Raw genomic sequence first — 121,896 nt, forward strand, 5'->3', positions numbered from 1 at the left:
ATATTAATTGCAATGCCTAAAACTGTTGAATGTTAGGCTCTAAAATAAATAATCCCAATTAACTGAACTCTAGTCCATCTATTTCAGTTTTCTCTGGATAAGTTCTAGAGCTGCAACTATATTCTGTTAGTGGGCCTCACTTGGTTTGTGAGTAACAGTGCCTTCTCTTTGATGGGGGCTATTTCGTGCTTTGGCCTTATTGCAGAAAGAAAACTTCTGGTCTCAGACTTCTCTGAACCTGGCCTTACTTCTCACAAGTTGTTTTGCTCCCACTCCTTTACTTGGCCTTCTGTCAATTGCAGATCCCCATGCTCAACAATAACTAGATTTAAAAAACTGTTTGGTCTCCTTGGGATTTTACTAATTTTGACTTCACAGTGCTGACTTGCATGTTTTAAATTTGTGTGTCTCTAAGCATACTCCCAAGAGCTGATAACCCTCCTTTGCCATGCTGACAGGTCATCAAAGAGGGAAGAGTGAGGAGAGGAAAGAGTTACTGTCCCACATGCTGTGGGTTTGCCTGCCTAGATCAGTGTTTTGGATGAGGCTCATTATTTGTGGAAATGGTGTGTTCCACAGGCAAAAATAACTTTTTTAAAAAAAGAACATCTCTGTACCCTCTTGAAATCATCTCAGAGTGAATTCAAGATTTCTCATGAAACAGAGAAACCTTTAGTATGGCCCAAAGGGGTCCTTATGTACTTGGCCATGGCACATTAAGTCTAATCTAGACAACTTGAGGGTCCAGAAAAAAACTGATAGATGCTTAATGGAGAGGTAATGAGAATGCAGGTTGAGGAGGGAAACAGGTTTTCTGTTTGGGGTCATACAGCCATGGGAAATTCTCCCTTAAGGACCATAAACAACCAAAAAGAAATAATTGAAAGAGAAGATTATGAGACCTTTCCCTTACCTGATTTTGAACTAAGTAAAAAGGACAGCACATTTTACATGATAAATCAAAACACATGTAACATCCCATGAGATTCAGCTAAGGGAAAGAGAAAGAGAAGAAGAAAAAGAAAGAAAAGGGAGGGATGAAGGGAAAACAGCAGAGAAAAAGGGAGAGAGAACAGACATCTGGGAAAAATAAGCAGCCCTTACTTTGTGCTGGACACTATTCTAAATGATTTAAATATGTCGATTGCTTTAATCGTTATAACAATGCACAAGGCCCATGTTGTTACCCTCTCTGAAGAAGGGGAGCACAAAGAGATTAAGTAACTTGCCCAAAGTCAAGACAGCCTATGGGTAGAGAAAATGGAATTGGAACCCAAGCAGCCAGACTCCAGGACGATGGGATAATGTGACTGTCGGCAGGTGTGAATGAGGGATTGGGAAAGCTGAGCTATCCTGACCGATGCTGTAGACTGACTATTTACATTTCCTCAGAATTCATATGTTAAAACATAACCCCCAGTGTAATGGTATTAGAAATTGGGGCCTTGGGGAGGTGATGAGATCATGAAGGTGGTCCCTTATATAAGGGGTCCCTTATATAAGAGACCCCATAGAGCTCTCTTAGCACATCCCACATGTGATGTAACAGCCAGAAGACAGGACCTATGAACCAGGAAGTGGGCCTTCACCAAATGTCAAATCTGTCGGTGCCTTGCTCTTGGACTTCCCAGCCTCCAGAACTGTGAGAAATAGATTTTGTTGTTTGTGAGCTACACAGTCTGTGGTATTCTATGACAGCAGCCCCAAGTGAGCTAAGACACCAAGGATGACCTATCACAAATCCCATTCAGAGTTCAGCCACTTGCAGCCCTGCTCTATACTTTCCACTTCTCTGCTCATGCTCATGGGCTCTTCATAAAACATTTCTGAATGCCCAGCTCAGCCAATGATCCTTCACCCAGGTACAACCCCTTCCTAAGCCTTCTAATCCATGTGACCCTATATCATGTCCCCATGGGACCTGACACCCTTGAGGAGGCAAGCTCCACAGCCCAGCTAAGGGGTTCTCCATTCCCCTGATCATACCTACTGTTGAGAGTTTGTTTCTGTTTCTGATCAGTTCATCTCCACGGTTTGGTTCTGATGGAGTCCCAGGCAGGACATAGCGAGGGGAACATGTCTGAACTTTGATTGCAGTGCCAGGGGTTCAACAGAACCTACTCTGAGAGAGCATGGAGAAAATTGAGCAAAACTGACTTCGTTATCAGCAGGGATGTGCATGGTGCAGTTGGAGGTGAATGCTGAATGGATTCAGACACTTCTGATTCTGTCACTGTTGAAAACTAGAAGTTTCAGCTAAGCCGGTAAACTCTGTGGAGCAGATAGTCTACCTTATGGCAATGACCTTTGCCCATGGAAACAGCAACACAAAATATTTTCTTAAATAGATGTATTAATATTTCCAACCCTGGACATCTAATTTGACAAAATCATAGTGTAATGATACATTTTATTTTGTAGACAATATAGCTTTAAATAAAATTCCTTCCCTAAGAGTTCTAGTTCAGAGGACACAGTAGGAACAGCCCTGGACTTGAGGCAAGTTGCACTGAGGAGTGTAGAGAACACAGCAATGTGGCCCTCAGAACCCCAGCTTCAGGGATTGCTGGGTTTGGTGGCTGTCAGCTGAATCACATTAGAAGATTTCTTCCCATCTAAAGAGATTTACCCAAGGAACATAATCTTCCCAGGGGCTGATGTACACAATGAATGGTCCACAGCACGGTGGATAAACAGGATCAGCCTCCTTGCCCCAAGGCAGGACAACTCTGAAGGACCATTCCAACTTCTGAGCTGCCTAGGATTCAGGGCCAGAACCTGGTTGAACAGGAACGGCTCTTGCCCTGCCCAGGTACAACATTTAAGGGGTCACCAAAAACCTCAGTAATTACGACAGAGAAAATTTTAATGCAATGTATTTTTTAAAATAATGCAAAAATATCAAAGTCTTAAACAAAGACAGACCTCAAGGGTTGAGTAAGGTGAGGAGAGCAAAGTGAGTAGGCAAGTGTAGGGCTGGATTTTATCTTTATTTAAATTGTTGATATGTGGTTCATCATGCATCTTTTTGGATTAGTTCAAATTTTTTTGTAATGTCGCCTTAAATTAGTACATGTTTTCACTACTTTGTTTTCTGGCACCCCTAAAATTGTGCCTCAAGGCAAGACTTGCTTCACCTTGGTCCTGGCATGACAGGAGTGTGCTGAGGCTTCTCTCCCAGACACAGCATAGTTGAACTTCACCCCTTCTTCAGTGCTGCCTAGTTTTTCACTCCCTTTCGGGAATTATCCCCAAGCCATTCCCAGTAAACCTTCTATACAAAAACCTAAGAATGTCAATCTGCTTCCTAGCTGACCTAGGGCAGGCAAACAACCTGGTAATATGTAGGAGGTTTGCATGGTGGGTCCGCCAGAGATGGCCCATAGCTTACTGTAGATGTGAGCCTGGACCAGAGGCTGCAGCCTCCACAGCTCAATCTTCCTCCAGTGTAAAATGGGAACAGCAAAGCCTCTCACTCATTTAACTCTGGTTTCTGTGAGGAATCAATGAACTAATCTAGGTAAAAACTTAGTTTAATGTCTAACAAATAATAGGTTTGAGGGAGGTGTCCCCTGTCCTTGAGCCCTTAAACAGACTGAAATAAGCACCCTGTTCTATCACAGTAAGACCAGAGGCCACAAGAAAAGACATGAGACCCTGTTACATCAGTTTTGCCAAACCAGCCAGGGTTCATCCTCTTACAGTGGACTCTTTATCAGTGGGCTGCTGATAATCTGACCTACTGCTTCCTGGTAAATTGTGTAATGTATAAGGTCTTCCTCCTTGGTTGTTTCTAAACGTCTGTGATTAGGGACAATTAGGGACTGCTGTGTCTGCCATTCTTCTCTTTTCAGCTGAGGAGGAAGTCTTGACACACCATTATCACCAGGAGACATCACCTGTCAGCCTCAGTCTCGGGAGTCCACAGGCACACTCAGACCCACACCAATCTCACTTGTTTTATCTGTATTCCCCAAATGCCTCAGGCTGTTTGCTGCTCACTGATAGAGGAATCTGGCATCTTATTTCCTCAATGGCCAGAACAAGGTTCTTAAATAGCAAGAACTAAGATATGTGTCGTGGATTTCAAGGAAACCAAGAAAACCAAAGAGAATATACAGTCCTCTCCTCTAAGAAGCTTCCAGCATTCCAGTAGAAAGAGAGAACAAACACATGCTCATAAGCACGGACTTCTGGGGGATGCACCCATCTCCTACTGCCCCCTGTCAAAACCTGTCAGGGCCCCTGTGACAGCTCCTTCATTAGGCATTCCTCTCTCCTACACCCCCACACCCCGCCAGGAGGGACCTCTTTACTCTCTTTCCATAGTTTGATATGCTATTCTTATTTCTAGATGTTTGGCTTTAAATTTGCATGGCTGCAACCACTCTTGTACATTTTTAAGATTTCTGTCTTTTCTATAATATTTTGTGCAAAACAAACAAGGTGCTTAATAAACACTTGGAAAGGAGTGGCTGTGCTACAAAAGGTCAGGAACCACAAGGAAGGAAAGAACAGGTTTCCAGGTGAAGTGTTCTTCGTGAAGCAGCTTTTGAAGGAATGAAAAACAAGGTTGTCTGGGGTAGGAGTTGCGAGCTGGAGCTCCAAGGGCCGCCCTCCACCAAATCACATGTTTGCTGGGCTGCCACGGGGGTCAGGGGTTAAGAACAGTATAGGAAATGGAGAAGCAAAAAAACTTACAAGTATGATCCATGGACATGAACTAAGGGTGGGGGAGACACCGGAGGGAGGGGCCATGCTGGGCAGAGGGAAAGGGGAGAAAAAAAATGGGAAAACTGCAATAGAATAATCATAAAATATACTTAAAAAATCAGAATGCCTGTGGCTAGCATATACATTCCCTACTGCACTGCATCTTCCATCACTTCTGGTCTACTTACAACACTACAGTGCACACCTGGTCCCCGAGGCCACTTCAGTGTGTCTTCTGTTCTGCAGGTACTTGTTTGTAGCCACTTTCATCTCTAGAGTTAGATGGTCCTGGACAAAATGCATGCAGATTAAGGTAATGTGTGTGCTTTACTCCATTTCACAGCCATCTCCCTTAAATGTAGATTAAGACCTTTTCTTTCAGGGCCAAAAACAGATCTGGAAAGATAAGGGACAGAGCAGCTATTAAGTGCCTACCATATAGCAAGGCTTTATTCCATTTAGTCCCTACAAGTACCTTAAAATTAGGTGTTACTTATCCCCATTTTACACATGAGCAAACAGGCTCAGCGAGATTAAATAACTTGCCCAAAGCTATAGAGCTGCAAAGTAGCGGGGTCAGAATTCAGACCTAGGTCTTTGTGTGCCCCACACACTCCATCTGCCAGGTAGGAGCAGGTGCTCAGAACCTGCATTTCCATGGGCAGAACTGTGGGAGAAAGGGTGAGGCATGTTCCGGGCAGCACAGGGGTTTGCTTGCAAGTAATTCCTATTTATCTGCAGTAAGGCCGGCGAGTCATGTGCAGATAATCCAAAAATAGTTTCTAATTTTTCTTGGGATAAATATAAATTTTTGGCAATAGACACCCTTTCAAAGTGTGTTTTGATTAGAGTTACATAAAAGGCATTTGTATTCTCTGAGGATTTGCCAACTAAAGAGCAAAAGGTAACAAAGGAGCGTGCCATCCTGACCACCCTCCTGCCACCACAGGACTATATTCTGTCCACAGAGCTGTCGGCAAAACAACCTTGGTGGTGGTGGGACACCCGGGCTCTGCCGAGTGCCCACCACTCTTAAGCGTGAAACCCAACTCAACTGTCCTCATTTCACAAACACATTTTAGGAAACTATGATCTGCTTGTGTCTTAGCCAACCAAGGTCACGAGCCAAGTTAATAGAGAATTGGGATTCAGAATCTACAGCCCTTGACATCATCTCTTTTCAGTAGTGACTGCTTGCCCTGATCCTAATACTGGACTGTTGCCGAGTCAGGAATAAGCAGGAATTGAGATCAAAAGATGTTTGCATATGATTCAAAGTATAAACCCAAAAGATGAGGGGAGAAAACGGTAGGTGAGCAATGCTCTGCTCTGGGCCCAGAAACTAGGGCTCCATGAATAATCTACTTCTGAAAATTGATGAGGAGCTCAGGGATGATAGTGAGGCAATTTGAATAGAGTAGTCAGAGCTGAAGTGTGAAGTCAGGCAGATTCATGTGATTTGGGGTATTTAACCTCTCTTGGCGTTTCCTTAACTTAAAAATTACTGTGGGGACTCACAGAAGCACCTGGCATTTAGAAAAGATTCAATTAATGCAAATGAGTAGTCTTATTGAGGTTGAAGGGCTAGTCCTTCCAGGTGAATCTGACTTCTGTTGATTGATTCATTGTTTAGTTTACTGGCTTAGTGATTTGCTGGTGGGTCTCTTTTCTTTCTTCCAAATGTCTGTAATAGATGAAAGAGAAATTAATAAATTTCCATGCAAATAAAAACAAGATCTATATTTCCTGCTCCTCAGACTCAAACCTATGTCCTTCTGTCCCACAATTAGTTGAAGATGGCAGAATCTGTTGCCCAATGGGTCAGGGCCATGGGAGTAGGAGAAGCAAGAGGTGAAGCAACCCTAGACCATCCTCTTCTGGGCACATAGGCTCCAATAGACCAAGGCTGACCCAAACTGTCTAGTGTAAACCTGAGGGCCATTCTGGCTTGAAGAGCCAGACCAGTGAGTACCTAAGCTTCTGTCTCTAAGATGAGACCTGAGAAGGCCTGAGAGGTAGTTTACCATTAACATTGTCCATAATGTTCCCTTAACTCAGCCTATAACAAGAGGGTTGTGTTGATACTCGGGAATAACTCAGGAATAGAAACTCAGGAATGGTCAGACAGGATTTAGTAATCCCATTTTATAGATAAGAGAATTGAGACTTGGAAAAGTTAAACGTCTCCTTCAAGTGTACACAATACATAGCGATGGGCTGCTATATTAGAAGTGTAAGGGGGGATTGTTTCTATGCCTTGAAACTGCTTGAGGACAGAAGCTATATATCATTTACCTTTCTGCCTTCAGTGCCTAGCAGACAATAAAGCTTCTTCAGTAAGTATGTGTTGAAGGAATGAATTTCCTCTATGTTATGCTACTATGCATGTATTTGAAGAAGTCTAGTGTTATGAATCATCATGCCATCTCATCCCAAAGAGCACATGACTTCTAAAAGTCTCTGTGATCAGAAACTAAAGCATGCATAAGGTAGCGAGACAAATATTTATTTAGCCATGTTAAAGAATCTTTTAGTACAAAGTCTTTTTGCAAAATCATAATTCATCAATCATTTAAAAATCTACTACTTTCCAACTTTCTAAATATAATCAATAGGACTGAATTACCATTCTTTATAAGACATTGGAGTAGCATCACCCAGTGATCATTTTGGCTAAGTGATGCAATTTGATATAATTATATGGAAATAGGATAAGGAGCTGAGACAACTGATCGTGCCATTGGAATTAAAGATGCCAATTTTAGCATGTCCTCTGTGAGAAGCTCTGAGCCCACCATTTCGTAGTCCCCTTGACAGTCTATTTTGAAAGAAGTTTCTTTCAGACAAAAAAGAAAAAATCCTTCGTTTCTCATATTAAAATAATTGTATCTGTCCATTATCTTTGACCCCACACCCCTGGATGCTTCACTTGCATTTTCATTCCTGTGTGATGTTTCACACTGTTCCATCCATTTCCTTGCCTGGCTCTCCGTAGACAAAAACTATAGGGCCAAGTGTAGGATGTTAAGGGGAAAAAAGAGGCCAGCTGTTTTGCACTATAAAGGAGGACTGATCTGACCTTCCTTAGAACTGGAATCTTTACCACCATCAACTAAACATGTGAACTGACAAATAGGAGCGGCTTCATTCCAGAATCCTCTGCTATTCCCTAAGGAATTACAAGAGACCCTGACCAACATTCTAGCAGGACAGGCAAACGTGGAATATGAGATGGTATGGGATGACCCGAGGGAGAGGATTGGTTTGCCAGGGCTGCCATTACAAAGTGCCACAGACTGGTGGCTTACACAGCAGGTATTTATTTCTCACAGGTTTGAAGGCTAGAAGTCCAAGACCAAAATGTCGACAGAGTGTTTTTTTCTGACAACTTCTCCATGGTGTGTGGGTAGCTGCCTTCTCCCTGCATCTTCACTTGGTCTTTCCTCTGTACATCCTTGATATCTCTGGTGTTTCCTATCTCTTCTCCTTATCAGGACTTCAGTGAGATTGAATTAGGGCCCACAGTCACAGTCTTGCTTTAATTTAATCACCTTTTTAAAGGCTTATCTCTAAAGACAATCTTATTCTAAAGTGCTTAGTATAATGGCTTCAACATATAAATTTGGGGAGGATATAATTAAGCCTATAAGAAGAGGAATGTGTAAAAGAACCAAAATAATTTTTTGTTTTCATCACAAATTTTCTCAAGGCAAATTTAGACATTTGGGGTAGGAAAATGAAAAATGAATATGTTTACTAAGAACATTTGTATTCTGATAAATATTTAACAACCATCTGTCAGAGAGGGAGGAAGCCATGATTTACAGTGTTTGCCAATTTCTGTGGTGTATATATTCCCACCATCTATTTCAGGTTAGCCCTGCAGTGTCACTGAGCATGGAGTTGGGAAGAGAATCAGTCAAACCTCACAAGCCAGTGTGAGCTGGCGCCTGTACACATGCAAACAATGGGAAGGTATAGGGATGCTGTGCTAGCAAGACTCCTCCTTGCCATACTTGTGTCTAGTTTGAATTCCTCCTTACTCCCGAAAAGCTACTACATTTCTAATCTGGCAAACTAAGGATCTGAAAAATCTAAACATTCCCTTTTCCTTTCACCTAGACCTGAAATATTTTAGTACGAATACACATAGAACCATCTCAAATCTATGTATTAGGCAAATCATTCATAAGAGTGATCTGGGGGAAAAGCAGTAGAAATGTGAAAATATTCAACAATCTTCAAAAAAGGAATTGATCTGGTAAATCAAGGTAGATATCCCTATTTCAAATAATCCTAGGCAACCTGATTTCTAATATGTATTTTTCAATGTTCTTCAGGAGGATTTTACACTTCAGAAGCTGCTCCTAAGAAGAAAGCTGTCTGACATATGAAAATACTTATTGGTGATTTTAAAAATGACAGAGATACTTTTAAAAGTACAATAAGTGCAGTACATAGCAAAAGGATTCTGTATGAAAACTGGATAATTTAATTACAGTACAAGTTTAAGAAGTTTCCCCATAACTCAGAGCATAAGACATTAAAACAATGAAACATTTAAAAGATGAAAACATGAGAGGAATGATCCAGAAGTTCTAGTATTTTTATAGAGCAATAATTCCAGAAAGAGAAATCAGAGTAGTCAAAGATAATAAAAGTATTTTCAATAATAAAAGTATTAATGTGAAATTATTTCTGAACTAAAAAATGTCATGAGTACTTTCACTATGTATCACATCCATTAAATGACTGAGATACATATCAAGGCATATCTTGTTTGCATTTTTTTAAATTCAAGTATTGGGGAGTTAGGAAATCTCATTAGCATCCAAAGGTTTTTTTTTAAATTACCCACAAAATAAAAAAGTCAATTCTACATCAAACTTTTCCTTTGCAGCACTAAAAATCAGAAGACAAATCTACATATTTTAAATGAGAAAATATTGCAACATACAGAAATGTTCTTCAACATGCAGACTTTAAAACTATACCAGTATACTTATTCCTGCAATAAAGACCAGAGAAAGTGACTTCACAAAAACAAGTAAATAAAATTGAAATAGACAATGCAAGTAAATAAAATTGAAAGAGATAATGCAAGATTAAAGAGGGCAGGCTACAAATAAATGGTGATGAGGAATTAAAACAGTAATATTTTGACTAGAGTTAAGTTTAATACTTTGGTTTAAAAGGGTTTTAAATTGCATGTAAACGTAAGAATAATTCTTTTCAAAAATACTGTATAGTGAAAAAATAAATTATTTAAGTCTGATTATTAAGTCTTCTGCATTTATTATTCTTGGCCATATCAACAAAAACTAGAAAGGGGAGAGTACAGAGATTAAATTAGACTCTAGTTTGAAAGAATCAGAGAAGGTATCCCAAAAGATGTACCAATTAACTAAGTCCTGGAGAATGTCAAGGTGAGGAGAAGGAGAATATTGTCCCTAACAGAGAGAACATGTAAATGAAAGATCATGGCATGAATAGAAAAACATATGTTCAACTTGTTTTAATAGATACAATGTAATGTTAAAAGATTAAAAAACTAAGATATAGAATTTGAAAATCACTATTGAAAAGAAAAATAGAAACAGAAAATTAAGAACTATGGGACATAGAAAATCAGAAAACAAACAAGATGAGAGAAATAATACTAACCAAAAATTTACTACAATGAATATTAATGGGTTAAACCTCTCCCATTCAATGACCCTGGAATTGAATCAGATTGAAAATCCAAATTGTGTTTTTTATTAGATAAACATTGAAACAAAATGACATAAAAATTAAAATAAATTGATATACAAACAAAAAATGTAGGGATAGTAATACTAGCATTAATCAAAGAAGAATTCAAGGCAAGATGTGTTTAATGACACAAATTTATGTACCTGTTACTGTTCCTTCAGCTGTAAAATGATGAAAATTATAAGATATAATGAGAAAACAATGGAAAAAATAATAAAAATAAGTCCTGTATGACTATAAAGTGAGATGATGCTTAAAAGTATTTTGACAATGCTGCCTAGCACATAGAAAAGGTTAAATAAATGGCAGTTATGTAAAACTTATGAGGTATTATTGACCAATACATCAAATTTTTCCTCAAAGCCCTCCTTTGATTCCATTCTCATTTCTACAGTCCTAGTACAGTCTCTCATTATATTTCCACTGGATTACAAAGATATGCCCCTAACAGCTCTCCCTATCTTTGGTTATATACACTTCCAATCACCCTGCCCAGATTAAATGTCTCAGAACACTGTTCTTAGTATGTTACTCTTGGGCTTAAAATGTATATACAGGATGAAATCCAAACTTCCCAGCTTGTTATTCAAAGCCTCTAAAATCTGCCATGACCCTACCTTTATTTACAGCCTTCTGCTGGACTCCTCCCAATGTGAACTTTTTGTTGCAGGAATATCTACCTTTTCAATAGCCCTGAAATGTGTTTCCATCACTCTGTCCCTGTGTCTTTGTTCACACTTGAAACTTCCTTCCACCTGTTTATTTCAATGTTGACTGTTGACCTTCTGCTTCCACCATCAGGCCCCAAAATATCTTCCTTCACCTCCTTAAGTGTAGCCTAGCTTGGTCCAAAAACAAAAATAACAACAACAACAAACTTTCTTCTTCCAGCATCCAAGGATTTAGGTGTCATAATATTTAAATAAATCCTCTTTTGTGTCATTATTGATCATATACCACCAAATTTCAGTGTTGATTGTAAGATAAAGCATTATTTATGAACTATTAAGAAAAAATGCCAATCACAGTGGAAATTTCACTGATTTTTAAGGAGCATTACTTTTTGGGTGATAGTGAAAGATGGAAAAATGTCCATAAGATCAATAAAATACAGTAGGCATTCAAATATTCATTCATTTATTGATCCAATAAATGTTTCCCTATTGCCCACCATCTGCTCAGCACTGCACAGATAGTATCACCAAACAATATCAACACTGACAAGGCAGTTACATTCTATTTCCCAAGGGGGGACCCCCAAAATTATCTTCTGAATTATCTGAATTATCTTCTGAAGGATGGGCCCTTTTAGTACAGTCTTCCCCCACTAGTTGAGTTTCTGGAACACATCTGTATCAATGCACCAGCTGGCGTTGTGAGAGGCTGCATTCATTTCAGTGAATTTTTCTTGCAAATTCTTTCAAGGTATTTACCTATTTCATGATGGGTGATTTACGAGCACACCTGCCCACACCGCTCTGAGTGTTCAGCAGTTTTTGACCAAAAACGGCATGACCCCTGTGCTCCACTCTCTTTATTCACCCAATCTCAACCTGAGGGACTTTATTTTGTTTCCCTGGATGAAAAAAGTCCTTAAAAAAACATTTTGCTGATGTGGAAGAGTTAAAACAAACAAACAAATAAAAACAGCAGAAGCAGTAAGCAGCATCATAATCAATGAGTTCCAAAACTGTTTTGAGCAGTGGAAAAAATGTCTCCATAGGTGTATTGCATCAAGTGGGAAGTACTTTGAAGATGACTCAAGTTTAAGCTACTAAGAATAAATACACATTTTTTATGAGTAAATTCTGGTTTGGGGGGGTCCCCCATCTATAACTCTGCTGCACACATGACTTTTACCTTCCCCGCCCTCACCATACCTCTGTCTGAACAAAAGGATGGGAAGGTCTTTAAAGGTATAAATTAATGTCTCATATTTCACCTTGCATAGGAGGTAGCATTTTTCATATTTTGCACATAGTAGACACTCTAAATATTCAGTGAGAGTGGCGATAAGTGAAAGGAGGGAGCACATAGTGTAATAAAATCAGTTCTAAGTTCAGACACAAGAGAATATATGGTCTGTTGTAACTAGCTAGATGTCAGCCTCTCGATGTGAACACCTTTTCACTACCTCACAAAACACAGGGAAAACATTCACAAAGTGTGGAATGAAGCAATCCCTCTATGTAGATGTGACTGAGAGCTGTCCCAAGCACACTCCCAGTGAAACAAATGAGCACAGAGGACTATAATGAATGCATTATTCACACTGCTTTATAAAATTATTTTCTTGCCAATTATTTAAAACAACAAATCTCCAGATCTTTGTCATTTACTCATTAAGATTTCTGGTTTTCAGAAATGAGGTACCCTAGAATCCATGATGTCTAGAAATTTGCCATTTTCCTATGAGTTCCATCCCTTGGGGTGTTACCAGGCAAAAGAGAGTCACCAAGCAAGGAGTGAGCACTGTCTGCCAGCCAGCATTTCTGCATCACAGCACAGCTGTGCCCTTTTCCGCTTCACCATCATTCCAGAAGTCGAGGATTCTTGAGACTGCAGGATACAGCCCTGGAGAACACCAAAGGTCCATTGTGGCTTTGATGAGCAGGGGTTCCTCACTCTTGGAAGTCCATCCTCTTTGCCTCCTTGGAGAACTGAATGGGGAGAGAAACAGGTGCCCAAGTTGCTCATTCATTCAATCAATCAACAAGCTTGTAAAGAGATTTACAATGGATCAGGCTTGGTGTTAGACGTTGGAGCACATACATCATGGCATACACTCTGAAGTGAATGCAATGCTCCCTTCAATTGGAACCATGTTTCATATGACTTTTATATTTTTAATTGTTCTATCTTGTTTTCATTTTGATCCTCACAACCACCCAATATAATAGCCAGGAAACTTGTTGGTCCCATTTTACCAATGATGAAAGTGAGGCCCAGGAAGATTAAGAGAATTGCCTACATTCAAATGGCTAGGAAGGTCTCCGAATTTTAGACCTCTGGGCTATAAATCTAATGCTCTCTGCAGATTACATGTAGAGAGTCAGGAATATTAATAGGGTGGATGGAATTCCAGAGTAATCCACATAAGTCCTGGATGATATTCCAGAAACAGCAGTCCGCTCTTCCCCGCTCCAAATACAAAAATCAAAGGATCATGCCAAAGACAACTGACTGAGTTGAACATTTAAAGATCAAAATATAAAAGATATGGAAAAGCTTCTGTGCAAACTGAATTAGCAATGGAAAGTGATGGGGAAATTTTAACAGTCCCTGCATGTTCCACCTAACCCTCGGCTCTTGTCCGTGGCTCAGCGCTGACCATGAAGCACCAGCTGGAACGAAGAGGGTCTGGGGCCAGCTCAGGGCTGTGTTTTGACTGCAAGTTGGCAACCCGCAAGGCTGGGCCCTCAATCTGTCCTCCCGTATGACGCTGGCCCACTTCAGCTGGCTGAATTATTTAAATATTGTACAATACTAGTTAATAGACACAACATATTGAAAGTTTTACAATCAAATATTTATGCTGCTAGAAAACATTTTACATGATCTTTAAACAGCCATGTCATCTATTTATTTTCATTCTCTGATCTTTCTGTTTTGTATCAGAATAGGAGAATTTTGCCTATTTACCCAGAAGTAAATATTATGATGGAAACATTGGGCAGCTCAAAAGTAGACTTAGTAAAGAGCAGAAGTGTTTTTTTGTTAGTGTCAATTGCACAACAGCCCCTACAGGGTAATAAATTAAGAAACTTTTTCAGGATGCTTGAAGCATGAAGATTAATATTTCGTGGCTAGACACTGCCTCTACCTGCCTTTGGTTCCCTTGATAGGCCAGACTAATCATTCTTTCTGGCCATTGATTCCTTCTCTGAAGTAGAGAGACTTCTGGGGCAATGTGAGCATGGGCAGGTGGCTTCCATCAAGGGAGTACATTTAGTACTGAACCCTGGGCTGCAAGTAAAAATTGACACTTGATGATTTAAAGTCTCACATTTGGCAGTCAAAGAGCACCCAGCCCTCCAATTGGCCTCCTCTGTTTTTGCCAGACACTCTGAACTTCTCTGAGCACTTTTCCCTACCTCTGTTCTGTGTTGGTGCTTTATTAGGCCTCAGAAGCTACTGAAAAGCACAACTTATCTCTAGTCTATAAAGGGTCCCACCAACATCTTCTCCTATCACTCATTCAGAGAGAAAGCCCCTCCTTGAATATCAGCGGGGTTTTCCATGTAATTTCCAAAGAATACTCTTAAAGGCATAGGGAAGATGCCAGAATATCCAAGGCCCAGAAAGCACCATCTTTATGATAAGCCTTGACCCCATTTTCTGACTTCAGAGCTCAAGGTCTAATGCCTGCCCTTCGATTTCAGTTGGCTCTTCTGTGCTCTTTATCCCTTGAATTTCATTTCTTCACTCAGATACAGTTTTCCAAACTCTGGCTGAACTCTTGATCAGGATCATACTTCTGTCTCATTCCTCACTTTGGAAGCTGAATAACCTGCAGCTCCCTGCCCTCACTAAGTACAGAGTGAGTATTCATCAATTAAGTATGGTAACTGAATTACTATTTTACTTAATTATTATTTTTACTACTTGTAGTACAATGCCCTGACTTTCTCAAATACCTCTCAGTTCTTGATTTTCCCAGTTGCTCTCCAAGACCAGCTTGGTTGTTTCCAAGTCATTATCCTAGCATTCCCCCTTAATCAGTGATTCACAGCAAGTAAGATATGTGAATGGATGAGAAAGAGAGAATAAAGAGAGGTTGAGGGAAATGCAGGTTAGAAAATCCATGTCCATGCTTTTGAAGAAATTACTTATTGTACTAAAAATGCATATCCAGTAAATAGACTGCAAAGAAAAAGGTTTTTCTCTAACCACCCCCCAAAAAACATGATAAAAATGAGATGGAAATTTGAAAACTGGAAAAAGCAGCTCTGCCTGGGTCACAGAAGCCTTGGTTCAAGTCCCAGTGTGAGGACCTAGACACAGTCCATTTCCACAGGTCTCAGCCTCCTTGTCTGCAAAATGAGATGGTCCAACAGACTCATTGAACAAATACTCAGCAACCACTTCTTGAGCACCTACTTTGTTCAAGGAATAGTCCCAGGCACTGGAATTAAGGAGGAACCTGGGAGAGGCAAGATCCCAGCTCACACTGCAATCATGGAGACCAAAAAAATAAAATAAAATAAAAGACAAGTAGATGACTTAGATGAAATCAATTCTTTTCATGATAGGGAACTTTAAGAAAACAAAAGGTAGAAACTGATTTTTTTTAAAAAAAGTGTTTTGGAGGAGTGGGCTACCTAAGATAAAAATGTCAGAGAAGGCTTTTCTGTGCAGGTGTCCATGTATGGGAATGGAGCCCAGGTGTGCAGAGGCCTGGACTGAGGCAAAGAGCACAGCAAGGGAGCTGAGCATAGGGTATGTGTGGAAGGGAGAGGTCAGTGTGACTGGAGGTCACTAAACAAGGAGAGCCTGGGACAGGCAGGTGCCAGTCTTGGGGAGCTTTAAGCCCAGAGAGGAGCAGATGGCACATGAAAATTGGGCAAGTTGAAATTTCATTAAAAGCAATATTTACCAAGATGTAGGTGGGGCAGGAAAACTGCAAAGCACAACACTATACCCCCAGGGCTAGGAAGAGCAGGACACTTTGATCACTCCTCCTGCCTCAGGGAGAGGATGGAGTGGTACCCAGGAGCCACAGGGAGGGAGCTGAATGGGGAAGACTGGTGAGATCATGGGACCCTGGGAAACAAATGCCCTGGCCTCACTCTCCCACCTCACTCTAACCCATGCCAGAGCTCCCCACAGGCTGACCATTGTGGCCAACCTCCCCATCACCTCCCATATCACCACCCTCAAGTGAAGGGTAGGACAGAGGAAGAAAAAGAAAAAAAGAAAAGAAGTTATCAGAAGAGACCCAGAGTGGCCATTATAAGATGTTTGGTTTAATTCTGAAGGCATTGGCTAGCCACTTGAGTTTTGAGCAAGAGAGTACTTTAAACCAATTTATGTTAAAAGAGTCAATCTAGCCCTGGCTGGTGTGACTGAGTTGGTTGGAGTGGTGTCCGGTAACAGAAAGGTTGTGGTTTGATGCCCAGTTGGAGTTAGATCCCCAGTTGCGGTGTGTACAATTCCTGGTCTGGGCGCTTATGGGAGGCAACCAATCAATGTTTCTCTCTCACATCAGTGTTTCTCTCTCTCTTCCTCTCTCTCTAAAATGCAATGAAAAAATGTCCTCTGGTGAGAATTTTTTTTAAAGAGTCAACCTGTCTTCTGTATAGAGAATGGATTTTAGAGAGATAAGGGCAAAAGATGGGAGAATATTTAGGAGGTTATCACACCAACTAAGTAAGAAATGCATGCTGCTGTGGGCCAGCATGCTGGCTAAAGATACAGAAAAATGCATGAATTTAAGATAGACATTGGAAAAATGATATTTTAAGTTCTGTCATTGCCATGGGCTTAACAAATCCTTTCTACAAACCTGGTGGAAAATAAGAACATTGATGCCGCACCCTCTGGAACATTGCTGCACCAGTGCCAACTAGTGCTGCTTTTACAGGACCAAGTACACGGAGATAAACTCACCATCTCTGTGCTGTTTTCATTTACAAGAAGGGAAGAGAAAATCAAGTGCTCTCATGTAGGAAAATGATTTGTCCAGTCAACCTGATAAATAACAAAGAGTAAAGTCTTCTAGTTTTATTGTTGGCATTATCATAAAGAACATGCTGTGCTTGTTATCTGGTTAAGGGTTTTTTATTCTTTGTGGTGTTGAAGTGAGTTATAATCTTTAGTAAACAAATAACGTCAGTAATTTTTAAATTCCACAGCCATGAATGTGGATTGTTGTTGTTTTTCACTCTCTCTCTCTTTGGTGATACTTTTGTCAGACATCAAAAACGCTTTTGTTGTGTTCCCACATGTGGTATCATTTCTAGCTAAAGAGTTGAGGCTGTTTCTAAAAATCCACCAATGTCTCTTCAAGAGTCAGCCTACACCATTGATGAGGGGCTTGAAGGATGGTGTCATAATACCAATCCCAAATTGCTACTTCAATCCTGGGAAGCACCAGTGTCCCATAAATAAACCTGGGTAGATTATTAAATTCATATTCTTATCTATGGTGGGCCTAGCATGGAAGGTGGTCACAGACAAATTTGTGGAAGAGTTGTTTGTCATTATGCACAAAAATGACTTAATAAATATTATTGAGGGGATTGATAATTTTGTAAAATGTATATGTAAGGATAACAACTCCTCACATTTTTTAAAATAAAGAACAAGTATGTGAGTACTTTACACACACCTGAGGCCAGGTAACAGCCCTGCCACTTAAGCTGGAAGATATTGATTGAATAGCTCCACCTCTCTAAACAGGGCTGCTGAGAGCAGGGGATTTGGGAAATATTTTCTTCAGGACACTTGTCTATATAAAAAATTTGAGTAATTGAAAATCAGCATGTGAACACCATCTGGCAGCCCAATAACACACCTGTCAGAGGAAGTTACCCACTCCTGAGGCAGCCCTCCTGCAACCAGCACTGGTCATGAGGCCTCAGGGCAGCCCCTCAGGCTCCAATTCTGGAGCTTCTTTGGGCATCTGGTCAACCCCATCACAGGCATTGGAGAACAACCCAAAGGGGAGAAACAAAGTCCAGGAAGTATGTCCCACACTATCGGACTTGGGTTCAGAGCACCTAGCCCAGATGGCACAGTTGACCTCCACAGTTCCTAGGTACCACAAGAAAACTTAGATAATTTCAAAGGAGGCACTCCAGAGCACAGGAGGTCCCTGAGAGGTGGCATCTGGGGTCATGCCCCTTATCCAAGGATGGCACTTTCTCTTATAGTTCCCTATTTATAAGATGGAAATAAAACTGTGCCTACTTCCTGAAGCTATTGTGAATATCACATGAAATAATGAAACCATTCAGATCCCTAGTCTAGCGTAAGTATTCACTTAATATCAGCTAATGTGGTGCATACATCCATATATATACAAACACATACATAGTAACATGTCTACTGCAGGCCAGATCCAAGAAATTTTTGACAATTGATGTGTGTATTAGCATTTAACACTTGGCTCTACTCTCTGTCTTCAAGATCACGAATCATCAAACTCTACAGAGCAAAAACAAACAAACAAACAATCAAACAAAAAACAAAAGAGGACGCAAAACCTTTAGAATCATTAGATCTAACTTCACAAAGCTCTACCTAAGATATTAGTTTACAGAGTTTTATCTTTTCAAATAGGGAAAAAACAAAACTTCCAAAATCTAAATGCCTCAAAACCAAATATTACTGTTCTCATTATTATGATCAACTTAAGCATGGGTCATCACGCACTTACATTTCCAGTGGGATCTTAAGAAAATCTCAGTTGCCCGCCCGTCCAAACCTGCACTCAAGGGTCTGACTGCAGCGTCTCTGGTGTTTTGCCCCTCCTGTGGCTCCATGTCCATTCTCCAGGCACAGATTTCACACAGTGACAACCAGGTCTGATATACCTAGAGACTGTTTAAAGCATGCTGACTTTTTTCCCCACACCTGCTTTGGAATCACCCTGGCTATTCCCACCACAGCAAATAGTCATTTCCCAGAGGACTCTAATATGTAGCACATATAGAGCACTTTAAAATATACAAGGTACTTCTCTGCACTTTGGCTCTGTCCGTAAATGGATTTGTCAAGGGACATTCATGATCATCATTGCTGCTATCACCACCACCTTGCATTCATCACCACGGATGTCCTTCAGTGGGAACTTCCCAGGCACCAGGCTCTGTTCTGAGGGCTTCCTATGGATTTATTGACTCCCTGAATCTTCACTAGAACTTTATGAACTAGATACCCTCACCTTACAGTTGAGGAAACAGAGGCACAAAGAACAGAGCAGTTAAGTAACTTCCCCAGGGCCACAGGTAACAGCAGGTGGGGCATCTGGCTACAGAACCCACATCCTTTGCATAGCCAGCCCCAGTGCTGCCCCTGTCCCTGCAGGCCAGAAGAAGGATTAACCACCAACAGCGCCATGTTCAACAAGCTTCTTTCTAAACCAAACCCATCTGCCGACATGTACATTTTATTGGATCTTCTAGGATTCTCCTCTGGTCATGTTTAATAAGTGTTCTGTAAAACATGCTGGAAGGTACCCCAGTTTCATGTGTTGAAAAGTTTAGACACACAGTTACCATTCTTTAGCTTTAAATGACAATGTAACAAAATCCTGGTTCTTGTGGTTTCATTTTTTTTATGGCATGGGTCAGTACCAAGGTCAGTTTGTAATAAAGAATTTTCCAGAAGAAAAACAAAAATTGGCCATGTACTGTAAGAAAATACTGCATGTGCCAGGAAGCAACGTAGAGATGTTTAAATTTTCCCTGACATGAATACTGACTGGAGAGGAATAAAAAAAAAAAAAACACCAGTCGAAGGAAGTGTATACCCAGAGACAGAAACCTGAGCAGGCTCGGAGTCACCTGTCAAATGAGAGGCTGCATGAGCTTGTGCAAACGATAATCACCCAGAAGCCTTGAGATGCGAGCCTGGTCTCACCTCTACCTAGAGGGACAACTCCCCACAAATCAGTGATCCTCTCTCCCACATCAGATACTTCGGCTGTCAAAAGTGTCTCAAATGCTGCATGGGACTGCTCTGAGGGTCACAGAGGAACATATGCACAATGAGGCTTAAAGAGCTAAAAGGGCATATGCCATTGGAGAAAAGAAGCATGACAATAGTGCAAGTGTAGAACAAGAAAATCTCCTGGGGCTGGGGGATGAGTAAGTGGAGCGCGGAGCATTTTAGGGTAGTGACAGGACTGTTTGGGATACTGTAGTGATGGACCCACATCATTACATATTGACCCAAAGCCACAGAATGTTCATCACCAAGAGTGAGCCCTACTGGAAACTGTGGACTGCATGTGATTATGGTGTGTTAGTGTAGGCTCATCAATTGTAATAAGCGTACCTCTCTGGTGAGCTGTTGATAATGGGGAGGCTGTGCCTGTGAGGGGCACAAGTTATATGGGAACTCTCTGTGCCTTCCTCTCAATTTTCCTGTGAACCTAAAAGTGGCCTAAAATTTTTTTAATAAAAACAAATCTTTTAAGAAGAGGCATACCAAAGTTTGCAGCCCCTGACTGGATAGCATGTGGGTTTAAGTCTGAGAGGTGCTGGGTCAATTTCTATAAAACTGGCATATCCATTCAAACCATATTCATAAAAAGAAATTTTGCTGCAGAAACATTCAGTGGATCTGAATGGCTCTTGGCCATTTGGTAAACTGAATGATTTTTTTTTTAAGTTACCTTTTACTGAGCACTGGGTTCCAGAGACCGCTGAGAGTATTGGTGCTTAACAAGCCCCCACCAGGAATCTTCTTTATTGTTATCATACCTGGATTTAATAGCACTTGGAATTCTCCCTTTTCAGACATTCTCACTTGGAATGTACTAACTTTAACAGTCAGATATCAGTTTTAGCTAAGCTGTTCTAATTCCCTGAGAGAGCCATGTTGTTTTCAGAGTGAGAGAAATACTCTTCCCAGACAGAATCCTCCAGAGCTGAAAACTCTCCTCTCTGACTCACAGCCCTGGAAATGTGGGCTGAGGTGAAGAGGCAGTTTGGAAAGCTGTTGAGCAATTGTGGTCCACTAAGTAGTGGCGGTGGCCCTCCCCCACTCCCAGCCCCTACTGCACTCTGGGGTAGCGCTCCACCATTCCTTAGCCATAATAGGCATGCCGGGTTAATGAGACAAGACATGCATGATTTGTAAGGTCACCTGAAGCAGGTCAGGGATTTATGGGCCTCCATTCTGTTTTCTGGGGAGCGGGGGAGATGGCAGGCATGCTCAGCAAAGGGAGGAGTTAGGAAACAGAATGTGACCAGTTGCACACACACACAGGTTTGGAAGAGAAAGCAGACTCCCAGATCTGCTCACACTTTATGAACCACAAATGGTTTCATCATCATTTCTGGAAAGTGTATAATATTGTAGCAGGCCCTGAATGGAGCGAATCTAAACAAACCAATCCCTGCACCCCAGGCACCATCCAACAGCCCCCGTTGCATCTAGTCTTCGGAAGCCACGTGTATGAGGCCTTGGTAAATGTAAAGAATGTAAGACACAGCCAAAGCCCTCAAAAGGGTTATAATCTATTTGCAGATGGAAAGATCAAAACCAAAAAACACTATTTGATATATAATAATTTGAACACAAGTTACGTCAAAGGGCAGCTTATTATATGAGTAATATAAAAAATTAGCAAAGTAGACTTAAAAGAAAAAAATAGATAATGAGCTACAGACATAGATGAAAACAATATGTTTGTCTCCCAGTAGCCCATAAACTAGTGGAATGATTTTCATATTAAGAAGCCATCAAGCTCTGGCCAATGTGGCTCAATTTTGGAGCATCATCCCATAAACCAAAGCGTTGCAGGTTCGATTCCTGGTCAGGACACAGGCCTAGGTTGAAGGTTCAATCCCCAGACAGGGCGTGTATGGGACGCAACCAAACGATGTTTTTTCTTACATTGATGTTTCCCTTTCTTCCTTCTCTATCTAAAACAAGCATGACCTCTGGTGAGGATAAAAAACAAAGTCATTGATAATACCCCTCAACAAATGCATTAACAGAGTACCTACCAGATACTTTCAGTGGGAAGGCAAGGGCAGTGCGTTGAACTCTGCCTGGGCTGTCAGGGAAGGTTTTCTGAATAAAGTGAAGTCTGAGCCAGGTTTTGAAGTATGGGCAGGACAGAGAAAGGAAGGAATGGAGCTGGGACAACTGGTATAATTGATTCAAACCCTGTCAGAATGCACATTCCTTGTTTCTGATCTTTGCTCTTCCCCACTGAGACAGTCTCAGAAAGACACAGAGAGAGACTGAAGAGGCAATATATGGATGCACGACTTTTTAACACAGTGACCCTGCCCTCCGGCACATGTGGTCCAACCCAACAGCTTTAACACGGAAGTATCAAGTGGTATTCTCTTTTATTGAGCAGGAGTAAGAACAAGGACACTCAAAGAGAGGAGGAAAAGGTGAGAGGAGCTGCTGGCAGGCAAGGGAAGAAGGAGCTGGTCAGATACTTTCAACTGAAACTACTTTCTTTACATTTGTTTGATGTAAGTCTTTGTTTAGATTAGGCAAAAGTCCTTTTATACTCATTTTCATTAAAAAAAAAAAACCCAGGTTGTATGAGGGTGACTCCCATGAGTTCTGTGTGAGGTTTCATTGCATCACTAGTGTAATGATGACACTGGGTGTCTGGTTTGCTAGGAGTGTGGGGGTGCCTGTCACTGTATTCATAGCCCCTCAAGGTCCATCCAGGATTGTATCTCCTATATCTTTGTAAACCCTACAATGCTAGGATACCTTCTGTGACTGATAAACTTTTCCAGAATTGAAACAAGCTGATAGACTGAGGTTGCATTCCTTAACTAGGTAATTCCCTAACAAGTGACCTGGAAGTACTTATTTCACCCTTGCTCCTGGTGTCTCGATGATGCTTCTTGGAGACCAGAGCACAGATGTCATAGCAGGGGCGGCAAAACAGAGCTGCATGAGTCTCTCTCGGTTTGCATACATTTTCTTAACACCAGAGATGGATTTAGACTTACCATGATGTTAATGAAAATTTAGCTTCAGGGTTCCCTCCAACCCCTCCCACTGGTACTGGCACTGTGGGTGCTGGGAATAGCTTGGAGTTCTAGTGAGTTCCAGGTGGGAAGAGGAGGCCAGAATGCAATTAGGAGACATGTCTGCATTCTCATTTCTGGGCAGTTGACTGAAGGATCTTATGAGAAAGGAAATGAATCATCCACGCTCCAGTTCATTGTACTTCGATTTATCATTCTAAGTCAGTGGTCACACTTATACTACCCATCACATTTCTAATTTTGCACTTGTTTTATGAAAGGCCCCCAACTGTATAAGGCTCAGGTCCCAAAACCTGGATCTTCCCCTGGTTTACTGATACTGTGTCTTAAAAGTTACTTTTAAATTATGGATAGTTGCTCATATCTTTTAAAATTAATACATTGAACATTATAACCTGGATTTCCAGTGTGTTTGGACAATTGGAAGGAACAGTGAATGTCTGTTGTCACTCCCAAAAAGCTACAGTCAGCTGGAGCCAGGTTGTGGCTGGCCCACGTGGATGGGCCATGTGCTGAGAGTTTGCTGTGTACACCCTCTCCCCACCAAGTTTTCTCTAACTCTGCTCTTCTCATCTGCATTTGCAAACTTATCTCTTTACTGTATGTCTACCAGGGCACTTGCCGAAGTGGTTTACAAAGATCCCTCAGTACGTTACCAATGAACGGGTGAAAGAGAAACAAATGTTCCCCTGAACACATGAAGACATGAAGCAAAAAGAGAAGAAATGTTCAACATGACATGTGAAAGAAAAAAGAGAAACAGATGAGACATAATACCAGGAACAGGCACTTAGGACTGGAAGATGGAGAGACCCAAGAAGATGGTGATGACCTTGGGCAGGGTGAGTGTCTTGTGCTCAGAAAGGGATAGCTGGAGGCTCTGAGGGCAACAGAGGTGAGCTGTCTGTCCCTCAGCTCACTGTGCCCTGCTCTGTCACCTCATAGCTGACCTCATGCTGACCCCTAAGGAAGTCCACAAGGGGTCAGAGTTCAAGCTGAGAACCCTGAGCTGTGCTACAGACACACCTCCATACAGCATCACTCCCAGTTGGTGGAGGGCCAAGGATCACAGCTGTGGAAGGCAGAATTCTCAAGTCACCCTCAAAGAGTTACACCCTTATATAATCCTTCAGCATGGGATGGGCTGCTGAAGGAGGCACACAGACACTGTCCTGACTAGGTGGTATTACCTGGCTGAAGTAAAGTGGTTGCAGGTATCACTAGGGTTCCTAATTAGCATGATTTTGAGTTAATCAAAAGGGAGCTAATCCTGGGCACGTCTCACTAATCAGACAAGCCCTTTAAAAGAGACTTTCCCGAGGCAGATTCTCTAGCTGGCCCTGAGGAAGCATCCATGGTGGACTCTAGAGCTGCAAGGAGCCGAATTCTTCCAACAGCTAGTGAGCTGGGAAGAGGACCCTAAGCCTTTAATGGGACCACAGTCCCAGCCAACACTTTGATTGCAACTTTGTGAGATCCTGAGCAGAGGACCAGCTAAGTCAAGCCCGGAACCCGGGCCCATGGGAAGATAAGCGTGTGTGCTGTCTTATGCTGGTAATTTGTTAGACAGCCACAGATAACTGATGGCAAAGGAAAGGAAAGCCATAACAAAAGAGAAGGTGCCAGGATTGCTTGAAATCAGTAAGAACAGTTGGAGGCGAGAAGAGGGTAAAGAAAGGAGCTTTAGTTTTGCCAAGAATTGTTCTAGGTGCTCCAAATGTGTTATTTCATTTAAACTTTCCAAGTTTTCTGGAGAGCATTTCTAACTCCAACTTACATGAAGATCTCAGTGTCTCACAGGACTTTAATAACTCACTCCAGGTCACGGTGGTAGCGGAGACTCAAATGAAACTCTCCCTGCTGCTAGAAGCTCCTGTGTCTCCCTACATCACATCCAGGCTCACTCCCCAGAAGGTCACAGGGTAGTGAGGCAGATAAGTGCTGCTGAGGTGATCGATCTGATGTAGGACAGAGCCTAGCAGCCTGCTCTCACGCTGGCCTGCTGCTCCCATTGCACCACAGGCCATGCTGCTCCCCTTGGAAACATCCTCATGAAATCCCACTAATTTTTTTTCTCAAAAAATGCCTGCATAGAGAGGGAGAAGGATGAACTTCTATATGAGCATATTTATATCCATGGATATTCCATGCCATAGGGGGTATAAATCCCAGAGGGCAGCTCCACAGTATGATGGGAAAATTGAGGAAGGCTATGATTACCAGCATTTCCCAAATGCACTGAAAAAAGAAACTTGCTTCCCTTTACACATGCACACTTGCACACATGCAGGCCATCAGAGGAAAAACAATTAACTCCTGTCCAACTCATCTAGGTCATGCAGACCCTCATAGTCAATGCTGTCTTCAGCTGTTTTTATCACAACTTTCACTAAGAAAACAATTCTCTGCCAAGCTGCCTTCTTCTCATCTCCACAGTCCTCAGGATAACAATCTGTTTGGATTTCTTTTGTTTTTAAAGTTGCTCAGAATAGTTTTTTTCTCTACTCAGATAATTCAGCAATGTTCCTTATCCCACCAATCTCTTCCCCACCCGAGACCTCCCCACCACAGGCATCTCCAAGCTTGCCAGGGTTCCTTCAGGCTCCTGTGCATCCCCATGGCCAAACCTCCTTCCATTTGACCTGTTTTCATTGAAGACCAGGAGTCTGGGGATTGACTGAGGACAAGGACATTCTGGTTTGAAAAAGGGGTCATGCTGTCTCACAGGCAGAATAAAGCCCCCTCTTCCCATGTTAACATCTTAATCCCAGGAGTCTGTGACCATGCTAAAGTACATGGCAAAAGGAAATAAGGTAACAGATCGGAGTGATTAAGGTTGTTCATCAGCTGACCTTGCACCAGAGTTTATCCAGGTGAGCCCAAGGTACTCACAAGGGTCCTTAAGTGTGTAGGAGGAAGTAGAAGGGTAGAAGTGAAAGCCATGCTACACGGTAAGAACTTGACCCGCTGCTGCTGACTTTGAAGATGGAGGAAGGCTGTGAGCCAGGACACATAGACAGACTCTAGAAGCTGGAAAAGGGCAAGAAAACAACTTTCTTCTAGATCCTCCAGACAGGACCCAGCCCTGCAAACACCTTGATTCCAGTCCATTGAGACCCATCTCAGACTTCTGACTTTCCAGACTGCAGAATAACTAATTTGTACTGTTTTAAGCCCCTTGGCCTGTTGCATACAGCAGGACTAAGAAAGTAATACAGCCTGAATGGGAATGCTGCACAACCATTGGAACGCTTGTGCACACTACATCAGCCTCCACACAGGCTCCACAGCCAAGCCACTCTTCCCAAAGGGAACATGGGTGGGCTTGCGCTGCCTCCTTTCTGACACATCCGGAATAGTGGTCTCTCCCAAAAGACCTTAGTTAAATAAATGTCTGCTCAGATCCAAAGAGTGGACTCAAGAATCAGAGAATTCGGGCAGAGGCCCAGACTTGGGACATTAAAAGTTGTACCATGAGTTACTGTTATATCAGGTCTTCACCTGTCACCCACTGATCTTTTAAGGGTTTAGGGGCCTCCTAAGACACAAGCAGTCACGTATGTAACAGATGATACCTGGAGGCCCATGCCCATGTAAGAGTGCAAAGAAAATACAACCCTACTTTACATACATACATAGCCTGTTTTTTGTTTTAATTTTCTGTGCTGCCAACTTAATGCCAACTTAAGCAGCTTCTGAGAGCAGGGTCTTTATTTTATTTTTTGATGAGCTGATAAACCCTGGCACATTCTGGGTGTGCAATGTTCTGTCTTCAATTTGGAATGGATTTTGCCCTTAGGGGGGCCTCACTCCCTCTTAGGAAAAGCCCTCGAGCCTCTCCACCCTAAGCCCAGACAACCCCTGCTCGGACTTGCTCCTGTTCCAGACACCCCCGTCCTCGAATCTCACCCTACTGAGAGTACAAAAGGGCGTTCAATTCGTGCGTCTTCCTCAGATGGAGAGCACTGTGTCCTGCTGGATGTGCAGACACTCTGAGTCAGGTTGTCCAGAAAGGGCACATCCCAGAAAAATGAAAGGCTTTTCCTTTTCTCCGTGGACATGTATCCAAGTCTGATAGTTGAGTTGCGAGATGTATATAGTCTGTGCCTGTGACCCTCAAACGGGGAAAGGAAGTGGGCACTTCGCTCTATTAGAAGCTTTGTTAATCGGCAGGTGGTCCAGTTTATCTGCAAAGCGAGGTGAACTGTGAGTCCCGCAGGCGCGCGCGCCCCATCTCTGGTAGGAGATTCCCGTCTCGCCTGCCTCCCAGGCAGCGGCTCAGCGGCGGGGAAGCCCCGCGGCTCCAATCCACCCAGGCCCAAGCCCTCTACGTGCACCATCTGAGAGCCCAGGTGCTTTGCAACCCTCCTGTCTGTCCTTCCGGCTTCTTAACTTTGCCCCTTGCCAGTGCCGGACCTTCACCCAGCCTCCAGTCCCTGCGCTTCGGTGTTCTCTCAGCCAGCTGTAAAGAGTTAAGACCCGGCTCAGAAGACGCTTCTGGCGGCTCCAAGTCCCTGGCCCCCACTCGCCGCTCCTGATTGGCTGAGCTCCTGTCAGTAGTAAAAAAGTATCAGATAGCAAACTTCGGACCTTGATAAAGGCGTGGTGGTAATACTCCGCAAACGCTAGCAGCCTATGACATCAGCCAAGAACGCCTGGGATGCCGACGCTCCTGGCCAGACGCAGGAGGAGGAGGGTCCTGCCGGCTAAGAGTTAACCAGCCCCGCACAGCGAGGGGGGAGACAACCAGTTTTCTGGGGACACTGGTTTCGGTCACAGACTGCCACTGTACTCCTACCCAGGGGAGCTCCCAGAGAGTTGGATGAATTCTGGGTTGTTAGCTGCTGTCAGCTGGGCTCCCGGGAGCCTGTTCCTGGTGGAAAGCAGGGGGCGTCTGGCCAAGGGACCAGCGGCTCGCTGAGACTCAACATGACCCTCCTGGGGGCTGAGCACTCTTTGCTGATTAGGAGCAAGTTCAGATCAGGTAGGGCTGAGGCATTTAGCATTCCTTCCTAAACTTTCTTCTTCTGCACTTCTCAACTCTACATTGCTTTCCAGTAAATGTCTCAGAGCCCGCCGTGGCTGCTTCAACCTTGTTCCCCAAGAGCACATTTTGGAGGTGAAAATTTTATTTGACTTTGGGGGCCTTTCCTGTCTTCCGTTTTTAAGTCCTTTGAGTGGTTGAATGTGCTTTTGTTTATGAAAAGGCCAATCCTTTCATTTTATTTTTTTCTCTGTATTTGTGAATAAAAAATTTGGAGATTCGCCCAAAAGGAACAAGTTTTAAAATGAACAAATAAGGGATTTCAAGATTATGAGCTGCATAATATTAGTTATAATTGCTGAGAAGATGAACCTGATGCTGCGGATCAGATTACAGGGGTCACTTAAAATGTAGCTAATCCAAACAATGTATTTCCCAAAAAAAGTCACTTGGGGAAAGTAAAAATAGCAAATTTGGAGCACAACAAGTATTTAAAATGACATCACTGTAGAGGGAAAAAAAGTCCAGTGCCACAAATATTTTTTCCCAAACCATCTGATATTTATAAATGGAGAATTTTCCCCCAAATTTCTGTATCAGTAGCGCATAGAGAAACTTCTCAAAGGACGCTGAGTAAAGGTGAGTGAGAGAGATGGGAACGCTGAGCGCTGCTCATGAAGGGTTGATGCAGGCACCCATGGCGGCTTTGAATGTGTGGGGTTCCACATTCAGACCCTTGCCTTCTCAAGTTCTTTCTCCATAACTGTGTGTAATATTGGTTTTATAAATCAGTAACAAGACTCTCAATAAATGGCGGAACTTTTAGTTAGAAGATGAATTCATTTGTGAGAACTCTGATGTGAACATTCCTTAGAGCAGGTGCTGTAAGGATGCTGGCCTAATTTGCTAAGTGTTCTTTCCCCTTCTAATAGGACCACTCAGTGTTTCACTCTGGATGGATGTTTCAGGAATGAGAAAAGTGGATGCAGGAAAGTAAGGGTTATCTGTGATTGCCTTAGATGTTCCTGGCTTTGAGATGTCTGTGGTTCCATTGGAGATTTCCTTAGTCTCTGTAATGTTGGAACAAGATGAAAACTTGAGCTTAGCCGGTCATAATACTCAGGGCCCTGGCACTCTGGGGCCCGTCTGCCAGCCATTGGGTTCAATGTTGGTTAGTTACATCCTTCCTCTCCTTCCCTTGGTGAGGTGAGGTAGTTGGTCTGTTAATCCACTGGAGACTTGGCCACTGCTTTGTAATTTGGTCAAAACCGCAAGGCAACACTGCCACCTTTCTGAAGAAAAGAGGATGCAGGTTTGTTTTGCAAAAAGCTACATTCATGTCAAAGGCACCCTTGCCAGTTCATGTTGGGGGCAGGGGAGGGGCTGGTTTGTCTCTCAAAGGATTTGGTGGGGTACTGGATGGGATTACAAGGACAGGTTTATCAAAGAAAGCCTTCCCTCTGGGATGCAGCCCAGAGGGAAGACGATGGCTCCCAATTCCTGCCTCCATGGACTGGTGTGGTTCTGGGGTCTCCCAGGCAGACCCTGGAACTTCTGAGAATTCCGATTGCTGCCTCCCCCCACCCTTTAAAGTGTGGACAGTCTCTGGTGCCACAGGAAGGATAGCGTCAGGGAACAAGGTGTCAAAGCAGATGCAGGCATGCTCAGCCCTCCACCTCTGATAAGCAGGGAAGCTGGGTCTGGAAATGGACTGAGCAGATTGATCATCTGTGATGCAAGGGGTTGATCATCTGAAAGGCAGAGAAGAACAGCAAGCATAATGTAAAACTAAGGAGACATAATATTGAGGACGGTGATTATTCATTCTGGGTATAATTACAACTACAGATGCTCCGACGTGGAAGCCTGGCTGGCAGTGCATTTACACAGGGGCCTAACTCTTCCTGAGAAGACTTGGTTTATTTGGTGACTAACAGTGGATTAGGAAGCCTTCTTCCTTGTTTTGATTTCTCTCTCTCTCTCTCTTTTCTTTGTTCCTTCTTTTCTCTCATGAGGTACTCAGGATGTAAACTCATAAAATTCCATCTGACTGCTAATGTTTGCTTTGACAGTAGACCATGGTGTTTCATATTTCATTAAAAATATTTCAAAAAAATTAATGACACTAAATTGCTGTCTGATCATAGTAGACTCCTTGTAATATGGGGCTTGTTTATTAGTGAGCAGATAACTGCTTCAACTCTGAAGGTGACAAGAATGGCAACAGCATCCAGCCAGCTCCCTGTGAGCTATATTCAAGTGACATTATGATTAAGGAAGATGCATGCCACAGGAGCAGTGACCTGTGACAGTGTCCATGTATGAACATGTTTGATGATATAATCTCATCTTATCCGAGAGGTAGGCTGCAGTTTGCAGTTTCATGGTTGAATGTGTGGGTCTAGACCAACACTAGCTGGGATTTTAGCTGGCTTCTCCACTTGTTAGCCATAGAGACTGGAACCTTAGATAAGCTATAGAATTCTCTCTGTCTCCAGGTGCCTCATTTGACTAATGAGAATGATCAGAGGATTGTTGTGAGGATTAAATGTGATCATGCAAGTAGACCACTAAGAAAAATGCCTGGCACTTAGTAAGCCCTCAAAAAAATATTGTTCTACTATTAATATTACTAAGAAGCCAGATTCTGTAGTGGTCACTTTCTCTCTGAGTCTTGTTTATTTCATGTGTAAATGCCAAAGTCAGACTAGATGATTTCTCAGACCCTTTGGTAACATTTTGTGTTTCTCTGAAAATACATAAAGATTGGGCACAGGCAAAACTGAGACTGAGCTGTGAGGCAGTTGGGCAGATATGGTAGGCAGCTCACATAAATGCAATAAATAGTGTTACTTTTAAACTAACTACATTTTTACTGTTTTTAATCTCACTGTTGTTCGGTCAACATCAATAATCAGTATCACTGTCAACAATCTTCCTCAATACCACGATCCCATGTCAACAAAACACAAGGATTTATAGTGTGCACACACACACCATGCACGAAGGATCAAAATGAGAGGGGTGGGGAGCATTGATGGATTTTTCTTCTAAAGAATTATTGTGTTTTGTTTGTTTCTTTCTCTTTTTCTCCTTTCCTCATTCAAACAGCTCAGCACTCTGGCACCTACCAGGACATGACATCTATTCCCCACAAATTGGGGTCTGTTAAATTTAGGAAATGAAAATATGGGAGGCCCAGTTAAATTTGAATTTCAGATAAACAATGATTATTTTACCATACTGTAATACTGAGGGTGTGTTTTTATCTGACACCCAAATTGAACTAGGCATTTTGTGTTTCACCTGTCAACCCTGCCTACAACCTGAGTGGTCTTTGCTCAACACTCTCTGCTGCCCCATCTAGGACCCATCACACTCTCAAAATGTGGGTGCCCAAAGACTCCCCAAAATGCAAATCTTGGTTTCAGGCATGAAAGCAGAGATTTAAAATGAGGGGGGCATGCCATGAGCATGAACTCTGGGTCTCTGCGGGTAGAGCCAGCATATGGATTAGGGAAGACTATGACAATTTCTCTTTTAGCTTTCTGGGAAAGGGGAAGAGGAAAATAAGTTCAGCAGTCTGGCCGCTCAGGTACAGGGGCTTCCAGACTGGGGGCCGCAGCTGAAAGAAGCCGAGGGCCATGCAGAACAGTCATGAAGAGGCAGTGGCTGAGCTCAGCTCAGTGTTGGGTGGTAGAACACACCAGCACTGCATTCATCAATATCCAGGGACGGGCCTCCAGTGTCTGTGATTGCTGTGTGTCCTCCCAGGGAAAGCAAGGGATGTCTCAGGATGCTGTACACCATCCTCTTTCTGTGTGTTCTCTATCCTCCAGCCTTCAGATCAACCAGCAGGACAACTGAGTTCAGCTTTAAGCTAGATCCTTAACATCTCTGAGATTGAATGCTCCTTCAATGAGTCAAGGAGACTGGACTAAGAGGTTGGTCCAGAGGCTTTTATCATATGGACACTATTGAAGAAAATTCCACCAGGATCTCAAGAGAAGTTCAGGCTCTGTCCTTACCTTCATCATTACTTCATTTTATAACCTAGGGTGAATATGTTAACCCAGTGCTTTGCCATGTCTATTATGGAAAAGGCACTCGTCTAGGTTAAATTATTTGTCCTGTAAAACTAACTATATAAAGATATAGGTATAGATATATAGATACACATTTTTTAGTCTAATTTAATTGACCTCTGTATGCCTCATTTTTTTCATCTACAACATAGAGGATTTTGACTGGTTTATCACTGAAGTTGCTTCCCACCCTAACATTTGGTATTTTTCCAAATGAATGGCCCTAAGTATTTTTGTAAAGTTTTAAAGACTATAAGCTTTATAAAAGCATTCCTGCAATGTTTCTGAACTATTGTATTCTCAGGGAACTTAACATATGCTAGATGCACAATAAATATTTCTTAAAAGAATGAATGAATCATTCATACCTACCATTTTCATAATTAACACAGTAGCATTCAAGAAAATTATTTCAATTGTTTCATATGTTCAGAAATTCTTCTTTTCAAAATTTCTTTTGCAGCTTTTGGGTGTGAAGCCTACTGAAGCACAAATAACTTGTCTCCAATTCCATCTTGCTATTGAAATAACCAGTAGAATATTTTTAAAGTTTGGGAAAACGTGTTCCATTAAAATCTTTCAGGAATTTCTACTAGACATCACCAGAACAGGGAGAATTTAAAGGCAAATTGTCCCTCTGCACTTCTGTACAAACTGTCCACGGCTCATCGTCTCCTTCCTTTCTCTGCTGACAACCACTAATTTCCTTCATGGCGATGGCATTAGTTTCCTACTTTTGCTATAGCAAGTTGCTACAAAGTAGTGGCTTAGAACAGCATGAGTGTATCATTATCTTATAGTTACCGAGGTCAGGAGTTTAAAAAAGGTCTCACTGGTCAAGATGTTGGTAGGGCTGTGTTCCTCCTGGGGACTCTAAAAGGAACCGGTTTCTTATCCTTTACAGACTGTAGAGGCCACCATATCCTTTGGCTTGTGGCCCCTTCCTCCATCTAAGGCACCAGTGTAGCATCTTCAAACGTCTCTCTGACTTGACTCTCTGCTTCTGTCTTCCACATTTAAGGATCCTTGTGATATCATCGATCTTACCCCAAATCATCTTCTTAGTTTAAGGTCAGCTGATTGGCAACCTTCATTCCACCTGCAGCACTGGTTCCCCTGTGCCATGTGTCCTAGCCAGCACTGGCTGCTCTAACAAAAGACTGGTGGAAACCAACAGCAATTGATTTTCTCACAGTTCTGAGGCTGGAAGTCCAAGAGCAGGGTGCCAGCAGGGTCACTGTCTGGTGAAAGCCCTCTTCCTGGCTTGCAGGCTACCTTCTTGCTATATCCTCATTTTGCAGAGTCTGAGAGGGAGATAATAGCTGGTATCTCTTCTCAAAAGGAGACTAATCCTGTCACCAGGGCCCCATTCCCATCACCTTATATAAACTAATCACCCCCCTCAAGGCCCATCTCCAAGTACCATCACATTGGGGATTAGAGCTTTGACATGAGTCACAGGTTGGGGGATACAATTCAATCCATAAGGTCATGTTCACAGGTTGCAGGGATTAAGACATGGGTACCATTGGAGTCTCGAGGGACATTATTCTGCCTATGACAGCAACTTCTAATGTGGCGTTCCCAGCTTTCACCTCAATAAGGCCTCTGTCCTGTCGACTTTGCCCTGTAGATCTTTTCTTATGACATGGGTTACCAACCCATAATTCCTGTGTTTTCTCCAGGGTGATCCACAAAAGACTAAAGCCACAGTTGTTTAGCAGGATATTTTTTTTAAGTGGGAGGCAGAGTATACTGAAAAATTACATTTTATTTTTTAACTTCAGGATTTCTCCAAAGCTGTAATATTTCTAATGTACAATATGAGCTTCTAAAGGACAGTGGTTCCCAGACGCGTTGCACTGTATTTGCATGGCATCTCCCAGCACATGTCTAGCTGGGCAGACACACTGTGGAAGGGTCTGCTCCAAGCAGAGAAGCCATCAGTTTTCAACAGTCATTCATTTAATGGGGTTAATCTTTATGTGGATATTGCTGGCAAGCTCGCCCCACCCCCAAGTAAGAACTCTTTCCTTCCTGGCTGCTTATTTATCTTTGGCTCACCCTTCACTCCTCAGATCTATTATTTTGGGTGCCAGGACTGATTCCCCACCCCAAAGATATCCCTCAGAGGATTCTACTCCCTGCCCTCAAGGAGCTCCCAGGCAATCTGAAAAATTCAGTATGAGAGTTATATATTAATTCATTCATTCATTCAACAAATATTTCTCTCATGGCTCCCTGTAACAGAGACTGTGCTGGGAGCCAGGGAGAAGGTGGGGAGCAGAAAAGACATATTCTGTGTCCTGATGTGGAATAAGAGAGCTGCTCCCTAACACCCTGTGCATGGTTCCTGCAAGCCGTACCTTCAGACGTCCACACCAGAACACAATTAGCTGGACCTGAAAAGATGAGTGTATTTTTTCATCTTAAATGGGAATTTAAAATCTTTTTTTAAAGCCAAAGGAAGCTTCAGGGTCTGCCTCAGGCCACCGGCTTGATCCTGACTCAGAATCACTGCTCTCACCCAAGGCCCAACTGTGTTACACTTCCTGAGGTACCAGGTGGCCTTCCCCCACCATCTTACATGCAAGAGCCCCAACCTTCTCTGCCCCTGAACTTTCCCTGTCTTAGCTCTGACCATTACTGGACATACTCGGCATTTTATTTGTTATTCCACGAGGGTAGGAACTTTTGTTTATTTATTCATCTTTACTGGTGATTGGCAGAGAGAAGGCACCATTTAATATGTGTTAAGTTAATACATTTTATCCTGTGACCAAAGAATACTGAAAAACAGTAAACAACATATATTTTGATCATCTTTAGGCATTAAAACTATAGCAAAAGAAAAAAGGAATCAGTGAATAGAAATACAAAACTCAGACAAGTACTTTAGGCACCTCTAGAGCGGGAGGGGCAAGTTAATTACAAAATCTTCATTCATGGACCGATGATGATAGTATGGCAGTGCCACATGGACCAAGAATTATGAGTAATCTCATTTTGTGTACTTGAGATACATAAAAATATTGTTTTCTAAGACCAGAAAGAGTGGTGCTCATCTTTATCTGCTATAGTATATGATACGATTTTGTTAAATTGGATCAAACCAAACTGAAGGGATTCTGATTAAGAAGATTAGACTGGAGACCAGCAGAAGTGCATGGCAGAAGCAGCAGTGCTGGAGCCCAGCTCTAGCTTCATATACTTCACAAAAGCCCAACGGGAACAGGCGCTGCTAGAGCCTGAAGTGCTCATTCATCTCCCTTGTTTCCATCTCATCAGCAAGAACTTACTGGTCAGAAGCTGACCAGCTATTTAGCTTGCATCTCTGCCCAGATCAGGAAGGAGGAGCCAGCAAGTGTGTTTTTTTCACAGGCACCTGCCTCCTGGGTCTCATTCCTGATCTCCAGCGAGACCTCCTCACACCCCGCTGTTACCCCATGACCTTGGGGAAGTCACCTCAGCTCACTGGGCCTTTGTTTTCATACTGATAAAGTGATTCATGTCATTTGTGCGGGAAAGAACTTCAAGAGTCATCGAGGGTTTCTTTTACAGAAAACAGTCCCTGTTCCCCATGTAGCATGACAACTGTGTGAGAGGGAAGCACGGAGTAGTTAACAGGTTTGTGTGGACACAAAGAGAATTTTTTTAAAAAATTCAAAAACCTTTGGCCAAATAGTAGTTTTGCAGCCTTACAATTTTAGTACTTTGATTCTCAACTTTATTAAGCAGGTAGTGTTTGTTTCTTTTTTAAGTCAATAATTTGCACTAACTTCTATTCTGAGATCATCCAGAATAGCTACTTAAGCCAAGCATGACTTAATCAGACTTTGATCATTATTCTTACATAAAATACCAGGGTCTCCAAGTTCTTTTAAAGTAAAATGTATTGTTTATTCTCTGAAATTTAGAATAAATAAGGGCGATTCTTGGCTTTTATTTTTACAAGGCCCAGGAAGGTGCCCTCTAGAACCAGAGAAAAAACAAATTTTCTTGTCTCCTATTGGTTGAGAGAAGATGCATTCTCCCATTTCCTTACAGACACTATTAGAGCACTTCCCTTATCACTTCAGTCACTCCAGGTGGCATTCACTATATTCGACAACCTAAGGTCATTAGAAAAACCATAGCATTCTAGCAGTAGCAACAGTGGATTAAGCCACTGTAATATTGTAAAAGGTATTTATTCGGTTCCCTCATGTATACGAACTTAGCCATCCTGTGGTATGTGTAGCAATAATGAGTAAATACGCAACTTCTCAAATACTTACTATGTCTTGCTTAGCACCTCTTGTCTGGCATACCAATTTGAATTACCATGTAAGTTTTCCACCCTTCAGTCTGTATCTCTTTCCCCTCAGCCTCTTAGTTGTACAAAAAGTCATCAGTTTTTTTCTCATAAAATATAGACAAACAGCCCTAGGGGGAAATGACTGGCCTGTAAGCTGTCCTGGCTTTCCTAATTCTAGGAACCCTCTCCCTTTAGGAAGCCATTCAACTTTGTTCTCTCAGGACTGATTGGGCTGGGTTCTTGATCTGAAATAAAGTTCCACGGTGGAACTTTTTGGGACTCAAGCTCCTGACAGGACAGTATGAGGCTCCAGAACAGCAAAATCCAGAAAATGCTATTTAACATTAATTGATTGAACAATAATCTCCTCAATGCTTTAAATATTTCTACTATTTTGTAGAGGTATTTGTCCAGATGCATAAAGATTTTTACAAGGTTATATCTGAGTGTATGCATAAATTTATACTCAGCCTTTTTATCAGTCAGCATAATATTGTAAGGACTTTTTCAAGCTGACTACATAGCAGCATAATTCTTGTTTTAAAAACTGTACTAAAGTCCACTGAGTGAGTATATAGTAACTTACTAAATCTTTCCAACCTGTTTTGGAAAATTCAGCCCATTATAATTTTTATATTAAAAATAACACTAATATGAAAATCCTTATGCACATAATTGTGTTCTTTCTCTGGATTGCTTTTATAGAATACTCATTATTTAGAGTAAACTTCTAAGTGTGGGGATAATGAATATAAATCTTTATGATCCATTATGGTAGCTAGTACTAACAATGGAGTACTAACAATGTACAAAGCTTAACCATAATTCTATTTCCATGTGGCAATGAACTCTTACTCCTATAACAGAACTAGCTCAGAGTCACCTTTGGTATCTGTCCAATGGTAACTGATATTCGATGAGCTTTTCACACCTTTTTAGTCATAAAGGAAAAGGGCATGGTTACCTAATAACTTTGAGAACTTGTGTGTCATCTGCTATGTGGGGACCACCTGTGACCAGATATGACTGATGACTCATCAGAGGAGAGATGAAGAGAACTAGGAGTTCTTGAGAACCTATTATCTGTGGCACTTTTTACTCTTTCATTTAATCCTTATCAAAGTACCATGATTATCCCCATTTCATAGATGAAGAAGCTGAGGCTCAAAGGTGTAAGATGTTAAACAACTTGGTCAGAGTAACATAACCAATAAATGGCAGAGGCCAGATCTGATCCCATTTGTAACCATCTCTATGGCAACCTAAGGCCCCCAGTTCGCATCCCTGCCCCACCCCTCACTTACACACACCTGGCCCACTGGGTCTGATATACCTCATTCCGGACTATGACTCCAGGCATACACCCCATTGCCATTATTGGGCTTGATTTCCTAAATAGTGATTTATCAAGACACTTGTTTCTACTACAGATTAGCCTATAAATTATACATGTCATCTCCCCCAAATCCTAAGACTTTTAATGAAAGTTGATTATTTCAATCTCAGTTTATTTGAGAAAAAATATTCAAGAAATTTTTGAAAACTGACAATTGTAAAAGTAGACTTGCTCAAAGACTCTAAACATAGCTATTCAAGAAATACAGATTGGGGCAAAAGTAGGTTTACAGTTGTGAGCATGCAAAGCACAGAGTTTATTCTTGCATTATTATTTATTAATTATTGTATTATTTCTTCATGCAAACAACTGTAAACTTTTGTCCCATCCTGCATCTATTAACAAAGAGTAGAACATGGGTTACCAAAGCCTGGAGGGTGGAGGAAATAGGGAGAGGTCGGTAAAAGGGTACCGGCTTTCAGTTATAAGAGGCACGAACGTAGAACATGGATACTATAGTTGATAGCACGGTATTGCAGCATTGAAATTTGGTAAGAGGCTACAACTTAAGTGTTCTCACCCTCGCCTCCCAAAAAAGTAAATATACGGGTGATGGGTGTGTTAATTAACTTGATGGTGACAAATCCTAATTGTCATATTATAAACTTTAAATACATTACAGCTTTGTCTATCATACCTCAATAAAGCTGAAAAGTAAAAAAAGAAACACTAGGAATTAGTATTAGGAGTGAAACAGGCAAATATTCCGACCCCAGTGGGTCAGAATTTTGTGTATGTGTATACATATATATAGTTTTATGTGTATATGTATGAATCTAATCTCTAATTAATTATTCATCTTTAATAATAATGGTGGCTGTTCAAATAGCAATAAAATATGTGAGAAAAGGTTTTGGGGGAACTTGATTATCCATTACAAAATAAATGAATTTACCTATTTGATAATATATCTTAAAATAAATTCCATATGGATTAAAGAGCCAAGGGAATCTATAAAAGACTGAAAGAAGCCAGAGAACAACTTTATAATTTTGGAGTGGGACAATCCATCCCCAGCCTGTCACCAGCATCAGAGGAGAAATAAAAATTGGCATATTTAGCCACTTACAAAGTTTAAAATGTTACATGGAAAAAATATCACCCCAAAAATTTAAAAGACAAACAGTAGATCGAAAGAAAATACTTGAAGTGAGAATGCCAAAGTTATTATAAGGAATTCTATAAACAATAAGATTAAAAGTATATAACCTAAGAGAAATATAATTCAAAAAGGAAAAATAGTCAATAAACCCATGAAATATACTCAACTCACTAACACTTAAGAAAATGCAAATTAAAAGAGCAAGAAACCCTTTTCTTCAAACATCAGGTTACAAAAATTTAAAATATTCATAACATCAAGTATTGGACAACTGTGGAAAAATAGGCACATGCATCCTGTGGACCAGCACATCTGTAAGGCTTAAAGGATATAGTCTGACAGTTTCTACTGAATTTTAAATTAGCCTTACCAACAATCAAGAAAGTTCAATGTGTCTACTTTAAAGAAATAATTGTATGTACAGGGATTTTCTTTGTATCATGGTTTATAATGCTAACAAGTAGAAGGTGGAGACAAACATTCATCCGTAGGGTGTGGTTGATTAAATCATGATACACTCATTCTATGAAATATAATTCAAAGCAAAAGAAAAGTGATAAATTCTTATATGAACTCACATGGGAAGATCTCTGAGACATACATTAATTTTTTAAAGCAGATTGTAAAACGGGCAACACAATTACATTTATGCTTAAAAATTATTTAGACATAAGTACACAGAAAAAAAATCCAATGATCTAAGTCAAATTGCACACAATGATGTTCAGAGTAGGAGGAGAGCAAGAACCTATCTTTACTATTTGAATCTTCTAAATTGAGAATGTATAGGTACTTATGAAATTTTTAAATATCTCTAAAAAGAAAAGAAATTGACATCATGATAGTAGCAAAAAATATACTTCTATAAGTCTAATCACACAGACAAAAATTCAAATGAGGATTTAGGGGATATGAAGCCAGAGGTTAATTTGATTACATATTTTAAACTTATTGGAAGAGAATTTTAAATTTATCACCCTCTCTCAGCACACACAGAAATGCCAGTAAATTCCTAAATATCAAGCTAATATCTTGACCATAAGACAGGAAAAAGAAAGTAAGGGAGGGAGGGAGGAAGGAAGGGAGGGAGGGAAGAAGGGAGGGAGGGAAGAAGGGAGGGAGGGAGGGAGGAAGGAAGGAAGGAAGGAAGGAAGGAAGGAAGGGGAGAGAGAGAAAGAAAGTTTTAAAACTCAACAAGTTAGGGATGAAAACACACCATGAACATACCAAAAGTGTTAAAATATTTTTAAAAGCCTGGAAAGATGCATTTGTAATGAGATTATGAATAATTTATATTTTTTCTTATATTCTTTTTCATTTATTCTTTACTTTGATTATTTATTCAGTGTCTCCTGTTACCTTCTTTAATAAATAGGAGTAACTTTGGCGATAGACTAGTTAACAATGACTGTCATTTGCTCGTTCACTTTTGTCCTGAAGAAATAGGGTATGAAACACACCTCTGAAGAACAACTAAATCTGAGTTGGCTGAACACCTGGGGGGTTTAAGTTGTTATTCCCCCCAATTTGAGAGCATGCTCACCTTCAGACTACAACCAAGAAAACTTGATCCTCAGCTGACACTAAAAACCCATAGGCCCTAATATTAACTTATGTTGGAAATTTCAAATGTATATATTGTGATATAGGCTGCTGTTTGGCTGACCTGGGTTCAAATCCTGGCTCCACCCTTCCTGGTTATATAAATTTGAGCATATGTATTCTCCAAACTCTCAAACCTCCACTTCTCCATTTGTAAATGTAGGAACAAAAGTACCTCTCTGTGGAAGTTTTGTGAGACTTTAGGAAAAGACATATAAAAAGTGTTTGTCATAATGCTGGGATGGGCTTATGTACCCCATAAATAGTAGTAACTTTATTTAAAGGTTAGTATAATTACATAGTAATTATTATATTTATTTCAATATGTTATGGAATGTTAATTTACAACATTTTAAAATAATTTAAAAGTTATTACAAAATATCATACTGGTATGTTTCTAAATTAGCAACAACAGCAACAACCAGCCTCTCATTATTTATTGTCCCTTAAGATTTGCTGCGAGCTATTCCTATTTCTTTTTCCCCAGGCTATGTTTGAGTGAAGAGCATAATTATTATCATTATAGAATTTACAGTGTTTCAATAAAGTGATTTATATACATATTATCACTCATTCTCTCCCTTTGAAAAAAATGTCTGAGGAAGGAATTTTTATTACTTTCATCCTCTAGAGAGGAGGGGTGTCCAGCTCAGGTCTTCATGCATTTCTGCAGAGAGAAAGCCCCGGCCTTGTCTGGACCCCTGCAAGGTTACCGGTGGCTATAAGGCTCAGCAAAGGCTCATGACTATTTTTGAGGCTCTGCTGAGAAACCCAAACCCCTACCCATATAATTGAAAATACTGTTCTGTCTGAAACTAAAATTAAGCGGGAAGCTCTCTCCAGAAGAAACAAAGTTTGGGATCAGACAGCTACTAGAGCAGTCTGCTAAATTGTAACACCTTTTTTTTTTTCATTTTTTAAATATTTTTTCTTTTTCAATTACGGGTGACATACAATATATTAGTTTCAGGTGTACAACCCAGTGATTAGATATTTATATGACTCATGAAATGATCACCCCAATAAATCTAATACCCATCTGATACTGTATATAGTTATTATAATAGTATTGATTGTAATTCTAATGCTGTGCTTTATATCCCCGTGGCTATTCTGTAACTACAGATTTGTACTTCATAATCCCTTTAGCTTCTTTCCTCATCCTCCCAAGCCCCCTCCCATGTGGCAAACATCAAAATGTTCTTTGTATCTATGAGTCTGTTTTTGTTCTGTTTTGTTGGTTAATTTGATGTTGTTGTTTTTTAGGATTCCACATATAAATGAAATTATATGGCATTGTCTTTCTCTGCCTGACCCACCTCACTCAGCATAGCACCCTCTAGGTCTGCCTGTGTCATTTCGCATGGCAACATTTTATTCCCCTTTATGACTGAGTCATATTCCTTTGTGTGTGTGTGTGTGTGTGTGTGTGTGTGTGTGTGTGTGTATACACACCCACCCCACTTCTTCTTTGTCCATTCACCTATTCACCTACTGATGGACACAGGTTGTTTCCATATCTTGCCTATTGTAAATAATGCTGTAATAAACATATAGATGTATATGTCTTTTGATTTAGTGTTTTGGATTTCTTCAGACAGATATCCAGAAGTGGAATTGCCAGTCCTTCTTTGTCTCTTGTTATAGACTTTGTTTTAAAGTCTGTTTTGGCTGGTATAAATATTGCTACCCCAGCTTTTGTTTCTTTATTTGTTTGTTTTCATGTTCAAGAAATATCTTTCTCCATTACTTACCTTTCAGCCTGTGTGTATCTTTCAATCTGAAGTGAGCCTCTTGTAGGCAGCAGATGTAAAGGTCTTATTTTGTTATCCATTCAGGCACCATATATCTTCTGATTGAAGCATTTAATCCATTTTCACTTAAACTAATTGTTGATAGCTATGCATTTTTTTTGCCATTTTATTATTCACATGTTTGGTCTTTTCCTTTTTAAAGAAGACTATTGAACAGTTTGTGAAATACCATTTTGCTGGTGGTGAACTTCTTTAGCTTTTTCTTGTCTGGGTAGTTCTTTATCTTTCAATTCTTAATGATAGCTTTGCACTGGATGGTGTAGCTCAGTAGATTGAGTGCTGGCCTGTGAACCAAAGGGTCGCTGGTTCGATTCCCAGTCTAGGGGCACACGCCTGAGTTGCAGGCCAAGTCCCCAGTAGGGGACATGTGAGAGGCAACCACACATTCATGTTTCTCTCTCTCTCTTTCTGCCTCCATTCCCCTCACTCCAAAAATAAACACACAAAATCTTTTAAAAAATTAAATGATAGCTTTGCTGTGTAGAGTAATTTTGGTTATATGTCCTTGCTTTTATCATTTTAAATATTTCATGCCAATCTTTTCTAGTCTGCAAAATTTCTGTTGAGAAATCAGCCGGCAGTCTAATAGGAGTCCACTTGTACATAACTAACTTGCTTTTCTCTTGCTGCTTTTACACTTCTCTTTTTGTCTTTCACTTTTGGCACTTTAATTATGATATGCCTTTGTGTGGTCCTCTTTGGGTTCTTTTTATTTGGGACTCTCTGTGCTTCCTGGACTTGTATGTCTATTTCTGTCACCAGATTAGAGAAGTTTTCTGTCATTATTGTTGCGCGTGGGTCACCGGCCAGCAGTGACCACGGAACGCTGTGGATGGCTCGACGATAAACACGTGAGAAAAAACATGCACAGACAAACTAGTTTCTGTGGGGAAGTAGGGACGGAATGGCCACCCCCCCCTAGTGGGGAGCGCGCTGATTTACTGTCCATACCTGCTTTTATTAGGCTCATTCTGCATAATAATTCAGGTAAAGTACAGTACTCATTAGGGGGAAGTAAGGAACTACAGAAAACAAAGAACTCTGCCGGTCTATTGAGTTGGGGGTCAAAGAGCTGTAAGACTGAGGAACAAATTAACTTCCTCCTAAGACCCTTCTCATTCAACTGAGAGCATTCTAAACAAAGGAGGTTTCACAGTAATTTACATATTCTTTCTTAGGCCTGATCACCCTGGGGAATCCGCACTTCTCAGTACCGAGCTGCACTACCCTGTCATTGTTTCAGGCTTAGGTGGAGCAAGGGAACTAGGTAACCAAGAGATAAGGAGATTTTCTCCCAGACGCTGAGAACTCAGGCTACGTCAGAGCCGAGGAGCAAGGGTCCATCACCCCCTTTTGCTGCAGCCCCCCAAGTCCTTCTTTTGGGGGGGCCTCCCAAAAGTGATCGTGCCTGGCTTAGGTCGTTCTCCCCGTGGGGAATCTTACCCGTCTTTGGCTAACCGACCAAGCTTTTTGGGGTTCAGTCATGAATAAAGCAGCAGAAGCAGCATTCCTGCCAGGGAGATAAGCTTTTGTCTCCTTGCTGGCTTACGGTTCCAAGGGCGTTCCCTTAGCCTTAGCTAGGCGGGGGTTTCAGCTTCTGATACCAGTCAGGCGGTTCCCAACAATTATTTTTTCACACAGGTTTTTAATTCCTTGCTTTCTCTCTTCTCCTTCTAATACCTCCATGATGTGAATGTTGGTACACATCATGGTACACATCTGGTACATCTGGTACATCTGGTACACATCAATTTGTCCCAGAAGCTCCTTAAACTATCCTCATTATTTTGGATTCTTATTTATTTTTGCTGTTCCATTTGGGTGCTTTCTGTTTCCTTGTCTTCCAAATCTCTGATTTAATCCTCTGCTTTATCTATGCCACTCTTGATTCCCTGTAATGTATCCTTCCTTTCAGTTATTGTACTCTTCATTTCTGACTGGGTTTTTTTATGATTTCTAGCTCCATTTTTATGTTTCCTATCTCTTTGTTGAAGTTTTCTCTAAATTCATTTACTCTTCCCCTTAGTTCATTGGGGATCCTTATAACCAATGTTTTGAACTTTGCATCTGGGAGATTGCTTGTCATCATTTTATTTGGTTCTTTTCTCATGTTTTGTTCTGTTATTTGAGAAATATTTGTCTCCTCATTTTAGCTGCTTCCCTGTGTTTTTTTCTATTTAATAGGTAGAGATGCTACATCTCCTGGTTGGTAGAGTAGCCTTATGTAGTAGGTGTCCTGTGGGGCTCAGTGGCACAGCCTCCCTGGTGTCCTGATCTGGGTGCTCCAGGTATGCTCCTCCCCGCCATGGGCTATGTACACCCTCCTGTTATAGTTGAGCCTTGACTGCTGTTGGCACCTCAATGGAAGGAATTTACCCTCTAGGCTAATTGGCTGTGAGAACTGGCTGAGACCACCATGGACATGCTGTGCAGGGGCCCACCCCACAGAGTAGGACTGGCTTCAGTAGGGGCTCTGGTGCCTGTGGAGTTCACCCCTTGAGTGTGCTGCTTGTGCTGGTAGTGTGTGGGTATTCCAGGGTGGTCTAAATCTGTCCACTGGTGGAGCTGGCTCTGGGGCCTTCCTAGAGGTGTAAGCCAAGCCCAGCCACCACCCATGCCTGGGGCCAACCAGCATGAGCTACAAAGTGATCTGGATATGGCTACTATTTGTGCTAGGCTTGGACTTGCCGGGAAGAGGTCAAGTTTCAAACTAAGGCTGGCTTCCACTAGTGCCAGGCCTGGGGCCACTTAGCAAGTGGTACGGGGCCTGCCAAGGCCAGGTGCTGCTTATATGAGAGATTTTAAGAAAGTCTGCAGCCTGAGCCAGGACAAGTTATTCATATCAAAACGGCACTGGAAACAGCTTGGATGGGTGGGGTTGGGCTTCAGGGAATCACCAGCATGGAGCAAACAGTATAAGCCAGGTTGATAGAACTCAGATATGGTGCCTGTCTGGCGGCTCTGTGGGGGAGGGCTTAGCAAAGGAACAATGACCTCTGCCAGCACTTCTATCTGGGAGAAAGCTGCCCCTCCAGCTCTTGCCCTGATGTCAGACAATTCAGTTCCTCCCTGTATGTCCCTGGTGCTTTAACACGTTTTATTTTTATGGTGCATTAAACTCTCCTTGCCAAAAAAATAAAATAAAATAAGTCATATCATTTAATGTGCTTTTATTTTCACACAGACTCTGAGATTGTAAAACTGGTTATACAGATGAGGAGACTGATGGTCAGAAACATTAAGAAATTTGTCCAAGGTCACTCTGTAGATTTAGCACCAGAACTTTGGACTTTGGGCTCCCAGAATCAAATTTCCTACATGACCCCTCTGAGGAATTTGTATCCAGGGGGTCACAATGGTTGCAAAGTGCAGATGCCTGGCTTTCAAACCAGAGGCTCTCTCACAAAGTGGTCCTCCTGCTTCAAGCTTTCTTTGCATGTTGTAGCCATCTGCACTGGCTTTAAGACTGAAGGAAACAGATTAGAAGAACAGGTGAAAATTCATCCAGGTCAACACAGTGTTGACTGGGAGAGGAGACCTGACTGAGGGCTAGGCTTTGCAAGGGAGCCTTTGGCTTAATGGAATGCCAGTGTCTGCAGAGGGTCTGGTCTTAACACATAGATTAGAACCTGATACTGCAGAGTGCCCCAGAAATGGAAAATATTCTTTCATGTTATGTTTGGTTGCTTCAAAACCTTGTTTAAAAAAAAACAGGCCAAGATTATTTTCTAACATTTCAAAGTAATTTTAATATGTGTGCATTAACTATTTTCCCAAAATTTAAAGGTATAGTAAATTAATGAAATGTACATACTTTCATAGATATATACACACATGTATGATATATAAATGTATTTATATATACAATAGTAAAATATATTAAATGATAATGTAATAATAGTACATAGAACAGTGTGAGTGTATAATGCATAATACATATACATGTCTATTTTCTATATACACACACATATAATCACATGAAGGGTCAAAGAAATATGTCCTTTGTAGTCTTATATATACTACAGAAAAATTGAAGGGAAAACACAATGTTTGACAAAAGGAGAATGAATACATTGAAAATGTAATATAACATGTACTTTTTTGAAAGCACTATTAAGTGGTACTTTCAAAGAATATCTAATGAGATGAAACTATGTTTACAATGCAAAAAGGAGTTTTTAAAATCACATATGTAATACAATCCAAATTCTTGAGAAATTGTAGAGTAGATATTTTTATATACATGTACATGTTTGTGAGTTGGAAGAAAGAAGACAAAGTATTAGCAGGTGTTGGACATCCCTACAGACTTGAATTACCATTAGTTTCCTTTTCCACCCTGAAACATTTGCCCACTTTCCAAATTCTGTATAACGAGCATGCATTTGTGTTACAATCAGAAAAGTTAACGTGCTCTAAATGCTATCATAGTACATAGGCTTAACCAAGACTCTCAAAAGAACTTAACTGATATTTAAGGACTACAGCAATGTGGAAAGAAAATTTTCCCCTTAATCTGCAGGTAATTCCCTTTCCTTGCCCTCATAAAATACACCCTTTATTTCAAGTTCTAATTCCCCTTTATTTCCAATCCCCATCCAGTTATTCACTGAGTACCTATATTAACTTCATTAATATTTGTGTAGTAATGTATCACTGCTAAAGGAGTATTGTTTCTATGTCTACAATTACCCACTTAGGTATAACAGTACCTTATAACGATATACTCCTTATAGGGATGAAAAACTAATGTTCAGAAAGGGTTAATGACCTGCTGAAATTCAACACACACACACACACACACACACACACACACACACACAAATGGCAGAGCAGAACTGGAACCTGAATCTCTGGGCCCCAGGTTTCCTGACCTCTCTCAGTGAACAGCGGCACACAAGGAGGCATCACTCAGAGTCCCTTTTCTCAGACCTCCCCAGCAGTAGCTTTCAAGGAAAGCCAGTCAGACAGCAAGTTCTTCCCCTCTCAGGCTCCTCCTGTTGTGTCAGGGCGCACACGCGTCTGCTTAATTCACTTGTGGCGCTTAGCCATGGAACACATAAACAAGCAGGGAAAGCCTCAGAGAGGAATCTTGATGCCCAAATGAAGTGATTTGTCTTCTGAGATTATTGTTTGAAATTGTTTATGTCAGTTGCTGAGTTTCTGTTCTGTACTTCAGGGACCTGTCTGTAGTGGAAGAAAAAGTCCCTACAGCTGGAGAACAATCCCCATGGGGCAGCTGTCATGAAAGGGTGCCCTGAGCTTTCCTGTCCTCTGGATGCAGGCAGCAGTTGGGGAGGTTCACTGCAGGCCCAGCAGAGCATGCTTGAAGTTCTCTGTCGCTGGGCACACTCTAAACATGTGTAACTAATTTAACCCTCACAACAATCTTAAAGGGAGGTACTGTTGCCCCCACCCACCAAGATGGAGAAACCAAAGTACCTCCCCGTTAAGGAAATTTCACAATTAATAAATGGAAAAGTTGGGACTTGAACTCAAGAACCCCTGGCTTCAGAGCCTATGGACTGCTTCTCACAGGCACCTAAACTGGCTAGAGCTGGCTAGAGCCATCTGATTTGGCCTGTCCTCTCAGAGAGCATGCACACTGTTAATTCTGCCCCCTCTGCGACATGGTGAGCCCCAACACATTTCCACTTCAGGTCCACGTTCCTCTCCCTCTAGTGACTTGAGATATTGTGATATAAAAGCCCTAAGCTCACAAACCTGGCAGCATTGTGAGTGAGAGAGAATTCCTTTTGAGGCATGAATTAGTTTTCTTCAAATGTTTTGACAAACTGAGAGTGTGGTGCTTAGGGAAGGAATGACTTCCCAGTGTTTGTGTGAACAGACATCCTCCTAAAACAACTTTAGACCCTGCCTGAGGCCTGGTCATTGAAGTAACTGCATAATGATTCTGAGTTAGGGCTCTTCGGATTTCAATATTCTCCTGATTTTTACCCTCCAAACACCCAGTGCCAGGAGCTGGCCTGAGCTAATGATTCTCAGTTTTGTTAAAGGAAGTGGACTCAGAACATCTCTTAGGGTGAAGAAAGAGCACTGTGTGCCTGCCAAACCTCTCCCATGCAGGCTTGCTCACCTGTGGGACCACCATGGCCAGACCAGCTCCCGTCTGGCTCCTTCTTCCTCCCAACCATGAAGGGCTCCTTCAGTGATAGGAGCATCATTTTTGCTTCCTCTTCTCTAGCTGCTGCCAGCAATAGATGGGTAGCTAGTTGGGCCAATGTCATTCTTGGTCACTGCAACCATTTGGCTGTGCATCAGCACATAGGGCAATGGTTGACCAGGGAGCAGTTATTATTGGTACCTGGACTCGGAAGGCAAGGAGCAGAGTGTTCTCAGCCTCAGCACTGCACACAAAAATAATCTCTGGTTCTCAGCCTTGTTTGGGAAACATGGCCAGGATTAGGGCAGAAACAGTATGGACGACAAGACCTATTGGGCCACATTCTCCCAGCTTTATGTCAGTGGTGGCCCTGTCTCCTCTTCACCAGGTGGCTTGATACCTGTGTACCCCAAGGAAGAACAAATCAGAATGATGAATGGCTCAGGCTACTCACATGGAAGGTGACTTTTTCCCCAGATTCAGATAATACCAGGTCGAGGAAAGAATTTTGTAGGTGGGCTGTCCTTTGGGCAAGAAGAGGAAAGTTTAAGCTATAAATTTGTGTCCCACAATATTGGCTCTCAGCTCTGGAAGTGGCCTGAAACCTCCAGTCATGGTCCTGCTTTTTACTTTCCAGAATATCATTCATCCCCTGGCCAGCAGCTTTTTCATGGCCTGCGTCTGACAGTGTCCTTGAAGGCAACAATGTCAATGTCAGGGTTTGTGCATGAAGGTCGATCCAGCTAAAACCAGGGTAGGATTCAACAAAAAAGAAGTTCAAGAACTAAATTATGCACAGGTACTACTGCCCTTCTAAGGGAAGAGCCTTTAGCTGGCTGATGCTTTGTTGTGTCCAGAGCTAGTGGTGTTTACCTGGAACTGTATAGAGAGGACGCCACATACACAGCCATCCAAGCTAGTTTCCATGACATGCTTAACCTGGTTCCTGGGTGTGCCAGTGCCTGTTTCCGGTGTGTGTGTTTCAGCCACCTTTACAAACTGTAAGTACACATACCTAGGAGTCTTTGGCAGGACAGGATTTGAAAATAGATCTCAAAGCTCTGTTTGGTTGTACTCATAGCTCTCCACCACCACTGGATGCCCCTTCTCAACACTGAGCAGTAGGGAGCTTCTGGGTTTGCAAACAACTGAGAATTAAATAATAGAAATTTTGAACAAGCTTAAGCAAAAAAGAGTACTTACTATGGAGATATGAGCATGTCTCATGGAACTCAGCAACAGGAATGCGGTTGGGATGTGGAGGAAAGTAAACTGGAACTGGGGACTGGACACCTTCACCTCCCTGGCTCTCAGCAATACTCCCTTCTTCTCCCTCTTTCTACACCAGCTTTCCTGTTTTCCCCAGTCCATGTGCTTGGAAAGGACCACCCCACAGCTACTGAGGTTGCTCTCTCCCAGGCCCACTTCTAAAATTCCTGGGGAAAAGCCCAGTGTGGGCTGGTGGATACCCATCTTTGATACAAAAACTGTGGTAAGGGAGAGAGGCATCCCAGGGGGAACATCTTAGCTACATGAAAACCACATCCATGACAAATTTTTAAAGGGGGGGAGGGGCATTTCCTTATAAACCCAGTGGGAAAAAAACTACTCAGAAGAGAATAAAAGTCAGCTATCACTAGTCACTCATTTCTTTCATTCCTCACTCTTCTGGTAACTTTGCTGTCAGCATCTCCCTCTCTCGTAGGGCACACTGAGTCTTTAGGAAATAAAAATGACTCATACATGTGCACGTGAGTTGTTGTTGGGGGGAACTAGAAGGAAGCAAATGAAGTGTTGTGGGCTTAATGACATCATTTATTTATTTAAGTTTCCTGGGAGAAAGGGCCAGAACAGCCTTCTGTAATTCCCAAACCACATGCAACTCTCTTTTCATGACATCCCACAGTTGTAGTTGTTTAACACCCTTTTCTCTCTCTTGCCTTCAAAATTTACATAGGCAGAGCCCCAGCCAGCTTTATTCACAGCAATCTTCCCTGTCTAATACAGTGCCTGGAAGAATAGTTGGGGATCAAAAACTATTAAATGAATGAATGATGTTAGTGGGTTCGCCTTCCTGTCAAGTGTCCAGATGAAAGCATTACCTCAAAGGCTCTTGGCAGCCCTCCCAATTTTGCTACGAAAAATGATAGTAGCAATCATTTTGTTTGTTGTTTTATTTTTTTGCAAGTCTGCTTTAAAAAATTGTCATGTAAATTTGATTCACCTGTCCCTGTCTCACCCTCTCTCCCTCTCTCTTTCTTTCCTTAATTTATTATCAAGACATAGTAACTTTTTTCATAGTAACTCACTTCTCAAATCTTCCCTCCTTTCCTCATTCCCACTATGTTCAAGTGGACTTTTTTGTCTTATGCATGGATCATGCTGAGTCTTTAAGCCAGCAGTGTTGTCCCTATTCATGTTAGCACAAGATTGGTCATCCTAAAATCTTGGTATTACCATATTACTTGGTAACTGTCTTGACCAAGGTCACATAGCTATTTAGTGAGAGGCCTCCTGAACCTTATGTGACTTTCAAGGGACATCCCATTGATACATTGTGTCAAACAGAAATTTGAGAAACCTTCTAATTACTACTCATAAGTTTTTTGTGTATGTGTGAAGCCAAAATTGAATTCAGATGCAGGTCATATTTTTAAATATAATTCACATTGATTTTCTATGAAATTCTGGAATTTAGCATCTTATTGTCCAACATTTAAATTATTAAAATTTATATTTAGACATAGGGCTTATTGTATATGCAGAACATGGAAAAAGTATAAAGCAATGAAACTACAAGCAGTATCATGGCCCTGATGGAATGATTACTCTGTAGTTACCAAGGGGTGCTGGTTGCTAGGCAGGGCATAGAAGATTCCGACAGTTTCCAAGAGTCCATTGTAAGAAGGTAGTGGAAGCCCACCACCATCTCCTGATGTTAAAGTTGGCTTTCTTCCACTGCTGTTCCTAAGGGACCTGGGCTTGGTCCTCTGCTGAAATCGGAGACTCTCCTGTGCTCTTGAGGCTTCACTCTCCTACAAGGAATGTTCAAAGATCAAGATGAGTTGGGAATATGGGGTCATGTTAGTGCAATGGCACCATAATCTACCCCCAGCTCTTGCTCCTGGATAAAACCACCCCATCTGTTTCTAAGCAATATCTCTTTGGAGGTTTGATATTTTTTTTTACATCTAAATCATAAAAATAATATAAGTCAGAGGGGATTTAGAGATCATGCAATTTAATGATTTTCAAATTCTGATCCATGGGGCTTTGACATTTTACAAGAAGTTCTGCTTTCATTGCTCACCCCTTTGCTATTGCTTTTTTCCTTTCATGTTATATTTCAGTTAAAAAATGTTTCCAGTGATTTTTTTAAAAGTTTGAAAACACCTAATTCTAACTTAGCCCTTCCTTTCACGGGTAGAGGGGCTGGAGCCCAGAGAGATAAAATCCTTGTGCTATTATTTTGAAGTGTTGGGAGAGCATGAGACTTAAGTTTAGTTAGTAGAATTTGGGGAGTTATTTTCATCTCCCCACCTCATCAAGGCAGAGCCATTGCCAGAGTCCATGGAACATTAGAAGAAAGAGAGCAAGATGACTCTGTGGATGGTGAACATATGGTTAGTTACCATGAGTACACATTGTTTATTTTCTTTACCAATCACAATTTTTCCATAATTTTATATTTATTTTTTCTCCCAAAATATGATTTACTACATATACAGTAAACATAAATTATTTTATGACTTTGGCAAAGTTTAAGTACACATTAATTTATAATTTAAAAAAAAATGTCTTTTTAGCCCAGACATTCTGGTTCTCCTTGAAAAAGTAGGACCATTCTTAGAGGCTGCAGAGGTTGTGGCAAGTAGGCTGCACAGAGGCTGCAGGCCAAGTGAGGCTAAAGGAAATCTGTTTAAGAGAAATGAAGGATTTAGTAGAAAAAAAAATTGAGTGGAGGAGGGTAGAATAGGAAAATTAATCAAATATGAATAATATGGTCTTCAGAAAGCAGTGTATTTTGCAACATGGGAGAAGTAATGGGTAAGGGTGATGCTCTTAGCAACGACAATTTGGATGAACCAAATATAAGCTTAACACACAGATCCCAGTAACTTCTCTGAGATTCTTTGGATGAGTCTATGTCATCTAGATCAAAAAGAATCAATAAGAACTAACAATGAACAGAGAGTTGGGAACCACTAAGATATCTTGTATTATGATTTGGGGACAATAATATTACTGGAAAATTGGAAATTTTCCTACAACCAAGAGGGGAAAAGCAGCTCTTCTCCACCTTGAGTGGCAATAGGAGAGATTTCTGGGTTTCAGTTGGACCTGCCAGCTTTGTCAACACAGCCCAAACTGAGGTGGGCATAGGTTGACTCGGACACCGGTCCGCAGTGTCCACAGCATTATGGATGAGACGAAATAAATTCACACAAACTACTGAGTCCTGTGGAGGAAAAGGGATGTCATGACTTCCCTCTCAAGGGGAGAGCAAGTCTCGGCACACCTTGGCCACCCTCTCAAGAGGAGAACTCCCTGACCTTGTCTTGAGAAGCTTTTACTGGATTCAATTTGCATGGGAATACAGGGTGTATACGTAAAGCTCATTAATCATTATCAGGCAGTAAAAATCAAACAATAGGTAACACACAAAGAACTCAGAGGGCCTATTTTGAGTCAGGGTCAGATAGTTAAAGGGCCATAAAACTTTGGGGAACAAACTCACTCCCTGCTTGGACCCTTATCATTTAATTGAGAGCATTCTAAACAAAGCAGGTTTCACAGGATTTTACATATTCTTTCTTAGGCCTGACCACCCTAGGGAACCTGCCCTCTCCAGCACAGGGCTGCACCCACCACCAGCATTGTTTCAGGCTTAAGTCAGGCAGGGGAAGTAAGGCAGCCAGGAGATTAGGAGACTTCTCACAGACAGAATGAGGACTCAGGCTATGTCAAAGCCAAGGGGAGAGGGACCATCACCCCTTTTCTGTAGCCCCCAAGTCCTTCCCTGGGGCCCTCCCCCATGATCCTGCCTATCTTAGGTCATCCCTCCCTTGAGGAGTCTTACCTGTCATTGGCTAACCAATCAAGCATTGGAGGCCAGACAGGGTGAAGTAAAAGAGGCAGAGGCAGCACCCCTACCAGGGAGATAAGCCTTGTCTCCTTAGTGGCTTATGGCCTGATGGTCATTTACTTAGCCTTAGCCATGGTGGGGTTACAGCTCCTGAAACCAGGCAGGGCAGTTCCCAACAATGGGCAATAACCTGGCTTATTACAGCAGGGAACATAGCCCAGGTGAAATACCTTGCCACCACCACCTCCCCTCTGCCTGAATTGCTGCTTCCGATTATCTAAACAGTTGACCAAATAGCCAGATTCATTCTGAAGTTCTTAGAGCAAATCTTTCATGCATAAGTAGGTTTTCTTTCTGTCTTTTCTTCTTTCTCCTTCCTTCCTTCCTTCCTTCCTCCCTTCTTTTTTTAGAATTAGGATCACCTCCATGTTGGGCCCAGGGAAACAGCTCAAGATGAAGGCAGAGGTGTAGCCGTATTAATTCAGAGTTCTGCCAGGACACTTGGCCTATCTCTTGTTTCCCTCATGGAGCAGGACCTGGTGTGCCCCTGGATTAATGCATCTTTTATTTTCTATTAAATATGTATGAATTAATAGCCATCGCTGGAATAGATATTCTCACACACATATTCACACTCACAATAAAGAAATTAAACCTTTTTTCCTAGTTGTTTTCTCTTTACTTCCTCCTTCCATCTCTCCCCCATTGTTGCTTTCTCTTTTGTCTGCTCCCTTTTCCCCTAAAATCATCAGTACCTTCAGCACTGATTCATATTCAGATTTCATCTGATGAAAGTTTCCCTTCCTGTTGTATGTAAACATTCAGGCAAATACATAACAAACACTTAAGCAAGTTAAAATACTATCTTAATGTGACATGGTGCCTCTGTTGGGCAGAAGCTACTTTCTCCTTTTTGGTTCTTTGAAACTTTGGAATTATTTGGAAATCATTCTAAAGGCTTGGTTTAGAGAATCTAAACTAGGTTTGTGTAACTGGGAGATTCAGGGAATTCCAAATTAGACTCCCACACCCTATAAGCTATATCTTTAAGTCAAGTATCAACCCAGCCTGCCACTAAACAAAATAAATCTTTAGGTCAGAATATAAAGAAAAAGTAAAAATAGATTCAAGGTATTATAAGTATATATTTATGACATACACAATATCTAAAATCCATTTAATATAAAAATTGTTAGAATAATTAGTTAAGAGTTTAACTAATTAAAGTCTTAACTTTAATTAGTAATACAAGTCTTTTCTTATACTATATATAGAATTAATTCCAAATGCACTGCAAAGTCAAATGCAAAAACTAAAAAAAAAGTATAATAAGAAAATTTAAGTGAATATATAATCTAGATATGGAGAAGATATTCTAAGTATACACCAAAGATAGAAATCATAAAAATTTTCTAATGGATTACATATAAAAATGTTAAATGCCAAAAATTTTCACAAACAAGATTGAATTACAAAATAAAAATCAGTGGAAATTTACAACATAGATGACTGTGTTTAATGTGCTTGAAATATAAATAGCTCTCCCAAATCTACAATTAAAAAATTTCAATGGAAAAATTTGCAAAGCATTTTATCAGGCAGTTCATAAAAGAAAAGATAGTAATTGTCAATAAATCCATGAAAACATGTTTGGTTCATACAATGAGATATTGTATAACTTATTAGCTTTTTATTCTTCTTTACTGGCATCATCTATTGCTAATGGTATATAGTGAAATTGTATAGTCCTAACAAAAGTATAAAATGATACATCATTTCTGAGGAAAGAAATTAAATATATAGTAAAGGGACATTAGTTTAAAAGATATTGGATGAAATACTTGGTGGCCATTAAAAATGAGGGACTACAAATACACGTCCACACAAAAAGTAGTAATATATTGTCAGTAAAAAAGCAAGGCACAAAACACTATTAAAATGTGGTCTTGCTTTCACACATTATATCCTTGCTTATTTCTATTTCTGAAAACTATGTTTTTCTCAAAATTTCCTATAATGTTTGTTAAAATATAGTTTCAATATACCCTAGGCCTACTGGACTACTGTCTCCAGGACAGGGACAAAAGAAATGGTTGTTGTTTTTTATTTTTTGGCCCAGGTAACTCCCATTAGGTAAATTGGGGAAATACTGACCTAATCAATAAAATGTAATATCTTCTTTGGGTTTATATTGAAGCTGAGATACAGAGATTCTAGCACCTGTCTAAAGTAACAACTATGTAGTAGCAGAATGGGGTCTAGAATCACATGTGCCATATTCCAGAAGAGCCATCTCTTTTTAGAGAGTGGAACTTCTTCAGGCCAGTAATCTTAAATTAAATTCCCATCAACTTCTTACTTCAGTTAGACAGGTAACTGAGCTTCTCTTCAGCTCCATTGTTTCACATTCGGTAATGATCTTTCTTTGTTGATGGCAAATGGAAAGTTTTCCGTTTCCACCGTTCCCTAGCAATGTGACATTTCAAACAGTAGCACAGAACTCTTTAAATAGAAAAGATCCATTTCCACTCTATCGTGACTCAGTAACAGCCACAGGATTCTTCTCAAACTTTCCTAAAAATGTCATCTTTGGGCTGGACTCAAGAGGAACATTTCAGCCAAGGAGACACATTTTCCACTCTGTCAGGAATGAGCGAGCATGGGTTTGGAACATAAAGTGTTTTGCAATCTTCAGAAAAGCAATACTTCTCATCAAAACCATGGCAACAACTCTGTGTGATACGTCAGAGCCTGGGAGCATTCAGGAGCCTGCTCCTAATTGGATACTCGACTGGGCCTGTAACCTATGTCTGTTAATAACAGTCACCCTGCTGCCAGAAAGAGAATGATATCCTTCATGACTGTTGCTTTGGAGACACTGTGGCAGTGATGCTGAACTGAGGGTCCCTTATGTTGAGTTACCTATAAGGGAGGTAGCATGAAATGTTCCTCTTGTTCTAGTGGATCCTAATTCTTCATCAAAAGACCGCCCCTTGACCCCAGTGTGTTCCTTGCAAACACAGGATATGACATGGCAAAAGTTACTCTTTTGTCATTCAAATAGTTCCATTTGGAATTTGTACCCATGAGGCAAAATTTTAGAGTCCAAAGCCATGGGTTTAAAACTTGTTTCCCTCACTTCTAACTCTGGCCTTGGATGAGCTATTTACACCCTCTGGGCCTTACGAGCTGTGACACAAAATAATAATTCACACTCTTTGTGGGATATGTGGGAGGTTTCAATGAGATGATTTGTATAAAAACTTCTGACACCAGACCAGCACTTTTTATTTTGTCAATGCCAGAGAAGCGGGGAGGAGAAATAAAAGAAGCAAACAGGAAGATGAAAGAAGTGATCTCCATGAGTGAATGCCTCAGTTTCTTCTGTCACTCCTCTTTTGTCTCCTGCCTTTCCCATCTCGGGTAACCCATGTGTTCAGTGCCCTCTTCATACAAATTCCTCTTTCCCAAATTGCACCACCTCCCCTCAGAGACAGGAAGCCCTGGGCATGGCTGACATTTTGTAAGTTATACATCAGCACTCCTGCTGCAACTTAAACTCCCTTTTTTCTTCAGATTCTATTACCGGAACCAAACAGATGGGATTTTTCTTGAAAGAGCCACTATCAATATAAAATAGAAAGGTAGTCTTGTATAGTTTAGGGCACAGGTGGCAAACACAAGCCTATGGGCTTGCAAGCCTCCACCTTGTTTTATCCGGCTCAGCAGCTTGTTTCCACCCAGCAGCAGCACCGAGCTCCTTGCCCCTAGTTAAGGAGTAATTACATTTGTACAGTCCTAAAATTATATTTGGCCCTTTGAAGGCCACAGTGAGGCTGATGTGGCCCTAGTAAAAATGAGTTTGACACCCCTGGTTTAGGGAATGGTTAACTCATTAACTCCACAATGATTCTGTGAAACTGTAATTGTGATATATGGCTAGTGTTAATATTATGACTGTACACAGATGAGCAGGCCAGGGCTCACAGACATGGAGACAACTTGCCTCAGGTCACACAGTGCAGTGGAGTCAAGGTTGAGTCTATGTTTTCCATTCCCAACACCCTTGCTTCATCAAGCTGCCTCCCTTCTTCATTAAGAAAGTGCTACCCACCAGCTCTGGCACATAGCAGAGGGGCTGTCTATGTGATGAAAAATGTGACAATGTCCATCAATCCTGATATCTCCCCCTTCTTCAACCTGAAACTCTCAAGACACCTGCACCATTGCACCTGGATCTTCCTTGCCTGGGCACCAGCAAGTGAAACATTCTGGCTGTAACCAGTGGTATGCAGAGATATTCTAATTCCCATTCTTGAGCTGGGTACCCAGCCTAAGCCCCAGCTGCATATAGGTAGTCTATTTCTGGTCCTTCATTATAGTGGATCCAGAAGTTTCTATATATTCTTTAATAATCACTAAGTAGGGGGGCTGTATCTCTGATGTAATAGAGTTTACAATTATAATTATAAAATATTAAAGTAACATATTCCCTCTTCTTTGCGAAGGTGGTGCTTGGGGTGGTGGTGGAACTTGCTTCTCTGGTCCTGAAATTTATTTGGGTGTGGGGAGGGGAGGGTGGCAGACCAGAGTAGTCAAGCAGCATTTATAAAAATGGATAATATAAGATTCTCTCTGCCAGACAAATCTATCATGAGTCTAGAATAATTGAAATATAGCACTGAAAAAGTATAGCCAGACAAATGAGGAAATCAGACTCAAAAGCCCAGAACTTCTGAGTGAAGAGGTGACGTCAGTGCAAATGAATGACTTAAAATTCTGACAAAGGAATGCAAAAATAGATTTGAAAAAAAAAAAACTTTGGTTCTGGAAGCTAACGGAGACTGACAGCTGAGTGTCAGAATCATAAAGGAACACACTAGGATGAAGTGGAAAAGGCACCAAGAATTCACTTGCCTTCATCACCCAGAGATGACCATATGGCCTCACAGGACGTGAAGCGGAAACCCCACAAATACCTGGCATGTGTAGGTGGCTAGAACTGAGAGTGGAGGCAGGGACCAAAATGCAACCCTCCCCTCAGTTTTTTTGTAGACACAGTGGGTCAGTGAAGGTTTGCCAGCAGGTCCGGGGCCACAAATGGCCACAGCAAGCTGAACACAGGGAAACAGGTGCTGCTCAGCAAAGCCCAAAAAGACGGACAGGGAAGGAGGCCAGGCACTCACTGAGGACAGCTGTGCCCAGAGGCAAAGGCTGCTTCACCCAAGCACAAGCTGCTTCCAGGCATGTGGGGCCCCTCCCATGTGCAGGAGGGAGTAGCCACAGAAAGACATGGGGGTCATTCATGCTCCACCTCTGGCATTGGAGCTTTGCCAGACCTGGAGAGGAACCCACCCAGGGACAGATCACACTGTGAAGATCCTCCTGGTCCTGGCTCTCTGGCCACTCTCTTCAGGCACGGAGCATCGCACTGGCCGCCAAGCCACCACCTTCCCTGGAGAGAAGCACAGCAGCTTCAGGGTGAGAAAAGTGGTGGGGCCAAGGGCAGCAGGCGAGCCAGCCACTTGCTAGCAAGAAGAGAATTGGAACAACCTTCAGGGAAGCTGTTTGCCTTCCCACCACAACCCTTTGAATCTGACACTTCAAACGGGACAATTCCGCTTCTAGGAGGTCATCCATCCTATAGTAATATTGGGGGTGTGGGCTGATATTAACTACCAAGAGTGCCCATTGCTGTTTTTTCATAGTAAAATATTGGAAACAAACTAAATATCCAATAATGGGCATTTGGTTTAATAACTTATAGAATAACGAAAAAATAAGATACTATGCAGCTACTAAAATAGTATGTTTTGAATGGTATTAAATAACATGGGAGTATATCTGTGATCTATAACTAATGATAGAAAGCAGCTAGTGAAGGAAAACATAATATGATCCCACATAAATGTAGAAAAAAGGGCCTCAAGGACACACATCCCGTATTGAGAATAGTTATCTCTAGTTTGGCAATAGTATTTTTTTCTGGACGCTTTTCTATATTTCACAATGTTTCTTCCTTGAATACATACTGATCTGCTTTCTCCTCCCTTTATACTCTTTCTCCCCTCCCCCCTCACCCCCCCATACCCCCACTTCCCTTAGAGTGTTACACTCTAAGAGAACAGCTCAGCTCAATCCTCTGGCTTAGTAGTTTGTTTTTAACTCTATTACTTCTGATATTCAGTTATCCATTTGAATTTGTTTATTCTAATGAACTAAGTTTTACATTGATCTGTGGCTTTTATTTTTAAAAATTTTAGAAAACACATAAATTAAAATTTACCATCTTAACCTTTAAAAAAATTTTTTTAAACATTTTAGTTAGAATGTGTTTCTAACTAAATATGAATACAGTAGGCAACAGACTTTTTCTATTTCAAAAAATATTATAGTTAATGCCATTACACTTTTAACATGCTAACAACAGTTTTGGATGGAGTAGTTCCTTTAAAAGCCATTCATCATTCACTCACGCTCATTGAAGAGCACAGTGTATATGCTGGTTTGCAAATAGATACCTAAGAAACTTAATGCTAAACCCATTTTAACTGCAAACCAAACACAAATTTCAACACTTTCCACTCACTCTACTGCAAACTTAACTTTAATTCAAGTCTCAAACCAAACATTAGAGTCAAACATGGTGGTTGTACAAGAGCTACTTCTCCTTCTGACCATAATATTCATTCATATCTTTAACTTAAACTAAATTATAAAGCCAAGTATAACTGCAATTCTAATGTTACAACAAGCAAAAACACTAAAATTCTAACTCATTAGGTAATTCTAGGTCTGGCTTAAAGCTTCAACCTAAGACTAACACAATCTAAAAGTTTATCTATCTATAAACATTCTCATGTCCAGAACTAACCTGAATTTTAACCTCAACTCAATTCTATTCTCTAACATTAGGCTAATCCTAAGTCTGTCTTAAACTGAAAGATACCATGAAATTCATCATACTTTATGAAGATGCTAGCAGATATCTTTTAAAATAATGGGTTTTTTTTTACATCTGCATTCACAAATGTTCATTACATAATTAGAAGTGTTTGATTTAGGGGTTATAGCTTCTGCTGAAGAGTTTGCCATCTTAATCATTTTTTAAATGTACAACATAATGGCATTGAAAACATTCACCTTGTGTGACGACCATCACCACCCACCTTCAGAGCTCTTTCCATCTTGCAAAACTGAAACTCAGCACCAATGAGAAAATACTCCCCATCCCACCACCACCCCCATCCCTCACTCCCTGGCAACCACCACTCTACTTTCTGTCCCTATGAATCTGACTAATCTAGGTACCCCATATAAGTGGGGTCATATAGGATTTGTCCTTTTGTGTCTGCTTTATTTCACTTAGCATAATGTCCTTCAAGTTTTGTCTATGTTGTAGCATGTGTCAGAATTTCCTTATTTTTTAAGGCTGATATTCTGTGGTATATACAAGGTGGGCAAAAGTAGGTTTACAATTGTGAGTAAACAAAGCAGAGTTTATTCTCATATTACTAATTCATTGATTATGTAAATCTACTCTTGCCCACCCTTGTATATACCATATTTTGCTTAGCCAGTCATCTGCAGACAGACCCTTGGGTTATTTCAGTCTTTCAGTTATTGTGAATAAGGAACATGGACATACAAGTCTCTGCTTTCACTTCTTTTGGATATATACTCAGAAGTGGGAATGTTGGATTGTGTGGTAGTTCTATTTTTAATTTTTTTTGAGGTATGCCATACTATTTTTCACAGTGGCTATACCTTTCTACATTCCCACTAGTAGTGCACATGCATTCCAATTCCTCCACAGCCTCTCCAACACCTGTTGCTTTTTGTACACATATAGTAGCCATCCTAACATGTGTGAAGTGGTATGGTTTAGTTTAATTTTAATTAATGAATATTCTTTTGCTTGTCTTCAAGAAAGGGCTGTTGCATTTGTTCACACTGTAACCTTGAGTGTATGTTCTTTCATAGTTAAGTTTGGAGTCTTTCCTTCATGGTGCTGACATGTCTCCCAGGCTAGGTCATTCTCAGTGGTACCCTCCCAATGTGCCCTCATGGGTTTCTGTTAGACTGAGTGATGCACAGGTGAGCCCAGCCTACAGGGAAAAGATGTGTTGCTGACACTTGTATTTTGATCTGATTCTAGGGATTGTCAGAGAGGTACAGGATGGCTAGTAGCTAGCTTCAGACAATGAAGGATTCTGAACTCTCTTGGGTATCGCTAACAATCTGAACAATCCTGTGGTCTCCCAAGATGCCATTTTGTGTTTGCACCTGCAGAGAGACAGTCTCATGCCCATAACCAGTGCCTAGTCCACTGTGAGGAGGACATGGTAGAGACTGACCTCCTGCTTTGGTACCCAAACCAATAACCCTGTGTAGACTGAGCCTTAGGCCCCCTTCTGTTCCTGGGCAAAAAGGATTCTTGGCACAGCTTTCAATTAGTTACCCTTGTATGTCTTCGGAGGTATTTTTTAAATTCAATCCCACGTTCCTTTTATGCCTCATAGATTATAGTTTTGAGCCTCTGAGAAATCCCCTTCTTTTCCAGTGTAGGTAACTTACACCCAGAATCTCCCTGAGAAAATGGAATATCTGTAAGAAAGAAAATAGATATTGAAAGACAGAATGTGTTTGGGATAGAGGGGTAAGAGGAAAGAGAAAAATCTCAAACAATACACTCATATATATACACATACACTCATTATATATATACTACTTATATGTATACATGTATACGATATAATCTATTTGTGCTATGGATAGTAACATAAATATTTATAAAATAGAGTATAGTTTGGACAATTCACAATGTTGTATTTTCTCTAAGCAAAGCATGATTCCAGTAGCACTTCTTTGAATTTATAAATGGATTCCAGAGTCTCAATGATATCATTCATAAATGACTGACTTTGTTCCAAGCACTCTGCTAAGCCACCTGCATAGGTTGTCTTTTCAAACTTCGTGGCAACACTATATGCAGGCATTGTTCTCACTTGCAAATGAGGAAATCAAAAGTCAGAGAGGTCTTACCTAGGGTTTCTCACCTGTGAATGGGCTAGGGATGGAATGTAAACCCATGTGAGATTCCAAAGCCTATGCTTTCTTTACTCTGTCCTCCCTCCTGAAATTACAGGACAATTCCAGGAAGAACTTGATGGTATTTATCTTCCAAGTGGCATAGTGGGGACAGAGGGAGCATGGTGCTGTGAAAATAACATTCACTTCAAAGAGGAGACAAGTGTCCTCATTCTAGGTTGTTACCAACTTCCTGAAACACCCTGCAACTCTCTCAGCTCCTCTTCTCCTTCTTTCTCTATGTCTGTAACAGAGATAAAAAGATGCACAAACTTTCACAACTGCTCTGGAGATAAAATGAGAAGAGCTTTGCAAAAAAAGTATGATGTAAATATAAGTGGTTATGATCACATTTGGCCCAGCTCACAAACTAACACTTCTTTTTCTAAGTTTTGCAGTTACGACTTCAACAGAGAAGGACCCAAGAACAACTGGCCAACCAAGGCATAATACCATGTGAGTAGCTGCATGTCCTATTTATTGATTTACTACAATGGGACTGTGGGTGTTGGGAACTAGAAAGCACCTCAGAGGTCATTTAGACTAAGCCCATGGATCTTCATATAATCCGTGTCATCAGAAATCCCCAATTTTGGATGCTTTGGCCCAAATGCTCCTCACCCACAGGGGGTTGATTCCCTAAAATTTCACATTGTGGGAGGTTTGATTTCAGTGTAAGCACAATTCACTATAGGCATCCCTCACCCTTTTCTTACTTTTAAAATTGGATATAATCACTATTCTTTCCAGAAGCATTAATCATATCACCTTTTCCCGCTTCCTAGGTTTCACTTCTATTTGGGATACTTGTATCCACAATTAATTGAATATTGCCAAGTGCTTCCTTTCTAGATTACTGAATAGTAATGCCATTCTAGCATAAATGGTATAATATTAAATAACTGGCCATAATGTGGGTCAAAGAATAAAGATTATCAAACCTTTTAGATCTATTTGATATTTTCTACCAATTTAGCAATTAAAGTTCACTTTTTAAAAAAGAAATAGAAATAGCAAAAAGAGTGCTCTGGATGAATGAAGCACAATTTAAGTTTATTTAGATAATAGTTTCTAACTTTCTCCAACAAAATTTAAAATTTAAGATTCATAATGACTTGCAGAAATCCAGGTCCCTGTTACAGTTAGTACTTTAGAGTTTGGTATGAAACAAGTAGAAATGTGTTCCTGAAAAAATGTCCTGCAGTTAGTAATATCAGAGTTCCATGATTTAAGGTCTAAAATTTTTAAGTATAATTCCGTGATTCAGAGCCAAAACACAACTAAGAATTTTTCAGGACTTTTCCTTTGTTTTTCAAAAGCAGCTCTGTGTTAATGGCTAAACCCTACAAACAGCAAACAGCAAGTGAGCTTATAGTGGAACAACCTTTTTAGAAGTTTGCTAAACACAAAAGAAACAGCTCACCCTGCTATTATTTCAAAGCTGTTTAAACAACGTGTACAACTATGATGAGAAAGCACAGGAGCTCCCTCCTGTGTGCGGCCTGCTCGTGGTGGTCAGACAGCCTGTGCCCATGCTCAGGATGGAGGAGAGACAGAGGTCTGTAGGCTTCACACAAATTCCACCCAACTTCACTCAACTCTGACAAGGCCAGTTTTTAGGAATCCTACCTTAGTGGCAGGATTTATTCACTAAGATTGTAGACAAACATAGATGCACTAGGATCCTTTCAGCAGACCATAATCTATACTATGTGCCCTTAAATAGGTGAGGAGCCACAGCTTTGAATATTATTAAAATAATCTATCCCCTCACTGGTTTTCTTTGTCTTAATTCTAGAAAGGCAAATGAAGGGGATAGACCAGGACCTTCAAGTCAGCTCCAACTGTTGACAGCTGACCTAGAGTTCCACCCATGTGCTTAAGTCCTCTGAGTCTGGGTCTTACAGCTGGCATTAGGATGAGAATAAACTTTTTTTTTTTTTGAGGGGGGGTTGAGGTTAATAAGATTAAATCTCTAGAAATTGGTAAAAATACATAATAAGATAGGAATTAACCCTATGCTACACTTTAAAATAACACCTATATGTCAGTTGGGAAAGCCAATGTCCATTTGTGTAGTAGGGTCCAATGAGAATAGAATAGTTTGTTCCCCAGGACTTTTGGAATTAGATAGTGTGCAAATTAACAAAATACTGCTTGACAGAAATTTTATATGCATAGTCTATTGTATCATTAAAATAATTACTGGAAAAAGTCCTATGAGTAAGGAAATGGTTTTTTTTTTCTTTTTAGTTCAGCAAAATGATAAAAGTTAATTAAACATCAGTTTTCCATAGTCTTCAGCCACCTGCTCTCAACCAGGCTTTCCCAGGGTGTAGATTCTCTGGGAAAATGTCCCAGCCACAGCAGGCGCATGCCACAGGCCCAGCCTGGAGAAACCTTGACTACTGAGTTCTTCTCAGGAAGCTGGACCCAGAAGAATCTCCGCCTGCCAAGAGGTGGGGGTGAAGAGGAGAGGGCTGGCCTCTTCAACCCAAGCGGAGATTAACAGGAAAGTTAACTCAGGGCAGGGCAGGGCAGGGCAGGGCAGGCAGCGTGTTTACTTAGGCCCTAAGGGTATCTGTGTCAGCCCTCAGAGGGGAAAGGAATGAGGATCTAACAGTCTCAGGGGCTTTCCAACTTAGTTGAATTCAACCCATTTCAAGCACGATTCTCTGCAGGACAGGGTGCCAGGCACTATAGGCACAAGAGTGAGCAAGACAGCCCTTCAGGGAAACACAAAATTCCAGGAGAAAGGGTGACAAGAAATACTCATATGAGTCCAGGTGGAACTCGTTACATTCACAAGAGGGCATCTTGTTTCTTCACTCTTTTATTTGAATTTTTTGAAACACAACAAAAGAGATAAGGTGGAAGGAAAAGAATAGAATGGAGGGAAGAAAAGCTGATAATCCTTAGAGGTCATCTAATTCTGTGATTTTCAACATTTTGAATTGTTATAGACATATTGTGTATGCATATACTGCCTGAAAGAAGGTGGGGGCCTCCGCCCCACTTACTCAGCACCCCCATCCCTTCTAGATGCCCCCAGTTGTCTTCCCCAGAGAGCTGGTTCTCTTCAGAACAGTATTTGAAAACCTCTGACCTAGTCCACACCCCCAGTCATTGTCTTTCATGTTTGTAAAACTGAGGTTGAGTAGGCCCAAGACATATTTCAAATGTTCCAAAGCCCAGACATAATGTGGTTCTAATTTCTGCAAATTAGACCTGTGACAATTTAAGTGTGTGCACAACAAAATTATTAATCAAATTTTCACTTTATCAATGAATTTTTAAATATTTGCAATCTTCACCCAAATTTTAAAACATCACAAATTGCCAAAAGTGAAAGTTGATAGCCAAGTGAACTGTTAGTTGTTCTTAATGTTATTATTATATAGCACTACTGCTTTTAGCTGGTCAACAAACACACCGGTATCATTGGGCAGAATTAGTCTTGAGTTTTATATTAGGTTACATCTCAAGGGCCTGTCCACTGTGAAAATGCACCCTTCCTATTGTGCACAGTGGAAGAGCTGAGGCCAGAACCTGTCTTCTGATCTCTACACAGCACTCTTTTCTCAAATATTCAAAAGGAATCACTTGAACTTTTATAGTGCTTACTTAAGTTTCTACCATAAAACATTTTGTGGCATTTTATGGCCCAAGATTTTATATGTATATATCAGATATATATATATCATGACAAGAATAAACCAATGTTTTTTGAAATGGCTTCAGGTTCTACATCATAATCTATACCTCACTATTACCAAATAGAATGGAAAGTTCCACTGACTTACCTATATCGCAGATCTCAATTCAATTGCATGCCAAATCAATGGTTAAACTGTTAAGGTTCCCCCCACACCCCTGACTCCAGTGAACTAAATAAACCATATGTCGTTTTCAGTTGACTAGTGAAACTAGTCCAAATGGATTTAATTTAATATCTTCCCTGTCCTTGGCTGTGCATCCTGTAGGTTTTGAGTTTGCCAATGAGTAACAGAGTCCTCAGCAAATTCTCTTGTATGACCCTGCTTAATTACTTCATTAAGCATTGCCTTATTTCTTACTTTTGTGCATTATAGATTTAGGATTTTCCCCTTCTGGTGCTTTGAATGGATTTAAAGACATTATTCCTTGACTTTCAGTCAAGAAAGGCAATGTTCTGAGGCCAAGACTGAACCCCTAGAATAACTTTAAACAGTGGGAAAGGGGTTCTTCAGCCAGCAACATGGACTTAAGCCAGAGCTGAAAATCACTTTTACATTTGTAATACCAGTTGTGAAATTCACATTTTCACAAGTCTTAATATCTCAGTGAAATAATCTTGAAGTTAGTTTAGAAATACTTAAGAACTTATTGTTCAGATTTACCTCCAAAATCTTATCTCTGACTCCCAAAATGGAGATTTCACATTGCCTTCTTTGTCACCATCAACTCGAATTCACAGGGAATGGCTTCCCTGCACCTCCCTTCCAGGCTCCAGGCTACAAGAGCACAGCAAAGTTCTCTGCTTTCTAAGGGATGCAGGACAGAGCCAGCATCTTCCCCTTGTAGACCTTGGATCTGCTCGTCATTTCTCACAAAAATTGTCTCACCTACAATTTTTTCCTTGGGAATTCCTCTCCTGGGTAGAATCTTAAATGACATAATTTTATTCCAAACACTTCAGAAGCCTTAGTGCAAAAAGATGCCCAGCTATATGGATTAGATGCAATCAGTGGTCAGAGAGCAATTTAGTAAATATTTGGACCATCTGCTGTGAGGAAGGCCCCATAGAGCACAGAAGAGTCAGACATAAATTCTGCTTCAAAGTGCTTACAGCCCAGAAGGGGCCCCTAATCACTCCTGCGTAATCGGCCCCATTAACAATATTGACATCACTATGTGGGAGTGGGTATCTGGGAGGATTGAAGGAAATAAATTACACTTTCTTCTCTCTCCCACTGCTGTGTAAGTGGGGCTAATTTATATGAATCCAGGGGACAGAGGGGAGAACATTTAGTTTCTTATCCTGGAACACAGAAAATGAGCTTAGAGGACTGAAATGGACTGTGGAGGACCCAGGGCTCAGAGAGGCTGGGACTCCTCTGCAGAAACTCCTAGAAAGCCGCTACTGGACAGAATGAAATGTCTGGGTGGCCTGGTTCCATTGTCTGATCGATGTAAATGAATTTAAAGTTACAATGAGCTGTCTATGAATGGTGCTGCCTTTATTTGTTTTGCAGACTAATCCAAGCCACAGCAGCCACATACTTACTGCAAAGCCTTGGTAAATCCCTGAATTCTGTGATTCTCCTCCTGCATAGCAAGAAGAGTGACGGGGGCAATTCCTGTTCCCACACCACAGGCAGCTTCATGATAGCTTTGAGAAGTGGACTGGGCAAAGCCTTCTTCCTTTCCTCAGTGCATTCATTTGACTTGGCTTATCCCTACAGCACCCTAGCACACACTGCTGGCTGTTGAGCAGAACACAGCATGAGGGATTAACCTGTCTGCCTCCTCCCTTCTTTCTAACATCTCAATTTCAGAGATAGGAAGAGGCACATACTGGATTTTCATGGCAAACCCACTATAGGTCAACAATCCTAAATTCCTTCTTTTCTTCTTTTTCCTTCAATTTTCTGGTTTCTTGTTCCTTCAACACTAGTAAACCAGTAATTATAGGCATACTATGAATTTTCCATTGTACCCTTCTTCTGAGAAATTCCAAAATTTTCACTTCTGCTAGGCCCCAAGCCAGGTCTTCAGTATTACAAAGTTACATTGAAAAGACCCCTAACACTATCAGTTGGTACTGAATTGGTAATATATTGTCAACCTAAAAAAGAGAATAATTCAATTTACAGAGCATTATCACAGCTGGCTCATTTACTTGGAATAAAAATATTCATGATCCAATTTGTCTTTAAAAGTGAGGCAAAGAGAGGGCAAGCATTATTAGACACATTTTATAAGTGGGAAACTGAGAACACAGGGAGACTATTGGAATTGTTCAAGGCTATACCAGAAATACGTGGCAAAACCAGGACAGAGCCCAGATGGATGGTTCCCAAATGTTAGTCATCCAAGACTTCTTTAATTACACCTGTCACTGTCATAGATCTAATCTTTGAGTTAGTTTTGTCTTCCTCCCAAAGGACCCTACATACATGAATTATTAACCCACGTGTCTGTCTTTGACTAATGAATGTCACATAAACTTACCGACCAGTGCTTTCTCATGAGGACAACCACTATTAAACCATGTTATTACGAATCCAGGCAGCAATCTTGAAAAGCGATAGTTCATTTTGCCTAAGCAGCCTTTTCTTCCCTCTGGGCAAACATACCACTTTTCTTCAGGTTTTTGAAATACTAAAAATCACTCCTAGAAATCATTACTCCCATTTTCAACTCCCAAGGACCCTACATTAGGACCCATGAGCCTTATAAACTCTGGAGCAGCTCTCAGACTTATGCCTCAGAGTCAGCTGGAGGGCTTGTCAGAACACAGACCCAGAGTCCCACAGCTGGATTGGATTCTGTAGATCTGGGGTGGGACCCAAGAATTGGCACTTTTGACAGGTGTCTAGGTGATGCTGAAGATGCTGGTCTGGGAGCCACACTTTGAGCACCACTGCTCCAGCTCCTGTCCCAGAACACTGGTACTTTGATTCTGACTCTTGACCCTGATCAGAAATACCAAGGGAGCCCTCCAAGCCTTGGAGTTCTCACCCTCCAAGCCTGGGGCAAGCCACCGGTGAGAAGAGGTGAGCTCTGCTTCAGCCACAGCCCTGCTCTGCTATCAGAGCTGCCATTGACGCCAGGCCCCCACCCTGTGCTGGCCCCTCTCCTTACTTGTTTACAGTGCCCTGTGATCTATTTCCTTTTTTTTCTGGGATTCTGATGAAGATGTGAGGTTAGAGTGCAGAGTTGGGCTGCAGGAGGCCTCTTCGCACCTGGGGATCTTTACCTGGGTTCTATGAAAGCAAATGTTTGTACACACAGCTGACCCAAGTTAGCTGGAGCTGCAGGCACCTAAATGGCGGGGCCGAGTAACTAAACTCTGAGATGAGAATGTGAGTTCCCTTGGGAGAAGCGATTAGTCTCTCTCCGGGGGAATGAGTTAGATGTGTGGCTGACTGGACTGACAACCATATTTTAATTTGAAATCACATCGACTTATCTTTTTTAATTTAGAAATTCAAATTCTTTTTCAATGTTAAATGTCAATGTCCCTTAAATACAAAATCTTGCCATTTGATACCCTCAGGACTGGCAGCAGAAGAGGGTACCCTTTATGTGTTTTCCAAAAAGTGAACTTGGGTGGCTGCCTCACGGCTGGTGCTGGCCCTCAGGGGAAGTGGCTAAACCCATGTTCTCCAGAGTCACAGAAAACACTGATGTCTGTGGCAGGGCCTGGCAGGGTAGTTTTCCACAGAGTAACCTCCAGCCCGTGCCCCGTATAACATCCCTTGACCTCTGAGGAGAACAGCATGTGGTAAAATGCAGTGCATTGACCTCTTTGGCTTTCTTCCCAAGTCCTTGCTAAATGGACATAGCTTCTCCACCCTGTGTTTTCTAGAAGGTTCCAGAAGACCTTTGTGCTCCTGGGATCAGAGAAACAGACTGTATGAGTCATTTCACAGTGGAGTTATTAACACCAAGAAGTGATGAATTATAGCTCGACAAGCTAAGATACAGGAAATGCAATGTTTCTTAGAACAATTAATAAACTGTGCTAAAAAGAATTGAAGAACCTCAGGGACAAGAGACCCAGATAAATGCCACCCAAGTTTTAAGCCCAATTAAAACCATTTGAGTTTGAAATGTAAGAGATATCTCAAGATACATACTGTGCCCTTAGGGGTTGCTTCTTAAGGAAAAGGATGTGTTATTCTTCTTAACCACCTAATCAGGCCTCACTAATATCACTTCCTTTTCTGGACTATAAGTGATTAAACTACACCAGTATATAATATTTACTGAGATGAACACCAGCGTGTGGGACACAGGTGAAGACCTATCTGTTCAGCTTGTACAGACCCACCAGGGTCCACTGGACTTCAAGCAGATGTGTAGGATCTGGTTGCCTAGGGAAACAGGAGATGCTTTTAGAACTCGATCAATATAAATTGCAACTGTGATCAAATGCAGGAAAAGGCAAGCCTCCTTACTAAGGATGGGGCTAGACCCAAATCAAAGAAAATGCACAAACATCACAATAGAATTGCACATGTCTCCATATGATTTCTTGGAATCACTGAGTGAGAACAAAAGGAGAGAGGGAGAGGGGCCTTTTGAAATGACAGGTTTTACAAAGAAGTGCATAGTAAGAGTAAAAGTAGCCAAGAGAAACTGTTGTTAGATCTACAGAAAATGTGATATTCAATCAACACATTTATTTTTTTTCCTATGTGAAGGGAAGCCTCTTCATCTCCTCAAAGTAGTAGAAGGGGCTTGTCCCATATACTTGGCACAAGGCAGCCAGCTGGGACTATTTGGCATGCTCCTCTGGATAACATTGTTAATGCTGGAATGAAGCAGTGAGAGTTAGGGACAGCATGCTTAGCACCTTCCCAAGCAGTGTCCTCAAGAGAGGATAGCATAGTCTGGACTACGAAGGACTTGACTTAATGTCTTTTGAAAACTGCTCACATCTAGCATGATCTTAAGGACTGAATGAAGCACAGATACACACATAAATGCACACACACAGCCCCAAGCACCAATTTGGCCAGAAACCAAGTTTTTTATTCTGGCCAAAATTTGGAAGAATATTTCATTGCCTACAGCTTAAAAGTGGACACCTGTTGGAGTAATATTAGAACTGTGGGTCACATGACTCATCCACTTGTTCAGACTTGCACAGAAAAATATTCAGTGCAATTCTATAATCTCTGATCAACCTCGTCACTTGTAATGAAAAGTGATTGTTTGTGGCTCCTGATTGAGACTGTTGCAAGGGATCAAAAAGCCTAAGGAAGAAATGCAGAATTTTGCTGAATGAGTCTACTTCTGTGCTAAGTCCAAAGAATTTATTAAATCCTGGTGGTGAGGAGTTGGGGTGTGGTAGGAGAAACAGGAAGTAGTGGGAAGAATGGAGGCTGGCATTCGGTCGAGGTTGTAAACGGCTGCTGTGTGCAATGACTGACCAATGCCTGTGTCTACTGGTTGTTAATATCTTGGACACACACCTTGAAAGAAGTCAGGTTGTCAGAGCAAGTAGGCTGCTAGCCCTACCTGTGTGACCCTGGGCAAGGCAACCAATTTTCTTGGGCCACAGTTTCCCCTTTCTGTTCAGGGTTGGAGTTGTATTTCATTATCTACAAGGTCCCTTCCAGCCCTCAAAGTCTGATTCTGTGCTTCTCACTCAGCACTCTTAGTTGCACGTTCCTACCAAGCAGCCACATGCCCCATCCAAGGGACAAGTCCCTTCTTACAATATGGGACCCCTATCCACAGAGTGTGTTACTGATCCCAAGTCTCCCCTTCCCCTCAAACTAGAGCATTGCTTCTGCCCCCAGTTTCCCATAGACCTGTGTTTCCTCAGGAACTTGGAATGCCCTGTCGCCTCTTCCTGTCACACCTGCCTCTGTTGCTCCTCCTCTTTTAGGCCTAAAGTCCACCTTCCTCTGTGTCCTGTGGCTTTAGGGAAACTGGTGTCCTCCAGGCCTTTCCTCTTCAATTGCTTGTGGCCTAATAAAGGCGACCACGTTCATACTGTGCACAGCTCAGCCAGCGCACCAGCAAATGCTACAATGCTGCCCAGACCTCTGGGGCCAGCTCTGCTCACATCTTTGTCTTTCTGTTTCAGCACTGAAAAGTCCAACTGTATTCCATGAGCAAAGAAAACATTTGGATAGTAACAAGGTAATTTTCTGCAAACTGCCCTCTTACTGAACTTAGACTCTGGGGTATAGGTCCCTCAATGCTAAGCTTTGGCTAAAGCCAGTAGAATTCTAGAGGAAGCTCAACCAGTTTGCCAGTTCCCTACTGGCAAAAAGTCTATGGGCAGCCCATAATTGCCCTACAAAATCTTACTCCTATAAAATGAAAGCTGTGGAAATGCGGTCAACTATATTAGCTTTAAAAATGTTATTTTTTAGCTTAAAAATGTCCCCAATCTTTCTGATGTTGGGGAGATCACTGCAAGGATGCAGTAGAAGTCAAAGGGCATCGTCCCACAGGGAAAAAGTTTGCTGGTTCAGTTCCTGGTCGGGGCACATGATGGGGTTGTGGGTTTGGGCCTCAGAGACAACCAATCAATTTTTCTCTCTCACATCCATGTGTGTGTCTCTCTCTTTCTCCCTCCCTTCCCTTCTCTCTAAAAATAAATAAATAAATTCTTTTTAAAAAAGAGGGCAAAGAAATTTTAAATAGGGAAGTAAAATTGGCTTGCAAGGTGCTTTGCCTTTTATTACAGTCCTTTCTCAGCAACAAGCAGATTTTTAAATGCAGTTCAGAGCTAAGGTAGAGCTTGTGGATACAGACCTTATTTGCAGTTACTTAAGGCAAAAGGCATTGAGTTTATTTCTCTTTCTGTTTCTGGGAGAGGGTTGGCATTTGACAGGGAGATGAACATATATTCTGCACCTTCATAGCAAATCTCTGCCACCTGAACATCTCAATAATATAAATACTGTTGAGCAAGCACCCGCACTATAAATGGGAAGGAGATGCAAAGCCGGTGTCTTTCTCCCGGGATTCCTTTGTCTAAGAGCTCTAGCCTTGCAACTAATCTGAGTGGAGGAAGAAACAGAGCTCTGTAACTCTTCAAAGTGCTCACTCATGAGAGGCTGTGGTTCCTACTACCTGGAGGATAACTGCATTTGTTTGTTTATTTGTTTAATCAGAACTTGAGTGACCCCCAGGCTCTTCTCAGGGGCCAAATCAGAGAGCCAGCATAGTGGGATGAAAACCCGGAAGTGGAAATCAGGGGCCTGAGGGGCAGTGTGGACCTGCTGCAGCCCACCTCATCCCCACAGGCAGCTCTGTGACCAGGAAGGGATGAGACTGTCTACAGCCTGTTTCTAAGTATCTTTCAAACTGAGAACAGGTTAGAAAGACACTTCCAACCTGGTGGAACCTTCCAACCAGGTTGAATCTGCAGGGTTTACATTTTTACTGAAGAAAGGAGTCAGGTGAATAATAGGAGGAGGGTGTATGCTGTCATGTTGTTCCAGATGGACTCGGGTTACAGGTCACTTCTAATCCTAATTAATGTTGTGGCCATTTTAAGAGGCAATGGGATAGGGTTAACAATAATACAAGCAGCTTGGTGCCATCACGGTTTCATTAATATTTTACTAACATGTACCTACCTGGCCTTTGACTTTGTAGAACTGATGTGGACCCAAGCTTTTTACCTCTTTATCTTATCTCTCCGTCCTAAAGCTATTAAAGAAACTTTTGTAAGTGTATCTGCATGATATCATAGGAGACCAGGGATATTTCCATGTTCCATTTGCCATAAAAAGCATACCCTCCCCTTTGAGAAAGTCGGATTTCTCTTAAAATTGAAACTAGGTGACTCAGTTACATGTGGTCGATAAAAGAATTCACGCTCTGCTTGCACCTGCAGGCTGAAGACACTCTGAAGCGCAAGGCCAGAAACAGGTCCAGTGGTGCTGGCTTGGTTACTATGCACATACTCCAGGGTAAGTCTGCAGGAAATCATAAACCAGGGCACCCCCCAAATGGCGGGCCATTTGCAAGAGTTGTTTGTCTCTGTACAGTGGCTAAGTCCTCTTAGAAAATGTGCTCTGCCATTAGAAATGGGTGATTTTGAACAGCCACCTAGTCATTCTGGGTCATTTAGACAACCAATGTGGAAAGCCATACAATGGCTATAAAGGTATCAGACTTGGGTTTCAATCTTAGCTATGCCACTTCCTAACTCTCTCCAAGCACATAGTGAATGTCCAACATACAGCAAATTCCTTTAAAATGTGCCCCTCCTTGAGCCCAGTAATAAATTTCTAGTACAGGCCTACCTCAGAGATATTTCGGGTTCTTTTCCAGACCACCACAATAAAGCAAGTATCACAATAAAGTGAGTAGTAATCTCTTCAGTGGTGGAAGGTCTTGCATTCAATTTGTAAAAATCACATCTGTGATGTGCAGTAAAGCAAAGAATGGTAAAACAAGATCTGCCTGTATTTTATCCAAAGAAAATAATCGGACATGCAAAGATTTATGTACAGTGATGTCCATTATGAAATAACTTTAGGAACTGAAACATTGCAAATAGTGAAATCTCCAACAATAAAGGATGGGCTAAGTAAATTATGCATCAGTCATATAATTAAATACCTTGCAGCCACTACAAATAAGGCTTTAAAAGAATAATTATTTCATGACAAAATGTTCACAAGATGATGTTTAGTGAAAAAAACCCAGAAAACAAAACTATATTTGCGATCAAATTCAGGGAAGAAAACCCATACACATAAACTGTATTTGCAGTCAAATTCTGTGATGAAAAGATATAGTCCTAGCAATATGTGTGTGTGTGTATGTGTGTGTGTGTGTGTGTGTAATTAAGAAAGACACCCACTTATGATTCTCAGTAAGTTGTTTCCTGGTGCTTCTGTCTCACATGAAGTGCTTTGCAGATACAGCTTCTTAAATAAGTCTGGCCTGTTGCAACAGTCAGTTGTCCCAAGGCTGCTGCTATATGGAGATTTCTAGATCAGACACTAGGCCTGTGTTAATAGGATGAAAGTAACAGAACAATGGGGTTAAGAGGCTTGTCTGTAAATACCTCACTTTCTAAATTTGCAATGTTGAGAGTTAAGCCGCAAATTCTATAATTCTGCATCATAGCAACACCTGGTTGACTAGCTCCTCCTCCGTTCGTCCACAGGAGTGAGTCAGGGCCTAAGTGGCAGAGGAACACAGATGTGGTCTAAGGCTCTGTCAGCAGCCTTTCTCACCCACCAAAGGATCATCACCTGCTTGTTGGATAAATTCAATTTTTAAAATGCCTTGGTTTAATTAAATAACTTTTTCAAAGGAATTTTTTTCTTTTACAACTGACCTGGATATTTGAATCAGCATCACATTGGCAAGTACAAAAGCCTGAAGAAATCATACTACTTCAACTAATTATAACAACAGATAGTATTTACTGCAGGCTCAGCCTGCACCTGGGAACCTATAGACAGGGTTCCAAATGTCGTAGCTTAGGGTCAGCAAGCACTACAGTCCCCAGGGACTGCTTGCTTACAGAATCACCAAATCGCACATTTCCTCAAAAATCCTCACAAAGCAAGTTTCTCTAACTTTTCTTTGTGCCTGATTTGCTATTTGACTTTATTTGGAAGTGTCTAGTCTTAGCTGTTAATCCATGTGAATTGATGATAATTGTGTTGAAAAATTATTAGGATGGTAGAGCACAGTGTGACATATGATTTTGGTTACAAAAGCAAAAACAATAAAATAAAAATACCACATTCTACAGCTGATCCTTTTACTGCCAACCCCTCAGCCTCCACTACAGAGAGGTCCATTCCAACTGCTCAGATGAAGCTGAAGAGAGCCCGACTTGCAGATGATCTCAATGAAAAAATTGCCCTCCGTCCAGGGCCGCTGGAGCTGGTGGAGAAGAACATTCTCCCTGTTGATTCTACTGTGAAAGAAGCCATAAAAGGTAGGCGAACACATGGCATGCTTCCCTCTGTGCCCTGAGATGTGGGGCAGCCATGGCTCAGATGTGCTTGGGCCCTGGGGCTGCAGGCCTCTGCCCGGACAAGATTCATGCCATGAGTTACTGTCCCAGAATGTTCCCATAACCAGAGGTCCTGGGAGTGAGGACAAATTCCCACCCACTCACCCTCCGAGGGTAGGTAAACATAGATGAATTTTGTTCTAGTTAAGTAGGTTAAGAACCCGACTTGGTATAAACCTCAAAATATGTGCTCTATAAGCATCCATCACTTAGGGGACATGGCTCTCACGAGCCTTCCTCTTGTACAGGGGAGTGGACCACAGAGTAGAAACAGCCAAAACTTGATGAGAAGGCCTGAGCTCTAAGCCCGGCTTGCCTGCGGTGTGTTGGGGTTTCCCCAAGTTAGTTCACCTCTCTCAGAAACCTGCATCACTAAGCCTGCCCAACTCCTAGACTCTGGGAGCAAAGTTCAGGCTCTGTAACTTTGTGAAAACTCTTTGACAACCCTCATATGTATTAAAAAGGAGTACAAATACCTAAACAAGAGACACAAACATTAATTCTGTTACAAACTGTATAAAATCATCTTGTAGACTTTTTGAACAATTGAGAACAAATGGACCCAAACAACCTGAGCATACTGAATCTACTCATAGAAGTGTTGGTTGGGGTGAAACTGGGAAAATATGGTAGAAGGAAGAAAGAAGAGCTTCACATTCCCATAGACAAACTTATTTTCTTCCAGTTATGCCCATAAAGAGTTCTAAGGATTATGTATTTAACAAGCAATGAACATTTAAATGTTTCAACATGTTTTGAAAAAGTAGTCATACCTTCATACTCACTGGCTTCAGAACCCACCAAACACTGACCTCATCACATTTTGATGAGAAAAAAATGTTCCAGCACTTGGTGCTTGATCGGGAGTAGTCACACTTGCTTGAACTTGTATGAGTCACAGAGCTGCCCTGCAAGAGAAAATTCTTCATTGCTCAGTACTTGTTGGTTTTGGCACTCATCATGAGTCCCAGAACAAACTAAAGATGAGTACCAAGGTACCACTGTATACATAAAGATGTTTTTATCAAACACTAAGTTTATTATCAAACTTACCATTAAGTGTATTATCCACATTCTAAAATCTTGCTCTCAACCAACCATTCAAAGGCCACATGAATTTTATATTTAGAAGTTGTAAATATGAAAATATCAACTCTAGGAGAGACAATATGCTAACCTGTCAGTGCCTGTAAATATGCCATTGTGATTTGCCATCTGCTACACTCTTTCCCTTCACACTAATTATCCTGTGCCTTTGAATTAGGACTAGCCCACTCAACCACACACTACCTCCTCCACCTTTACTCTGATAAGGTCCAGGACAAGGAAAGCTCTCCATCGGGCATCTCTCATCATTTCTTTGAACATTCTATTCCATGTATGTAAATTTATTATTGATTTTTGTGTGATAGGCAAAAGACCTCATTTTAATTTGTATTCTTTGGTTTATGGTGAGATTATATTTTTCCACATGATTTCGTGTCATTGCTAATTCATGGCTACTCCTTTTCTTCCTACTGAGCATCTTCTTCCTTTACTGCTTTGTCCAAGCTATTTATATAAGAAAAAAAAACTAATCCTCCATCTGCCTTAGGTATTGCACATTCTTTTACTAGTTTGTCCTTGGTCTGTGTGGGTGTGTATGTAGAGTATATTTTACCTATAGCAGTTTTTAATTTCTGTGTAGTTAAACCTATTAGTCTTTTTCCTTATGGTTTCTGAATTTAGTTATTGAAAACATTTTTAGCTAGAGAATATAGTTATTTCTCCTATATGGTCTTCTAACATTTTATATACTATTTTCATAATTCAATCTTTAGTGCACATGATATTTTTTTAAGTACATAGTTTTAAGAGAAATACCTAGTTTTAAAATTATACAGTTTTGTTGATATTTTACAATTTTTTTAATATCCATCTTCATGAGTTTCTTTACATTGGCCTGATCTTTCTAGCATTTCCTGTCTACTCTCACAGGTATGTGCTGGGTAAAATTTAAAATCAGTTTATCACATGTCAATTTCAGTCTTATTAGAATTTTCTTTGGGATTGCAGTGAATTTACAGGTTAATTTATAGTGGACTCATATGTTTAAAATATATTAATTCTGAGGCCAAAATATAGTATCACTCTCTCTACCTATGCAAGTCTTTAATTTCCTAAATAGGTTTTTTAAAGTCAAGTCAATTACTGCTGACATATGGAAAACCTATTGATGTTGCACATTTATTCTGTAACTTTGCAGATTCTCTTAATAATTTCAGTAGTTTCTCAGTTTACCTCAGATTATGTAGGAACACAATCATACAGTCTGCAAACAATGAAAATCTGCCTCCTGCTGTGGGTTTTTCTGCCTTGATGCACTGGTTGATACTTGACAAGTGACATTATAATTTTTTTAATAGAATGTATAGTTAATATATATTTTTAAGTTATATGCAGAATATTTATACATAAATTACATACAATTTTTTGTTTATAAATTATATATCATATACTTATTTATAAATTATATGAATTTTGCTAAATTTTAAAAATTATGAAGTATAACATACTATATTATACAAATCAAGTTAAATATGTTTATGTATAAAATATTGACATTATATGTAGATGCATATAATATGTAAATTATATGTATGAATATGAAGCACATATAATTCATATTACCTTATATTGTGCAAAAATATTATACAAGTTAATAGTTATTAGTACAGCACATGGTGGAAAATTATTAGTATTGCTGCATTGCTGGTGCTTCAAAAGCAGCCTGACATTGTTACATGTATGGTACATCTTTGTTATGTTATTGATGATGATATTGGTTTGGTTTGGTTTCTATCATGAATGGGAATTTCTCTAGTCATTCACTTCCATATGTGACATTAGTTGTTGGTATAAGTAGATATTCTGAGGAAATATTTCTCTGCTCTGTTCCACTAGGAGTAGTTTATAATATGGAGACTGTTTTTAAATGTTTTTGACATGCATGAAAAGATCACATGGGTTTTCTTTTTCAACTTAGTAATGTGCGATTGCTATCTTTATTGATCACCTTGCATGTCTGGGGAGAAAGATCTTACAAAGATTCATTTTTTAAAAAGATTTTATTAATTTATTTTTAGAGAGGGGAAGGGAGGGAGAAAGAGAGGAAGAGAAACATCAATGTGTGTTTGCCACTTGAGTGACCCCTACTGGAGACCTGACCTGCAATCCTGGCATGTGCCGTAACTAGGAATCGAACTGGCGACCCTTTGGTTCATAGTCCAACGTTCAAACCTCTGAGCCACACCAGCCAGGGCAGATTCTTTTTTCTAGAAGTTGCTAGTATTTTATTTGAGATTTTGCATCTCTTGTAACATTAGTTGGAATAATGGTAGCTGCTAAACAAACCATGAAATCTTGGCAGCTTAACAACAGAAGTATATCTTATTTATAAACAACCCAGAGGGTTTCTCAATGGCAAATTTTTGAGGCACCATGGGCTCCTTTAGTCTTACTGCCCACCAGCCCCTAGAGCAGGGTGGCAAACTTCCTCTAGAAGGGCCAGATAGTAAATAAGCTAAGCCATCTCAGCTGTTTGTCACAACTACTCAGCTCAGTTTCTATAGCATAAAAGGAGCTGTAGCAGTAAGTAAAAACATGAGCAAAGCTATGTTCTAATAAATCTTTATTTATAAAAACAGAGTAGGGTCACAGGCCACGATGTGCCAACCTGTGCCCTAGAGCTATATTATCCTTTGAGGGGAAGGGGAAAGAAAGAATGAAAAGGACTGCATACATATTTGAAAAGCTGCAACCTGGAAATGAACACATCACTTCCACTCACATTCCATGGTGCAAATACTACAAATAGTACATACGGCTGGGAACATTCTTTTCTGTATGAAAAGAGATTTCCCAGCAATGTGTCCATGCTGTGGCCAGGGGAACATAAATTTTGATGAACAGCTAATCCTCTCTACTACAATGTTCCCAAATAATATTGGACTATATTATTGCTGTTTTCTATTTCTCAGGTTTAAATGTCAAAGCTACATGTGCTTCACAAAGTGTTATAATTACCTTTACATATTTTTTCATGTTTCGGAAATACTTAAATATGATCACAATGATTAGTTGCTTGGAAACATTGCCTATTAAAATCATTGGGGCTCAGTACTTTTCTTAGGAGCAGGTCTTTGATAGCTTTCCTTCAGTTTTGTTCATAGTTCTCTGTGTAATAGGTTGGGGGAATGGAGGATGTATAAAAAGAGGGCTAAAATAAAGTTCTCGTGCAGTATTTGGGACAGAGGCAGGGTTTCTGTGAAGAACAGAGAGGAATGGCTACTGAGAGAGGTGGAGGATGTAGGCTGACCCAATCCAAGGAGTTGAGTAGTGGGCTCTAGTAACGGAGAACTGAGCACCTGTTGTCAACCAGAGCACCAGCCTCTTTACTGGTAATCTTTCAAAGTGCATGAGTTTTTGAGGGCAAAGTGATATCATCATACAGAATGTCATGAAGGCAGGAGTTGCTGAGAGGCCAGCTGCAGAGATAGGACTTTGTGTAGCCTTTCCCATGGCGATGAGGGTCCAACCACCTTCCTGTCACTTCTTGTCATCAGATCACTTCCCCCGATGAAGCAGTGACTCAGGCTGAGGTTTACTGTGTATCACTCTCCTGGTGTCTATCTATTTCCCCCCTCCCTCTATCCACATGCCTTTCCAGATGTGTTTGCATTCTCCAGCTCTCTCTGCAGCTGTGTTTCTGTGTTTCTGCCAAGCTCTCAGCAGAATGCTTAGTCACTGTCTTGCTCCCTCCAGATTTTAATAAAGGCCAACTATTCTCCAGTCCTAAGATAAAAAAAAAATATATAGAACTTCTCCCAACACAGAGGAGGATAGTTTTTGACAGAGAACCAGTTGTTGCCCTGGCAGTTATTTCTCATTCCCAGATGTCAACTCCTGTTGCAGTCATCTGAATGACAGCAGTGTCTTTTCCCAAAAACTTCCCCCTCCTTTATGGAATCAGCTAGCAATCCCAATTCCAGCCTGGAAGTACACTTCCTGAGTCAAGTAGAATTCTGGTGATTGCAGCTGGCAGAGACATGGTCTAGTGTGACTGGAATGACGTAATGTGGAGGAACAGGGAGCTTTCCGATTGGACTTCCATGTGAGGTGGGGCTACATCTCAGAGCATGCACCTGACTCCCTGTTTTAAGTCCATAGATCCCTGCCAGCCACCTTCTCTCAGGCCAGCATACCGCACACAATAAGCATGAGGGTATGTGGGAGTGATGATTTACGGGAAGAGAAATTCTATGCTGGCATTTAGGTTGTTCAGCTTAGGCATGGGTCATTGTTACTCAGTGATCCCTCAGCTTACTCCAAGCTTGTTCATTCTCTTTCTAGTTATCTAAATGTTTTCTCCACGTGATAGGAGCATCCCTTAGCTACCAAGGAAGCTGTTTCTTGTCCAGAGTCCTGGTTTGTGCTTGAGGAAAACAGAACCCAGCTGGCTTTCCCAACTCTCCAATCAGTGGAAGGGTCCTGGGGCTCTGCTCCAATTGACAAGCACCTTCTCCCCAGGGGTCCTCATCTTGGCCTTGGATTGAGCCAGGCTTCCTACCTGAATGCCTGAGTCAGCTTTTCAGCTGCTTAAAAAAGAAAAATCATATCTGTGATTCTGGATATATAGACTCAGTACCACAGATGGATGAGTTATTTTTATCACTCTAACCCTTTAACACAGGAAACAACATTTCTAGTCCACCAGTGCTGGTCCAGAAGTCCTCCACTCACAACTGTCACGTGACCTTTCTAAAAGGCACTGCACTAGTCTTTGCTCACCCTTATCTCCAAGGCTCAGACTTCATGATAAAACAAAACTAAAAGAATCATGCTTGCTGAAAATCCAGTCATCTTTGAGACTCTGGAAGTCCTGTCACTCTCCTATTCACTTTTAAGGCAAATAGACAATAAGCCCAATCGTAGTCATTTGCACTGGCTCAAAAAGTAAATGTTTGCTTCAGAGTAACTTTCTCGTGGACCAACTCTATCATTCCTTAATGAGAAATAATTTTCAAAGTGCACATCTTTGGGGGAAAGAAACACACTGAGGCATACATGAAAAATATTTCTCGGAGGAATGTTCTGGAAAATGGGTGGGAAAAGAGAATTAGGGGGCCAGGATCTTTGGGTGGAGGTGGGAATGGCAAGAAGGAAAGTTAGCTAGCACTGAGCAAAGGTGTTTGTGCTGGTGTTGGCCTTTGCTGCCCACTGAAATGATCACAGGCATCTTTGAGAGTGGGCAGGGCATGCCCAAGTGGGGACTGCAGCTGGGAAGAAGTTTCTAGAAACCTTACAGGGTGCTTTGAGAGTGTGGGGTCCTATAGAGGGGAAGTGAGAGACAGTGCTGAACTATCTCTATACCCCTGGGGATCTTGATGCCAAGAGAATCAGCCCCAAGAGCTATATCAAGTGCTTAAAGCCAAGTTAACTGTCTTTCCCAGTTTCTGTAGTCCTAGGATCAGGATCTGCCTAGAGACCTGAAGCAAACTTCTAGCTAGGAAACTTGAGGAAAATGAATCTTTTTTCCATCAAAATTCCACTGACATCTGTTTCCATAATGAAGGCTCTGATCCCCTTCCACAGCAGTGCAGTCAGTCTTTGCTGGACGATGCAATCCATCCTCTGCAGAAAAGGGTATCTTCACTATACTGAAACATCTCGAGACAAGAGCTGCGTTAAAACTATACCTTCACCTAGTAGCCTTTTCACTGAGGGGATGGATTCGGTTTCAGTCCCTTCCAGGAGGATGTGAGGGGATGGTCTGACCAGAAGTTAAAATAGCTCTCCTGCTGCTCTGCAACAGGACCAGGCTCCAGCTTGCTAGCAGATAAGCAGGCACGGCCCATTTTCACATTCCACTTTGTGGTTTCCAAGCTCTTGGTGTGGGCCCAGCTGAAAGGTAACTAGTACTCCAATTATCTCACCCTAATCTTGGAATTTTAAATGTCTATGCAGAGGAAAGTACAACTGACTCATTCATCTAATCACTTGCAAGAGGGAGAGGGGAAGCTAAGAGTCACCAGGCCAAGATCCCCAAGGGGCCAGTGCCCAGAGCCAGCCCTGGAGGCATAGCTGGGGGATGATATCAGGGCTTCCCAAAGCAGGTCCTTGTCATCACACCCCCGAAGTGTCTACAGGGACAATAGCCAGAGCACAACACTCCCAGAGAGCCTAGCACCAGGGAGATTGGAGCAGAGGCCCAGACTCACAGCACCAAGGTGATAGACTTGGTAGTTCCAGAGGCAGTGAGATAAGCTGACCTTTGTCCTGGTCCACATGTGTCTGACTTGAACCAGGAAGGAGAGGAGAATGTGGCACTCCTTTCCTGTGACACTCCTCCCGCTCGGGAGAAGGTCTGTCTCTGCTCTCCCAGAGTGAACCACTCAGGACGAGCCAGTTTTTCTGTCCCTGGAGTTGTGCTGACTTTTGCAAAGCTGACCACAGAATAAACTGCCTCCCGGGTGGCCTTTTTTTATTTTGATAATGGTAAACTGGAGACAAGCAAATACTCCTACGAAAACAATCTAACAATAACAGCAGCTAGAAATTATTGAACAATTACACATCAGGGACTCCATTATAAATAACATACAATGTGCTTTATATATGTTGTGTTATTTTCATCCTCAAAACACTGAAAGCTAGCTATTATTATTATTCTAATTTTATAGATAGGGAAACTGAGGCCCCAGAGATCAAATAACTTGCCAACAGTCACTTTATCACTGAAGTGGTAGAACCAAGAAACAAACTGAGTCTGTTTTACTCCAGAACCCAGCTTCTCATTGACCACACTGAACACCACCTACGTCACCTCAAAGGGAAGCCACTGCCATTGGGCCTCTCTGCTCTTACAGTCTTTCAGTATTTTTACGCAGAGTCTGGGCCGAGTGTGTAGCTGTGTATGGGCTCCTGCCCTTTCACCCCCTCCTGCCCTGGCAATCACAGACTCAAACTGCTGGCAGCATCCAGGGAGTGGTGAGTGGCTGGGGTCCCCTGGTGGGGCCTTTTGGCCTAGACAGCCCTTGGCGGATCTCAGTGTGTTTGTCAGCATATTCTGACCTGGCATGTTGTACATTTTAGATGCCACACAGGAGTCATATTTGGGGCTTTGGCCTTCACCCTTTTATTTTTTTTATTCAGGTATAAACAAGTACCCTACATGTTTTTGCACATACTAATGGTTTCTTCACTGATTTAAGCAGAGGAACCTCTTTACATGATTGATGTCACTTGATAAAGTAGACTCTTAGAAGCCGTGTCTCTCCAGGGACTGGCTCCCAAAATAAACCTCTGCCCTGGCTGGGAGAGTTTCTCCCTCACCCTTCCCAGCCCTGCTCTGCTAATCACCACTCTGTTGCTTCCCTTCCACTCTCCCCATTATTGCCAACCCCTTCCCCTTTTTAATTGCCTGCCCACAGCTGACGGTCATTTCAGGCTCCATTTAATCCTGCCTCCCCAGGAGTCTGTTTGGACAGCCCCACACTGCTGGCTCCTTCATCCAACCACCAGCAGCGCTCCACAGCCTGGTCCTCAATGATTTTCCCATTGTGCCCCTTGGCCACAGCTAAATTACCTTCTTCTCTCAGTTTGCCATCTCTTCACCACATCACATTTGATTGTGTGTCTGCTTCTCTCTATTACTCTTATAGTGGAAAGGCTGGAAATGAATAAAATAATTGACGAGTGCTCTGCCTGGTACTGGGGAAATGAGACTGATTACTGACTCCTTTATTCCAGATACTTGACTTCTAGACTTTTCCACATGATTCCAGTGCCTCAATCTGAGGTCACCCAATGCCAGATGTTCAAGTGCAAAAGACATACTGCTGTACTGGTAGCAACAACAGGGCTTCCCCAAACCTTCCAGCCTTTCTCTGAGACAAGTCCCAGTGAGATCATCACAATCGCCCTTCCTAGAATCTCCCACCTTCTCTGTTCTCACAATCAAGGTGTCACATTCAGCCTCTCAAATCGCAAAAACTCAAGCAAAATACATGGTGGGATATAGAGATGTCCTTGGGACACGTGTGCAGAAAAAGGGGAGACATTGGCTCTTTTCTGTGTTCCCTCCTTCCAACCAGCCAGCAGATCTTCCAGTGTGTCCCTAATATGGTCCCTGGTGGCCTCCAGGGAGCAGCACTGACTTCCCACCCTTCTGCTGTGGCTCTTAGAGTCTGGAGGCTGGGCCATCCAACAGCCCAGCCTCAGAGCAACTGGGCGAACTGGACCCTGCAAGGTCCTCCAAAGAGATGAGAAAACATCCCCTCTGCTCTTACTTACTGGTCCACATGAGCCCTAACAAATGATTATTTTTATTATTGATGCACTATTAAGTGAACTACTGACACAAACTACTGTTCTTATCATTTGCTGTCACTCCACTTAAAAAGAGGGGTGGCTGGGAGCTAAGAAGAGACACCATTCTCTGTCTTTCTCTCTTCCCTCCCCTCCAACAAGCCTTCTCAAAACATTTTTACCCATGTTACACTACTTCAACAACTTGGCAGTTTGGCTAACTCCCTCTAATTTGTACACATTTGAGATGTGATGCTCTGGGTGTGGCAGGTATGGGGTGGGGGGAGTTTGTCACCTGAAGTATCAAATTGCTCAGAGAAGATCTGTACTCATTTAGACTGAAGAAGTGGGGAAGTGGGATATATGATAATGAAGCTCTCAGATGGGGGCCCTGTTGGGCAGAGAAAACCAGCGCCTCAAGGGGCGAGCACAGCCATACTTGGAGCCCCCTGAGGACGGGAATGGCATTGGCTTCAGGTGTTTACCAGGTGGGTCCCCGTGAAGTGCTGTGATTCCTGGGCTGGGGAAGGCATAGCACCCACCTGCCACCACCAGCACCCATGCCCACCTGCCCCCAGCAATGCATGTAATTGTTCTAACAGGAACAAAGCATTTAATCCCACACATGTAAGTAGGATTTAGAAATTTCAAAAACAACATGGTTTCTAAAGAGAAGAAATTTATAGATTGAGTTTAAAATGGAAGTATATTCAGGGAGGCAACTGGAAGAACCTTCCTGGGAAGATCTCAGGCCAATGATCCCCTGGAGAAAGAAATATATACGTTTTTTTTCACATTCCATAAAAATGACAAATACAGCTTTATTTGTGAAGTGCAGCCTTTGCTGTGAGGAAAAAAAAAAAAAGAAAGAAAGAAAGGTTGTGAGCTAATTCTGGACTCTTAAAAGAGAGAGGGAGCTATTTGAGACCAGAGCACTAACCGGGTGGAGAGAGAGTGACCCCTGACCTCAAAGAAAAAGCTGATATTTGTCAAATACCCAATGAAATGCCCCTGTTGAAAAATGAATAGGTTTCTGATGCACATAAGAGCATGATAGGTTGTATTTATTTCAGTCGATATATAAACAGATGTTTTATATTATTCTCCATACTTGTCTATTATTTCAGGTATTTTTATAGTTAAAAAAGTGTACTTTACAAAATAAAAGTTGTAAAATAAAAGTTCCCATTAATGCAATGAAAAACTGTAGCTGCTACCAATAAAATAATGATTTTTAATTGAGGAAGACCTCTTATGTGTTCACATGGAAAGATCACCAGGAAACATTTTAGAGTGAAAGAAAGCAAGTTTTAAAATAGTATGTCTTACCCAGTCCTATCTGGATGAAATACTTTTTTAAAATTTGTGTGTATATGTCTTGCTATGTGTATAGAATTAAATCTAGAAGAGGAAACAAATTACTCCCATGAATGGGAATTATTATGGACATTCCATATGATATGAATTTTTATGATAAGCATTTATTACTTTTATAATCATAGAAAGCAGCAACATGGCCCCCAAGCTGTTCCAGGACAGCAGGCTGCCCAATGGGCCAGCGTCTGGAGTTTCCACCTGCCCTGTCCTTGTCTAGCCTCTTTCCTGATTTGACCCTTGGATGCCTGAGTGAGGGGCCGTGACAGATGCCAGCAGTGGTGGTGATGACAAGCCCCAAACCACATTTGTTCCATGATTTCCAGCTCCTCACTGTCTCTCCAGCCTGCAGGGTGAAAACTCCTCTCTCTTATCTGCTCAGAGCAGGAGTCAGAAGTTCTTGTCGGTGTGACTGCAGAGCACTGGGCTGGAAACTTCCTGATAACACCCAAATTCCTTCAGAAGAGCTAGGCCTGCAGTCAGGCCAGATGAGTGATGCAGCCCCAGCACATCTTACAAAGTGCAGTTGGATAATAAACCAGATGTAATTGAGTAGTTAAGAACCATAAGGGACATACAAAGATGTCATTATAGTCCTGTCTGGTCTGAGAACCCCTCTCCCTAAGCTAAGGTACCTGTCCTGCTCCAAAGTCCACATGGGCTGCTGAGGAAGCAGTTCTGCATGTGAGCGCCAATGTGGATTCCAAAATAGACACAGAGATATGAGGAATTGAAAGAAAATTTAAATACTAGGCAATTAAAGGTGATCCTGACTTTTCTGAGACACATTTATGGCTCTTATAAACAGATATGCATTAATTGAATGGGGCTTTGGTACACCCTGGTGACATTAACTAATTCTGACATTCAGGAATTTAAAGTTAGTAGCTGTCTTACTAACTTATCCTGTTAGCAGAGTTTGCTAAACATTTCGTGCTTTGTGTGCTCTGCTTTGTACTGAAGATGATGCACATGACCCACTGTCATCTCAGTTCTTCTCTCATTGTGAGACTGAGGGAGACGGGCATCCTCCCAGGGCTTGCTCCATTGGCCTCAGTCCACGTCCAGTGGTCCCTTTTCCATCTTTCCTCTTTCCTGATTTGGTTTCAGAAAGATATGGGTTCGCAAAGAAAATGTTCAGGAACGGATAAACCTGAAAATAAAGTTTAACAAGTAATGTAACTCATTCTTTCCCTGCCAAACATTACTTTTAAAAACCCAAGTTCCCATACGGAGTAAATAGAGGAGAAATGAAATAATTTAAAATTCATTTTCACTCTTCCCTTGAACTGGATACAGAACGAAGAGCTAATCCTGATGGGGAGGGGAGTAACCCATTGAAACATTTGATGTATCTAAGCCACTGACCCAGTTTTGGATTTTATCCCTCAGGTAACCAGGTGACTTTCTCCAAATCTACAGATGCATTTGCCTTCGAGGAAGACAGCAGCAGCGATGGACTTTCTCCAGATCATACTCGAAGCGAAGACTCCCAGGGCCCAGCAAGATCCCCTCCAGACACTAAAGCTAAGGAGACCTCTTTGGCAGGTCCTCCGGGTACAATACAGGTAAACTAACCACACCTCAGCCTGTCATCTCTTCAGCCTTAAAATCAACACAGTTTTGATTTGAGATTCAAAAGTATCTCTTGACAGCCTATTACCTCGGTGCCTCTCCTCACACTTTTGTGTCCAGGGTTCTGTGTATAGTGGCAAAAACCTCCAGAAAGCCCTGAGGGGGAATCCCAGGACCATCTCCTTTGACTTAATTTACGAGCATCTACTCTGCCAAGTAGCTGCCCTTTATCTCTATTTTTATAGGGAAAATAAACATGAGGTTTACTGAGATTAGATGCCCCACCAACCATGTCCTAAACAGAATGTGCCCGAGCAGGACTGGTTTCAAAGCCCAGCCTTTCCACACAGGGAACAGTCACTAGAGGTGCTGGACCACAGAATGGAGGTCCACGCAGGTCCTGCTGTGAACAGGTTCCTACCTGCCAAACTGCTGCAAGGTCCACTTCCAGCCCCAAACCCAGCACAGCACTCACCTTTTTCTGGAGAGAAACTCTTAAAATGTGAAGAAGGTGTATTGAAAATATTGTGAAAAGCACATTTATAAAGAACTGTGATGATTACTAATAGCAGCCATGGGCATGTGTTAAGGGCTCACTGTGTGCCAGGGTCAGCGCTAGCTAGTTCATATGCATTTTCTATTGGCTACCACAGGACCCCAGGCAGGGAGCACTGATGCTGATTCTGGCAGGAGAGGAAGTAAGGCCACTCTGCAAGGCTATGGAGCTGGGTGGTGTGCAGGACACTGCTATGCCCCTGGCCCCTGGAGCTGGCCCTCTAGAAGCCACCAGGCTTACCAGCATTTTCCTCAGCTGGCATGCTGGTACTCATGGAGCCCTAAGAGCAGGTGTCAGAGTGCCCACACATGAGGGGCAGGACACCCACTGGTGTGGCCATGAGATGGAGGGCTTCCAGCCCTGGTTCTAGGGCACACCCACTCTGGGGAGAAGCCTCCAGACCTTCAGTTCCTGCCCTTTAGCCAGAGTTCACTCCTCCCAGCCTCACAGGAATTATAAGATGGACTGAAATTAGACATTACATCTGAAAATACTTTTTTACACCATAAAGCACCATTCAGTTATCAGGGACAGTTTGGTAATTTTCATCCAGGGCCTTGTTTCCCAAAATGGTGCCACTTACTGGTCACTGTCACACCCTGCTTTCCTCCATGGGAGCAAAGCTGAGGCTGCCAAGGAGAAAGTGTGGAAAGGGAAGAACAGGGAGACATAAAAAGCAGAGCCAAAATATGCACACATCTACTGTGCAGGAGCTGGTAATCAAAGCGCTTTTCCTTGCCCTGCCTGCCACAGCCAGTCTCCACAGCCAGACCTCTCTGATAACATCAAAGAGTCTTTCAGACCATTTGGACTATTGTTCTGACAGCAAATTCCTTAGCCTCTGATGTAAGAATGGTTTGAGGAGAAGACAAGTACTTTTCTGCTGAACCCTAGAGAGGGGAAGAAGGGAACACTGAGTAAAGCCAGACAAAAGGCAAGGATCATTTTGTCCTTTTACCTGGAAACCCCACACAACAGATTGAGACACTGAGGCTCTGGAGGAATGGGTCTTGCAGACCTTTGCTTGCAGGCACCAGAGTTCAGGGAAGGGCTGTGCAGTCCCAGGCAGAGATCCTGAGAAGCCCCTGCCCCTTTTTGTCAACGTCACAGCATAGGAATGAAGGAAAATGGGAGAGAAGATGATTATATTTCCTTCCAAGTCTTCTTCTTACAGAAGCATTCCTCTCACAAAGATTTGTCCTGACACTACAGGCACTCACATGCACACACACCTGCATGTATATGAGTGTACACATGTGCATATGAACACACACAAACACACACATGCACTGAGGCATGCGCACCAAATATACACACATACACACACAGACACACTACAGATACACACGCACATGCACATGCACAGAACACATCATATATCCATACATAGATATGTATACATACATCCTATATCTATACATGCACATGAATATACACATGCATGCTACACAGAGACACACAGCTATGCATAGAACACACATGCACACATACACACTTGTTGACAGAGATGCACATGCACACACATTTTTTTCTCCATCTGCAAATACCCTGTTGTCTACTTGTTGTCCCACTTTCCTCACCGTTCTTACACCCACCCATCCCTCTCCCTTTCTTTTAATCCCATCACCAAGTCCAACAGGCAGACCTTTTCGCAGAGAGGAGGAACCCTCACACAGGCTGACAAACATCCCAATTGGTCAAGAATAGGCCAGTTCCATACTTGTCTTGTGGATTACTAATAATGACCCCTTTCTCTCCTCAAAATGTCCTCAAATGACATTTTGGTTGACAAGTTGTATATGTGACTCCTTCTCCTGGAGGAAGTAGTCTTCTATGTACTTGGATATGAAGCTAGGGTTAAAACAGTAGAGCTGTGGGGTAGGGGGGGAGGCTGTGCTCTATCATTTCTCTGTCACACAGTTGTTACTTTTATATTCTAATAATGCTAAAATTTGGATTTCAGGATCTCACTTCTGGCTCAGAAAATGACAGGAATGACTCAGTCTCACAGCCCAGCAACCAGTCAGATGCAGGGAAGCAGGGGCTTGGGCCCCTCAGCACCCCCAACCCTGTACATGCTGCTGTCAAGGTATGGACGGGCTAGTCTCTGAACCCTGCCTGAGAGCTTGCTCACTGAGCCATCTCTGAGCAGGCACTGAATTAGGTCTGGCAACACAAGGAGAGTCACTCTGACTCATGAATAGCTTAGTCCACTAGGAACATCACGTGACTAGAGTTGAGCCATGGGCCACCAGTGAGTATGGACCAAGATCCTATTACCTATGCAGCATCACATGGGTCGTCCCTGCAGAGAAGAAACCTGTGTGTTTGCATTTCTTTGGAACCACAGCTCAGCTAGTATATTCCTGAGTGAAAAGACTTCATAAGCTCATCCTGGAGATGGACACAGCTGATTATATGCACACAGAATTTGTAAGGGCCATGAAATCAGTGTAGGGGAGCTGACTTTTATGCAGAGGAGGCAGACCTGAAGGCCTTGCACAGGTAAGATCTGTGTCATCCAAGCCAGTCTCCATTCAGAAATACAAGTAAAGGCAAGGATTTTATTCACAGAAGACACATAACTCAAGCATTATAGCATATTTTTGGTTTAAGTTTCTCATTACTATATTTAATAGTTCACAGAGTGTTCTCTCCTCAATTAACTGTACAATAGTCATTTAGCCTTCTCCTTAATATTTTATGTCATAGGATTTCTCATTGACTTGGGATCATGTCTTCTCACCTCTAGTACCACCACTTATGGAGTACTGAAATGACTCTTAGGAAATATTTTTTTAGTGATTGTAAACTGAATAAGAATCATTGTTGAAGTAATAGCCCCCTAGTCCCTTCCACAGCATACACAAAGGTGACTGGCAGGTCTACTCGGCTGCCCAGTAGAGGGCCCCCACCAAAATGCAGTATCTTAAACCCAGCTTACAATTCATTCAGCTCAACAGCTTTGAAATTATGTGATTACTGATGACATTTGTTCATTGCAGGGGGAAAGAGGGAAAGCTTCACATTATTTCCAATGTTGTGTACAAAGAAATTTTATTAACACTTCTACCATAGTATTAAAATTTCATGATTCACATTAGCAAAACCTTCAGCCTCAGTATAGTAAGAGAATGTGATCATTGCCCTGAGGAAGGACAGGTCAGCTTTAATAAAGAGCAGGATTGGCTGTTCATGTTCATGTAAGAGCCAATATTTTCTGATTGCTCCATGCCTGCGAACTCTCAGTTGTCCGATATTCATCATCTCCAAATTAGGAAGATACTACAGGGGGCTTCTCAAAGAAGGAGGCAATTGAGCTGGGGAAACCACCCTGCCCTGGTGACTCCGTAAGGTTCATGTGAGGCCAATGATGGAATGAAGAGGAGTGCTCTGAAAACTGTAACATCTCTTATGTGGTCAGTGAGCATCAAAGCTGCATAACACAGGACTCCTGCCCTCCAGGAGCCCCCTCCAGGAGCCTGTAGTCCAGTTGGGTATCACAGCCACTCAGTGTTTTTAGAAAGTAAGAAAAATGTGCCCCAAAGGACTTGGCATTTATCCAAAGGTAAAGAAATTGCCAATAATCACATAAAAAGGTATTCAATGTCATTAGTCATCAGGAAAATGCAAACCAAAACCACAACAAAATATCATATCACACACACCAGAATGGCTATAGTCAAAAAAAAAAAAAAAAAAAGAAAAGAAAAGAAAATGGCCAGTGCTGACAATGTGGAGAGGGGAACTCCCTTACACTACCGGTGGAGATGTAGAACGGTACAGCCACCCCGGAGAATGGTAGTAGTTCCTTAATTAATCCAGGTAGAATTACCATGTGACTCAGTTTCCACTCCTGGGTATGTGCTCACAAGAACTGAAAACAGGTGTTCAAACAAAAACTTGTACATGAATATTCATAGCAACACCATTCACAACAGTCAAAAGTTGAAACTAACTCGTCAGACAGCAAGTGGAGGCGGGAGCTGTACATAGCAGAAAATTTCAGGGAGAAGAGGCAGGAGGAGTGAGCTGTTGGAGAGGGGAGGTTAGGCCATTTGGTGAACAGTCTGCTTTGGCAGACTGGAGTGTGCGGCTCTGCCTTGCAGAACAGAAGGCAGCCTGGCTGCTGTGCGGCATGGCAGCCCCAGTGTGTGTGTGCAGCTTACAATGAGAATACCTTTGAGATTGCAGGCCACATGGTTCCCTGTCACATTAACCTGCTTTACACATTGACACCTAGATCTTAAGCCACTGGACTTTGGATGCACCTCTGCTTTAGAAAAATGAGTGTTCTCTCCTTAGATCAGCCATGCAGTTCTGGGTAGGAAACAGAAAAACAAATCCACAACCTTACTATCCTCTGGTCTCAGAAAGAGGGGAAACTACACAAGTCCATAAATTCAGAATTCCAGGTGTTCAGTAGACTTTGCCTCACTATGCAGAGAAAATGGTCTGATTCTAGTATCTTTGGGATGGCTCAGTCCTTGTGCTAAGGCAACATGAAGAGTAAATCCTTTAGCTAGGCCCAGGGCTGCAGCTCCCAGGGACAGGGCAAGTCCTAGCATGAGGTAGAAACAGAAGCTGAGCTGGAGCAAAGCTGGCAGAGCTGAGACTGCAGGGCCCGCAGAAACCTTCCCAGGTGCAGAAGTCAGACTCATTAACTAAAATATTCTTCAATTAATGAGCAGGGAGAAGTACATATGCTCACTATTTATTAGCCTCCAAGGAGCAGCCTCCTTGAGAAAAATACAAAAGAGGCTTCGGTGGTGGGATGTGCTGAGTCAGAGAAAACCCAGCGGTCTGCTCCTTTGGAGAGGTCACTTTCAGATGTGTGTTTTGTGGTTAAAATGGGGATGCTGCCCAGTCAGAACACAACTGCCAGCTATTCAGGAGCCCCCTCTTCTGGGCACTGCTGGTAACTCACTTTCCCTCCAGCTTTTCCCTGAAGTCTCCAGTCTTCTGTCCTGACATCCATGTTCTTCATTTCAACCTTCTGAAATACAGTCAAGGTTTGAAAATTTATATTTTTCAACTGATCACAGTATGGACCTATTGCTTCCTAACATATGTTGGAGGGCTTTTGATTTTAGGAGCAGGTAATAGATGTAATCACACTGTCTTCTGAGACCTATTATTATTATTTCAATGTTATCTAATATTGCCCTTATCTTGATCACTGAGATAGAAAGTAGAGAATGTTTTCCCCAACTTGCAGGTAAGGTAACTAATATGTAGTAATGTAATTGTACCACGTTCAGATATTTCTCTTAGCTTCCTAGCCTGTACCCTTCACTTCTTTCAATGTGTCCAAATCATGCTCCACAAAGGGTAACTTCCGGAGGGACCCTGGTATGTGGTAAACCCTTCCTGTAGTGAATATAGTGTCATTAGTTCAGAGGGTATCACTTCCTGATTTTATACCAGGGTTTGTGGGTGGAGTGGGAGAGACATTCTATCTTACTTTTTAGCAACAAAGCTTCTCATTCTGGATTTTCAAAGACAAGATTAATGTCATCTAAGTTTATGTCATATCTAAGTCAATTTACTAAGTGCTTAAGTAACTGTGATTACATGTGTACATATGAAAGAACCTTCTTATGAGTCAATCCCAGGATCAGAATGCATCCTTTATTAGGCCATCAGCTAGCTAGAAGTGAGGAAAGTGTTCTTCCTCACTGAAACCCAGACTTAATCTTACTCTACTCAAAGAAGAAAATACTCCAGGAACCACTTCTGAGATTCAAGACTCCCCACCTAAGGGGTGTACTCCCAGTGTATTACACTTGTAATGGGTTTGTTTAGTAGACAGTCTGATGTCCTGGAGATTGCACATTGTGCCTTTGCCATTCTATATGTCTGAGATTCAAGAACATCTGTCAGACAAAACCTCCTTGCAGTATACCCATAATGCCAATCATTCCCACCTGAAGCACATGCATGTCTTTATCCTTTTGCAGTCCAAGTCCTTGAGTGACAGTAAGAACCGCCACAAAAAGCCCAAGGACCCCAAGCCAAAGGTGAAGAAGCTGAAATATCACCAGTACATCCCCCCAGACCAGAAGGCGGAGAAGTCGCCTCCGCCCATGGACTCGGCCTATGCTAGGCTGCTCCAGCAGCAGCAGCTCTTCCTGCAGCTCCAGATCCTCAGCCAGCAGCAGCAGCAGCGGCTCAGCTACCCTGGGGTTCACCACGCACAACTCAAGTGAGTCAGGAAGGTGGGGGTTGGGAGCTGGGCACGGAGGGTGGGATGGCTTCTGTTCATCTGAGGAATCATGGGCTAGCACGTTGAGATCCAGTGAGTTCCATAGTGCATCATGTCCTCCTCTGGAACTCATGGTATGTGTAGGATATGACTGTTCAGAAACCACACACACCTTTTCAGGAATGTAAGGTCAGGAGGGAGCAAGTAAATCAATGCCACTGAATCAGAGGCCTGCTTGGGAAAAAGGGAGGTATGAGCACTTGCAGACTTAACTGTGGAACCAAGAGGAGAAACCATTTAAGAATGTATGCTGGAATTGTGGGCAATTCCAATACAGGTTACATTTCTTAAATGGGCTCAGCACTTGTGTTTTAGGAAGCAACAAAGCTGAGTGACTGAATGATAACCTCAAAGACTGACTTCCTTTTTTTCTTGTATTATAATGTTGTACACCTGAAAATTATATAATGTTATTAATCAATCTTACCCCAATAGATTTAATTTAAAAATATACAAACTCAAAGAAAATCCATAAAATAATATTTATCTCTAGCTAGTGACATTATGAATATTTTTTTCACCACTTAAAATCTTTTCCTTTCCTCCACAAATTTTCTAAAATAAAGATGTATTACTTATATAATGAGAAAAAAAAAGAAAACTGACTCCTGAGCCCCAGGGTGTGACCTCCACACCAGGTCACCTTTTCAATGGACAGTCTCCTCCACTCTAAACCTGAAAGGTGGGTTTCAGCTGCCTCTTGGTTCAGCCTTGGGTGAGGTAGGTGATTATGCTAAGGACAGTCTCCTGGGCATGCTTCTGCCTCCATGAGAGTGCACCTGCTAAATCATACATGGATATGTCTTGCTCACTTGCCAGAGTCTCCACCACTCCCTGCTGTCTCCCCCAAACTCAGCTTGAGTCTCTTTTGCCACCTGCCATATCACCTGCTGGGGTTTTCCTCACCCTGTCTCTTCTGCTGACTTACTACTTTCCTGATCCTGGTAGACAATTAACCTGTGATCTGATCTAAATACAGAATCCCCCTAAAGGTCCTGGTCACCCAATTCCAGTGTGTGGGGGAGGTTTCCCTCACATCACCAAGTGATTCTCCAACATCAGCTGGGTGTCCAACAATTCAACTTAATTCTGACACTAGCTCCCTGAAAATAGTATCAAATTACACAGGCTAAGGGCTCAGTCCTACAAGACTGCCACCCTCACCCCCTCAAGATGCCAATTACAAGTCACCTGGGCTTATGGTCAACCAACTATAGATCAGAGTTTCCCATGACCTCCTCTTTGGGTTTGATTAGCTTGCTAGAGAGGCTCATGGAACTCAGAGAAACATTTTACTTACCAGATTACTGGTTTGTTATGAAAGAATATAACTGAGGAAACAGCCAGATGGAAGAGATGCACAAGGCAAGGCATGAGGAAAGGGTGTGGAGCTTCCATCCCTTCTCCAAGCCGGCCACTCTCCCAGCACCTCCACGTGTTCATCAACCCAGAAACTTTCTGACTCCCAAGCTTTTGGGTTTTTACAGAAGCCTCATAACAAAGTCACAACTAATTAAATCATTGGCCATTGGTGAATTCAATCTCCAGTCTGTCTCCCCCACCTGGAGGTCAGGTCGGGTGGGAAGAAAAGGTTTAACCCTCTAAATGCATGATGGATTCTCTTGGCAACCAGCATCCCTCCTTAGATAGAGTCCAAAAGTCACCTCATTAATATGACAAAAGATACCTTTGTCACTCACTACTTAGGAAATTTCAAGGATTTTAAGAGCTGTAAGCCAGAAACCATATGAATACCAAATATATATGGTTATTTCTTACAAATCATAATATCAAACCTACATATATAGATTTGACTATATTTTAAATGCCTCTTTTTTGTTTGTTTTTCAGGGAACCAAATGAACAGATGGTTAGAAATCCAAACTCTTCTTCTACACCACTGAGCAATACCCCTTTGTCTCCTGTCAAAAACAGTTTTTCTGGACAAACTGGTGTCTCTTCTCTCAAACCAGGCCCACTCCCATCAAACCTAGATGATCTGAAGGTATAGGATTTGGCATAGTTTTCTTCTTTTTTCCTTTTTAACACATACATCAATCAGTACATTGGCAATAACATTCTGACCAACTGATTTCTTGTATAGAAGAGCAGTTTGGAGAAGCACATGGGAGAGACTCAAGGAGGTGAGAGTGTTAACTGCTGGGGTTGAAGACCCCTCTCAGCACTATTGCTGGCCATGTGGCCTTGGGCTAGTTTCTTAACTCTATTGAACCTCAGATTCCTCATTTGCATAAGTGATTGTGAAAATCAAATGCAATCATATATACATGATACAGCCTAGCCCAGAGAGTAGCTGTGGGGCTGACATGAGCTCTCAGTCAGAGGTTAGTTCCTTGGTGACTTTTCACCAAAATGATGAAATTAGAAAATAAGAACCATGTGGAGGGCTTTTCATAAATCTAAGTATGTTCAACAGATCTGACTAATCTTTATTCAAAGTACATATTTTCTCCCACTGTTTTGAATGCTAAAAGATACTTTCCAGTAGGAAATGATGAGAATAGATGAAAGTTGAGTGTTTCTGGGAGTGTTGTGTTTCTTTTTATTAAAAGAAATGTCATTAAGTAAGGATGTTAATCTTTATTTATCAAGATAAAGATAAAGTATTGGTAACTCGTATCCATTATGTGACTTAACACAATGTACTATTTTAGGAAATCCCCCAAACTGAGACCTTCTGAAATGTGCTAGTGATTTACTCTGGCTCACAGAGCACAAGGACCTCAGGTTACTGAAATGACCCTGAGCTTTCAGTTGAACCCAGTGTGCTTCGCAGCGATGCTCAGGACTGCATGCGTGTTCATCCACTATTCACAGAAGAACTGGAAATGATGAGTGCAGTACCTTCAACTTCTGTAATGTGTGAGCACCCGTGCTCCCTGCAATGCCTCACTCCATTTTCAGTGATTACCCCTGTTTACCTGCTTCCGCCTCATCAACTATTCTCCCCCAACAAAGGACCTTGTCATTAATTCCAAAAACCTAAATTCATAAAAGTCCCCATGGTCTTCACTGTGCCAGTGTGACAGACCTTTCTCAGCCTTCACTTGCCACTCTCATTCCCATTCTCAGCAATTATCTTCTTTGGGGGGAGGTAGGATGAGATCATTTCAGAGGAACGATCCATTAAAGGAAATTCTATGGCTGTCAAGTGCCAATACCAGGAAATAAAATGTATCTTGGTTCCTCTATTCCTTCTATTTGAGTACAAGAGCTTAGGTTTGAATTTGTCACCCATAACCTGGAAGAAGGTGCTGAGCATATGATAATACTCTCCATAGCAGTAGGTTACTACCTTCCACTCCCCAGATCATAAATCCATAGAGGTAAAAACAGGCTCTCTCACTTTGAAAATAATATTACACTAAGTGAAATAAGCCAGATACAAATAAAAAAGGCAATTATTGAATGAGTATACTTCTACGAAGTACCTAGAGTAGTCAAATTTGGAGACACAGAAACTGATGGTGGTTACCAGGGGCAGGTGAGGTGAGAATGGGGAGTTAGTGTTTAATGGGGACAGAGGTTCAGTTTGAGATCATGAAAAGGTTCTGCAGGGGGATGGTGGTGATTTTTTCCCAACAATGAACTGTACATTGAAAAATGATTAAGTGGTCAATTTTATGTTATATGTCTTTACCACAATAAAAAAATATTTCATTTTTAAAGTAGTCTACCTCTGGATGGGAACCTGGGTCAGGTAGGACTGGAGATGCCTTGGCCCCAGAACAAATATAGTCCAGGTGTGACATGCCATCTGTCAGAACCCCCAGCATGGTGTCCACAGGGTCAATGGCTGGTTGTAGCCATAATAATTAGCATAGGTATTAGGAGATGATGATGATGATAGTGACAACTACCATTTTTTAATATAAACTATTAGTCATCCATTCTATTTAGATTTGTTTTAATTTTTATGCTGCAAGATAAGTTTTAAATGTGAACATAAAAATCAAAATCTTAAAGAGGTTCAATAATATGCAAGTTAACCAGTTAATAAATGACAAACCTGGACTTGAACTTAAGTGACTGATTTCAAAGGCTTTGCTACTTCAAAGGGAAGGGACAGACAGAAGAAACCTTAACTGCATTTCACCACTGTGTGTGTGGGAGAGGGTAGAGGAAGAAACCTTCATCCAATGCACCTGGGAGAGTTACACCAGCAGCAAAAATTGGGATGGTAGCTTGAGGAGCTGATCTGAAGGGGCGTTGGCAAGTTCATGCAGTCTGGGAAAATTGAGTTGCAGGTACCAGCAGGACAATGTAGAGAAAAAGTTATCTGCTTTCCATCTGTTATGAATATACCAACCTGGCTGGGCTCAACAGTGTTGTCAGGGATAGGCACAGAAGTCTGGGGATTGTTTTCATAGTGGGGAGTGTTGAAACTGGAAGAGTGGATGAGATGGAAGAGCAAAATGAAAAGAGGAGAGAAGGGTGGATGGGGGAGAAAAGGAAGGAGAGAAGAGGAATAAGGGAAGCAAGTGATGTGATCACACTTTGGGAAAGGAAGAAATAAGAGAACTTAATGCAGGTGACCCTCCAAAAAAGTAATCAGAAAGGTAAGACAATGAAGAGTTTGGTTTCTCACTAAACACTTATAAGCAGTAATATCCCAGTCCATTTTTTTTTTGTTTTTGTTTTTGTATCCAGTTTCTAACAAACTGGGAGAAGAGAGAAAGAGAATGTGAAAGTGAGTGGGAAGCTTAAAGACTGGAGCAACATTCGATGGATATTAAGAAATAATGGTTCATATTTTTAGATGTAATAATGGCATTATATCTGTGTTTCTTTAAAGTACACAATCTTTTAGAGATAAATGCAAAAATATCTACAGATTAAATTAAATGATTTGCTACAACATAATTCAGAATGCATAAAGGAAGATATGGTTTGCATATAAATGAAACAAGATTGGGCATGAGGGCATGAGTTGCTGGTTGTTGAGGCTGGGTGATGGGTGTATGGGGTTTATTATCTTTTTCATCTATTTTCATGTATGCTTGAACTTTTCTACTATAAGTGGTTTAAAATTTCAATGATTGAAACACCAATGTATATAAGAAAGAGGTATGTACAAAACTTTGTCCCAAACATTCTGAAATTTAAGGTAAACTGCACTCAACAAGCATTCATTTTATTTTAGAATTTGAGCTGCAATATTTAATAATGTAGTTTAAGTTATTCAGCGCCAGAACAGATTCTAAAAATAAATACAGAATTCATTAATTTAATTAATTCAAAATTTAAACAATGAGTTGCCATTTTGTACTTTTTCAAGCCAGCAAATCTAAAAGAAAATAATAAAAACAATACTGGCAAGACTGGAGGAAGGCAGGAGAGCACATTTATTGCTTGTGGCAGTATAAGTTGTTGCAGACCTTTTAAAATAACTTAGCTGAGTGTAAAGTAATATATACTCATTATTGAAATATAATAGGGTGTAGAGAAGTAAAGAGTATTTTAAAAGATAGTTGACTCATTTATAGCATTACAGATTATATTTCCTTCTACACTTAAAGTGCACATGGACATTATTTTGTTTTAAAATATTGTGTTAAAATAATTATATGAGCATAAATTTCTGGCATGCTTTTTTGTTTAACACATGAACATTTTTCATAACTCTTAATAGTCAATAATTTAAAAAAATTTAATAGCAGCATATCATTTCAGTGATTCTGGTCCTGCTCAGGTTTGAGAACCACCCACAAAAAGGATGCTGGTGGGGAGAGTAAGAGGCAGAGCACCAGAGCGTCAGCACATTTCAGGATGACTGGTGCCCCTGATGTCTGAACTTAGGCAGACGTCTGTTTTCTCATCTGTAAAATGGGGACAAGGGCCAGGATGCAGCTTGCGGGGCAGTACAGTAGGTGCCTCTGTGATTCCTTTGAGCTCCACATTTCTGGGCTATGTCTCTGATTCTGGAACCACGAAAATGTGGTATATGACATATTTTAAGAGCATTATTAAAATTGTGCAAAACCGATTTATATTGGGTGCAGGGGAGGAAATCACAAAGAAGTACTAAAAAGAGACATGGACATTGTGAAATTCCATTTGTGATGTTTTCAAGTTAATGTAATAATAAATGCACTTCTTAAAACATCGTCATTAAACAGCACACTAACAGTGCCCTGCTTTCTTTAGGTTTCTGAATTGAGACAACAGCTTCGAATACGAGGCTTGCCAGTGTCAGGCACGAAGACAGCCCTCATGGACAGGCTTCGGCCCTTCCAGGACTGTCCTGGGAACCCCATGCCCAACTTCAGCGATATAACGACCGTCACTTTTCCTGTCACGCCCACCAACACCCTGCCCAATTACCAGTCCTCCCCTTCCACCAGCGCCTTGTCTAACGGCTTCTACCACTTCGGCAGCACCAGCTCCAGCCCCCCCATCTCACCTGCCTCGTCCGACCTATCGATGGCTGGGTCCCTGCCAGACACCTTCAACGACGGGTCACCCTCCTTCGGCCTCCACCCATCCCCTGTGCACCTCTGCCCCGAGGAAAGCCTTGTGAGCAGCCTGAACGGGGGCAGTGTGCCTTCTGAGCTGGATGGGCTGGACTCTGAGAAGGACAAGATGCTAGTGGAGAAGCAGAAGGTGATCAATGAGCTCACCTGGAAGCTGCAGCAGGAGCAGAGGCATGTGGAGGAGCTGCGCATGCAGCTGCAGAAGCAGAAGAGAAGCAAGTGCTCCGAGAAGAAGCCACTGCCCTTCCTGGGAGCCCCCATCAAGCAGGAAGATGCTGTCTCCAGCTGCCCTTTTGCATCCCAACAAATGCCTGGGAAAAGACAAAGCAACAACTCGGACAGCACAGCTCAGGCGTGTGAAGCTGCTCCACTCCTCCTGCCCCCTGGGAGCAGCCACTGTGTGGAGTCCTCTGGTCAAACCAACGTTCTTTCTTCCACGTTTCTCAGCCCACAGTGCTCTCCGCAGCACTCACCACTTGGGGCTGTGAAAAGCCCGCAGCATATTAGTTTGCCCCCCTCCCCAAACAACCATTACTTCCTAGCTTCGTCTTCAGGCACTCAAGGAGAAGGGCACAGGGTCTCCTCACCTGTCAGCACCCAGGGGTGTACTGCACAGGTAAGAACTCCTTGCTCCATGCCCAATGTACCCCTCCCACTGGAAATGGGATATAGATTTGCAACACTAAAGAACTGATGTTCCACTCTAACTGGGAGGGGTCAATGGTTGAAGCGTCGTCCAGTGTAGCACAGGTTGTGGGCTCAATTCCCTGTCAGGGCACATGCCTAGGTTGCAGGTTCCACCCCTAGTCAGGGCACATACAGGAAGCAACTGGTCAATGTTTTTTGCTTGCGTAGATGTTCCTCTCTCTCTCTCTCTCTCTCTCTCTCTCTCTCTCTCAAATCAATGAACATATTCTCAGGTGAGAATTGAAAACAAAAGAGCTGATGTTGGAACTTTCAATGGAAGTGTTTATCAAAAGTGCAACAGCAACTCCCAGACACCAAGACTCTCAGGCCTTCAGAGTAGACCAACTGGTTTCTCTGAGACAGGGAAGTTCTGTACAAAGCTAAATAATACTTTTGGCTTTGTGAGCATTATGGTCTCTGTCACAATTACTCAACTACACCCTATAGCACCAAAACAGCTGTAGACAACTTATAAACAAATTCATGTGGCTGTGTTCTAATAAAACTTTATTTACAAAAAAAACAAGTTTGACTCACAGGGCTATAGATTGCCAAAGCCTATTTTCAGGATTCCTTACCCTAGGTCAAAGCAATGCATTAGGAGAGCCAAATGGGGAGTTAACAGACCTTACTGCTCTCTCAGTGTGGTGGTCTGTCTGCAAAGTGCAAACAAACATTTACTGAGCACCTACTGTGTGCCAGGCCAGGCCCTTTTCTAGTCTCTGGGGACTAGTACTGAACTAGCCAAAAAAAAGAAAAACAAAACAAAACTCTATCCTCATGGGAAGGCAGACAGCAAACTTAAAATAAGAACTAAAATACATAATGTATCAGAAGATGATACATCTTATGGAAAGAAAGCAAAGAAGGCAAATGAGGAGTTTGGAAGTTTGCAACCTTAAGTAAAAATTCCAGGGACACTTGAGCAAAGCTTTGAAGGAAGTAATGGAGAAAGCCTTGTGAATATCTGGGGTGAAGGCATGTCAGCAAAGGAGGAAGAGCTAGGGCAAAGGCCCTGAAGTGGGAGCATGCATGTAATGTTCAAGCATCAGATAGAAAGCCAGTGTGGCTGGAATGAAGTGAGAGGAGAATTGTAGGAGATGGCCTAGAAGGGGAACTATTTCAAAGACTAAACTAAGAACATCATCAAAGACTTGGCATTCTCTATGAAGCCAAAGAATTATTAGGAGCCTCTATTTGAGTTTATCTGAGAAAGAAAATTATATTATCAAAAGTTTCTGAGCTCTATATCATTAGAAAGGGAATAGGAAAGAGACTCTTATTAACTGCATTCCTGCCATTTATATGTATGTCTGCGTAATGTATGTACATCTATGTCTATGTCTATATATATTTATGTCTATGAGGCATGTATATGATCGATCTTGTTCATCATCACAACAATCTTTGGGCTTCAAGTTATTATTCTTTACTTGCCACTGAGGAAAATGTAGTTCATGGAGGTTAAGCCAGTTGCCCAGGGTTGCACGAACCTGGAACTATCTGATTATAAAATACAAGCTCTTTTTACATGGAATATTCTCTATACTGGGAGTATGAGGTGTGGCCATAGGTAATGAGAATATATTTTTACAGACCTAGTAGAATAACACATTCAAATTAATGATGCTCACCCTTAATTGGCACTTTGGGAGGTGTTGGGGCTTAAATGTATCATTATCATCATTGATAACATTTATTAAATGTGTTGTATCCTGGGCAACCAAGGCAAAAGAACTCATTTTACCCAGTGCTAGACCATAAGACATTAGATTCTAATGATGTAGATACTCTCAAGAAGATACAAATTTATACAGTGATTTATGGTTTACAAAGCACTCTTTGAAGACAGGAATGATTACATGACAAAAAGATGTTGAACAATATAGATAACATTACTGACCTGTGTTTATGACATTGTGGTGGAGGTAAGGGTGGCAGATTGATCATGAAGGGGTAGAAAAGTCCAGGAAGGCTTTAGGAAGGGGTTGAACTTAAATGGGAGTGTAGAGTTGAAAAAGGAGAGTCGGGAAAAGGGCATATCATGAGAAAAAAGGATAAGGAGGTAGAATGTACAGGGCATGCTCAGGAAAGCTCATAGAAGAATTAGCAGAATTTAAATGTGCAGAAGGAACTAATACTTGACTGTGTAAAGTCTTGAACACTAATCTTGGCTAGAAGTAGAGACCCTATGCTGTGGATATGTCAGAGCCACTGCAAGTTTCTGAGCAGGAGGTAATACATACACAGCTGGAATTGAGACTTTGGTCATAGAATTTAAGCTAATACACCAGAACCAGTAAGGCTCCTCTCAAACACACCACAGGTAGGCATTTAATCTGTTGCTTCTTTCTTTCTACAGAGCTCAGGAGTGCATGAGGGCCATCCTCCAAGCTTCTCTCCGCAGCCTTCCAGCCTCCACCACCCTTTCTCTGGAGCCCCAGCAGACAGCAGTCATGGTGCTGGGGGAGACCCTTGTCCTAAAAGCCCAGGTGTACAGCAAAAGGTAGGCACATGATAAAGGGTTAAACTTGGGGTCAACTTTGCATTTTCTTTCTTCTGTGGCCTTTGTCCTCCCAATTATGAGGTTCAAAGCTGACATAAATGACATTTTAGATAGAAACAAGTACCCTTGAAAAGGTCTCAAAGGGATGCCCAGGTACTCCAATGGATCATTTCCTGGGATCATTCCAGAAGTCATGATGACTAAAAATGACCACCATATGTTTGTGACACTGCATGGCATGGCAAAGAAACCAGCTTCAGTGAAGTTGAAGATTGAATAGGGGAGTGTGGAAAAATAATGCTGGAGAAAGAGTGAAGTATGTGGATCTGTGGCAAGGGTTGGAAGGATACAGAAAGTTGGGGGCACAGTGCAGTAAAAGGAAGAGATGGTACATATCAGCAGGTGGAAGAATCAGGGACATGAAGGTCCCAGGATACGGGGAGTTCCAGGAAGCAATGAAGAGGTGATAAAAAAGAGCAAATGTGAGATGGTCATTACACAAAAGTCCTACATGCCACAAGCCAGACAAGGCATCCTTTAAAAACAGAGGCCCCGAAATGGCCCAGGCTGAACACAGACCCACCTACAGTACACAAGGCTGGTTCTTGAAGGGATTTCTCCAGCAGCATCCCCAACTCTCTGCAAATATTCCCAGTTAGGAATGAAACAGCCTAGAGGATAAATTACTCCAGAAACTCCTAGGGTGATGGACTTCTTTGTATTGGACTCTTTTACTTTATTTCCTCTCCTTGTCATGCTTTCTCCTAACTGAAGAGGGTGTACCTTAGAGAGAGATGAATCTGTGAGGTTCTCATGAAAGATGCCTCCAGCAATAAGTCCATGGTGATATACACTACTGTTAACCTACTGGATTTGTTTTCTAAGTGCTAACTCCTTTCCACCCTCAAATCAATTTTTCCAAAATTTAGCATGTAATTCCTAATACAGAAGTAGTCCCATTTCTGACTCACAAATTGATTGTCTATTTCTGCATTTTGTTCACACAGATGGCTGGTTTACACTCTTCTGATAAGTCAGGGCCAAAGTTTTCAATTCCATCCCCAACATTTTCTAAGTCAACTTCAGCAGTTCCAGAGATAACACAGCCTCCATCCTATGAAGATGCAGTAAAGCAGGTAACAGTATGAATTGTTCTTTATAGAAGAATGGGTTGGCTACATGGGACCTTGTTTTACAGGGTGCGACTTCATGCCTGTGGGTTCCAGTATCAAGTGCATCTGGTGTCTGCCCACCAGAATGGACAGAGTGTGTAGGTGCTAACTATAGAAGGGTGCTGATGCATACATAAGCTGTGTGAGGCTGAGGGAAGAGGTTTGTCTGGGCACCCAGGTGGCTGGACTTGGTGCCAGCTGGGCCACCAAACAGTTGCCTCTGCCACTAAGGCTGGGAATGCTCAACTTCTCTGACACAAAATAGGGCTGATATCTCCTTTAGAATGATTATAGCACTTAGCACCTCGTCTGGGCGCAACTCAAACCTATGCTAACAGTCAGAATGACATTTTGTAAGGTCCTTTCCTGCTTCAGATTTCACTGTTCCTGGCAAAATGTTGATGGTTATTGAGCTGGGTGACAATGGAGGTTCATTGTATCCTCTACTTTCATTTATGTGTGAAAAATTTCAAAATAAAAGGTAAAAAAAGAAGCAATTAATGATCTTACATTCCGAATGGCCTGAGTTGGTATCAAGTAATGGCTAGCCCTTCATATTTTGTGGAAAAAAAGATCTGCATTGTCTCCTGCATACTAGTACCCCACCATCACATCAGGTTTCACTTGGCTTAGAAAGTATTTTAAATATTAGGAGATTTTATGCAAAATGTAGGCTTTTTATTTCTGAAAAATTAGGGGATCTAGCTATACTAAGGCCACGATTCTGCTAGAAAACAATCACCTGAAGCAAAGATTTGCTGCCTCCTTGAACCATAACATACATTTTACAATCTACCCTTCTCCTTTGTTCTATATTTGGCCCATTCACATAACCTGTCAGACCGTGTACGCATCGAATCCTCCTGGGCTGGCAAATGACATTCTCTGAGCAGTGCTCCCATCCGTATTGATTATTGACACCTGTGTTTATTGGGACTGCAGTCTCAGAGGAGTGACATCAATCTGTGTCTTACCCTGATATCTGTGAACATCAACTCATCCTTCACAGTTTCAAAAGAAAAGAATAAGGCCAAGCAAAGTGGACTTCCATAAATAAGATTCCACTTAACCCCAATGAGCCAGAAGGGAGGGGTCAATTTCCTTCAAGTGTTGACAGGTTCCACAAACTATTCCAATGGGAACTAGAGAAATATGAGCCACATTCTTGGGCCACATTCACTTCCAAGTGGGATGAAGGGCCAAAACCCAGTTACACTCATGTTCATAGCAGTATTAGTCACAAAACCTGAAAGGTAGAAGCAACTCAAGTGTTGCTTCCCCAAGAGGACAAAGAGAATGTGGTATAGACAGACAATGAATGTTGTTCACCCTTAACAAGGAAGGAAATTCTGACATGGATGAACCTTGAAGGCATTGTGCTAAATAAAAAAATTAAAAGTCACTGAAGGCAAAATACTATGTATGAATCCACTTATATATGTTATCTACAGTAGTCAAATTCATAGGGGCAGGAAGTAGAATGGTGGTTGTCAGGGTCTGGGAGAAGAAGAGAATGGGGAACTGTTGATTAATGGGGACAGAGTTTCACTTTTACAAGTTGAAAAAGTTCTGGAGACAGATAGTGGTGATAGTTGCACAACAATGTGAACATACTCAATGCCACTGAACTGTGCACTCTGAAATGGTTAAGATGGTAAATTTTATGTTCTATGTATTTTACCACAGTGAAAAATACAACTAACCAAGTCTAGTTCAAAAGCCTGTAGTGCTTATTCTAATGATCTGTCTAAGAGGTAGCTGCCTTCTGACTTCTCTGTTCTCCTTCGGTTAATTTGTAACAGCAGATGACTCGCAGTCAACAGATGGACGAACTCCTGGATGTCCTCATTGAGAGTGGAGGTGAGATGCCATGTGCCTTGCCCATTGTGATGCTCTGCTTCTGCATGTCCTCTAGGGAGCAAACTCGGATGCTTACTGTAAATGGAACCAAACCTCTATGGGAAGAGTGGTCTCTCCATCTGAGCTTCCTGTCCACTTTGAGCAGATGAAGGAAAGCATTAGTGGATGATGCTTCACTGCCTTTGTCTCTTTGTCCAGGGAACACTTTCACCAATCATTTTAATGGGTTTCATGTTTCCCTAATGTTTTTCTTGCTATACTATTTCTCTCTACTGTTCTAATGTCAATGTCCGTATCTTCTTAATTAAGAAGAATAAGCAGATAAAGCAAGTTTTTGTGCCACCTACTCAAAATGAAATTCAATTAGTAATGTCCCATTGGATGGTCCATTCATGCTTAAATATCATTCAAGCTAACAATAAAAAATTATCAACATATTCTTTTTGCCTTATTTATTTATTTATTTATTTATTTATAATTACATAGTATATGCTTAGAATTTGAAACCATACTAATGAATAAGGTCACATAAGGAGTAGGTGTTGATAGAAAGGAAAAAACCTCAGGTCTGACCCTTAAGTAACAACACAAAGTTTCAGAGAAAGAGTGTCCAGGCGGCTGGCTCAATGCTGCACTGGACCAAGTCCCTACCTCTGTAGAGTCTGCAGTCTAGTAAGGCAGACTGACAATGAGTGAACAGGGAGGTCCTCCACTGTAACAAGAGAAAAGAAGGCAAAGATGGGCACAGATGTGGGTATCCTTATAAGTTTTATGATGGAAAGATGAGAAGGTTCAAAGCAGACACCTTTATATTTTAAGTAAAATGTGTGGTGAGGTCAGCAAAGAATGTGCAGGAAGGGAGCATGAGGGATTTGAGGAGAGAAGGAAAGTTATGAATCAATCATGAATTAATTGGGTTTTCTAGAGAAACACAGTAGATTCCTCCACCACAGATTTAAAGGAAAACTAGTCAGCTTCACTGTGTAATTTTCCTCTTACAATGTCCAACTGATCCAGGGCAGGCTCAGAAAATACAGATTGTAAGATTCACCCAAGTGTGGGGTTTTGTCAGGGGAGAATGGTGGAAGGAGAAAAGTATAAAGATATAGAGGATATTTATAAAAGAATAATTATAAAGGTGGACCAGAGTATATAGCCTGGACTAGCACAGAAATAAAAACCAGAAGGGACTGATGAATGGTGATAAAATAGTAGTGTCGGTAGATTGGAGTGACTCCAAGTGGTGGAGAAGTTGTTGTCCTTGGATAAGCTGTAGAAAAAGGAGGGGATGGATTGAAGGTGGGAAATTTTGTTTGAAATTGAGCTTTCAGGGGAATGCAGTATTTGGAAATGACAAGGTCCAGCATGTGTCCAAGAGTGAGCTTAAAGGAATCACTGAAATTGAAGGCAATGGCAGTATCAAGAAACTGCGAGGTGGATAATGGGTCACTTCTGAGGATGCTGAAGTTACATGGAATGACAAGAGTTTATGTGGGGAAAAGACAATAAACTGAGGAATAGTTTTCAGTGGATGAGGAAGAGTGGCCAGGAGGCTGGGGTAGGGTGAAATGGCAGGGAAGGCAGCATGACCCTCAAAACCACTGAGGAGTTATAAGAAGGTGGGGAGTGACAATCAGAGTGGCAGCAGGTAGCACCCAGGAAGACTCACTTTCTGGCTCTGAAGCAAATGAGCCCACATTGAGGATGTAACAGAGGATGCAGTGTCCTCAGGGAACAGCCAGGTGTCAGTGAAGGAGCAGGTAAAGGAAACTACTTTGAGAGTTTAACAAACATAGAGTGAAATTTCCAGAAAGAAAGGATTTGGAGAGACACTGGGGGCAGAGGGTGAGGAGAAGAATCAGGGATATATAGAGCAGCCTAGGATGAGACAGGGTGATGAGCAATGACCAGAGAAGTAGATCCATCTCCTGTATCTAAGTGTAATTCATTCATTCCAAAGATTCACAGTGTGTGGTGTGCTCTATGTGAAGTGATTTGACACTTTGCATTATGTTTTAACAACAGAAATGCCCGCAGATGCCCGAGAGGATCATTCATGTCTACCAAAAGTCCCAAAGATGCCCAGGTCTTCCCGAAGCCCTACTGCTGCCCTCCCCAAGCCCTCAGCTTCCTTTGAACAAGCATCTTTAGGGGCCCAGCTACCGTTCGATCACTATGGCACAGACAGTGACGAGCACCTTGAAGTCTTATTAAATTCCCAGAGCCCCTTAGGAAAGGTGAGCGATGTCGCCCTTCTAAAAATTGGGAGTGAGGAGCCTTCTTTTGATGGCATGATGGATGGATTCTCGGGAAAGGCTGCAGAAGACCTCTTCAATGCACATGAGATCTTGCCAGGCCCCCTCTCCCCGATGCACACTCAGTTTTCACCTTCTTCTGTGGACAGCAATGGGCTACCGTTAAGCTTCACCGAATCTCCCTGGGAAACCATGGAGTGGCTAGATCTCACTCCGCCAAGTTCCACACCAAGCTTCAGCTCCCTCACCACCAGTGGACCCAGCATCTTCAACATTGATTTTCTGGATGTCACGGATCTCAATTTGAATTCTCCCATGGACCTTCACTTACAGCAGTGGTAGAACGCCTGACGCACAAGTGCTAAGAAAGACAAATAGAATTTCACAACCATAAATATTTATATTATTCAAACAGAGGAGCAGGAGTGGGGAAGGAGGAGATTGAAAAGAAGTGATGGAGACTTCTGTGACAACCAACAAGCACAAATAAGAGTCATTATATATATATACTGTAATATTTACCAACATTCAATGACTGTTAATGACTTTAGTAATGCTCTTAAAAATGTGCTTTCTCAGATCAAAAATGCCAAAAAAATTCTTTCACTACCTTTTCAAACACCAGTATTTTTTCTAGCCCATAATTTAATTAAGGTATTGTTAGGGCATAATCTCACGTCATAAGCTTTTCTTGTGAGTTTATTGGACCTACTGTGGAAAGAAAATGTAAATTCTTTGGGGAATACAGGGAAGTGAATCCATCAAAGATTATGAAAGGCATACCTGTGATGGAAGCTGATTCTCATCTCTCCACTACCTGCCTTTCAAAATACCATTAAAGCCCAATTTCAGTTATGGAGTTCTTGAGGCAGAATAGAGGGACTGAATCAATTCTTTCCCAGGGAAGCAGAATCAACTCAGTGTCCCTCTGCCACAAAGCTGCCCCATTGGAGTGGTTTCCAATCTTCTACCCAGGACTCTGTGTGGTCACTGATAAAAACTAACCCACCCAGAACTTCCCTCTTTCTCAGCCAACTAGCCAAATCACTCCCACTCTCTCTGTGGTGATAAGCATTGCCAAACAGACAAGAAATTCCTGCCATGGAAGGTTCTCCAACACAATACCTTTTAGTTCCAAAGTTTAGTGATGACCACCCAAGCAGATCAAAGGGTCTGTCTAGCCTCAGGAAGCCCTGTCAGGGACAATTCAGAAACACTAGAGAACATTGTTTCACATATCATGGGAATATGTACCAAAATACCAATCCTTTCTTGCTTCTCTTTTGAATATATATTTTTTCCTGCCCCAACATTGGGAGAAGAGGACTTCTCACATCTAAGAATCTGCCATATTCCTAGTAAAGCCATATTTTAAAAAGCTAAAACTCCAGGTTTTCCTGGAAAACTCCTTCTCCATATGCATAATTTGCTGCCAAAGGAAGTTGAAAGAATGTCCTTAGGAAGAAACTGGTGACTTAGCCCATTGGTCACAAAGCTCATTCTACCCTCATTTGATGTACAGCAATCATTGATTTGGGTTGCTCTGGGGGAGTTGGAAATCGTTATATTGTAAAGATAAATATGAAATACATTAACAAGGAGAGAGTATTTTAGGTATGGATTTCTGAAAGAAAACACAATTGTGTATTGAAGATGATGGAAGGGAGAACAGACAATGGTTTCGTGTGCATTCCTTATCACCTCTTAGGCTTCGGCTGGGAGCTGAAAAACTCAGATGTCAGGACGGTCTCCCTAAGGCTCACTGTGGCTTCACCCCACTGTGTTTATAGTGTTGCATGCTGTAGAAAATAGTTCCTGCTGTTGTTTTTATAATTTAAATCACTAAGGCACTGTTTTCTCATTTTGTAAAAAATGTTGTTCACTGTGCACTTACAGAGAAAATAACCAAAAATGTTGTGATTTTAGTTCTCTTTTGATAAATTGAAGATTTAGAAGTCATTCCATTGTTACCTTGTTAACTTGTGTGAACAGAGTGTTTTTGGTGACTGCTACTCTGAAAGCTGCCAGATCTTACTGGGGGGGGAGGATATATATAAAATACACACACATGCACATGTGATAAGTATATATATATGTATGTGTGTGTGTGTGTGTAGGCACACATACATATACATGTATGTATACATACACATGTGCATATGTGTATGCATCTTGAAAAGCAGTGTTACAGAGTTCTACACCAAAAACCTTTAAGCCTCGATCTGCTGTGAAATGATACTTGGCCTTTCTCACTGCAAGTTCTAATTAACCAACCAGACTACACGTTGCCTCTCTGTGTATGACTAATGGCTCCAGCCTGATGACTCACAGCCACTTGCTTACCATGAACAAGCTCATCTTGACAATGAATATGGATGTGAAAATACAGAATAGCTTCACCATTAGAAGCTGGAAATGGCAATACAGTCTCTCATAGAAGAGCATAAAAGGAACCTAAAAATTGTTTTACATTCCTTGATCGGCATTGTGCTTTAAAAGATCCAAATGGTAAATTTTTCATTTTGCTTTTATGTCAGTCATCAGAACCAAAAATCTAGAGGGAAAATTATCAGTCTTTTCTCTGAAGCCGAAGCATGGGAAGAAACCCTATTAACACATTCCTCATATTGGTTTATTCCTCAGATGTTGAAATTCCATTTGGATCTTAACAAAGCTTGCTGGTCAGTACATTTTTTCATGTGTTACATTGTGTGTTTTGTATGTTATTCCCCACCCCCTTACTTCCTTTGGAAAACAAACCATAGTGTCCCTACTATGAGACTGTGGTCTGAGTGTTAATTATTTTTTTCTTTGGGTATTTTTGTCTGAAGGAATAGACTTGGTTCGGAGGCCTCTGTACTTTGTAAGTTTCTGCATCTTTAGGGATCCTTTTAGGATATTACCTTGTACTGATATACACAACTCACAGTTGCCAAAAGATGGATCCTATTTGCTACTGCAAACCAGCAAACTCAACACAAATCAGACCCCTGGACTGTTGGTTGCAACCTCCTTCCACAGTCTCCACACAGCATATTCACTCTGTCTCTTCGTAGCTCAGATGGGGTGTTTATGGAATAAAATTGGGGATAATTGGGAGAAAATTGATGAAGTTGGGTTCTCCCCATGGGGGAGATAATTCATGGTAAAAATTCATCTGCCTCCTATTAAGAATTTTTCTTTTAAGTTCTTTTAAACTCTTAGTTGTGTACTCTATTTTGGTGACAAGTTGGACCTGACAAAAAGGTGTACAGAGACTTATAAAGATGACCATATTCATGTTTCTTAATGCCCTTAGAGCCTGAAAAGGACTACCTGTGATTTTCCTAATGCCCCTGGAATCTGTGGTGAAGCAGACCTGAAGATCTGCAGCCACTGTGAATGCTGTTGTAGCCCCTTAGGTTCATACTGATCCAGCGGAGTTGGGAAATTCATTCCTGCAAATGCTTCCATTAAGCCAGTACTCATTAGTAGTAGCCCTGCTTCTAAAAATGTTATCAATATGACACACACTTTCTATTATAAGGGACAGAGAGGGAAAGGGAAAAGAAAGGAGGAAGGAAGAGAAGAAGAAAGGAAGGAAGGAAGGAAGGAAGGAAGGAAGGAAGGAAGGAAGGAAGGAAGGAAGGAAGGAAGGGGAAGGGAGGATAGAAAAAAGGAAGGAAAAAAGGTCCAAATTTCCTGATCTATGAGTCTTTCAGTTCAACTGAGACATTGCATGATGAAAAGTCATTCTTTAAAAATGCAACGATTGCACCATAAACAAGGAAACCAAGAGAGTCTCCATCTGAATAGTCAAGGGTCTAGGAACTGGAGACCTTTCCTATTCAAACATGTATTTCCAGTCCGGGGGTGGGGGGGGGGGGAGAGAGAGAGAGAGAGAGAGAGAATGGAGAGAAACTATCCCAAGCATTTGAGACAATCCTTTTCAAAAATTATTTAAATTCTATCAACTCTCTTAAAAACAGATCATGGTCTAGCTGAAAATTCCTGCATCAAATTCATTCATCCAGTGAATAATTACTTGATGTTTAACCTGTACAAATCACAAAAATCCTCAGATTTCCAACACCACACTGACTCAGCACAAGTGGTTTAGATTTTGGGTGGCTAGGGGGTTGCAGTTGTTATGAGGATGGACACTGGGAATCTCTCCCAGTCCTCAATCCAGAAACCCTTTAGCTATGATAAAAAAGAGGGGTCATCATTTTTCCAAGAGGGAGAGCAGGGGGCTATTTTTTAGCTAAGAGCTGTCACCCACACAAATATCCTGTTCTTGCCACTTTCTCAATGATCAAACAGCAGCGGTACATCACTTGGAGATCTTTCATTATCTCCCACCACTTCAAACATTTGTGAGAGTTTTAGAGTTCATTTTTATCTCTGGATACAGGGCCCCTTGAAAATCCGTGATGGGAGAAGAAAACACTTTTTTTCCCCTACCGCTTATGTTCAGTCTCCATATCAAGCTCTCTCTACAATGGGGACACTTACCAGAGGGGAGGGGTTGTCCAAGGTGAGCCTCCACCTCTTGGCAGGAAAGCTGCAGAGTGCAAAGGCATGTGGGCCTCCCCTTTGAGGTTTGGCTGCATTCTCAAGGTGGGAAACCCCCAAATGTGGGCATACTGTGTGCTTCAGATAAGAGAGAACTTGAGGTGAAGAGTCTGGGGTCTTTGTTTTCCTATAAATCCAGTGTGAACCTGCAAGGTGGTTCAGATGCTGAAATTGTTAGTGCTTTATTAGAAAGATAATATTAATAGACATGCAGAGTCTGGGTCCTGAAAAGAAAAAAAGATGGCCTTATAAGGCTGAGAGCTGCTCAGGTTGTGTGAAGGAGCTGGGTTCTATTCAAGAATCCACATTTTCAGGGGACCCCAGGATAGGTTGAGACTATGCATGAAAAGATGATTTTAAACAAAACAAAAAAGATTCTGGAAGAATGTTGCTATCATCTGCCAGGGAAACTGTAGGATTCACTGCATTCAATAACATACCAGTAAGTTTCCCTTCTGATTCTAGGATTTGGAAATATTCCCTGTGAGTTTAGACAAACTCCTAAATGTCTCCTGTGCTTATTTTAACCACCTGCTGGTACATGGGTTTCCTGTGAATGTTTTATCAGCCCCTGACTGTTTATGGAAAGGGAGTACAACAATGGGGATCCTGGATGCCATTCTAATGTTTTCCAAAGGAAGGGAACCCACACTGCCCCCAGCACCCCTGCCAGTGTGCCCACCTGCAATGAAGAAAGAGGGTGATGCCATGCTAGGTGCTTGAAACCTTCTCTTGCTGCAACATGTCGAGGTGCTTTGTAAAGGAATCAAAAGACCAAGTATACATTCTCTATGGGGCCCCTGTGTGGCATTGTTTTCATGTTGGTCTCCTTTGCTCAACTATGCATAAATGAGAAAGAAGTGTGTGTTACCAGGAAGAGGAAAGAAGCAATGGCTAAAATACCAAAGTTGGCATGTGTTCCTTTTATATACATATATTTTTAAATAAAATGTTTATTTTAAAAAGATATAAGCTTCTTCCTTGACTATATGATGTACGAGGTACTGTACTATGCACAGTAAGTCTGTCATTTCCTTTTACCCTCACAGTGGTGCCATGAAGTGGCACTATTATTAATCCTATTTTATCATCCCCATTCTACACATGAAGACACCAAATTTCAAAGAATTTAAGTTGATTAAGGTTACATACCTAAAAAATGGCAGAGCCAGTAGGCAAGCTTTGCTTATCATCAAAGCCCCTGATTTTCAAAACTGCAGATGTCACCTTCACTTGCTGCTGGCCATACTAGTAACATGAGGACTTTCATGAAAAGGACTGACTTTCAAAGTACATATATGCCTATTAAAGTACATGCACACACAGCTTAGTGAACCCAACGTTTTCATTGGCTTAGCAACTAAGCAAACTGAATAACAGAAAATTAGGCTTCAAGATGACCTATAAGATATATATAGAATATGTAAGTAGGACCCAGGATTTATCTGCTTTTCTCTCCTACCTATATTCCTGACTGTGATATTTGCATCCATGATTATATAAAATGCATGGACAAACTGAGATGTTGTGGAGAGACCTCTGGAATGGGAGTCTCTTAGGATTGATTTTGTTCCATGTCATGGCTTAGCTTTCCCACTTTGGCCTTATTTTCTGGTGATCTTTCCCCATGTGGAGGCAAGAAGGTCACAGGTTGCCAGCAGCCACAAATGTGCATCTGGCCAGGTTAGCAATTCCAGTCAATGAGACTGTCTCATTCCTGAGTCCCGGCAGGAATCTCTTGGTGGTTCGGAGAGGGGAGAGTCATAACCATCCTTCTCACCTTGAGAATGAGGCACAGATTCATTCAGTTCACTCACACAGCTTGGGTTCCCTCATCATCCCTGAGCTGGGAAGGGGGAGCATTTGAATCTCATGGACTGACTGTAGAGAAGGTGAGACTTTCTGAGGACAAATCGTGGTGCTATTACCAAAAAGAGGCATGATGCCAAAAAGACACAAGCAGTAGATTTCTACTACACAGACCCTGCTTTCAAGCTGGGCATCTAGTGAAGGAGACAAACAAGTACTTAAGGAATGATACTTACTCTAATTGTGGGAGTAAGTACATACTATGTACTATAGGAAGGGCCTTTCATAAATCCATGGGCAAGAGCATGGTCCAGAAGGACTCTCCAGAATAGACCATTAAGTCAAGACACTAATGACATAGGAGTTAACCAAGCAAAGGCTGAGGAAAAGAGCATTTCAAGCAGAGGGACAGCCTGTGCAAAGGCCTGGAGATGAGAATTTACCATGTTGAAGGGGATGTAAGGACTTCAGGATGGCCAGAGATTAAAACAAGGAGGCAGAGGGAATTAATGGTAGAGATGTGGGAAATGTAGGAGAAGTTGGGAGCTGTATTAGTTTGCTAAGGCTGCTGTAACAAAGTATCACAAACCAGGCATCCTAAACGGTGAAAATTAATTGTCTCAGGCTAGAGGGCTTAAGTCAGGGTGTTGGCAGGGCTGGTTCATTCTGAGAGCTGAGGGAAGAATCTGTTCCCAGCCTCTCTTTGGCTTGTAGTTGGCCATCTTCATGTTCACATGGCATTCTCCCTGTATCTTCTTACATGTGTTCCTGTCCAAATTTCTTCTTTTATATGGACATTAGTCATATCAGATTAAGGCCCACACTAAAGACCTCATTTTAACTTGATCAGTTCTGCAAAGACCCTGTCTCCATGGTGATATTCCCCAGGAATAAAAACTTTAACATATGAATTTGGAGGTGGGGGCCACAGTTCAACCCATAATAGGAAACAAACAGGGGCCAGATCATGAAGGGCCTCATAAGATATTTTAAGGAGTATGAACTTAACTTTAAAACAGTGGGGTACCATGAAGAGTTTTAAGCAAGGAAACACTGTAATAATCTTTATGTGTCAGAAAGATAACTGGCTACACTGTGGAAATGAATTGGAAAGACAATGAAAGGAAAGCCCGATAAATCTTTGTGAACTAGTTTGATAAGTTGCTGTTGTCCTCTTTATTCCAAAGACATAAAAACTTAAAGTGAAATGATGAGTAACCCAACATGTCAGATTTGATATATCTAGAATGATGGGGTGGGGTTGGGGGTAAGAGTGAAGGTGGTGACTTAAGAACCTGTTGAAATACACCAGCCAAGAGGCAAATCACAGTTCTGCTAATAAAGTGCTGGTAGGAACAGCAAGATGAAGGTAGATTTGAAACATGTTAATAGAAGAGAAAGTATAAACTTGATCATTGGATGTGGATAGTGAAAGAGAAAAGGAATTTGGATTTGGGGGAGGGATAGTTGGATGTTAGGTATATGTTAATTTCATTCAAAGAGACAAAAGGCCAGAATGAGGAATAGTTACTTGATTTGATGGGAAAAGTTACAAATTTGATTTTTAAGAGCCTAGTGCCTGTGGGGCCTCAAGTCAAAAGAATCTGTAGAGAAGTCTGGAACACAGAGTGTCTTTGCATAGGAATTTAAGTACCAGAGTGCTCAGTATACAGAAAATAACTGAAATTGCAAGAATGGCTATGGTTTATGCCATGGGTGGATGACAATAAAAGAGGATCCTGAGGGAGATCAATATTTAAGATATTAGTGAAAGAGCCCTGGCTGGTGTGGCTCAATTGGTTGGAACATCATAGTTTGCACCACACAGTTGGGGGATCAACTGCCAGTAAGGGCACATGCCTAGGTTGCGAGTTCAGTCCCTGGTTGGGGTAGGTATGAGAGGCACCCAACTGATGTTTTCCCTCTCACATCGATGTTTCTCTCTCTCTCTCTCAAATCAATAAAACATTAAAAAAATATATTTATATTTTATAAACAAATATATTTTAATAATATATTTTTTAATATATAAATAAATGGTTAAGTAATATATATTTATATATCTAATTAATTCATATCTAGTTAATTAATTAATTAATTATATGCAAAAGAGAAAGAAAGGAAGTGGCTAGAAAGCCAGGAGGAAAACCAGGAGAAGGTGGTGTCCCAGACACTGAAGCAGAAATTTCAAGGAAAAGGGAGGCTTTAGTCATGTCTAATACCACTGTGTTCCATTAGGATGAGGACTGAAGAGTGCCATTTGATTATTAACAAGGAATTGGTTGGTAACCAAGGTGAGAACATCTTGGGTGCAGTGCTGAGGCCAGGTGCAGACTGAGGAATTAAAAGGAAGTGAGGCAGAGGAGACAGTGAATCCAGGTGTGCCTTCAAGAAGCATAGCAATGTGGGAAAGAAGCACACAAGGCCATAGCAGAGCCAAAAGTTTACAGGGCTGATTTTCAGGAGGAAAGATAGGTGACCGAATATTAAAGGTAATGAGAATTAGGTAGTTTACACAAGAAAAAGTGGTAAAGAATGGTATTCAGGTTGATTTGCCTTTGGGAAGAGGAAAGAACTATGTGCTGTGACAAGAGAGAAAGAGAAGGGTGGGTGAAGATGTGGGTACACTGATAGGTGTGGTGGTAAGATATGGAGGGAGAATGCATTTGGCGGCTTACAATTTATGCTTGAAACAAGAGGGAGAGATGATGTTCATCTATGGGAAGAAAAGGGTGGGGCAGAGGTGTGAATAAGAATGGAGAAAGGTCGAATTAAGAAGAAAACAGAAGAGAGAACTTATTAGGAAACACAGAAGGAGGCTGAGGCAGAGTTGGAAAACTTGGCTGGAGATCATCCCCTCCACACAATGGTGGGACTTACCATAAACAAATCCATAGCCAGGCAATTGGAAGCAGAGAGGGCAAAGAAGTGGGTGGAGACAAATTTAGGATGCTGTGGGAGTAGGTATACAAGTAAGAACACAGAATTGAGTCATTGAGGATATAACTGAAGAGAAGGTAAAATGTTGAACTCTGTGGTATACAATGCGTTGTTCTAGGGAAATAAGTGAAGATTGGAGACAGAAAGTAGTGGGATCAAGAAAGTAAAAGCACTTCTGGCCAAGATGGAGGCAAAGGTAGATACACTTTGCCTTCTTGCACAACCAGAAGAAGAACAACAAATTAAAAATGAACAAAAAAAGAACTGCCAGAAAACTGAACTGCATGGAAGTCCAACAACCAAGGAGTTAAAGAAGAAACTTTCATCCAGTCTGGTAAGTGGGGTGGAGAGGAGCATCTGGGTGGAGAGGACAAGTGACAAGGCAGCGGCTGGCAGACCAGGCAAGGCAGCGACTGATGGGGTGGGTGGTCCCACATTTGCATGAGGATGAACTGGGAGAAACAACTGGGGAGCAAGATAGACTGCACAACCCAGTGTTCCAGCAGGGGAAAAGAAAGCCTCAAAAGCTCTGGCTGTAAAAACCTGAGGGTTTGTGGTGGCAGGAGAAACTCCCAGCCTCATAGGAGAATTTGTTGGAGAGACCCACAGAGTCTTAGAACATACACGAACCCACCCCTCCTGGAATCAACACCAAAAGAACCCAATTTGTTTGTGGGAAGCAGAGGAAGTGACTGAAAACAGACCAAGAGCCAAGCAAGCGGAATTGTTCTCTCTCTGACCCCTCCCCCACATACAACACCACAACGCAGTGATGTGGGTTGCCCTGCCTTAGCAAGTGCCCAAGGCTATGCACCTTACAACTGACAGCTCTGCCAAGACTAAGATATATGGCCCAAATGAAAGAACAGATCAAAACTCAAAAATAGAACTAAGCAACAAAGAGATTGCCAACCTATCAGATGCAGAGTTCAAAACACAGGTAATCAGGATGCTCACAGAAATGGTTGATTGTAGTCGAAAAACAGAGGAAAAATTGAAGGCTATGGAAAATGAAATAAAAGAAAATATACAGGGAACCAACAGCAAAGGGAAGGAAACTGGGGCTCAAATAAATAGTTTGGAGCAGAAGGAAGAAACAAGAGTTGAAAAAAATGAGAGGCTTAGGAACCTCCAGGACAACTTTAAACGTTCGAACATCTGAATCATAGGGGTGCCAGAAGGAGAAGAGGATGAGCAAGAAATTGAAAACTTATTTGAAAAAATAATGAAGAAAAATTTCCCCAATCTGGCAAAGGAAATAGACTTCCAGGAAGTCTAGGAAGCCCAGAGAGTCTCAAACAAGTTGGACACAAGGAAGGATACACCAAGGCACATCATAATTACATTACCCAAGATTAAAGATAAGGAGAGAATCTTAAAAGCAGCAAGAGAAAAGAAAATAGTTACCTACAAAGGAATTCCCATAAGACTGTCAGCTGATTTCTCAAAGAATCCTTGCTGGCAAGAAGGGGATGGAAAGACATATTCAAAGTCATGAAAGGCAAGGGCCTACATCCAAGATTACTCTACTCAGCAAAGCTTTCATTTAGAATGGAAGGACAGATAAAGTGCTTCCCAGATAAGGTCAAGTTAAAGGAGTCCATTATCACCAAGCCCTTATTATATGAAATGTTAAAGGGAACATTATATGATGTATTAAAGGGAACAATATAAGGAAAAGGAGAAGATAAAAAATACGAAGAGTAAAGTGACAACAAACTTACAACTATCAACAACTGAACTTAAAAAAACAAAAAGAAACTAAGCAAACAACTAGAACAGGAACAAATTCACAGAAATGGAGATCACATGGAGGGTTATCAGTAGATAGGGGAAGAATGGGGGAAAAGGTAAAGAAAATAATTAGCATAAATGGTAGGTACAAATAGACAGGGGGAGGTTAAGAATAGTATAGGAAATAGAAAAGCCAAAGAACTTATATGTATGACCCACAGGCATGAACTAAGGTGGAGGAATGCTGGTGGGAGGGGGGATGCAGGGTGAAGGAGAATAAATGGGAGACAACTGTCCCCCC

General features: G+C 41.5%; 1 protein-coding gene across 5 annotated transcripts; it reads left to right on the plus strand.

The window, feature by feature from the left end:
* The first annotated feature begins 27,804 nt into the window (after nucleotides 1-27,804).
* On the plus strand, nucleotides 27,805-114,122 carry MYOCD (myocardin). 5 transcript variants are annotated; one of them, XM_045824565.1, is made up of 15 exons: nucleotides 28,104-28,149; nucleotides 63,137-63,202; nucleotides 67,981-68,024; nucleotides 72,552-72,607; nucleotides 74,319-74,394; nucleotides 76,227-76,388; nucleotides 88,581-88,756; nucleotides 91,283-91,408; nucleotides 95,280-95,524; nucleotides 97,436-97,589; nucleotides 101,753-102,694; nucleotides 105,128-105,271; nucleotides 106,279-106,407; nucleotides 108,246-108,303; nucleotides 110,329-114,122. In XM_045824565.1, the coding sequence occupies exons 5-15, from the start codon at nucleotides 74,379-74,381 to the stop codon at nucleotides 110,898-110,900; spliced, it is 2,724 nt and encodes a 907-aa protein (XP_045680521.1). In that variant the 5' UTR covers nucleotides 28,104-28,149; nucleotides 63,137-63,202; nucleotides 67,981-68,024; nucleotides 72,552-72,607; nucleotides 74,319-74,378; the 3' UTR covers nucleotides 110,901-114,122. The 5 variants fall into 5 exon arrangements, with proteins under 5 accessions (XP_045680517.1, XP_045680518.1, XP_045680520.1 ...); XM_045824561.1 differs by lacking the exon at nucleotides 67,981-68,024 and having other exon boundaries at nucleotides 27,805-28,149; XM_045824562.1 differs by lacking the exon at nucleotides 67,981-68,024 and having other exon boundaries at nucleotides 27,805-28,149; nucleotides 108,249-108,303.
* Nucleotides 114,123-121,896: the final 7,774 nt, after the last annotated feature.

The sequence above is a fragment of the Phyllostomus hastatus genome, unplaced genomic scaffold, assembly GCF_019186645.2.
Source record: "Phyllostomus hastatus isolate PE091 unplaced genomic scaffold, TTU_PhHast_1.1 phas_scaffold_55, whole genome shotgun sequence".
Lineage (NCBI taxonomy): Eukaryota > Metazoa > Chordata > Mammalia > Chiroptera > Phyllostomidae > Phyllostomus > Phyllostomus hastatus.

Excerpts from the sequence above, each read along its gene's own strand:
- MYOCD (XM_045824561.1), top strand. The coding sequence starts at position 28,095 with ATGACCCTCCTGGGGGCTGAGCACTCTTTGCTGATTAGGAGCAAGTTC. Across the intron at positions 63,203-72,551 it reads CAACCAAGGCATAATACCAT|CACTGAAAAGTCCAACTGTA; the intron begins GTGAGTAGCTGC and ends TTTCTGTTTCAG. Across the intron at positions 74,395-76,226 it reads TACTATGCACATACTCCAGG|CCTCCACTACAGAGAGGTCC; the intron begins GTAAGTCTGCAG and ends CCAACCCCTCAG.